The sequence below is a fragment of the Lissotriton helveticus genome, chromosome 2_1 (genome assembly GCF_964261635.1).
Source record: "Lissotriton helveticus chromosome 2_1, aLisHel1.1, whole genome shotgun sequence".
Classification (NCBI taxonomy): Eukaryota; Metazoa; Chordata; class Amphibia; order Caudata; family Salamandridae; genus Lissotriton; species Lissotriton helveticus.
In genome coordinates, this window is record NC_136059.1 from 408,556,932 (window position 1) to 408,701,110 (window position 144,179).

Here is a 144,179-nt window from a genome sequence, read left to right on the forward strand (position 1 = left end):
ATTTCAGCCATTCTTTTAAAGCTCAGCAGCAGCTGAGGATCATTCAATGTGAATATAGGATGCCAGTCATCCAGGAGGTGGCAACACGTTGGAACTCAACGTATTACATGCTTGATCATCTGTTTAAGCAGTCAAAGAATATGTCATGACCCTAAAGATGGAGCAATGGGGCCTAGTTAATTGCTTGACTGAGATGCTTCATCCTTTTGAGGTCTTCACACGTGAAGTCAGCAAGGACGACTGTACAATGGGCCAAGCTATCCCATTATTGCACATGCTAGAGCATCAGCTGAAGAAGGTGTCTGTATCATACAAAAGTGTAGAGGACAAAAAGGAAGCCTTTGACTTGGTGGAGAGCTTAGCCCGTAGCTTAGCTGAAAATACAAGGATAGAAAATAAAATGTTGGCACATGAACATTACATTTCTGCCACAATTCTAGATCCACAGACAAAATTGGGACTGAAGACATTCTTTCCTTTTTCAGAGATTCATGTTGTCCGCTATAAAACTTGGATAGCTGAGGCAGCGAGTAAGTTGGAAAAAGAATGGCTGTTAATTAAAAGTCTGCAAGTACTGCAAAAGGGCATGCAGCATCAAGTGCAACTTTGGAGGCTGAGGGCAGTGTGTTTGGATCACAATTCTCACCATCAGTATCGACAACAGCAACAATAACTGGATCATCATTAGGCCCAGTAGAATCGTTAGACAATTGGCATTTACAGTTAGGCATTAATAAGCGCAGTGCTGATGCACAGAGAAAAGAGCCCGAAAGATTAGCAGCAGCGCCCCTGAACATTGAGCGGATGGTCCAGGCCTATCTGGAAGACCCAAGAGAGGTGTACATTGATCAAAACCCATTGCAGCATTGGTATAGGAAAAGGTCTGAATGGCCACTGCTCACCAGGCTGGTGATGAGCTATCTGGCTTGCCCAGTCGCAAGTGTCTCTTCCGAACGGGTTTTCAGTGCAGCTGGTTCCATTGTAACAGTGAGAAGGACCAGTCTCTTGCCAAAAAACATGGAGAGGTTAACAATGATCAAAATGTATCAGCACTTCATACCACCGAATTACAAACTACATGAAGCAAGGGAGGAAGATGAGGAGGACAGCGGAAGTAGAGTGTCACATGATGATTACTTACTACTGGCTGAACCCCCAGAGTCTGAGGACGAGCTATAATTCCCTGACAACTAGGCTTGCACTTACTGTCTTCCTCCCTTATTTCCCTTTGTTGTGTGTGTCTGTCGTTCCGGTTACAAACTTGTGAATCACAACAAATCCATTCCATTACCACCGTCTTCTACTCTTCTTATTTCAATATACAACTTTCAGGTGTCTGCATTTGACAGTAGAGTCCACAGATCCAGCTCCTCCACTCCATCATACTGAATCTGCCACCTAAATCCATTGCCCTCATGATGGTTGGATGATGGAAAATAGAAGAAAAAATAAAAACTTTCCTAGTCCCACCAAAAGAAGTCGAACATGATGACTATCATAGCTTTCCTCCTTTCAGAGCCGAGAGAGACTGCCCATGAAAATAAGATGGAACAGGTAATGATGATTGATGCCATGCATTGGAAGCAGAGTCGCAGACTGAGTGGTTTTGTTGTTGTTTGTTGTGCATGAAGTTATGTCATTGTGTACTAATCATCTTTCTACAGTACACACTAAACGTAACTCAAGGTGAATTTCCCACTTCTTGCAAATAAGAAATTTGTACTTCTACTGCAGCTTGATACATTGCTTTTGATTGAATACAGGAAGAGGATTCAATCTGCGCACTGAGTATGACAGCACCATCCATGATGATGATGATGGTGAAAAAGACGGCCCGTTAACTAGATGAGAAGGAACAGGTAATGAAAATGAATGGCATGCATTGGACACCTGACTCTGAGCGATTGGTGTTTTTGTTGTTTGTTTGTTGTGCACAAAGTGAAGTCAAAGTGTACTAGTAGTCTTACTGTACACACTAAAGAGTGACTCAAGTCAATAATAGTTCTACTCTTGTTGTGTAATAACAAAATGTTACTTCTACTTAACCCTGGGCGAAGAACTACGCTCCGTTCGCGGAGCTTGCGGAGTTTCGGCAACTCCGCGTTCTACGGAGAACGCGAAGTTGTCGATTACTCCGCGATCCGGTGCGTAGCGTAGTTCTCGCGCGCTGAATAACATTATCGCGTGCGCGGCAATGGCTTACCTTGGTTCTGCGTTCGCTTTTTCCCGGTCGCGTGTGCCACCATGTTTGTAAACACTCTCGCACAATCCCGTGCGACTGTGCGAACGCGATAACGTCATTTGTAGTGCGAACGAGAAGATGAGTTCCCGAACATGTCTTACACAACGCGAACACGTTACTTGTGACCCGGAACAGGAAATAAGGGAACGCAAGCGGGCGGGACAAACCTCTTGGGTAACTTAGCGCGCTAGCTATCTCGAGCATGCAGGCAGCGCCCCGAACACGCGCACCGCGCTCCCGAAGACGAAAAACGGCGCGCGAACGGGTCTAGCAAGCAACTACGCATGTCCGCGGAGCTACGCGTAGCTCGCGGAGTGCAAGTGCGTCTTCGCGTAGCTCCGCGGAGTGCGGCTCCGCGAACTACGCCCAGGGTTACTTCTACTGCAGGCCGACCTTCACAGTCAGTGAGTACAAGTATAAGAGATGATTGATGTAATAATAACAAGCAAGGAGGACGTTTCATGCGTGGCATAAAAGCCTAATTGTAAACACGTCAACAACAACCACAGCAGACCCAAACGTCTTTGTAGAAGTGGAGTCGAGTGTAGCGGTGGGATGACTGCAGTGCATTTAATTAACTAACTTAAATTGTAAAATGCTATGTTTGGAATGGATATGTGCTTTGCCTTTGTCCAACTCTTTAAAAAAAAATGCTCTAAACGGAGGATGTGCTAAGCAACGTGCCGTCATGCCTGTCACTGTGGGCCTGCTCTGTCCTGTTGTTGTTGAAGGTCAATGCTGGAAACAGACTGGAGTAGAATGATGCATACATGCCGCCTCGGAAAGTGTTCTTGTGTTGCACTATGACTACACCATAACTTTTGCATTTGTTTCAACTTTGTTTCTCAATATCCCCTTTGTGTTTCCATCTACAATTACAGGCCGGGCCTTGCCCTATACTTGGAAAAACATTACAATGCACTCTTACCTTACCAATAAATCTACATTTTTTCCAGGTGGGCAGTGGCGACTGGCGAGTGATGAGTGGTGACACCCAAGATTGATGGACGAGAGGACCAAGAGGAATGCCGAGATGCAAATCCAGTCCACATTTCTGACCAGGATAACACAGTAACAGTATCAACTTTCACCTTTTTTTAAATAATTTGATTTATTTTTCTGTCTACAATCTTTACAACAGTGTGTTCTTGTTGTTGTTGTTATTATCATTAGGTTTGCTGTCTGTTTATGATTCATCCCTACCAATATTTAAAAATTCTATTTGCTATCTGTAAAAGTATTAAGCCCGGAACAACAGAACAAGAAGTGTATGTGATCCGGGTCTCCTTATCAATCATCATCATGCATGCATTTCCTTTTTCTCTCTTAACATATTGATATGGATATGGTAGTCTTCAAAGATTGTTGTCCATGCGTACTGTTTTTCACTGTCAAACCTTCCCCCAAACCCCCTTCCCATCCATTCAACAAACCCTAACCCTCTTCCCCCGGGCTGTGTGACTTATTGAGGTATGACTAAATTAAATGTAATCAATAATTAATCACACGCTTGCTGGGGCGGATGTGGCGAAAGCAACAGTACTTCAATTTCAAGGCAGAGCGATGATCTTCTGCTTGCCCACCCATGAGCAGTATATTTTAGAGGTGATTTTTATTTAACAAAGGAACATATAACTCAGCATTGATTGGATTTGTTGGCAGCACTAACTGTTATGCTGTAGGCCTAGTCAAGTGACTCGACACAACTATAGTTTTTGTAACTGTCTAGTAGGCTATCCCCACCACCATTAGGTTTTGTTGTAAAATAGTTAGCATATTATTTGTTGCTCGGTAAGTTCTGTACTTCATTCTACTACTCTTCGAACAGTCTCTCTAAGGCAAATGAATGTCTCATTTTGTTTTTTTGCAAATGCTGCTGCCCTGCCAGTGTCTACTACTACTACTACTACCACCACCACCCCCATCATGGCATGTTAGAATAGAAAAAGGAAACCATCTACAACATGCAGCCATCGCTGTGCCTAAGTTAAACATCAAGCAAAGATAAGAGAAGTTTTGGGGAGGCATAATTAATAATGGACATGTTTTCAATGAATTCACACACCCCTTTGAGTCCAGATAAAGAATGTATAGACTAGAAGAGAGAGACAAAGTACTAGTAGGACAACTCAATCAGTGAGGGGTGTTGCATCTATCTGTTTATGTCTTACACAGTCAGCCAATTATTGAAATCAAACACTGGCTATGGGCGGACCTGTACCAGCAAGGGAACAGTGTGATGTAAAACAGTAACCCCACCTACAAAACATTAACAACATTGCATGTATAGTATAAATATAGATTTAATTTACCCTAACAAAAATAAACTATGTAAAACGGAAACCCACAAAAGCTGACCCACCCCCCTCCCTAACCCCAGCCAATGTCCGTAAGAAAGAAACTAAAGTCCAAATGTCCAAAACGCCCAATTCCCACCCACCCAAACAAGAATAAAAAAAAGGGGCAGAACTAAGACAGGGACTGGCGACGGGATTGGAGGACGACACGCATTTGCTCCTCTAAACGGCAGACACGGAGCTTGAGAGTGCAGCAGCAGGAGCAACAGTGGTGGGGGGCATCAGAGATGGTGTTGCGGCTAGGGCGGCAGGCGGCCACCAGACAGAGGCGCCGTACCGCTGGAGGGCAGTGGCTGGGGCCCGGGGCACTGGAGGAGGCTTCATGTATTCTCGCTGTATTGCCTCCAGTTTCTGGCACCGTGCCTTGGTGGCTAACTCCTTCCTATCAACCTTGGAAGGAGTAGCTGTATATCAAAAAGAAACAAGACAATTGTAAAATATACTCTTAGAAAAACAGTAAGACAAGTTATAATTATACACATAGTGGCATGGTAGCACTATAAAGCACAGTAAGTACATAACATTTATTAAATCTTGCCCGTTCTTCCTTCCACCACCAGTCTTTCACTTTTTAGTTGAACACCAGGTTATCAGATCTGACTTTTAGTCTTCTGCATAGCGGAGTTGAAATCACAGATAGATGAGGGCATTAGTTACTCAATACTCCTGCCCCTATGCCAATTAAAGGGTGTCTTCTTCACTCTTCAAACGTTCACAATGACTCTTACTTACATAGGACATCAGATGGCGGGTGGACTTTGTCCGCCATCCTCACGCTAAAAAGGGACCACCCGCCATGGGGACAATTAGGATGCGCCTGCCACAGTGGCGGGCGCATCCTGTATTTTTAACATTGTGGTGGGCGGTGCTGAAACGCGGAGCCTGCAATGTTGTGTTTTGAAAGGCAGGGGGTACCATAGCATAGGTAGGTACCCTCAATGGGGGCCTGCAACGGCCACCCCAAGCATACTCCACATGCCTTTTCATGGCGGCAATGCCGCCATGGAAAGGTATTCCAAAATGCAGATTATATGGCTGGGGGTGTGTTCAGACACCGCCACCATATTGAAACCTTTTCCGCCCGGTCGACATGTCAACTGTGTGGAAAATTGGTGGAAGGTTTCTATCCTCCGCGGACCCCCCAGCCATTGTAATATGGCGGGGGTCTTTTCTACAGGGATGGCAGGAGGTTTGCCCCTGCGGGGTCGGCGGTGACTACCGCCGGCCTGGCGGGGCAACCCTTGCAGTGAGTGTAATGTCAACAATAGTTAAGGATTATGAATCTAACTTACCACCACCGGCCACAGGTGCTTGCACTCCCCCTACCACTCCATTGGTATCCTCGGCAACTGCCGCATTCTCTCCCTCCGTGTCGCCTTGGTTGGACCCGGCAATGGTGGTCGTGGGTAGTGCGCCTAGAAAACATTACACATTTTTTAGGCGTCATATACACCTCCCCCTATTGGTCAGTAGCAAGATTGAAAATCGAGTTAATAGTATATAACGTACATCACTAGTACAAATCAGGTAGTAGTCAAGTAAACACTAGTAGGTATATATGGTCCCTAGGGTCATTCTAGACTTTGCTTAGTTAGCCCGAGCCATGCAACCATTTTATCTTTCTGTCTTTTATTTTTGCACATGTGACGGTACCTTGCAGCTTGTTGTATAAGACACCTTTGAGCCCACATGACCTCACACTGCTACTGTCTAAGCGCTGTGTACAAGCGGTCAACCAAAACATTAACAAGCCACTTTTTTATGAAGTTCTGGTGTACTGTTAGTCCATATTGCTTATCCATAAATGCTACACTTTTTGGCACGGCTGAGAAATGCTTGCAATATACTAACACGCACCATTTCATTTTTCGCATTACAGACGGAAGATTCCCTTCTACGAACCAGAGCTTTGCAGAGGTTATGATGCAACAACTACCAGTACTAGGTTCCTCTAAGGTGAGGGGTCCCTTCACTCAGAGATCTTCAGTTATAAATTTATATAAACTAAATTCTTACCTAGGGGATGGTGGTGCTTCCACCACTGTTCAGTTATCATGATTTAATTAACAACTGTAAGTAAGTGTAACAATGTTTATGTTAATGTACAGAGCTTGTCAATAAACATTTTAACTTACATAGACTTGGTGGTATTTGGTGTGGACTTACACGAGTGAGCAAATTAAAAGAAGTATGTGCATTGCTTCCACGACTGAGAGGTTGGGTGTGTAATGTTCTGGGTTGTCTACTTGTTGAGTATCTTGGGGAGAGGGTTCGGAGAGCTAATAGTTATGACAAGACACTACCATAACTAGTCGGGCAGGGGATTGTGGTGGGTTCGGAATTTCTGATTGAGGTGTGTGAGGAAGGTCCAACCTACCATGATCAACATCCTATTTTCTTGTGCAAAGGTCTGCATGTGCCAAATCCCTACAACAGTAGTAGTATGTCCTATCATATCAAAATAGTAATAAATCTGCTTGGGCATTTGTTGGTGTGATTTGTCAAGGCCTCAAGATTAACAAAGACTCAAGGTCAATAAGACTAAAAGTAGTACAAGAGGACGACCCAAAGGACTTGACTCAATTCACTAAAGGTGAATCTGAGTTTTATTGACAACCTTTTAAATAAACAGTGGCCAACTGGGCAAGCTTAGCTACTACAGTACAGACAGACTAATAGTAGTAGTAGTACAGAGAGTCATCATAGCAGAGGCAGGGATAACAAGATTTTTGAAACAGTACAGATCGAAGGATAATTGTTGGTAAAAAATAGCATTAGGAAACTGAAACAATAGTTCGGGAAAAATATGGTGCAATAAAAGTTATGGAATAAGAATTATTATTAAAAACAAGAAGACTTACTAGGGCCAGCAGAGGAGCCCTCGTTGGTGTCGTCCTGGTGTTGTGGTTCTCCGGCCAACTGAGTCTCACTCCCTGTCTGTGTCTGCCTTCCCCCTGGGTGCTGAACAGGAAAGATATAAGAAAGAGACAAACATTGATGGATGGTGTCAAACAAGTAAAATATTTTTTAAAAACGGTAAAAAAACACTTATGTAAACAACAATTGCAATAACTAAATTGACCGATCTCATCTGGTCAACAAATAGTGTCGGGGGATTCATGGATCAACTACTTCCTATTTATCAACACTAATCCAGTCTTCCATTCTGATTCCAGAATACTAACTAAGCATAAGTATGATGTACCACCCGACCTAGCCCACCTATTCCAGGCATGCCAATTGTACATTAAGTATGTATTTCCACTTCTTTTAGTCCTCAACAATGCATATGGTCAAATGGAGGACACATGACTAAATTTTTTGTATACACCAAATTTTGGGTTGATTGATTGATGCTGATGTTCTGCTAGTGCTAAGCCTATTACCACCACTCATTGAACAAACTAGAAAAGGTTCTAATAAAGGCGTGGGTACCAGCAGCATGTGACGTAACTGAGGGGGCATTACGCAAACTACTAAAAAAATACAAACTCATACAAAGTAACTAAACCTAAGTATCACTCCGCCCCTATCTCTTAGTGACAGGACAAAGTAAGGACTAGAGTCACTATAGCATTACGTAACTTAATTTCTCTAAAATAAACTCTTACATATTCACGCCCTGCGAGCGCAAATGCAAAGTTGCAAACAAGTAAGATTAGTTGTAGCGCAGAGGAGCATCTGTGTCATAACAATCACAGAAGACGTGTAAAGCTAATTAACCTGGAATGTAAGCAACAACATTCTAGCTGGTTTGAAGAAAAAAAGATATTTGCAATGTATAACACAGAGCAGAAGAACAAACACAAAGTAGTAATAATTAAATAGTTACTCACCAAGACCCGGGACCTCCACTCCTAGCAGGTCCAGCAGGTCTTGCTCACGGTCCAGGATGTTGGACCACCGGTGAGTCAACTGCGCCTGGGTGCGCCGGACCCCAGAGCAGCGGAACACTGCCCGGCGCGCCTTCCCCCAGCGCTGTCGACGCTCCCGGAGTCCGTACCAGGACCCAGGCCTGCCACCTGCTGCGAGGAGAGGGGAGGTGGCGCTGCACAACGAAAATAAGTGCAGCCAAATCCACCTCCCCAAATAAGGCCCGTGCCTGCACCCCTTGTGGGTGCCGCCTTCCGCAAGGAAGGCGGTCGCGTCTCTGGCTGCGGCGAGCCCTACCCTTTGGCATGGTTCTGGGGAGAGAGACGAGGCGGAAAAGAAAAGGTAATAAAATTTAAAAAGTAAGTAAAGGAAATAGCAGGGAATAGAAAAAGAGTGAAAATGTAGCTAAAAAACTCAAAAAAAGTAGACAAAAACCAAAAATATAGAAGCAGGAAAATAATAAATAAAAAAAGATCCCAAAAAAGTGGCTGGAAACAAAGGCTTGCAAAGATACAGGGAGGATTCAAAATCAGGCCCCAGAACCATGCAATAGAGTGAAAAACAAGATTGCCGCGCCCATTGCGACCACGTGCGCAAGTTTGCGTGATATTTTCTCCCCGAGCACGCAAAAAGCGTCGCAAACAAATAAAAGCTTTCCCGAACAGGGAATACATACTGCGAATGGGAGCGAGCATGCATTGCGCAACCCAGAACAGAAAGTAAGCATAGCGGGCGGGCAGGGCAAGTGAAAACAAGATGGCCGCGCCCGTGAGCGACCGCATGGATAAGTTGGTGAGCCGCGATCACGCAGAAAATATCGCGAACGGGCGGGGAAAAAAGTTCAGCGTCTTCGCGATATTTCCGCGTGATCGCGGAGATTTTAGAAATTTTCGCGATTGTTTGCGAAATTTTTTTTGCAAATTCTGCCCACCCCTAATTTGGAAGCATTGTTTCAGACCGACTCGGACACATTTCCCGACGAGCGAGCATGATGTCCTGAAAGCGTCCGAACTGTCTGGCTCTTTTCCGAAAGGCTTTGGGATAACGGAGTTGTTTGCAGCCGAATCGTATCGGTCTACATACCGCATTTCCAGCTGAGAGATTAAGATGTCAGATTCCTTCAGCCTTTCCGATTCGGTAATGTAGACACAGATCGGCTGTGGGAATCTGGTTTTGGGAGCCCGTTGTTGGTCCCCCTTCACCCAGGGCCCTCCAAATCGGGTCCGAGGGGGTACCCATGGGTCCCCCCTTTCCCTTCAGGCACTATGTGGCAGGCACCATGGGGTGCCTGCCACAGGGTGCAAGGTTTTCCACAACCACCCCTCTACTCAACGCAAGTCTGTGTTCTCGTTTAGAACATAGGCTCCCATTGAAGTCAATGGGAGTCCGACCGAAAGATGTTCGGACACACCGTAATCAGTCAGTTGGACTCCCCAAACCAGAGTCGTTCAGAAATCATTCTCGAACTGATTCGGTTCTACTGCTTTCCAGATGACGTCATGATTGGACCCTAAGTCTTTCTGGAAGTGATCTGTAGGGAACCTAGGAGAGTCCATTCCAGCATGCTTATCCCACTTTTCAAAAGTAAATATGCTCATACTCTATAACGAGTGGGCCTCAAGGCATTTTTAGACACTATGCCACTTAGAAGCACACACGGGAAGAAATTGGATTAAGATCAGTGAGTGCACTAAATGTTCATAAAAGAGAAGTCAGAGAGGCATTAGTAAAGACTCACCTAGCACCTGTGTGGTATTAGTTAGAAATCTAAGCCGAACAGAGTCAGTAAGTGGTAGAAGGTAGATGGTCAAGATCGGAGTGACACACTCTGTAGTTTGATGGAGGTGTGATTGTATATAAGGTGGCTAGCTGATTGGCAGTGCCATTGATGTTTCAGTCCGGTGCAAAAATGTGATGGGCCCTTGAATGAGAGTGGTTTGTTGATATGAATGTTGTTTTGGGCCTACGACTAGTGATGTGAATGGCTTTGCGTATAGTGCATGAAAGATATGTGAACAGAAAGTAAAGTGGTTGGTGCTCACTAGCAATACATTTTTGGTTGTGAATTCTAATATTTTAGTTATCTTATTATGAGTTCTGATTAACGTTAGATAATTTGTGAACAGAAAGTAAAGTGGTTGGTGCTCACTAGTAATACATTTTTGGTTGTGAATTCTAATATTTTAGTTATCTTAATATGAGTTCTGATTAACATTAGATAATTTGCTCAAAACAATTGCTCTTTGAACTCTGCTGCACTGGTTTTGCTACAATCAATCAATATGAATCTGTAGATGAGTAGTGGATGGGTGTGCAATATTAATTAGATTAGAATTGGTACATAGAAATACAAATGTCTTTCTAATAAATCTATTGCATGAGTTCACCTATACTTGTAAATTCCAAATGTTATACATGTGAAATTCTAACCCTTGTTCAGCTCTCTCAAGCATTGCTGAGATGCAGGAAGCAGCACCTGTGGCAGTCCGTCCTGCTGTGGAAAGCAGGTCTGGAAATGTCCTTGATGACTACTTTGTGTATAGAGATTTCAGAAATGCATGGGTTTAGTAGGGTCTCGCTCATTAGGAGGGTAGCAAAGGCCAGCAGTCATCAAGGGCAGAAGGTGATTGTAGAGGTCACAGCAGAAAACTGAAGCAAACCAGAAACTGTAAGACTACGCAATCGTGAGTGGAGTGGTTCCAATAACGTAATAATGCTGGAGTGCCAACAGAAGGGCACCAGAGACTCGTGGTTACACCACAAAGCTTCCTGAATTCAGCAGAGCCCCCTGCCTCAGATGATGTCAGCCAATCAATATGGTGCCATCCCAGCCATTACACTCCTAGGAGACAGAGAGGGGGCATTTAAATTCTACAGATCACTAGAAAAAGCATCATTGCTCAGCAGCTAACGATTAACCAGCAGTGCTAAAAGCTATGCTACCCCTAGCCATAGACAAAATGGCTTAGCAGGAAAGAGGGTAAAAGAAAAGAAGGCTCGCTCAGGGAGGGGGAAAACAAGAATCCCAAGAGTTACAGTTGCCAACCTCACCTACCAGCATAGAGAAAGGGTGCATAGGTTGTGAGAGGAGGTGGTGTGACACAGTGAACTGCATGGCTAGAACAGGTCTGGGTCAGGGTACACCATCTTTAAACAACAAGAGACCATTACATCCCCAAGCAGCAAAGGCATTTAGATAAGGAGAAGACAGGGAAAGAAAGCAGCTCTGCCTCAAGCCACGACCGACGTCGATGAGCATGGCCTGCAATTGACCCATTCTGCGTCCCAGAGACCTATGGGCGGTTGGGGTAATTTCTAGGGCATAAGGGAGAGCATGGTAGATATAGGGATTGGGGAAGGGAAGATTTTAGGGCTGGGGGGGTAGTTGGTTTTCAGGAGGGAGGGGATAGTCTTAGGTCCCAGGGAAGGAGTTTGGGGCTGTTTTAGAGTTCAGGGTGGGGTGCAGGGATCAGGATACTTTTTATGTCTTGGGGGCAGAGTAGTTTGTAGGGCTGGGGGATCATGGTAGTTTTTAGGGCTTGGGGGAGGCGAAGTTATTAGGACTTGAAGGGGAGGCAGTTGTTTTTATAAGGGAGGGTGTAGTTTTAGGTCTCAGGGAAGGGGCAGGTATCGGGATAGCACTTACCTCAAAAGTCTTACCCATGCATATGTCTTTGCCATACATGCTTTAACGATGACACATATTTCATTGTAAAGGCATGCGTGGTAAAGGCATATGCGTGGTTAAGACTTGCGTGTTTAAGACTGTGTGGAACCGGCATGCATGGTAAGAGCATGCATGGTTCTGTCACACAACCCCTTAAAGTGACTACCACCTAAAAGCTATTTTCATTGTGGCAGGCCTTGCTGTCCAAAGTGGAAAATCAGAATACCGATTAAAATCCTAATACTGATAAATGTAAACAGCTATTTTTAATAGTTCTTAAACATCCAATTCAATAGTAAAGTTGGACCTTTAAATACATATTAAGTAAATGCAATTTTTAGAAATTTGATTTAGTCCTGCCTTATATTCTGCTTGTTGGATAAACCTTAACTATTCAAGATTCTCAGTAACAAAGATGACCTATTTATTTTCTGACCTGCTACTGAGATTGAATTCATATACAAGATGCTTCCTATCAAATAATGAAATTCTGTATTTTCCCATGCTTTTGTGCTTAGATGATATAATTTAGCAAAAGAAGTGGGGAGATGGCAGTAAATCAAATCTCTTTCATTTTTGCTAAAAAAAGCTTGGCCTGATATTCTATTTGCCAGCCATTATCATTGCTCAAGACCTCAAACCAAGAAAACAGATGTCATCATTCACTTCAGTTTTAAGACTTGGACTTAATACATCCGCAAACTCATCAATTTTAGATCAGCAAAGTGTCCCTTGTGGATTTAAAAACAACGTTTGGCTTAACTAACCCAGCATCCCCAAGAGCACCATATGGGTGTGAAGCAGCGGTAATGTCTTCAAACAGACAAAGGTCTTTGGTCTAAAAAGGTTTGACTCAGTGTTTAAATCAGTCAAAGCGAATACTTAGAAAATTCAGGTTGAAACTACTACATGAATTCCTACTCACTCAGATAGTTTCGACCGAAGTTTAAGCTGGCACCCAGCTAACCAAAAGAGTTCAAGAAGTATAGAGAAGTCCATTATGAAAACCAAGTTTAGCATGTGATCAGTCCTTAGTTTGTGTTCTATTTGTTGGATAAACTGTAACCATTTTAGATTCTCAATCAAACTGATGGCCTTTTTGTTTAACGTTCTGCTTCTCAGAGATTGAGATCATATGCAATCACTCAGGAATTTGTGAAGCACGTTACTCACCTGCGAGGGTCTGAAAGCGCTGGGGGGGGGTGCAGCTAAGTCTTACCCAAGGAACCAGGTGTTGAGGCTCCTCCTGAAGGCATGCAAAGTGGGGGTACGTCTGATGCTGAGCGGGTCTTTGTTCGAGGTCTGAGCCACGAGGTAGGAGTAGGCTATAGTAGGCTCTGCCACCCGTTCTGGCTCTGCGGATATGAGGGGTTTTGGCAAGGGTGAGGTCGGCGGAGCAGAGGCTTCTCTTGGGTGTGTAGAAGGAGACCCTTTCGTTGAGGTACCTGGGTCTGTTGTTGTGGAGGGATTTTTAGGCATGAAGGTTATTCTCTTTTCGACGGGGAGCCAATGGAGGTCTAGTAGGTGCTGGGTGATGTGGACTTGTCGTGGGATGTCGAGGATGAATCTGGCGACGGTGTTCTCGATGGCCTGGAGTTTTCAGAGCAGAATTTTGTTGATTCAATGCAAGATGCCTCCTATCAAATACTTATATTTTATATTTGACCATGCTTTTGTGCTTAGTTGAAAATAATTTAGCAAAAGAAGTGGTGAGTTGGCACTCAATCAAGCTTCATCTTGTTTTTTGCTAGCCATTATCATTGTCCAAGATGCAAGACAACAGACCTCGTCTTTCACACCACTTCTAAGACTAAATGCATCCTTAAAACCGTCCAATGTGTGTAAATAAAGTGTGAGTCATGGATTTAAAATAAACATTTGGTGTAACTGACACAGCATCCCCAATTGCACGGTATCAGAGTACAGCAGCAGGAATGTATCAATACGGACAGAGGACTTTGATCTGATAAAGTTTGACTCAGTGTTTAAAACACTCAAAACTAGTACTTAGAAAATTCAGGTTGAAACTACTACACTGGTTCCTACACACTCAGATAGTTTGGACCAAAGCTTAACCTGGTACCCAGCTCACCAAAATATCACTGAAATTACAGCTTTTCAAATACCCATGTTCACATTGAAAATGGATAGGCTGTTGGATTTACCATGCTCCGAGATGATCTTACAGTCAACATATAAGGAGACTCAGGCTCTATCTCCATTTGTTTTCATTCAACTAGGGCACAGCTTTTTGTCTTAGAGATTGTATCAAGAAAAACAAAAAATTGACATTAGATTAACTAAAATGATGACTAAATCTTTTTCTATTTAGTGTAGAGATTTAAATATCCTCCCTCCAAGGCTTCTATGTAACTCAAACATTCACTACAAACTTTATGACATCTCTAATTTAAAACACTCTCAAACCTCCGCTACCTCTCTGACCCAATGCAAACTGATTACTATCGATAACAAAGACTCAACTCTAGATCTGAATCTAAATATATTTTTACTTCTTCTGAGGCCTCCCTTTTCTACAGCTCTTACTCCAACCCATATGAGTGTTTGTTCAAGGAATGCTGGGGAAAGACATTGCACTACTTTCTCTACTTTCCTTTGGTCAAAGGACACCTGTCAGTCAGCCAATGTCCAGACCACCCACATGTAAAATATCATTCACCCCAGACACAGTGTCATCATTTGGCCATTTCCTATGCTGTTCTATCCTGTAAATTAATTAGAGCATTCCTTTGCAAAATGACCATGATTTTGTGTGATGTGCCCCCATATGTTTGCCTTAACTGTTTTTTCGGACTGTAGAACCCTGTGCACTTTACTGCTGCTAACCAGATGTAAGGTGCCTATGCTCATCCTTTCAACTTGAGGGAATAGGTATACACCTAATTGCCAAAATGTGTTTACCCATAACTCACTGTTATATAGTAGAACATGTACCCAGATCCACTAAATTAAATTGTTCACGTGGACCGCAGCACATATTGGGTTACATTAAGATGTCGGGTGGACAACACCGTTGCGGTCTCAGTACCAACCGACCCCCATATCCCGCTACCACAGTTCAGTACCAATCAAGTGGCTGCATTTCCCGGAACCGGTAGACTCCACAAATTCACACTCACACAAATTGGTGCACATCTGCTCATCCTTGATCTTACATTGCCAGAGTACAACTGGTACAAGAGGCTCCTTTCACCATCATCTCTTCATGTATGTTGCCTGGTTTCTCCTCCCAGGCCTCACTATCAACCTAGTACATAACAATAAGCCTTTCTCTATCAAACGTGGGACTTGATAATGGATTTGCAAAGAAAGAAATTCTAAGCAAACTAACAATCTCAAAATGTGTAGCAAGTGGATAAGGCCTAAAGTCAGGCTGCGTTAGCTTGAGAATTAAAATGGAAGTACATTATTAAGTTGTTAACCATAAGAAAACAAGCTGTCGTCATCGCAACATAACGGTTTAATAAATGTAAACATATCTGTTACTTATTCACTACACTACATTATGATTTCCAAATGTGCACAGCATCATTATATGTGATACTGCATAAATGTGAAATATACCAGTCAATTAGTTAAGGCGCACATTGAATATATGAATTATATGCTGTAACGAGAACAGAGTATATACAGTGGGTGGAGTCTAAACTAAGGTGCTCCATTATCATTTACTGTCACAGAGAACATGAATTCTACATTGATGCCAATATATTGCATTAGCAAATTTGTCTTTGATAGTTATGGCATTTGCATGTGAAAGAGCAGGTTAAAAAGAGCCATCTCTAAGCACAACAAACATAAGAGGTCACTATAACGTCATCGGTTATATGCATTAACCCCATGCCAGATCTCCTATTTTAAATTTTATAATTTCTGAAGTGCTCAGTAAACACTTGCTTCGAATATTTAAATATTACATACTGGATAATTAAAATTTGATTTATATGTATTATATAACTGATTTTTTGGCTGCATCTTTAATGCTTAACATGCTATGATGCCCATACTGCACAAGCTGTTAAAAGGGTGGATTTGTATTTCTCAACCATTGCTCCATTTTCCCTAACAACATTAAACTGTGATCAACCAGGCAATTGTATTAAGGTCCTCAGATTCTAGACCTGTCAAATAATATTGACTCCTTCAGAAGTATAGAAATACACAATATGCAACACATCTTTTTATGATCGTGATACATGCATTTGAAATGACAGACCTAAAAACCTGTTAGCAGGGAAAATACAATCCTTATGCTTGTCTTCTCCCCTTGTACAGTTTTTACAGTTTTACCTATCCTGTGATAAGACTGCTAACAGAAAGCATGTGAAATTTCAGGACATTGTTGAAGTCAGAGAAATACTTGTGCTATTTTTGAACATCTGCCAATGTAAAATAATAACCCTAAATTGACTCATATGGTCTGTGATGTGGCCAAGGCCAATTCCAGGATGTTGCTCATGCAAATCGATGCCACTCATCAAACTTCTTCGAAAAAATTATCCCATACTGAAAACAGAGTAACATATTTATATCTGTCATTCTGCCACAGTACTTTTGGAATTCAGATTAAAACAGGTTAAGGACTTCAATATTATTAACAAACACTGGCAAAACATATACGTCTGGCTCTAATGTGCAAGCACATGTAAACACAGGTATGCTCCTATGCACCCATGCTGTTTCCCATGTTAATTTCTATTTTTCTATTCTATTGTCTTAACCAATGCTGGAAGAAAATGAGCAAACAGGGTTACTTTCTATACAGCATGTAGATAAGAGACGAATAAACAAATGTGACTAACAGCTTGATGATTTCATGTACTTTTCAGATACAAAATAGTGCCTGTAGGATTCCAATGGAAGCACCTCTATGCAAGGCAGTATAAAATACAAATGTTCAAAAGCCTGAATTGACATGGTAATATTCATCTACGTGAAACCTCGCCCAATCTATGTATATTTCAAAGCACCGGTAACAATATGCCTTGTACACAGCTGTGTTGTCAAGCCAGATCTAAAATGCATACTTTGCAGCATAGGAAAGGGCTAAAATAATGACAGTTTGCCTGGGGTGAAAAATATTTTAGATGTGGGTAGTCTGTACATTGGCTGACTGGCACACATTAAGTCTCTGGGCCTTTCTTCTAATTCCCCACATATTGCCCAGGAACTTTGTCATTGAGCACACAAATAATGGTCTTGTCTTGTGTCAGATTTTACTATGCTCATCTTCCTTAACAGGCCCATAGCACGGAACACCCCCATTAAGGTTTTGCTGGTGGGGGAATTTAGTCTAACTATGATGGAATGCAGCCAAAAGAGAGACCATTCATGCCTTGATTTTTATGAGTTCTCGTGCCAGTGGAAGCATTGTTATATATATCTTATCTACATTTTTATTGTTATAGTTTTAACACATGTGTATTTATGCACTAGGCAATATGAATTGATCAGCTAGTAGCTTTTTAAGGCAGTCATTGTACAAGAGAAGGATTGTGTTTTTAAGGTTATTTCTATTGTGTTTTTATCTGTAATGAAGGTTTTTAATATATTTAAATCTAATGCCAAGATAAACTTAAATGTCCAATTCAAGTGGTAAGTGTAGCGAAGGAGGAACAACAGCATTGCTACCCACAACCGTTGGTATCTAATGCAAGTGTGTACAAGTCGTTGATCAAAGTCAGCTTCCAGTTCATCCCCACCACTTCATGGAATCCAGCCACACCAGTCAGAGAAGTTCCATCAGATATACTAGCTCCTGACCCATCAGTTAGTAAGCTTAAAATCCCCGCCTACTACCCCTGATTTCTTTCGGCGCTACCAAGTCCCAGTACATTGCTTTGATTTGTTTCTTAGTAGGTAGTTCTGTCCATACGCTAGAAGTACATCTACTGCAGCTAGCCCTTCCACATTTTTTAGGAGGGCTGCAGATTTTTGAGGAGTTGTATGTTGTATCATATGATCTCCAGCGCTTCATCCTATTCCTTCATCCTACAGAAAAACACCAGGAAGTTACAGGCTCAGATTATAATCCTGGGTAAATAAAAGAGGCCTCAACTACCTAAGCATTTGTGTTCGAATTCAGCATCAGAAAACAATGGGAGAATTATTCCTCTGCAAATTTACATTTTGCGGACCTTTTCAATGTATGATGGCATTGTGGATGGACGAATACTGATATGATTGTTTAAACAATTTACACTTGGTGCTAAATACTTCTCAGATTACATTAAATGTGTGCCTCATGTCTTCTAGGTTTTTGCACCAAATGTATACATATGTTTATAAAATTGGGAACAGCATGGGTTTTCTGTATGGCCTACAACTAAAGATTCATGTAAGGCTATCTCTGGACCTGTGTATGAATGGAGTGTTTCTCAAGTGAAATCAAACTTTTAGGGTAGGCATAGACGTGGTCCCTCAAGATTTCTTTTAATTAAGCAACTGATTATTCCCATTTGCAACGCTTTCTGACGTGCTTTTGTTGTCTTTAACCTCTGGGTGATTATTCTAAATAAATGGTGAGAGGTTGAAAACTTAGCCTACGATCAAGTTAGCTGCCAGTCAAGCCACTCTTCAGTAATAATAGCTCAATTAATTGGAAGTAACTTCTAGTGAGAATGTTTTGCATTTCAAAGGTCAACGGTATGCAAATGCCCACGAACATTCGAGTTTGTGAATATTTCTTGTACTTGAAAAGCAATGGCGAATATTTTCTAAACCCGTTTTCTGCTCTCAACTCTCAAACTTCCAGTAAACCGCAAAAGATAAACACTGGTATCATCACACATATCATTTTATAATATTTATAGCACTTGATGACAGTGGGGATGAATGTGGGTTTAATAATCCATGAATAACAGCAGCATGTGTTGTTTCCTGGAAAAAGGTTGTACATATAATCCACCAAGCAGTTGACAATTACTCTGTTTATTTAATTGGGTCACGCTGCCTAGCTTTCTAACATGTGATAACCCAAATTCAATCGTGCAAGGCAGGATAATAAGTTATGAAACCTGCTATATCTTTAAAGCTTGATACCCCTATTGTAAAACTCTTAGTAAGATATAAACAGACTTTCCATTATTATGACTTGCATTAATCACGGTTAATAATACATGTGATAAACCTATTTGAGACATAGAGGCTTATTTGTTTATAACAATTTTAATGCTGGAGTGATTGAATTTGTGCCAAGATGTGCTTTTTGATTTTGTAAGTCTAAATCCAGGCTTCTATACACAGTATTTATTTAGTAGAAATTGTGATGTTTATGTAATCACTTCATCCCTTGCCAAGTCAGTAGATACATGAAGCAGACTCTAGTTGGAAAGCATGGTCAGAAAAATATGTATGCATAGTTTAGTTTGGTGCGTTTTTATTGGTTTTTATTGGTACCTCAAGAATGATAGAGACTGTAAAAGTTAACACTGCCATATTGCACATTTATGTGACATGGATGCACCGCATTTATAGAGCGGCGCACCATGTCGTAAAGTCCCAACTTGAGGCAAAAATATTGACACATCCGTGAGATGGAAGGCGCAAAGGAATGTAAGGCATATGCTGGCAAAGTGTAAAGCAATCTTTGAGTGCTGCAAATCAGTTTTGAGTCACATTGGAGTTTGTCATTCATTGGAAAGCTTTAAAAAGCAATGCGTTAGAGGGAGCTGCTAGCAATAGCACTGAGAGCAGCAACACCAGCACCAGCCAAGATGTCCAAATAGAACCACAGGGCATGAGGAAGAAAAAGAGTAATTTCAGTGAGAAGGAGAACCAATTATTAATAACTGAGGTGACAAGGAATGTACACCTTCTTGTCACATCCAAATTGCCCTTAGGGAAGAAAGAAGCCATTTGGGAGTCCATAGCTGATAAGATTAACGGTTTAGGGCAAACAAAAAGGGCAGGGCCAGAATGCAAGAAGCACTGGCATGATTATAAGTGCAGGACTAAGGAGCAACTGACCTAGAACCTGAGGCCTGCCATGCAGACCGGAGGTGGAGGACCTGAGGACCAGGAGGAGATGGACTACTTGGAGGAGCAGGAAGTGTCAGTCATCCCAGCAGAGTTGGTGGCAGGAGCAGAAGGACTAACAGTGCTGGGGTTGAGGACCAGGGAGATACAGGATAATTGTCAACAAGAGACAATATGGTTGAAACTGTCATTCAGTGCAACACAACAAGACACTTTGCTGTGTTGCACTGCGTGCAAGGGAAGGGGCAGGGATCTCTCACATAATAATTAATACATCACATATATGGAAGTTATTTTGACCAGTGACTTTTTGTTTAGCTAAGTCCAGACCTGCAAAGTTTGTCAGGTCCATGAATGATGTTCTGACCTAGTCCCGGTTGTCCTTTGAATACTGCACCTTGTAGTGGCAGGTATAATACATGAGTGACCAGGACTACAAGTTCCATACTACAAAGCAAAAAACGTGGACTGGAGCAGTACATCAGGCATTGACTTTGGTAACCTGTCTAACCTTACTGTGACAATGCAGGCCCCCTTGCTTGACTTGGAGCTATGCAGCCAAATGTAAAGTGTAAATGAATGGAATGGAATGGGGTTGCCAGAGAATTAACTTCTCACCTGAGAAGGGATCTAAACATCACCACTGCAATGCCCAATGGCCTAAAGATGGTAGGGGAAACAAGTGATCCTAGACCATAGTTTTAGTTATCAATCAAATGAAACACATTCATTATTTAGTCAACATATGCGTTTACTGGATGTATGACGTTACAACGCATACTTTTACCACGCATACCTTTACAACGCGGTTTTTACATCGCAAACCTTTACAACGCATAGGGCTTAGAGGTGCTGGATAGTGGTAAGTATAATTTTCTATTCCAACTCCAGTCCCTGTGGACACTAGGGAAGGTGTTGGATAGAAAATTAAACTTATTCCCTATCCTAGAGCGCCCCCCAGCGCAATGCGTTGTAATGGTATGCGTGGTAATGCCTGCGTTGTAATGGTAGTGCGTTGTAAAAATTTCGTTGTAAACGTTGTTCACCGCGTTTACTACCTGCAAGAAAAAGAGAGATGCATGCATATATATCAAACAGTACCCATGGACAAGTTATTTTTTGGCCAATACATTTTTGGCAGTTTCATTTATTATCAAAATTAATTGTTATATGAATACAATTTCCAGTTTAATCATCTGGTTACAGCCAAGTGGTGAATGAAGAAAGTGCAAAGAAAGTGCTCGTGGAAAGTGTAGGGGGAAAGAGAAATTCAAAAATAGATCAATATAAATCATTAGATAAGCCATGTCCGGATTAGACTTGTCGATGGCGGAGGCCTGCCCCTGACGTTAATTAGAACCAAATTGTTATTCCTTTCTGACATAACACAGTGAATTCATCATCTGTGAGGTTTCCAAAGTTTCAGGGAGTGGGGGGCGAACAACAGCGGGTTGCAGGCCCACGGTGGGTAGTAAGCGTCGACGTTTCGACCCTGGCGCTCGAGGGGTGAGTATTCTCCTCAGCTGTGGGTCTTCCTCAGGACGAGGGAAGGGGGGGACCTAGGGAGTAACCATAGGAGTTTAAATAACTTAACAAAACAGATCAAACTGATAAGGATAAGGCGTGCATGGGTACTGACCTATGAAGATTCAAGGAAGTGGAGAGCCCCCAACAGGACGGTGGGCCACCTGTAATGTAAGAGGAAATGCATCAAGCTCAGTCCTACTCAGATGGACTGGGAAGGGTAACTAGTAAATAATTAAATAGTTAAACAGGCACTCACCGTTTGGTGGTGTGCCCAGAGCAATCAAGGTCTCCAAGGTTAATTCAGCAAAACAATTATTAGATGGTGGTAGTCAATCCCAGATGACTAAGAAACAAACAAAGACACGCAATTTGCACACTAAGTATGACTGCCAGGAACTAAAAAGGGGATAATGGCCATTGTTCTGTGAAGACACTCACCCGCTGTAAATTCTAGCGGTCAAAGCAAATGGGGACGTGTGTGCGCCTGAGTCACAGTATCGTCTGTAAATGAAAAAGATACTAAGGTCAAAATAGGACATGGATAGTTGTGAGCGTGCCCTGTATGAAAAAACGTTGCCCACAAGAACCGAGCGTACCTGATAATTCCGTCATTCCACAGTCACTGGCGGGGCTCAGTCAAAAAGACAGCCTCCGCGGTGACTCACCAGTTTATAAGGAAACGGAGCGCGGCGTGCACGTTGCAGAGCTTACGGTAGCTACGTGGTGAGGCACCGTATGTAAGGAAACTAAAAAAAGACTGAGTCCGCTTGGTGCACAGACATAATATCGACTCCACAATATCGAATGGACAAAATATCGAGTTTTAAATATCGTTTGGAGAAAATATCGACAGGACAGAATATCGACAGCCAAAATATCGTTTTTAAGGTAAGTGAAGTAATATCGACTGTAAATAATATCGAAAGTAAAAAATATCTTTTTTTATATAATATGTAATTATTTATAGTGTTTTTATGTTATAATATGGGTGAAAAGTGTCATTTTATGTTATAATTATTTTTAATTAATGATTTTTTTTTAAATTATTGTGTAATTGTATTCTGTAGCGGGTTGTGGGTTTATAGGGGAATAGGGTGGGAAGTAATTTAATTATAATTAATTAAATATGTAAATTTATTAATTGGTAGTAATAATTAATTAATTGGTAATTAAATATTATATGTTAATTATTTAAAATGTAATTGGTAATTAATTTAATTTAATTGATTAATTTCTAATTATGTAAATTAAAATAATGTATTTCCTGTAGCGGGTTGTGGGTTTATAGGGGAATAGGGTGGGAAGTAATTTAATTTTTATTTATTAAATATGTAAATGTATTAATTGGTAGTAATATTTAATTAATTGGTAATTAAATAATATTTGTTAATTAATTAAAATGTAATTGGTAATTAATTTATTTAATTGATTAATTGCTAATTATGTTAAATTAAAGGGGTATTTTTAGGGTTCAGGGTCAGTTTTTAGTTTTTGGGTAAAGGGGTATTTTTAGGGTTCAGGGTCAGTTTTTAGTTTTTGGGTAAAGGGGTACTTTTAGGGTTCAGGGTCAGTTTTTAGTTTTTGGGTAAAGGGGTATTTTTAGGGTTCAGGGTCAGTTTTTAGTTTTTGGGTAAAGGGGTATTTTTAGGGTTCTGGGTCAGTTTTTAGGTTTTTGGGTAAAGGGGTATTTTAAGGGTTCAGGGTCAGTTTTTAGTTTTTGGGTAAAGGGGTATTTTTAGGGTTCAGGGTCAGTTTTTAGTTTTTGGGTAAAGGGGTATTTTTAGGGTTTAGGGTCAGTTTTGGGTTTTTGGGTAAAGGGATATTTTTAGGGTTCAGGGTCAGTTTTTAGTTTTTGGGTAAAGGGGTATTTTTAAGGTTCAGGGTCAGTTTTTAGTTTTTGGGTAAAGGGGTATTTTTAGGGTTCAGGGTCAGTTTTGGGTTTTTGGGTAAAGGGTTTTTTTTTACGGTTCAGGGCCAGTTTTGGGGTACAGGGGTACAGTGTAAAAATAAAGTAAAATTAAATTTACATTAATTTAATGTAATGAAATGAAATTAAATTAAAATATATTTAAATAATTTTAAATAATTTAAATTAAAAAAAATTATTATATACTTACCAATACTTACGTTGTAATGGTAGTGCGTTGTAAAAGTTGCGTTGTAACGTCATATATCCACTGTTGCACTCTTTGCAGTGGGAATAGTAATTTTTACTCTTTTGAATTTGTACGTTAATAATATTGGCTATTATTTAATTAAATTTTGTTACTATATATATATATGTTTTAAGAAATATGATTAAAAAAATATTATTTTTTTACTTTCATTAATTATTTAATTATGAAAAGTTATTTTAAGTATTGTTAATTATATTTTAGTAATTAATGTTTTATATTAATGTAATTAAACATTGTTTTTATTAAAGTCGATATTTTTTACAACTATATTTTTGTTAATGATATTTTGTACTCGATATTTTTGTACTTACCTGTTTGTACATACAAACTCGATATTTTGGTTGTAGATATTTTCTCGTCGATATTTTGGGTAGTCGATATTTTGGTAGTCGATATTATTTCAGTGATCCAGTCCGCTTGGATAGTTGCGCCGTAGGTAAGATGAAGAATAAGAAAAGAAAGTACAAAGTGCTCAAATATATACAGTACTGTGGTGCCGATTATATACATTACAATGACTTACAGACATTTTATGAATAAACATCGGGTGCAAAGAGTGGCCTAGGAGTACTGCACTCTATTGTAGCCATATGACAAAAAATGTAAGTGTGACACACGCATCACAGCAGTTCACTCAAAGGAGGTTACACCGAAAAGCAATATGTCTAAGCGTTAACACAGGTTAAAAAATGCCGGGCCCAGTTTTCAGGACAAACAGAATACAATAAGACATTCACAACAGTGCAAAACGGCGGGACATGTGACATACTAAGAAAAACGTCATCTTAAAATACATAGAGTATACTGTATCCCAAAGCGCAGATACCAAGCATTTAAAAGGCAGTGGACAGAAATTATTTGTGAACAAGCAAATACAATAAAGACAATCTTACCATTGCTCAAACAGGCCATTTGTCTTGAAATGTCTTCATATTCATTAAGTCCCTTATTTACAGTATCAAAGATATCCCAGCGAAGTTTCCCCCACGTGCATTGGCAGTGACCTTTTCGATCACCCACCATTTCAGACTTTCTGGGGGATGTCCAAATCTCTCAAAATGTTCAATTAAAGGTGCACCCTGGGTTTACAGCGTATCCTACTACAATGCTGTAGAATGCGTGTTTTTACTTTTTGGACAGTTTGTCTTACATACATGAAACCACATGGGCACAGGATAGCATAAATGACACCCGTTGAGTTAAAATTGGTATGTTGGTGCAAGGTATGGGTATGGTCATTATAGGTACATTGTTTAAGATCCAACGACATTGGGCATGCCTTACAAGCACCACATTTGTAGTGGCCTACCACTGGAGGTAGATTCCAGAGTGTAGTCTGTCTGTCCGTAGTGGTTGTTGGAAGTAGGGATCGGACGACGAAATCCCTTACACTCTTGCCCTTTTTGAAAGCATGCATAGGTGGTTCAGCAATACCAATCTCATCAGCCACCAAATGCCAGTGGTTATTGACAATTTTCTTAATTTCAGTGCTGCGTGTATTAAAGTGGTAACACAGGTCATTCTTTCTTTAGTCTCAGAGTCTTCTGACTTAGGTTCTAGGAGATACTTTCTGTGACAAAACCATGCTCTCTTGCGTGCCTTTTTGAGTAGTCTCCTAGGGTACCCCCTCTCGACGAGTCGTTCCATCAATGTAGCTGTTTCTTCAAAGAAATCTGTCTTGCGACTACAGTTCCTCCGTAGCCTCAGGAACTGCCCATAGGAAGGTTGTCCCTGAGGTTACGGGGATGGTGGCCCGAGTAGCGTAATAGAGTGTTCCTTTCACTTCGCTTCCTATAGAGGGTGGTGTATAGTTTGCCTTCCTCAGCCTTTATGGTTATGTCAAGGAAGTTAATGCTGTGGTTGCTGGAGTCTAGGGAGAACTGGATGTCTGTCCTCTGTTCTGTTGTTTAACCATGTATGAAAGGACTTGAGATTTTGTTCTGTCCCATTCCATATTACCAGAACGTCGTCTATGTAGCGACGCCAACGTTTAATACACTCCCTATGTGGATTGCAGTGGTTCAGGACAAAGTCCTGCTCTTATGAGTCTATAAAAATTATGGCCAAATCTGGGGCAAAACTCGCCCCCATAGTCACCCCTTTCGTTTGGACATAGTAATCACCTTCAAAGTAGAAAAAGTTCCTCGTCATGGCTATCTCGAGAAGATGTATTAGAAAGCTGGTGGGGACTTGGTGCGGTCTAGGTCTCTCGTCCAATACCCTCTCGATGACCTTAAGTGCGGCCCCCTTGGGTATATTGGTGTAGAGGGATATTATGTCCAAGATTACTAGGAGCTCATCCTGTTGGTTAAAAAGAGCGCCATCGACCAGTTTTATAGCTTGCATCGTGTCCCTGAGCTAAGTTATAGTTCCTTCAGAAACGGGTTTGATGAACAAATCAATGTACTTACAGAGGGGTTCAAGGACTGACCCACAGCCTGATATTATAGGTCTTCCCGGGGGGTAATTAGGGCATTTGTGCACCTTGGATGAAGTGTAAATAGTGGGCAATCTAGGGTGACTGTTGTTCAAATATTCATACTCATGTTTGGAGATAAAGCCCTCCTGTTGGGCAATATCAGTAATAGATCTGATGCTGGTTGCAATTTCATTAGTGGGGTCTGTCTGTAACTTCATGTAATTACCCTCAACCCCAAGCTGTGATAGGATTTCAGACTTATAGTCCTCCCTGTTCACGATTGCGCCACCCTTATCTGCAGGTTTTATCACAATGTCCAAGTTGTGTTTAAGGGATTCAAGGGCCTGCTTTTCTTGCCACGATATATTGTATTTGGCATATTTTTTCTCCAATAAGAGTTTGTTAACATCTCTCATCACCACTTGTTCATATGCCAACACCCTATGTGACACCATATGTGAGGGGGGAGTAAAAGTAGATGGTGGTCGGAGTCCTGTGTTATTAAAAGTGGGTTTGTATGGGACTTTGTTAAAGTATTGTTTCAACCGGACTTTGCGGAAAAACTGGTGCAATTCAATTTTTAAATTGAATGTGTTGGGAAGGTTGGTGGGTACAAAAGAAAGTCCTTTTTTCAATATGCTTCTTCCTCAGGTGTTAGGGCATTGGGTGAAAGATTAATCAAGGGGCTGACATGTGAGTTAGGATCTACCAGGTTCACCATCTGTAGTGTTTTTGTCGGGTCCTGATTTCCCCGTGAGTTTCCTGCCCGAAGTGTACCTGTTTCCCTGCTCTGCCCCTGCCTCGGTTCCAATTTGGTTGGCCGTGACCCCTGGGACGTGGCCAGGGGCACCCCCTGCCTCTGTAATCCACCCATTGCTCGTCTTCTAAAAAATCAGTCTGATATTCTGGGTGTGTTGCGATGCTGGTTCCTGGTCTCTCTGGTTCAGTATTTGAACTACTAGTTACTGACGAGTCAGAGAATGTAGCGTACCTTCTATATCCCCCTCACCCTCTGGTTCAGTATCTCCCTCGGGTCTCCTGATTATAGTATCCTGCAGTCAAATATGGATAGACCGTGTTTTTATCATAAAATTTCAGATCTTTGGCAAGTTTATCTAGCTTGGTTGACTGAGTGTAAGAGTCAAACTCTTTCAGTGTCTTTTCAAGGCGCTTCAATGCCTCTTTTGCATTGTTGAGCGCTTTGTCGTCAGTAATTTCTTTACGTAAGTCGGCTATCTCTTTTATTAGTCGTTCAACCTCTTCCAGGGCTGTCTCAACTCCAAGCACCATCCAGTGCCTGAAGCAGTTGTTTGAAATGAAACTAAAATTGCCTTTAAATTTGGCGTTGTCCACGAAAATGGCAGGTTCATTCCGAACTTGCAGTCCCACTGGGATCACATTAGCCTGGAGATATTGAGTTAGAGTGTGGCCATGAAACCTAGTTCTAATCAATTTCTATTCAGGCCTCTCCAGTCTATTGATTTTGCATTTACTGTTAGGTCAATAGTGGTGGTGGTAATGGCTAAAAGATGGCACACCAAAACTGCACCAGCAAACATGAAGGAGGGGTCTGTGTCAACCACAAAGAAACAAACCGATGTACCACCACACTGACCATGGAACACCTCAATTCCCAAATCAACACCAATGACAGAATGAACTTCAGTGGCACCCTTGCCTACAGACCCCCAGGACCATGCACCAGTTTCTGCCACATCATCACCAAATTCATGGTCCCAATTGCCATTAAGTCAAAGCACTACATCTTCCTTTGAGACCTCAACTTCCACCTGCACTACCTCATGGACACTAATAGGCTCGATGGGTCCAGATGATTTACCAACAGCTATAATCATACAAGATAGCTCAGCATGGGCACAATTTCTTTGTCCGATATTCTCTTATTGCTATGCACATGGGACAATTCCGTCCTCTTGGAAAGTAAGAATTGTGGTTCCATTATATAAAAAGGGTCCTTTAACATAATGGCACTCTAGATAATATTACTGCCCTACAAACTCTGATCGAAAAATATCCAATGAGTAAGGGAATGGCCTTATATAATGCTTTATAGTTTTCTCCATGGCTTTCGACCGGGTTGAACGGGGACACTGTGGAGGAAACTGGCCACAATGGGGATCCCAATGCACCTGCTCAGACTGATCATCGCACTGCATTCCTCCATCTGGACTCAGGTCCTGATGGGCGTTAACCAGGGCCTGTCGAGTAAAGTAGAGACTCATAATGGGCTGAAGCAGGGGTGCTTATTACCTCCTCTTCATTTGTCTGTTTATATTAATTATTTGCCAAGTAGGGTGGGGCTCTGTAAAGGGGACTGTCCGAAACTAGGAACAATGAACTTGAGCTGCCCGCTCTATGCGGATGATACCTGTTAGATCTAACTCCAATTGGACTATAAAGTCGACCTAATGAGTTAGCATGCCACTCAGATGATCACTTTTTCAAAATAAATACCTCAAAAAGTAAAAATTATGGGTTTTAGATATCGGGGATGTAGAGTTAGAAAAAACATGCACTGGTTTTTGGGGAAGGACAAACTTGCTGTAGTGAAGTTGTACCAGTATCAAGGAAGAATGTTTACAAGCAAGTGTTCTAGTAATGACCACATTGACCAGTGCAGAAGTAAGGCAATGTCTCAGGCCTCCACAGTAGGCAGACTTTATAAACATTGCGGGTAAATACACTTTGCACATGCCTTATCAGTTTACAAAATAAAAATTCCACCCGTACTGAGTTACGCCTGTGAATCAGTAGATGAACAGCAGTGGGATTATTTTGAGAAAGTAGAGGGGCACATTTGGCGCCAAGTGTGTAATTTAAAGCACGCAGCCTCGAGAGCTGCAATCCTGCTAAAATTCCAGCTACTCGCTGCTTTCCTGTTTGCTATGACTGCGTGCTTAAGATGGAGCAATGCACTACTGAATATATATTGAGAACCCCTTACGGGTAGGCCTTGGCAGTGAACTCTGCACCGTTCATGGAGTTTGTAGAGTTTTGTGCACTCCACCCTCCGTGAAGCTTGCGGAGTGCAAAAAACTCTGCTTCACGTAATGTAGCAGAATTTTTTTCCTGCTCGCGGTCGCAAACTGAAATGTTTCGAGCGCAAGCTGCCGCTTGGGTAGAATTTCTACCCAAGCGGCAGGATGACCAGCTCGAACGGCAGTTCGCACTGTACTCCGCCACTTGCGGAACTCCGCAAAGTTTTTTTTTAACTTCGCGGATTGATGCGGAGCAAAACTTTGCGAACTACACCCAGACGGGTGGCATTGCATGAGGAAATATTTGCCTCCCTGAAGGGGAAAAGTGTTCTCTTCAGGAATTATGAGAAACTTGTTTGAAATAGAGCATAGCAGCACAGGCTCTCTTCCTAAACAAGTTTTGAGAACTCAAATTAAAATATTATTTACGAAGTCTCTCGTTAACGAGATATTACATTGTGCTCAGTATGTTCCAGTAGCAATTTAATAGCAGGGAGTAGCATTCATAAACAGCCCCTACCTTACGTCGGATGGAATCTTCACCATGGAGTGCGCGGAACCATCTTGTTGCTAAGGTTGAGGTTGCTTCCCTTAGGAATTTTACCAGGGGCATGGGAGGGTCTACCTAGGCAGGATAGACTTTGTCACCTATGTGAAAACTGGGTCAACATCTAAATCATGTTTTACTTGTCTGCCCCCTACTACAACCCTCACAACATCGCTTTTTGAGACCACTGTTTCTAACATACAACATTTCTACAGCTGAGGAGGCCTGAAATTATCTTGTGCCCCCTCCATCCCCTCTGAACCAGTATGGTTACAAATATTTTGCTTTTTAAAGCAATTTTTAAATATATTTTAGAGAAGGACTATGGTGCTGTGCTTAGCTGTGGTAGGCTGCACTGGGCGGCTTCTGGGCAAAATCCAATGCATATTACTACTTAGAGCAAAATGTACTCTTTACCTCAATTAGAGTTGTTTAAAGGATTTGTGATATTGTTATCATACTAGAACACTTGCGCTCTTGATATCTCTTATGCTGCTATGTATTGTGTACTGTACATGAAAACGTGTATGCTGCTTTTAATGCAGCACAATGAAATATGTATTTGTTAGACCTTTGTAGGTAATCTGAATAAGGTCCATTTAGAGCAAAATGCATCCTTCACTATAATAAGAATGTTTTAAGGATTTGTACATTTGTTATCATGCACTTGCACTTTCGTCATCTTTTATGCTGCTATGTACTTTGTATTGTACAACAAAATCTAGAATTGCTAAATCTTTTTGTAACATAATCATCTTTGGGCAAAATATATTTTATATTATAAATATATTATATCTTTGCATCATACAGTTGAAGTCGTCAAAGGTTCTAATAGTACAACTTGATTTGCACTGACCTAGTTAGTTTTGTATTTTAAAGGACCTATGAAATTGGTTTCGCGTTCGCAATCCTGTTTTTTTATCTCATGTATGCAACTATGAATTCTGTACGGTTTTATGAAATCTGTAATTTGTGAGGTCTTTTTTCTTGTTATTAAGTTCCAGATGATTTGGTATGTTAGAGTTGTCTGAGTACATTTTTCTGTGGGACTCTTTGCGGCTCCAAATCATAATAAAATTGAAATATAATTGAAATTGTGAAAATCTGACCAGCAGCTTTTGCTCTACCTACAAACTTACCATAATTGCCTTTCGACCTGCGTGAAAAATGACTTGAGTGCTACATGTCGCACCAAAGTTATTAACACAGAAAAACATGGCTGTTCAATGGAACCATACCTACTTAGCTCCTGTATTTTTCAGAAAGTGCCTCGTGCATTCACCATTTATTGTGATTTTGAATGAAGACACAAAGTCATGTTCTGTTAATTTTACCTGCCACATATTTATTTTATGAATTACAGCTCTGCACATTTCTTAAAGGTTACACAGTGTGTTTGAATATAACAAGTAGAATTTAGTTGGCAAGTGCCAATATGAAAATGCCGGCATCCTGTCCCTTCTGTACCCTGGCAAACTTCACTGATTTCATCACTGCACTACCTCCATCATCTAGTAACTGAGTCATAATTGTGACAGTGGATTCCTTTTCGAAGATAGAATATTTCACAGCCTTGAAACAACTACCTTCCACTAAGCCATTAAGCCATATATTTTTGCAGGAGATTTTTTGTCTTCAAGGGCAGCTTCAAGCTATCATTTCAGGCAGAGGCCCGTGTTTTCCTTTACAGGTTGGTGAAGGCCTATCCTCTAGCTTTCATTCTCAAACTAATGAACAAACATAACATCTGAACCAGGGCCTTGAACAATACCTCTATTGTTTTTGTAATTCTGCCCAGAGTGATTGATCCACATTTCTGCTCATGGCTGAGTTTTTCCACAGTATCTCTGCATAGTGCTACCAAGTCCACACCTTTCTTTTGTTTGTATGGTCTTCATCCTAGATCCCTTCCTTCTAATCCATCTTCCTCTCTTTCTATGTTTATTCACTGCCTTCAGATGGTTCATGGGCGAATTATTGGAAATCTACATTAGGTTAAATACAATATGAATGATGCATCGGCACCCTTATCCTGATTACAATCCTGGGGACAAGGTGTGGCTCTCCTCAACATTCCTATCCAATCATATTTCAATCATTACGTCATTTGAGACGTCATCAGTGATGCCACTGAGCATGTCATTAGTGATGTAATACATGAGTTCATAAACTGTGCATTGGGGGGGCATAAATTATAGTTAGCTCAGCTGACTATACCTGCTGAGTTTCAATGGTTTTCTACGAGTGAAATGTCGGCCTAACTATAATGTCTTTGTAACCTCTGTTTCTTTTTTGTGAATATCCAAGGTTTTTTATGTCTATTTCCGAAGTATAATGAAACCTCTAAACTTGTGAATTTCTAAGGTTTTTTCAAATTTAATTATTTGAGTTTGCTAGAAAAGGAGGTATTGACATGGAACTAGGTTTGCCTAATGTGGATATTAATTGGTTTGGCCAGAGAGGGTGAAAGTGGCATCCTACCAGACATTAAATACACATCCAGGTATGGCACAAAGACGCATAAGAAAAGAGAAATGCCTACTTCTAAGAGTAGTATTTCTAAAATAGCAATAACAAATTCGCTTTCGCAAATAAGCAGGATTTAATACTACTATTCCAAACATACCAGACATGGTCACACAACTCCTTTCATATCAGAAATTACCACTGAAACATATACCAGGGAATCCCCAATGCAAACCTATCGGAGGGCAGCCTGACAGCAGTGAGAAACTAAATAGGCTGTTTGTAACTACCAGGACATGCCACACACTTAGAGCACATGTCCTAACTTTTGCCTACACTGTACCCTGCCCATAGGACTAACTAGGGACTACCTTAGGGGTGACTTATATGTAGTAAAAGGGGTGTTTCAGATGTGGCAACCACTTTACATTCCACGTCACTGCGGCAGTAAACTGCACTTGTGGGCCCTGCAGCAGAAGAGGCGTGAGACAGGTATGAACGGCTACTTTTGTGGGTGGTGCAAGCAGCGCTGCAAGCTCACTAGTGTTAGAGACAAACAATAGTCCAATCGGAAAAAGTAACAAGAGGCATAGAACTGAATATATCAAAAGATCTCCTACCACTATATGGAAAAGAAGAAAAACAGTCTCGTAGATTCAGTCCACAGTTATGAGGTGTTGCGAATCTATCTAGGACCCTAATCAAGATATCCCTGATTCATGCCCTTATGTGGTTTTAACAAAAGATATCCTAATAAAGGCATAGGAATCATGTCCATATCTAGTCATAGCCCATGCAGTCTAAATACAGCAAGGCTACTCCCATAGACTCCTAGAAAGCACAACGTGTTCTTTAAACAAACCAAGCCTCCAGCAGCCCGGGAATTCCCCCTGCTTTTGTTTTGATTTGCAGAAAAACTCCTGGAGTCCAGAAAGAACTGTTAGTCCTTAGTGACGTCTTATGTCCAACCTTACGTCAAACACGGCACCTTTCAGGTATAAATATACCAACGTTGCCTTAAGCAAACACACGGTGGTTTGGAGCAGAGCGGCTATCTACTTGCCCGAAGCCCAGCTGATGTGAGAGCCGAAGGAAGCCGACCCTCCCAGTGACGCACTGAGAGAGACGCTGTCTTTTCTCTTGCCGAGAAATCCAGCTCCGGTGTTTCCAGTCACCCTTGCGGGTTGCTGGGAGATCGAGTCCTGAGACACGAGATACAAGACCTCCTTCATTCTAGAACCAAGGTACGGAGCTGACTAAATCATTAAGAGAATTCTTGATTCAGATTCTTGGCAAAAAAACAACTTAACTTAAACTGCAACTTACTTACACCTTCCCACGTATTAGGCTTAGGTCAGGTACACCGGGGTAGGCATATATTAGAAGCACCAGTTGAGTACGTTAGTCAATGTTTTTATGTATGTATATATTTTATCCGTTTTAAAGTATCATATGGCTAAGACACCATATCAATGCTTTTACAGTATTATTTCATAATACTACTTTTACTGCACGCACTTTACTTAATGATAAGTATTGCAACTGTGGCAATTCATTTCTCTTGCATGAGAAAGAAGACTGCTCAATAAATAACAACTTTTATTGAAAACGCTATTTCTCTGCACTCTGGTGAAATTAAGCATGCACGATTGACTGAGTGAAATAGTTGTCTATTGTTTTCACACGACTCTAGAGATATACTCTTTATTCTGAGGGAGCAAAGTTGTCATGTTTATGCGGTTGTCAGAAGCTAATCCCTTGTTGTCTATTTAGGGAAACTAACACCTCCTTGTTTACTCGAGAAAGTTTCTAGTGACCTCTGAGCTAGCTGGCAAACCTAATTAAGTCTAATATAGTCAGTAGAGACCTAGATGACCTCAGTCCTAAATCTACACTGCTGTTTATATTATTCCAATGCGTAGAGCCTATTGGGAATATAGGAACTACACTACAGAGGTTAGGGCAGCAGACAAGATTTCAAAACCAGAAGATTAATGCATATACACATAATTGCATTCATTCATCAATGATGTCACTTGAGATGTCTTCAGAGATATCATCGGTGATGTCACTGACCATGTCATGAGTGATGTAATATGTGACGTCTTCAGCATTGCATTGCGGGGGCGCATGTTTTAGTTAGCTCAGCTAGCTATAATGGCTGAATTTCTCTGGTTTTGTATGAGTAAAATGTCAGCCTAACTATAACTTCCCTGAAACCAGTGATTTTTTCAGTGAATACCTAAGGTTTTTTTTTATTCTAATACTAACCATAATCCCTGAAACCTGTGTGTTTTCAGTGACTTTCTGAGGTTTTTTAACTGCTAATTTCTAACTATGACTACAAAGGTAGGACATGTACAGAAAGAGGAAGAAAGGCACAGAAAGAAGCAAGAGAAGTGTAGAACGATACAAGAGAGGTACAGAAAGAGGAAGAAATTTGTGGAAAGAAGCAAGTAAAATGCAGAAAGAGGCAACAGAAGTCCAGACATAGGAAGAAAGGGGTAGAAAGAAGCAACAGAGGTGAGGAAAAAGGCCTACTTTGACTGTACCTTTCCAGAGTATCATATAAAATAACCCAATCAGTAATCCTTCTCCCAAGATGTCTTAAACCTCACTTTTCTCTTGAAGGTTCACTATTCACCGACTGCTCAGAATGTTAGGGCTACCAAATGTAAAACAGCAATCCTAACCATATCACCTGTGTTTCAAACAGCATACTCTGTAAATTTGTGTACAGAAAGGTGCATGTATTTCTTTCTGCTCATAATACAGGGCACATGGGTATTCAATAGTATATTTGAGGGGCTCTATAACACCTATATACATAAGACATATCTTCCAGTGAAACTGAATGACAAAGCATAACTGAAATGATTTGACAAGCTATAAGAGAATCTACCCGCTTTTTAAGCTACCATCTTCAGATGGATAACACATGTGAGAATATATATACAGTAGACACATACCTCAGTCATGAGAGCACACAGTCCTTTAAACCTGACAGCTTGCACTTCCCATTTGTATACCGAAAGAGGTGAGCGAAGTACAGAAAGAAGCAGGAGAAGTGCAGAAAAAAACAAGAGAGGGGCAGTAAGAGTCAGAAATGTGCAGAAAGAGGCAAGAGAGGAGCAGTAAGAGGTAGGAGAGGTACAGAAAGAGGAAAGAGGGATGAAGAAAGAGGCAAGAGTGGTACAGAAAAAAGCAAGAGAAGTGTGGAAAGAAGCAAGAGAAGTGCAGAACGAAGCAAAAGAGGTACAGAAAGAGGCAAGGGGTTTGCAGACGAAGCAAGAGAGGTACAGAAAAAAGCAAGTGAGGTGCAGAAAGAAGCAACAGATGTGCAGAGGGATGCAAGAGAACTGCAGAAAGAGGCAAGAGATGTGCTGAAAGAGGGAAGAGGGCTGCAGAAAGAGGCAGGAGGGATACAGAAAGAAGCAAGATAGGTACAGAAAGAAGCAAGAGAAGTGCAAAGAGAACCAACAGAGATATGGAAAGAGACAAGAGGAGTGAAGAAAAAAGTAACAAAGGTACAGAAAGAGGTTAGAGAAGTGCGGAAAGAGACAAGAGAGGGGCAGAAACAGGCAGGAGAGGCAGAAATAGGCAAAGAGAAGTAAAGAAAGGCAAGTGAGGTGCAGAAACAGGCAAGAGAAGTACAGAAAGAAGCAACAAAGGTGCAGAAGGAAGAAAGAGAACTTCCAAATGAGGCAAGAGATTTGCAGAAAGAGGCAACAGAGGTGCAGAAAAAGGGAACAGGGGTCAGAAATAGGCAAGAGATGTACAGATAGAGGTAAGGGGGTATAGAAAGAAGCAAGAGGGCTGCAGAAAGAAGCAGGAGATGTACAAAAAGAAGCAAGAGAAGTGCTGAAAGTAGCAACAGAGGTGCAGAAAGAGGCACAAGAAGTACAGAAAGAAGGAACATAAATGCAGAAAGGGCAGAGGAGTGGAGAAAAAAGCAGCAGAACTGCAGAAAGAGGCGAGAGAAATGTAGAAAGAAGCAACAGAGTTGCAGAAATAGGCAAGAGAGGTAAACAAAGAGACAAGAGAGGTGCAGAAAGAGACAAGAGAGATGCAGAAAGAGGGAAGACAAGTGCATAAAGAGGCAACAGGGGTACAGAAAGAAGCAAGAGAGGTACAGAAAGAAGCAGGAGAATTGCAAATAAAGCAACAAATGTGCAGAAAGAGGTAAGCGAAGTACAGAAAGAGGCAAGAGAGGTGCAGAAAGAGGCAAGATAGGTACAGAAAGGGGAAAGAGGGGTGCAGAAGGAGACAAGAGGTGCAAAAAGAGGGAAGACAAGTACAGAAAGAGACAACAGGGGTGCAGAAAGGAGCACCATAGATGCAGAAAGAGGCAAGAGAAGTACAGAAAGAGGCCATAGATGTGCAGAAAGAGTCGAGAGGTGTATAAAGAAGCAAGTGAAGTGCAGAAAGAAACAAGAGAGGTAGAGAAAGAGGCAAGAGGGATGAAGAAAAATGCAACAGAGGTGTAGAAAGAGGCAAGAGGAGTACAGAAAGAGGCAAGAGAAGCGTTGAAAGAAGCAAGAGAGGTGCAGAAAGATGCAAGAGAGCTGCACAAAGAGACAAGAGAGGTGCACAGAGACAAGAGAGGTGCACAAAGAGGGAAGAGGGGTGTTGAAAGATGTAGGAGAGATGCAGAAAGAGGAAGAAAGGTACAGAAAGAGAAAGAAAGTTACAGAAAGAAGAAAGAAATATGCAGAAAGAGGCAACAGAATTCCAGAAAGAGAAGGAAAGGTACAGAGAAAAGCAAGAGATGTACAGAAGGAAGCCACAAAGGTGCAGAAAGGGGCCTAGTTCGACAGTACCTTTCCACAGTATCATACAAAGTATCCTAATCACTAATCCTTCTCCCAAGATGTCTTAAACTTCACTTTTCTCTTGAAGGTTCACTATTCATTGACTGCTCAGAATGTTAGGCCTACCAAATGTAAAACAGCAATCCTAACCATATCACTGTTGTGAGTTTGACCAAGTTTGTGGAGGTATGCATGTGTGTGTCTCTGCTTTTACCTAGTGACATGTTACTTAAAAATTAACATACAAATACTTCAATACCTGTCTTTCAAACAGCATTGTAAATGTGTGTACAAAAAGGTGTATTTATTTCTTTCTGCTCATAATACAGGGCACATTGGTATTCAATAGTATATTTGAGTGGCTCTATAACACCTATATACATAAGACATGTCTTCCTGTAAAACTTAATGACAAAGCAGAACAGAGATGATTTGACCACCTATAGGAAAAGCTGTCCGCTTTTTAAGCTACCATCTTCCGATGCATAACACATGTGAGAATATATATACAAGTAGACACATACCTAAGTCACAAGAGCACGCATTCCTTTAAACTTGACAGCTTGCACTTCCCATTTGTATACCGAAAGAGGCAACAGAAGTACAGAAAGAAGCAGGAGAAGTGCAGAAATAAACAATAGAGGTGCAGCAAGATTAAGAAATATGCAGAAAGAGGCAAGAGAAGTGCAGAAAGGGGCAAGAGAGGAGCAGAAAGAGGGAAGAGGGGTAAAGAAAGAGCCAAGAGTGGTACAGAATGAAGCAATAGAAGTCCAGAAAGAAGCATAAGAGGTGTAGAAAGAGGCAAGAGGTTTGCAGAAAGAAGTAAAGGAAGTGCAGAAAAAAGCAACTTATGTGCAGAGAGATGTAAGAGAACTGCAGAAAGAGGCAAGATTGGTACATATAGAGGGAAAAGGGGCGCAGAAAGAGGCAAGAGAGGTACAGAAAGAGGCAAGAGAGGTGCCGAAACTAGGAAGAGGGCTGCAGAAAGAGGCAAAAATGGTGTAGAAAGTAGCTAGAAAAGTTCAGAAAGAAGCAGGAGAAGTAAAGAATGAAAGAATAATGGTACAGAAGGAGGCAAGAGAGGTTGAGGAACAGGGAAAAAGGGTACAGTAAGAGGCAAGAGGGTTACAGAAAGAAGGTATAGAGGTGTAGAAAGAAGCAAGAGAAGTGCAGAAAAAACCAACAAAGGAGTAGAAAAAGGCAAGAGGGGTGCAGAAAGAGGCAAGAGGAATGAAGAAGGAAGCAATAGAAATGCAGAAAGAGGGGGAGAAATGTAGAAAGGAGCAACAGAGGTACAGACAGAGGCTAGAGAGGTGTAGAAATAGGCAAGAGATGTGAAAAAAGAGGCAAGTGAGGTACAGAAACAGGCAAGAGAAATACAAAAAGAAGCAAGAGAGGTACAGAAGGAAGCAAGAGAAGTACTGAAAAAAGCAACAAGGGTGCAGTAGGAGGCAAGAGAACTGTGGCAAGAGAGTTGCAGAAACAGGCAGAAGAGGTGCAGACAAAAAGAACAGGGGTGCAGACAGAGGCAAGAGAGGTACAGAAAGAGGCAAGAATGGTGCAGAAATTCACAAGAGAGATGCAGAGAGAAGCAAGATCAGTGCAGAAAGAACAAACAAAGGTGCAGATAGAGGAACACCGGGTGCAGAAAGAGGCAAGAGAAGTGCAGAAAGAAGTAACAAAGGTGCAGAAGGAGGCAAGAGCACTGCAGAAAGAAGCAAGAGAGTTGTAGAAACAGGCAAGAGAGGTACAGAAAGAACCAACAGAGGTGCAGAAAGGGGTGAGAGGGGTAAAGAAAGAGGCAAGAAAAGTCCAGAAGAAAGCAACAAAGGTGCAGAATGAGGCAAGAGAATGACAGAAAGAGGCACAAGAGTTGCAGAAACAGGTAGCAGAGGTGCAGAAAGAAGTAAGAGAGGTGCAGAAAGAGGCAAGAGAGGTGTTGAAAAGAGACAGGAGAGGTACAGAATGATAGAACATGTGGAGAAGGAGGTAAGAAGGGTACAGAAAGAAGCAATGGAAGTACAGAAAGAAGCAACAGATGTGTAGAAAGAGGCAAGAGAACTGCAGAAAGAGGGAAGAGAGGCGCAGAAGTAGCAGAGAGAGGTACAAAAAGAGGGAAAACAGGTGCAGAAATAAGCAAGAGAGGTGCCGAAAGAAGCAATAGCAGTGCAGAAAGAAACAACAGAGGTGCAGAAAGAGGTAAGAGGTGTGCAGAAAGAGGCAAGAGAAATGCAGGAAAAAGCAACAGAAATGTAGAAAGAGGCAAGAGATGTGCAGAAAGAAGCAACGGAAATGCAGAAAGAGGCAAGAGAAGTGCAGAAAAAAGCAATAGTGGTACAGAAAGAGGCAAGAGACGTGCAGAAAGAGGCTAGAGATATGCAGAAAGAGGCAAGTGAGGTGCAGAAACAGGCAGGAGAAGTGCAGAAAAAAGCAAGTGAAGTGCAGACAGAAGCAACAGATGTACAGAAAGATGCAAGAGAACTGCAGAAAGAGGCAAGAGAGCTGCAGACATAGAGAAGAGGGGTGTAGAAAGAGGCAACCAAACTGTAAAAAGAGACAAGAAGGGTGCAGAAAGAAGCAATAAAGGTGCAGAAACAAGCAAGAGAGGTGCAGAAAGAGGGAAGAGGGGTGCAGAAAGAGGCAAGAGGGGTGCAGAAAGAAGCAAGAGAGGTGCACAAAGAAGCAAGAAAAATGCAGAAAGAGGCAAGAGAGGCGCAGAAAGAGGCAGGAGAGGTGCAGAAAGAAGCAAGAGAAGTACAGAAAGAAGCAACGGGGTGCAAAAAGAGGCAAGAGAAGTGCAGAAAGTGGCAAGAGAGGTGAAGAAAGTTTTGTTTGGCTGCATCTGGAGGGTTTTGAGGGCACCGGCTAATGTGCTCGCTCGGGAGCTCCGAGCTCTTCAGAAGACAATGAGGTCGGAAATAAGGTAAAACTAAGCCTGGCAAAGGGGAGGCAAACTTCTGGCACAGCATTCACTCTCATTAACAGTAATACCCAAGGAAGAAAAAAAGGGGGTATCGAGGTGCCCAATATCTGATTCAGTGCCGTGGAGTCCACCAGAGAAAGCGGTCTCCGAGTTTTAAGACCAGATATCGGGACAGTGGAACCTGTGGGAGCGGCGATGTAGCACAGTGAGGTCTGGACACTCATCGTGTGGGTAGAAGCAATCACAGCGTGCTGCAATAGTGGGAGGGCTGTAGTGAGAGTGTTATTCTGGGAAAAGCTCCAGTGCTGGCTGCAAAGGAAAACTATCCCAGGTACTTGCCAAACACTGAGGAAGGTGCGCTGAAAATACACCAGGCTTGGGGGCAAAGAGAAGGCCCAATAGGACTGAAAAGACTGCAAAGCTGTTTCAAGCAAGGGGTACGTGATAGAGGGACAGAGGCTCTTCTAAAGATTGGGGTGAAGGGGGAACCAAAGATTTAATACCCCCACTATGCATCAAAACATTGGCAGGAATAAAGGGCTCTGAAGGGGGAGGGAAAAGAAAATCTGCCCCCCCCCCACAACAAGCTCAGGCTCCGACCATGGGCAGAGGATTGAAATTAGTTATTGCCCCAGAATCAGGCATTTCATACTTAAAGCACATCAAGAATCCTAAAAGGAGCAACTCAATGCAGCCCCAAAAAGCACAAGAAAAAAAAGAAAAGCTCATGCGTCTGGGCAACCACAAGTCCCCCTGTCTTGGGCAACCAGGGCAAAAATAGGAGGGCCTGGCTCAAATATCAAACAGAGAATTACCCCCTCCCTAAGATCTTACTTCAAAGTACAGGAAAAACAAAGGGTTAATGATATAGAGTAGAGGAGAAGCCAGGAAGAAAACAGAAGGGAGTAAGGGACCCCAGAAGTAATGGAGGGTAACGGTACCAAGCTTTAACAATAACATAATACCAGGAATCAGGCCCAGCAACCTAGGCACATGTCAAAACCTGTCCATAACATGTAGAACAACAAGAACAACCACAGCCAAGCAACACTGATGTTAAAGATGAGGTCTAATTTTACACCATCAGAAAAAAACCAAATAAAAATACAGGAAGCTTGCGAGGCCCTAGACCAGAAGATTAACATGCTAATGGAGAGAGTTTCATTAGTAGAGGATGCAGTGGAAACACTGAACAAAAAAGTGGAAATAAATCAAAAAGAAATAAAATTGCTAAAGGCAAAGGAAAATGATATTAGAGACACAATGAAGTTGTTGGAAAACCAAACCAGGAAGAATACCCTCGGAATCCAGGAGGCCTAGAAGGGGAGGACATAAAAAGCTTCACGATCAAACAGCTTGAAGAGAAAATCCCCTGGGCCAAATCGACTAACCTCCCAGATTGCATCCAAAGAATACATTGCAACCCATTTGGGAAAAGGGAAACAAGGAAAAACCAGAGAAAAATACTAATAAACTTTAAAACGTACACCCTTAAAGAGAGAATATAATGTAAAGCTCTAAAGGCAGGTTCTTTTACAAAAGATGGCTGGTCATTCATAATTAGATCCAACATCTCCAAAACAACTCAAGACAGGCAATGGGAGCTAAGTCAGCTCACGCAGCAGTTGAAATCTTTGGGAGCAACAGTACAGATACGTTTCCCAGCCTCACTGAGGATTATGTGGGAAAACAAAATTCACAATATAAGAGACCCAAAAGAGGTTGAGTGCTTCATAGATTGCAGAAAGGCTCAACAAAGAGACCACTCCTAATCTGAGAAAAACTAATAAATGTATTCACCTGAAGAGTAAGGAGGTCTAATGGGCAACAAAAAGAAAAAGTAGCCTTCTTCTGGGAGGAGGGGGACAAGAAAGTCACCAAGAACAAGTTCAGAAAATAGAAAATAGATGCACAGGGTCGGGAGCATATTAGGGAAAAAAGTCCAATAAAAGCAATCGTAAGGAGGAATGGACCCCGAGGACACATCGAAATCTAGGAATCACACTGAGGGGTGCAGTAAGGGCAAGAGGGATACAGAAAGAAGCAAGATAGGTACCGAAAGAAACAAGAGAAGTACAAAGAAAACCAACAGAGGTGTAGAAAGAGGCAAGAGGAGTGAAGAAAATAGTAACAAAGGTACAGAAAGAGGCAAGAGAAGTGCAGAAAGAGGCAGGAGAGGAGCAGAAAGAGGCATAAATAGGCAAGAGATGTGAAGAAAGAGGCAAGTGAGGTACAGAAACAGGCAAGAGAAGTACAGAAAGAAGCAACAAAGGTGCAGAAGGAGGCAAGAGATCTTCAGAAAGAGGCAAGCGAGTTGCAGAAACAGGCAACAGTGGTGCAGGAAAAGGGAACAGGGGTCAGAAATAGGCAAGAGATTTACAGATAGAGGTAAGAGGGGTACAAAAAGAAGCAAGAGGGTTGAAGAAAGAAGCAGGAGAGGTAAGAAAGAAGCAAGAGAAGTACTGAAAGAAGCAACAGAGGTGCAGAAAGAGGCACAAGAAGTGCAGAAAGAAGCAACAGAATGCAGAATGGGGCAAGAGAAGTGCAGAAAGAAGCAACAGAAATGCAGAAAGAGGCAAGAGAAATGTACAAAGGAGCAACAGAGGTACACAAAGAGGCAAGTGAGGTAAACAAAGAGACAAGAGAGGGAAGACAAGTGCAGAAAGAGGCAACAGGGGTACAGAAAGAAGCAAGAGAGGTACAGAAAGAAACAAGAGAAGGGCAAAAAGAAGCAACATAGGTGCAGAAAGAAGCAAGAGAAGTTTACAAGAGAGGTGCCGAAAGAGGCAGGAGAGGTGCAGAAAGGAGGATGAGGTGTGCAAAAGAGGCAAGATGGGTATAGAAAGAAGCAAAAGAGGTGCATAAAGAGGCAAGAGAAGAGCAGAAAGAGGAGATAGACAGCGGCCATGCGCCTATTTTTCGTCAATTTTGGACCCGGTAGCACAAGCATTACCAAGTTGTTTAAGGGCCACAGCAGCAGCAGCTGTTTCTATTCGACAGTCTGCTGGTCTAGTAATGAATAATACACTAATCGTGATGGTCCCGCATGCAGTAGACACATTGTTAAATAGGACCAAGACACAGCACTTAACTAGTGCTCGACTGACCAGTTACGAATTGACGCTGCTAGCGAGCCATGTGCACATAAAAAGGTGCAGTACCCTGAATCTAGCCACGTTGTTACCAATTGCAGAAGAGTCAGATGCTTTAGAACAGCACGATTGTTTCCTCACAACAGAGGAAGAGACAAAAGGGAGAGTGGACTTATTTGACACTCCTCTTGCTGAATGTGATGGTACATTATGGGTAGATGGTTCATGCTTTAAGCTCCCAAATGGGAATGTGACTGCAGCATATGCTGTCACAACTTTACACACAGTCGTTGAAACTGCGCGAATACCACATGGTTCAGCTCAAGCCGCAGAACTAGTCGCACTTACGAGAGCATGTGTGTTGTCTAAAGGAATGAGAGTGACTGTCTACACTGATAGTCAGTATGCGTTTGGAGTGGCTCACAGTTTTGGACGATTGTGGAGAGAACGTGGGTTCCTGACTTCGCATGGAACTAAGATTCAGCATGGTCAGTTGGTGAATGAGCTTCTTGAATCACTGACCTTGCCCCTGCAAATGGCGATTGTGAAATGTAGTGCTCACAAGAAGGTGACTGATGATGTTGGTCGTGGAAATGCATTCGCTGATGAGACCGCTAAAGAAACGGCAAAGAATGTGATGAGCCGAATGTATGTTGCAGGCCCTGAAAGATGGACTGGTGAGGTTGGAATATGTGAGGACACGATAGAACGTGTGAAGTCCATCCAAGCTGAGGCCACAGAGAAGGAGTTAAGCACGTGGAGAGAGAGTACAGGAAGAATGGATGCAAATGGTTGTTGGGTTGAATTGACAGAGCATCAGAGATGGTTGTTACCCGATGCATATGTGCTTGCAGTGGTTACAATGGCTCATGGAATGGCTCATATCGGCGTGAAAGGGATTTGCGAGTTATTGGCCCCAGTGTGGAAGAATTCAGGGATTCCCAAGTGTGCAGAGAATGTTGTCAAGAATTGCATGGTATGTCTGAAGCACAATCCTGGTAGGGGAACCCCAACTCCAGCTGGTCATTTTGCACCTCCTACGTATCCGTTCGAGGTTTTGCAGCTAGATTTTATACACATGGAGTGGTGCAACACCTTAAAATACGTGCTCGTTGTTGTTTGTGCCTTCTCAAGATGGGTAGAAGCCTATCCCCTAAAAGACAATACTGCCTTGTCCACAGCCAAAGCCCTTGTAAAAGAGTACTTCCCCAGGTTCGGAATGCCTAGAATGGTCTGGTCTGACAACGGAAGTGAATTTGTGGGTCGTGTGATGAAAAGAGTGTGTGAAGGGCTAGGCATTAGGCAGAAGTTCCACGCTGCAAATCACCCCCAATCAGCTGGATTAGTGGAATGTTACAATGGCACGCTTAAACTTAAATTGGCCAAAATCCAAGCGAGCACAGTTCTTAAATGGCCTGACGCTCTACCCTTAGCACTCCTATCCACCAGAATGACTGTGCATTCGCGAGTGAAACTCAGCCCCTACGAAATCGTCTTTGGCCGGCCAGCCAACATATGGGGAGTGCCTAGGCCCACGAAGTTCAGCGAGCTGCAACACCCTATTTTGCTTGATTACTTGTATGAATTGACGGCTAAATTGCGTGTTTTACATCAACAGGTCCACAACACCTTGCCTCCGGTCTCTGAGACTCCGGGTCACTCCATTGACCCCGGTTCCTGGGTTCTCGTCCGCAACTTTCAAAGAACAAGAAATGACCAGCCCAGGTGGACCGGGCCTCATCTCGTCCTTCTGTCTACAAGGTCAGCCGTTCGGGTGGAGGGGAAGGCCAACTGGGTCCACGGGATCCATTGTAAAAAAGTACCCTTCCCTCTGCCCTATGACCAATGGGTCCAGAAAGGTGGCACTGACTCAGAGCTCTCAACTGATGACCGTGTAAAAGAAACTAACCCTGAAAGTGAAAGCGAAAACATTTTTCAAGAAACTGTGCCACCACCAGAACAATTGAACTCTTTGGAACCTGAACTCCTGTTTCAGGACCAGACAGTACCAGGAAAAAGACGCTACAATTTGCGACCGAGAAAAACAGACTAATAAAAGTGATTCCTTTTAATGGTCTGAGACCAAGACCCATGGACTAATAAACGTATCTTTTTCCCCAAATCCTATTTTTGAAAATGCAGATCTCCCATTTAGGAAACTTGCTTATTTTTTGTTTTTCGAACCGCCATCCGGGTTCCGCTGCTAGGGCCGCGATTGGTTAAAGTCTTCGGAAGTGCAGCCAACGACGTTAGGTCGGTGGTTCTGGTCGGTCCAAGGGAGTTGCCCTAGACTGACAGAAGCACTCCTTAGCAGAAACAACCTCCTCGTCGCGGGCAGCACCTTAGAGAGGATAGTGTTTCCTGATGTGGAGAGACCTGCCAAACAAATTAACTTTAAGCAGAGACTATGTAACACGATGACAAAGAAAAGTTTTATAATATTGTGTATTTTCATGCTATCAAGCGTAATGATCTTTTTGATAAGTTATGTTTTATTCTCTTTCCATGTAACATTTGCGCCCACTGCATCACCCATACCTCCTCCTACTGTTTCCTCTCATTCTTTCCACCCTCTGCCTGACCACGAATCCAATAGAAGGTTAGAATTCATTAATAATTCCTTCGTTCAGTTATTACACCAACACCAACTTGTAATGAACACAACTAACTGTTGGGTGTGTGGTCTCATGCCTCACACAACGGATAAAGGTATCCCCTATTTTGTCCTGCCATTTAGTCACAATGGTTCAGTATGGGCATATAGGACAATGTTCATATATGCACTAGAAATCCAACCCCTACGTTCTGTAAAAGACAACCTCAAGACTAGCGCCCTAGTCAAAGGTATAGTTGACATGATCAAGGAAGTAACTTCTTATGAAGATACTCCGGATGATGAGATACTTGCATATGTAGGTTGGAACGTGACCGGATATGGCACTACATTAAGTGAGAAACAGCAAACCAAAAGATCGTCCCCTATCTGGATCGTACCCCATCAAGGTCACCTGTGTCTGCAAGGTATTGGCAAGAATCCCAGAGCTCAGCTAGGGAAGAGTATCTGTACAGAAACGTATGTTTTTGGATCTCAGACTTCCCCTGCGTTTTTAGCCGCTAAGGGTACTTATGGGGCAAGAGGGGTGCAGAATAAAAGAACGGAGGTAGAGAAAGAGGCAAGAGGGGTACAGAAAGAGGCAAGAAAAGTGCATAAAGAAGCAACAGAGGTGTAAAAATAGCCAAGAGGGGTCCAGAAAGAGACAAGAGAAGTGCAAAAAGAAGCATCAAAAATGCACAAAGAGGCAAGAGGACAGCGATGTAATTGATTTTCACCATTTAACAAAATGGTCGCTTTTTGAACTAAGAGCTACCTTATTGCAAAATTTGGTGTAATTCGGTTCAGCAGTTCAGTCTGTAGCCTTGTCTAAAGATTCCTAAAGAAATTAACATGGAGAAAATGCATTTTGGGACTCCCCTTTTTTCTCAGTCCCCACTTGACAAATCACCCCGAAACTTTCAAGACAGGAGCTTACAGGAGCACCCCATCAGTCAAAAGAAAAAGAAACACTTTTTGAATAGAAACAAGGGCCTAACAATAACTACCTACTGGCAATGTGGACTTCAAGGTAAAGATGCTGGGCTCACGCGAACTATGCATGAATTACGTAATTACACATCCAATCCAAGCAGTACTCAGGAGGCAGCTGATATGGAGGGGATTAATCTTGGGCAACCCTCCAGGAGTCCTTTCAAACCTGCATCCACATTTATTCCGAGTATGCCACGAGATGCCATCGATATCTACTCGGATCGCATCGAGGAGGAATTGAAGAAGCTGCATCTTAACACAATAAAATCCCACAAGCCGCCCAATAAACAAATGAGACAACTAAAGGATAATGATACTATTGTTATCCACCAATCTGACAAGGGAGGGAATGTCGTTCTCTGGGCCAAAAAAGCATATGTGGATGAAGCATATCGACACCTAAATGACGATCAATGTTACATCAAAATCGATATGACTGCAGTAAAAATTATTCAAAAAAGATATATCAAGAGGATCTCAACCAATGGAAAAGAGAAGGCCTCATTTCAAAAGACGAATACAAGTTTCTCAACAATGATTTTCCTATCCTTCCCAATATCTATTTTATTCCGAAGGTACACAAACAGGAGACACCAGTACCAGGAAAACCTATTGTCTCATCCATCAATAGTACCTTTGAGAACACTTCCAACTATATTGATTTTCATCATCAAGAATTTGTAACATCTTTACCAGCGTACATAAAGGACACCACTGAGTTCCTTTACCTTTTAAATGATTGTGAATGGCCTGAAGACTTTCTATTTTTGACTATGGACATATCGACATTATACACCAGTATTGCCCATACCGATGGCATGAAGGCAGCGAAAGTCTTTCTAGACAAACGACCCATGGAAATGTACCACCACAACCAGATGTTAATCAAGATGATCAACAGATGTTTACATAATAATGTATTTATGTTTAACAACTGTGTACATAAACAACTAAGAGGTGTGGCTATGGGGGCATGTTTTTCCCCCAGCTACGCGGGGCTCCACGTTGGACGGTTGGAGGAACAGGTCCTCAGGGCGGAATTCGCCACAACATGGGCCAATCATATTGTCAAATACTGGCGTTATATAGATGATGTGTTCATTATCTGGCGAGGGAACAGCACAGAAGCCATTGATTTTGTAAATAACATCAACAGAAATTAACTAAACCTACATTTCACTGCCAATATAGATACTAGCAAGGCTAATTTCCTAGATGTGCATGTCCAAATACAGGACGGTAGGATTGTAACCAGTCTGTATAGGAAAAGCACCTCAATATATGTGTTCCAGTGGATTTTGAGAAATTAACGTTCAAAAAAAAATCTATATCTGTAAGCGCGCTCCGGGCAGCGCCCCGGTTCGCGTACCTGACGCGTAACGGAACTTCGCGAAGCGAAGCTGATTGGCTCTTCGGTGTCTGTCAACATTCTAAACAGTCCGAAGCGGCCGCCATCTTGTCTCTCGGTAGGATCGAGAGACAAGAGGAGGCCAAAACAAAGGGGGAAATGACCATAAGGGGGCATAGTAGATCCTCCCTGACCCCCTACGTTTGATGTGGAGGCTTTAAAAGGGCCCCGCGGGGCAAAAAAAAAAAAAATGTGTTTTTTTTTCTTGGGGAGCGCCCGGTACACGCACCGGGAAGCGGTCTGGGGAGCGTACTATAAGGAAAAAAGAATGATAGACTATGATATTTTGAAATATTGTATGTTTATTGATTGTTCTTTTTGTTGTTTTTTTTTTGTTTTTTTTTATTTAAGTAGCAGTATTTATGATTATTAAATATAAATTTATTTTTGTGATTGTGCACAGTATACTATAAGTCTGACTTTACATTATAATCAATTTGGTAATAGTTTATGAATTACATATAAAAATGATTAAAGACTCAAACAATTTTTTATTATTAAATATAATTTTATTTTTCTGATTCTTTTTCAAAATTTAATAGAACGTCTAACATTTGACTGTCCGATATGTCTTCTTTTTGACTGAACATAACTTCCCACATTTGACCGTCCTCATATTGAAGTAAGAAATCCACAGATTCTACACATTGTAGAAGTTCATGGTCTCGTGATTCATCCATGAATTCCAAGTCAATGGGTTCAATGATTTCCTCATTGTTCATGTCTAGGACAATTTCAAAGGAAACGTTCTGTTCTCCTTCCATTTTTGTGCTGAAATTTGCATAAAAAATAAATATATCAGTAGAGATAGGGCACTGTTGGGTTTAAGTTCAGACAGGTACTTTTGAGGCGTGAAGTAGTACTATTAAAAAGTGCCTGTGAAAAAGCCTTAGTAAATTCATAATTATACCACAGAAACCTAAATCAATCCATAATTATAATAAACAAGCCTTTCTCAATGTCTGACTCTTACAGAGGGATAGTATATAACTATCTGAAAATGTTTTCAAATTTATAAAATAACATCTTACCTTTTAAAAACAAGTTTAAGTTGTGAGTGAAAATGATCTTGCAATGTAGTTCAGGAAGTAGTAGTCAAAATGGCTGTGTTTCTCTCTCTTTCTTTATATATATTCAGGTACATAACCAATCAAATGTCAGGTAAAAAAAGTAGAAAATTAAAGTAACATTTTAATTGGTTGTCAATTCCAACACTTCAGATGTGTTTTGTGAAGTAATTTACCTCAGGGTATTTAGAGAGGTCTACAGGCTAAATGGCTAAATGGAATTTCAATCAAATTTGTGAAAATGGTAGGGATTGGTATGTAGTATGAGCTAATCTATATTTGGTGAAAGTGTCTCCAGTGGTTTTTCTGTGATTTTTCTGTGGTTTTTCTTTCCCACCTTTTTTGAGCGAGCGCTTTCGGTACGCGAACCGGCAGCGTTACGGGAGTCCTCCATTTTGTGTTTCGGTAGAATTGAGATACAAGATGGAGGGCAAATAATGTTGAGAATGGGTAGAAGGGGGCACGGTAGACGTATCCTGACCCCCTAGGTTTTCTGAGGGTGGCTGAGGAGGCCCATATGTGCGAGGAAAAAAACATTTTTTTCAAATTTTCGCGCGGTTATCGTCCGGTGCCCGTACCGGGTAGCGCTCCGGGGAGCGTACTTTGGTGAAAATTAGTGAAAAAAGTTAGAGTAAAATAATAATTGTGAGTGATGAGATGTAGGGTAGCTCTGAAAAGAGCGTTTGGGTCCTGTGGCTGATGTAGGTACCTACAAGTAGGTACCAATGCACAGTCTTAAATTGAGGATGAAAATTCTGTTCCCCTCATCTGAGAAGTGAACTCCATCTGCTCTGTAGATATCTTGCATGTAGTAACGCAAGTTATTGTTGTAGATGGAGCCCATTCCATGGTCTCTCATGTAAGCTGAAACAGACTTATTTACATGCTTCCTCGATTTCTCAATTTGTGGACAAAATTCGTTTGACCACCTCCATTTCTGTCTTTGGCATATATTTGAATATACCAAGGCAGTTTGAGGAAATAGTGCCATCAATTGCTCAAAGGTGTCCTTTAAAAGCATTTCCAGACCTACCCCAGTCAAAGTGCCGAAGTCATTTCCTCCACAGTGCACAATTAACAGGTCAGGTTTTGGCAAATGCAAAAAGGTTTTCACCAATGGTATCAATTGGTGACATCTTAATCCTCTGTGGCCAATCCAGTTGATTTCCACATTTTGTAAATTGAGGTTGTGTAAATTTCTGTTATCAGCAAACCTTTGAGCCCAGTGGATATAACTATGTCCAACAATCCAGACAGAAAACATGGCGAGAGGAGGTTCTGCTGCAGTCAGATGAAGTGTGGTAATGAAATGGCAGTTGAAACAGTAGGAGTATGTAATGAAAAAAACTGTGGAGTTTCTGTAGTAATTAATCAGTAGCAGTGATTGGTGGATTTTGATTGCTGAAAACAGAAAGTTAGGGTGCATGGATGAGTTCTTTCAAAGATGTAATTTGAATGGTCAAGAAAAAATCATTTTATGAAAGATTGCACTGGATACGCAGGTGTACTGAGAGTTCAGAGTTCAATTGAAACATTGTTGTGTGAACTTCCAAACATGAGAGGTCTTTCAGGAGGTGGTTGCTATGGAAAAAAGGCAGAAAGGGCAGAGGGGGGAAGGGTGTTGATTTGAAAAAAGTGAGGGAAGAGTTTTGATTGGGTGACATGAGAGATATGTGTGATGAATTACAGCATTTCTGTGCCATTGTTGGTTGCAGCTTCTGGAGTGCATACCTTTTGCTCTGCTAAAGAAAAATTGGTGTGTGTCTGAGATTGTTTTGAAACTCAAAAAGTATTTGCTAAGGTGAGAAAAGATTCATTTAATTTAAATAGAGAATAGTATGCTTTAAGGGGAAAATTATGAAGAAAGTTGTGTATTTAAAATGTTGCTTTGTGTCAAGTGTTTTACAAATAGATTTTATTTCTTTGAGTTACATAGCCATGTTACATAGGCATGTTAAAAGTGACGCAAAAATGGTGCAAGGGCCTTAAAAAATGCTTTCATGTGTCTTAGGGCATTTTAAGTCACTTCCCCATGAATGTAGGTATATAATTACTTTACATGATGTGTTTAAAAACGTTTTTTGAAATCAATTAGGTTTCTTGATATGTACTGCTAGAGTTTCATAGGTTGCTTGGGGCATATTTACAAGGCTTTTGAGTTCCTTTGATGTTATTTTTCCCATTTTAATTTAAGACATTTCCTTGGGGTGCAAGGTCCTTGTAAATACGCCCCCATGTGTGCTTGGCAAATTTAGATTTTGATTCTTTGAGTTACATAGCCATGTTAAAAGTGTCGCAAAAATGGTGCAAGGGCCTTAAAAAAACGCTTTCATGTGTCTTAGGGCATTTTAAGTCACTTCCCCATGAATGTAGGTATATAATTGCTTTACATGATGTGTTTAAAAACGTTTTTTGAAATCAATTAGGTTTCTTGATATGTACTGCTAGAGTTTCAAAGGTTGCTTGGGGCATATTTATAAGGCCTTTGAGTCTCTCTGATGTTATTTTTCCCATTTTAATTTAAGACATTTCCCCGTGGTGCAAGGTCCTTGTAAATATGCCCCCATCTGTGCTTGGCAAATTTAGATTTTGATTCTTTGAGTTACATAGCCATGTTAAAAGTGACGCAAAAATGGTACAAGGGCCTTAAAAAAACGCTTTCATGTGTCTTAGGGCATTTTAAGTCACTTCCCCTTGAATATAGGTATATAATTGATTTACATGATGTGTTTAAAAACGTTTTTTGAAATCAATTAGGTTTCTTGATATGTACTGCTAGAGTTTCATAGGTTGCTTGGGGTATATTTAAAAGGCATTTGAGTGCCTTTGATGTTATTTTTCCCATTTTAATTTAAGACATTTCCCCGTGGTGGAAGGTCCTTGTAAATACGCCCCCATGTGTGCTTGGCAAATTTAGATTTTGATTCTTTGAGTTACATAGCCATGTTAAAAGTGACGCAAAAATGGTGCAAGGGCCTTAAAAAAACGCTTTCATGTGTCTTAGAGCATTTTAAGTCACTTCCCCATGAATGTAGGTATATAATTGCTTTACATGATGTGTTTAAAAACGTTTTTTGAAATCAATTAGGTTTCTTGATATGTACTGCTAGAGTTTCATAGGTTGCTTGGGGCATATTTACAAGGCCTTTGAGTCCCTTTGATGTTATTTTTCCCATTTTAATTTAAGACATTTTCCCGTGGTGCAAGGTCCTTGTAAATACGCCCCCATCTGTGCTTGGAAATTTAGATTTTGATTCTATTAGTTACATAGCCATGTTCCATACAGTGCTCACCTTCTGCGTAGTCTTTGATATGCTAGACTCCATCTGCACAATGAGATATCTAAGCAAAGGAAACACAGGTGATGTGATTGTGAAATGAGCAAAAGAAATTCCACATTTTTCAATTACATCACCTGTGTTTTCCAACATTAAGAATCACATTTTGCAGATGAGGTTTAGGCCTGTCCAGGGACACAGAAGAGGTCTGGCCTTTGTTCAAGAGTGCAGTGGACATGACTCACTTCATTGGTAGGCCTGCACATGTATTATCTCCTCTGTACTCTTCAATAAGCCTAAATTTCATCTGCAACCCTGAGTAGGCCTCACCTCAAACAAACCTCTGGATAGGCCACACCTTATCGTCATCCTGAATCAATCATTTAAAATGTTAGGGACAGATTTATGATAGCCGTGTGCCTCTTTTGCGCCGCTGTGCGTCACTTTTGTGACGCAGTGGTGGTGCAAAAGATTTGCTATGTTGCGACATATTTACAACTTGATGCATCTAGGCAGATGTGTCATGCTGTAAAGTCCTGTGCCATATGAAACCAATGCAGCAGTGATGCAAAAGATGCACCATTTGCTAGACAGGCCTCACTTCATCTCCAACAAGATACCGTCAGTTTAAAATGTAAACATTTAGGACTGTGTAGGGGGCATGGAGAAGCTGAATCTTCTGTAAATGTCAAAATTGTTGTATACAGTGCTCAACTTCTGTGTACTCTTTGATATGCTAGACTCCATCTGCACTATGAGATACCTAAGCAAAGGAAACACAGGTGATGTGATTGTGAAATGAGGAAAAGAAATTCCACATTTTTCAATTACATCACCTGTGTTTCCTAACTTTACGAATGACATTGTGCAGATGAGGTTTAGGCCTTTCCACAGACACAGAAGAGGTCTGGCCTTTGTTCAAGAGTGAAGTGGACATGACTCACTTCATTGGTAGGCCTGCACATGTATTATCTCCTCTGTACTCTTCAACAAGCCTAAATTTCATCTGCAACCCTGAGTAGGCCTCACCTCAAACAAACCTCTGGATAGGCCACACCTTATCGTCATCCTGAATCAATCATTTAAAATGTTAGGGACAGATTTATGATAGCCGTGTGCCTCTTTTGCGCCGCTGTGCGTCACTTTTGTGACGCAGCGGCGGTGCAAAAGATTTGCTATGTTGCGACATATTTACAACTTGATGCATCTAGGCAGATGTGTCATGCTGTAAAGTCCTGTGCCACATGAAACCAATGCAGCAGTGATGCAAAAGATGCACCATGTTGCAAGACGGGCCTCACTTCATCTCCAACAAGATACCGTACGTTTAAAATGTAAACATTTAGGACTGTGTAGGGGGCATGGAGAAGCTGAATTTTCTGTAAATGTCAAAATTGTTGTATACAGTGCTCAACTTCTGTGTACTCTTTGATATGCTAGACTCCATCTGCACAATGAGATACCTAAGCAAAGGAAACACAGGTGATGTGATTGTGAAATGAGGAAAAGAAATTCCACATTTTTCAATTACATCACCTGTGTTTCCTAACTTTACGAATCACATTGTGCAGATGATGTTTAGGCCTGTTCACGGACACAGAAGAGGTCTGACCTTTGTTCAAGAGTGCAGTGGACATGACTCACTTCATTGGTAGGCCTGCACATGTATTATCTCCTCTGTACTCTTCAACAAGCCTAAATTTCATCTGCAACCCTGAGTAGGCCTCACCTCAAACAAACCTCTGGATAGGCCACACCTTATCGTCATCCTGAATCAATCATTTAAAATGTTAGGGACAGATTTATGATAGCCGTGTGCCTCTTTTGCGCCGCTGTGCGTCCCTTTTGTGACGCAGCGGCGGCGCAAAAGATGCGCTATGTTGCGACATATTTACAACTTGATGCATCTAGGCAGATGTGTCACGGTGTAAAGTCCTGTGCCACATGAAACCTGCGTCAGGTTTCATGTGGGCGTTTTGTTGCAGGGTGGGCATTCATTTGCATGAAAGCCCTGTAAAACTAACACTGTGAAATTTAGAAGATTTCACTGAGTCAGCTTTATGGCATTGCTGAATCAAATCCTTACGCCTGTTTGAAACAGGCATAAGGAGTGATGCACCATGCAATGTGTGGCTTGCCCCTGTGCATTGCAGTAGACATGTCGCGCTTACGACGTGATTCCTGCAATGTGCCGCTTTTGCGGCACAGATGCGTGACGCATCTGTGCTGTTTTTGCTCAATGGTGCTCCACATTGTAAATGCGGCACATCATGGGTGGCAGAGCAGCAGCGCACGTTAACTGGTGCATCCCTGGGGATGCACCAGTTAACATAAATCTGCCCCTTTACATTTAAGTATGAGCAGGGGACACAGAGTTGGTGAGGCTTATCCAAGGTTAAGAAGAAATGAGTCCTATTCACTGAAAAATTGGACATAGGCCTCACCTCCTCAGCATCGCTGGACATGGTTAAATAATATCTGCAAAATGTTACTCTTGTTAAACATTTTTACAATTATAGTCTCTGAGATTTGTCTCTTACTCTGCAACATCTCATTGTTGTTCTCTTTCTTTAAAGATAACGACAACATCAAGCATGAGTGATAATGAGCAATCTGTTGATCTCGATATTATCATTGAAATTGTGATTGAAACATCAGTGGAAGTAGATCCCTTGGATGATTTAAATCCTGAGGATGATGAAGAACATGATGAGGATGCCGATTTGTCAGAATTGTATGACATAGGGTGGGAAGCTGACCTGCTTGAGCCTATGGAACTATAAAGATTTATTTTTAAAAGTTACTGGAAATTAAAAGTAAACATGTAAACCGTTTCATTTAAAATTAAACACAACTTCAAAAACAGGTTGTGTGTAGTGTCTTTAATAAAATAGTCAAATATGCTCATAAAATTAGTTCAGATTCACATATAAAACAGCACAGGTCAAATGTAGAAGCATTCCATTTCTTTGCTACTATTTGTGACTACTAAATTTGCCAATGCACTAAAAATTATTGTAAGTAAAAATTGACAAGTAGTGTGTTAAATTTTTGATGACTGTTATTGATTTACTGTTTGCTAATAGTGGTTAATAACATTTTTAATTATATTTTACCACAGATTCAACTGCAGATCATTTCAAAAGTACATAATGCCATCTAAACAACGAAACCGAAAGGCTACAAAACATCAAAGACAGCAGCTTACTAAATGCTTGCAGCAGTCCTCTACAATAAAAACTCGTCAAGTCACCAAGAAAGCTCCGGGTAAGACAACGAAATCATTCCTAAGAAACATTTGTAGAAAAAAAAGTAGTACTACAGAAAATTTTTTAGTCCAGAAAAAGAGAACCAATTTAAACGGAAAGGAAGGGCCAATCAAAAATGTTACTGCTAGAGCAGGAGATAACTCTGTGCATGGTAGTAGAAGGAAAAATCAGTTTAGGGACATTCGTAGACGAATGTTCCGCAACAGGATAATTGGCAATTTGTTAAAAAATATTAAGAAAGGTCAACAGAAAGTGGTTTTTTATAAGAGAAAAAAAAAAGTTGAGAAAATTATTGATCAGGCATTTGAAATTAAGCGAAAGTTATTTATTTTGATAATCAATAGAATTAGGAAGTTAAACAAGGCAATTTATGATTTCAAAAGAAATAGTAGATGGAAGAGAACAGTTAATCGTAGTAATTTTAGTGAAGTTTTTTTAGGAGAATGGATGCATAGTTCAAGTTGTGAGGCATTTTTTAATGAGGAGAGTTATTTCCAGGATAATGATTTGGTGCATGCAGTTGGTGCATGCAGTTGACACCAGTGGTCGAGCTTATGAGGTGAAAGATGGTTGTCCAGTTGAAAAAGAAAAACTTGTGACAACAGAGGCAGAAGAGGTGTTAGGTAATGAGATTTTAGGAAGACGTCCTAAGGGACCAGTGTATATCTGGAAGTGTAGTAGTATTTGCAGTGTGCGACAGGATTCCATCAATTTGCTTTGTGATTTTGTACGGACAATTAATAAGAAAACTTTAAAACAGAAAATGAAGTTGTTGCAAGAATTAGATCCTTGCAGAGTGAGAGAAGTGACAGGTTTGCATGGTCATTCACTGGCTTGTCTTTCCAGGAGAGTATGCCAGAGTGTTTTTCATCATTTCAGGATGCTAGCAGTGCATCATAATAAAGTGAGGAAATTAGTTAGAATGTTGTATTATGCTAAGAGTCCAGCAATTATGCTTAAACAATTATGCACTGCTCTTTTGCATGGTTCTGAAGAAGATGTGAAGAATATTTGTGAAGAAATTTAGTTTTGTTACTCTGCAAGTAAAGAGGAGAATGTTGAAATTGACCCAGAAGAAGAAGGTAATGTGGAAGATAGTGTACAGGTTTCCAGTACAGATAATTTTCAGAAAGAAATTGCCACGTTTCAGGTGAAATCAAGTGAGAGGCCTAATTTTACTTGTGTGTGTTGTCGACGCACTTATTATAAGAATCAGACTAAGTTAGTGGATTTATATGCGAAAAGTGAAAGTGAAAATAATAGTGAATGGAAGGATTTTGCAACATACTTGATGGTAGAAAATTGTTTTGATTTGGGATTGGATCAACGTGTGTGTACTTATTGTTGTAACAAACTAAATCAAAACCGGATGCCTGCTAGAGCGGTTCATAATAATCTGGAATTGGTTGAGATTCCTTCTGAATTGAAGAATTTAAATACTTATGAATCTATTTTGATTCAAAGTATCCATCCCTTTCAGGCTATTGTACGAATGGAGCCAAAGACAGGGAAATTGCCTCCATCAGATTTACAGAGAGGATTAAAGGGAAGAGTTGTTTATTTGCCTCTAGATTTGAAGAAAAACATTAATACAATTGGAGTGAAGAAAGTGGAAGAGGAACCTCTGGTTATCTTAGTTAATGGGGTTCCGACAAAGAGTAAGAAAATCTGGCAAGATTTAGTGGATGTTAGGAAAGTCAAAAAGGCAACATTGTATTTGAAGAAAAACAATAAGTACTACACGAATGTATATGTTGCAGAAAAGGAAGTAAGTGAAGAAGAGGATAGCGATTTGTGTGCTGGTCAAATTGAGAAAGTAGAAGCCTCTAAAAATGAAGAAATATATGAACATTATAGTGTTCATCCTTTGCATTCCAAGGAAGTCATGGGGAATGCTATTGAGTTGTTTCAAATTAAACAAGCCAAAGGAAGTCCCATTAGTGTTTGGGAGGAAAGTTTGGAAGCTCGGTGTTTCCCACAGCTATTTCCAACAGGTCAAGGAGGAAGATATGATGAGAGACCTGATCAAATTCCTGCTTCTGAATACCGGACTTTACGATTGTATGCAGAAGATCCTAGGTTTCGTCAATGCATTCCCTATTTGTTTCATCTACTGTTTGAAAGCGATCTGTCTGGACTGTCATATGCAGTGAACCACATCTTGAAAAGTGGTGTACAGATGCAAAATATCTCGGCAAGTGACTTTATGGATAAAGTCAATGTGCAAGACAGTATTTTGGATTCTCACCTGATTAATCTCATGGCGTGTCAGCGTGGTACTAATGAGTTCTGGTACCGTCGTCATGGTGATTTTAAATGTATGCTGAGGAACTTAGGAACTCCCACATGGTTCCTCACTCTCAGTTGTGCCGAGTATGGCTGGGAAGATTTACTTGAATTTCTACGAGAGGCAAATGGAAACATTGACAATATCGAATTCAAGACACCCGGTGAACTGTGCTCCTTGGATCCAGTGAATGTATGCAGGTTTTGGAACAGATCCGGATGACTTAGTGATGAGTTTCATAGAACAGTATTCTACATGTGCTGTTCCAAAGGCAAAGGAAGACAAAAGCCTAAGAGAACAAGTTTTATGCTTTCAAAGCCATCGTTGTGGAAAGTACTGTCGTCGTAAATTCAGAAACAAGGACAAGTTCTACACAAAATGTCGTTTCGCCTTTCCACGACCGGTGATTTCTAAAGGAAGAGTGAACAGTTTGATGTCTTCACTGCGACATAATGTGATGAAGAAATCACCCAAAAATACGTACAATTTGAAAAGGAACGAAGAGTCCAAGTACATCAACGACTACAACCCAGTGATTTTGTCCATGTGGAATGCTAACATGGATATACAGTTTGTGGCTGATAACTGTATGGCTGTGGCTCGGTATGTGACATCTTACATTACCAAAAAAGAAAAGACAGAATTGAAGGATATGTGGGAGGACATTTCCCATGAAAAGAGTCTCAGTAAGAAGTTGTACAGTTTCAGTCTGAAGATGTTGTCGCATCGAGAAATCGGAGCTTACGAATGTTCTGATCGGTTGTCTTCAGCAAGTCTCTATGCCAAATCCAGGAGTATCATTTGGGCGAGTCTTGGTCTTGCTGCAACGCGTAATCGAGTTCTGAAACCTGTACGGGAAATTGAGTATTTGGCGGAAAAGGAGCCAAACAGTACAGATATTTTGAAGACCAACATGTTGGATACATATTATCCAAATAGAAGCAGTCACCTCGAGAATGTTTGTCTGTATGAGGTTCTACAAAATTACATATTCAAGAGTAACATCAAAGAAGATATTGATAAAGGAGTGTATGCTGTAATTGGAAGTGAGGGATGTCTGGTCAAGCAAAGAAAATGCCACTTGGTAAACCATCGAAAATTGAGTGCCGAATCTCCTGAAAGAAAAGAGTTTTTCTATTTAGCACTTTTGCAACTTTTCAAGGAGTAGGAGTAGGAGTAGGAGCAGAAGAGGAACTGCTTGGAGATTTCCTCTGTTACGAAGACTCTTTCAATGCCGCCAAGGAGACCATAGAATGTCCTGTTTTTCCCAAATATCTAGAAATGTTGAATGCGGAAATCGAGCAGGAAGCAACAATTGCAGCCGAAATTGCTAGAGACAGTTCTCAGGACAGTCAGAGTTCTGTTTCATTGAGTCAGGATCCACTAGGAGGACCAGTTATCGAAAATGAAGCTGCCACTGCCATGATTGAAGTGGAAAGAGCCATGGCACATGCTCAGGAGGATGCGGTTAACTTAGAAGACTTGGAAAGACAACTCAACGTTGAGCAGAGGAAAATATATGACGAAGTTACCAACCAAATAGATCATGGATTAAGTCATGAGAAGAAAGAGTGCTCATGTACGTCGTTTAAGCCTGTCCGACTGTACGTGAGTGGAGAAGCGGGAACTGGAAAAAGTTTCCACATTAAAGCAATTTCATGTTATTTGCAGAAAAGGACTGAGTCATCGCTGTCTTGTGTTGTCACCGCTCCAACTGGACTGGCAGCACATAACATTAAAGGTATTACTTTGCATCGTCTACTGATGCTGCCAGTGGAGCATGATAACAAATTACAATACCACAAGTTATCTGGAGATGCTTGTTGTGAAGTTTCAAGAGTCTTGAGGAAAATGAAACTTCTTATCATTGACGAAGTAAGTATGGTTTCCAATGTCATGCTTGCCTTTGTGCATTTGAGAATGCAAGAAGTTCTCAAAACAGAATTATGATGTGTTATTTGGTGGCAAACACATCATTGTTTTCGGTGATCTTCTGCAGCTGACACCAGTGAAAGGACAACCTGTGTTCAAAATGCTCACGCATGAAGATACCAGGAAGTGCCTAGGGAGTATTGGCAACGTCAATATATGGTTAAACTTCAATTATGCTGAACTGCGTGAAAATATGAGTCAAGCTAAGGATGAAGATTATAAGAATATTCTACAAGATGTTAGAATCGGAAAAGTGACCGAGCATGGGAAAGAAGCTTTACATGCACGATTACTGTCAAATTTGTATCCAGAAGAAGACGTTGTGCCTGAGAATATTTTTCAGAAAATTACTGAGAAGAAATCTGGAATATGTTTGATGCCAACTCTTGCAGAATGTGCCATCTTCAACAACAAAATGTTGCATTTAGAAAACCAAGAGATTGTGAAACTGGAAGCTATTGACAGAGTAGAGCATATGGGAGCAACAATTATTTTGTCTGAGAATTTGAAATCAAAATTGGATTCATTAGAGAAGACTATATCTAAAACTGCTGGTTTTGAAAAGACTCTGAATGTGTGCTTAAATTGCCGTATAATTTTAAGAAGGAATTTACATGTTGAAAGAGGTCTGGTAAATGGATCAATGGGTAATGTTGTTGATTTTGAGAAATACAGAAATAGAGATGGAATTGAATTTTTAAAAATTAAATTTGATAGCATTGAGGAAGTACAGCTAATTGGTCGTTGCTCTGCTAGGTTTTTGCTTGTAAAAGACTTATATGTTCGCCGTAAGCAGTTTCCTGTTTGCTTGGCATATGCGGTGACAATCCATAAATCGCAAGGTTTAAGTGTAGACAGTGCATTGGTGAATATTGGCAGTTCTGTGTTCAAGGAGGGTATGGCATATGTGGCATTGTCACGAGTCAGAACTTTATCGGGATTGTACTTGATTGAGTGTGATGTCACAAACATTTGTGCGGATCTAGATTGTGTTAAGGAATACAATAGGTTAAGAAGAGAGTATGCGCCACATTTGCCTCAATATCCTTTGTTTGAGAAACGTGTGGTAGGCCGGAAACGAAGAAATGTGACCAATAGTAGAGAGGTTGTAGCAAAAAGACGAAAAGTCGATGAACCAGAAAATATAAGCAGAAAGAAAAAGGATTTTGTTGAAGATGTTGTTGGTTTTCAATTTGAAAACAGTTCTGGTGTCAACTGCTATGCTAATGTAGTGGTTAATGTTTTGTTTTCTCTAGAAAATTTAAAAGAAGAGATTTTGGTCAATTCGGATCAAATATTTTGCAGTTTGTTGAATTCTGTGTTAGAGAAATGTAGCACTGATAGAACAAATATAGAAAGTGTGTCTGAAATTCGAAATCTGTTAGACAAATGTTCAGGTCAAACACAATTCTCTCAAAATATTCAGCAAGATTGTCAGGAGTTTTTAATGTATATGCTTGATGTATTGCAAGATGAAGGTGTAGATGTAGATGTAGATCACCTGTTTGGGCTTTCTTATCAATGGCAACATGACTGCGAGAACTGTATATATAAACCTGATGAAAATAAGTTTTCAACTTTAATTACAAATGTTATGGCTACACAGTCGTTGATTTTAGGAAGAACATTTCTAACTGCAGCTATTATATGACATGATGGTCCTTTGACAACATCCACTTATTACACATCTTATTAAAAATATTCTTACTTTCTGTTTTCAGAAGAAAGAATTTAGGGTAGGTAACTGGCCTATAATGATTCTAGGGGTTGATATAATTTTATGTACTGTTTTAAATTGCTTTGTGATTAAGAAGTGATGTAGAGAAATAAATAATTGTAGTAGTCATAGAGGTAGTGTAAGTCTGCTTCATAGTAAGCAGTATCAGTGTCATAGGAAATGTGGAACATGAGTGAGCAAGAAGGGTAAGATATTACTAGTACAGGATTGTGAAAGTGATCTTGAACGTTTTCTTTCTGAAAGTAGCGGAAAAAGAAAATGACGGGATTTGCTTAGAAGAATTCCAAGAGTTATAAATGGCTCTTACACGATTTGGCCTTGTGGAATAGTGTGGTAGAGAGCGAGAAGTCATTTATCGTATGTAACATATTTGTCAAAACGATGGAGCTTTTCTTTCAGAAAGTGGCGGGCTGAAAATAATAACAGCACAACAGAGTGTAAGCTGTTCATAGGATATCCTTCGACGTCATGGAAAGTAAGTTAATTTTAAGGAGTTCTGATTTTTGATTGGTTATGTTATATGGGTTTTTTAAACACAATCATTTTGATTGTATTTTTTTTTCCCCGCTGTTATATGATGAATACCTTCAAGTCACTGTTTTTAGTGAAATTTGATAAATTCTGAGAACAGCAAAAATAAACCATTTAACATGTATAATTAATTCTGTACTTTTTGTATTTATGATATACATTTAGAACTGTGTAGGAGGCATGGAGAAGCTGAGGCTTCTGTAAGTGTCAAAGTTGTTGCATACAGTGCTCACATTCTGCGTAGTCTTTCATATGATAGACTACATCTGCACAATGAGATACCTAAGCAAAGGAAACACAGGTGATGTGATTGTGGAATGAGGAAAAGAAATTCCACGTTTTTCAATTACATCACCTGTGTTTCCTAACATTACGAATCACATTGTGTAGATGAGGTTTAGGCCTGTTCCAGGAGACAGAGGAGGTCTGACATTTGTTCAAGAGTGCAGTGGACATGACTCTCTTCGTTGATAGGCCTGCACATGTATTATCTCCTCTGTACTCTTCAACAAGCCTAAATTTCATCTGCAACCCTGAGTAGGACTCACCTGAAACAAATCTGTGGATAGGCCACACCTTATCAGCATCTAGAAACAATCATTTAAAATGTTAAGGGCAGATTTATGATGGTCGTGCGCCTCTTTTGCGCCGCTGTTCCGTCACTTTTGTGACGCAGCAGCAGTGTAAAAGATGCACCATGTTGCAAGATAGGCCTCACTTCATCTCCAACAAGATACCGTCAGTTTAAAATGTATATAATTAGGACTGTGTAGGGGGCATGCAGAAGCTGAGGCTTCAGTAAGTGTCAAAGTTGTTGCATGCAGTGCTGCACTTCTGCGTACTCTTTCATATGCTGGACTACATCTGCACAATGAGATACCTAAGCAAAGGAAACACAAGTAATGTGATTGTGAAATGAGCAAAAGAAATTACACGTTTTTCAATTACATCACCTGTGTTTCCTAACATTACGAATCACATTGTGCAGATCAAGTTTAGGCCTGTCCAGGGAGACAGAGGAGGTCTGGCCTTTGTTCAAGAGTGAAGTGGACATGACTCACTTCATTGGTAGGCAAGGACATGTATTATCTCCTCTGTACTCTTCAACAAGTCTAAATTTCATCTGCAACCCTGAGTAGGCCTCACCTCAAACAAACCTCTGGATAGGACACACCTTATTGGCATCCTGAAACAATCATTTAAAATGTTAGGGACAGTTTTATGATGGCTCTGCACCTCTTTTGCGCTGCCGTTGCGTCACTTTTGTGAGACAGCAGCAGTGCAAAAGATGCACCATGTTGCAAGATAGGCCTCACTTCATCTGCATCAAGATACTGTTAGTTTAAAATGTATATTTTTAGAACTGTGTAGGGGGCATGGAGAAGCAGAGGCTTCTGTAAGTGTCAAAATTGTTGAAAAACTGTTTGTCCTTCAATCTTTTCCCTTGTCTTTTCTAATTTTTAAATACATGTTTTAATATTTTTCAAATGTTTGTTCTCTCTTTCACAGATTGAAAGTATAAAAATAACAAGTGACTAAATTAACGACAATTATAAGGTAAATGTTTTGTACTCTTTTCGTTACATTTCTATCACATTTAACTTCTATTAGTTCCACTGCTTCATTTCATTAACCCTCACTTTCCTGCCTTTGCTACTTCCCTCATTCCTTTCTCTATTACTTACTTACTCTACTCCTTCCACTCTTTTTCTCAGTCCCTCTCTTCTCATAGTTCCTCACTCTTGTTCACTCACTCCGTCTCTATTACTCTCACTGTCTCTGACTGATCACTCTTACACTACTTGTTCATTATGCTTTCTCTCTGTAGTTCAAGCACACTAAGGGGCATATTATCAACACAGGCAATAAAATTATCGCTGCTTTTATCGGCAGAAAACTGCCGCAAAAGCGGCTTTAGCGGCAGATTTCTGCCGATAAAAGCAGCGAAACTTTTATCGCCTATGTTGATAATATGCCCCTATGTTATTTACATTTCTTTGCTGTTTCAATCATTCCTTTTCTGTTACTTCTTCTTTTCTGCATTCTGTTTTTGCTCTCTGTTATTCCAATGTTTTAATCTTAATTTGAACATTCACTCACATTCTCTAAGAAACTCTTGTTTGTTATTCTTCTACTCTCCTTTTTTTCTTTCACTTCCTTATCTATTTTGTTTTTCACAATTATACCCTCTTCCATCTTTTCTTCGGTAAATAGATCTATTAAACAGTATCTCTGGTTTAGTCCCTATAGCTGTCTTTCTTTTAACATTACTCTCTGTTTCCTTCCCTTATACTTACTCTTCTTTTTTTAAAAAAAAATTGTTGGTTCGCTCCCGGTTCGCGTACCGGCGAGCGAACCGGGAAGCGAACCAAAAGAAATAGAGGTTGCCAGAGTGCAAACATTCTGGCAATTTTTTTTATAAAGGGGAGGTAGTTCTGAAAAGAACTTTTTTTTAATTATTTTTGTTGTTTTATATTTTTTTTATTTTTTTTATGCCCTTTTTTTACTTTTTTTGTATTTTTTGAACGGTTTTATATTTTTTTGTTTTTTTGGGGGGGGAAACGAAAACGATTCATTGTAAAGGGCTCAACAGGAGCAACAAAAAAAAAAAGAATTTATTTTCTGAATCGTTTTGTACAAACATGATTGTCAATTGCTAAGTTGATTAAAGTGATGCTACTTTCTCTGTAGCAAATCAACTGACCGCAACGCACGCACACTTGTTTGACTGCCCCGAACCTCATCTGTATATTTGGGACCATCTCCCTCGCCTCTGGTCCCGCCCCTTCCTCTACAACTGATCTTCTGGCCACAGAAGGGGGATTATCTTGCAGGTCACGTACCTGCGCAGCACTGTAGTTGTTAGGATGCCACCTCTCCATATGGGGATGCATTGTATAATTGCCATAACTATATTTTTTATCTGTCCCTCTGGACAAATCTTTCTTACAGATAAGGCAAGTTACATACCGGGCATTCACTTTTTTTTGGCCCCGGGGATATTTAAAAAATTGCCAAATATAATTTTCTTTGACATGAGACCTCCTGGGCTCCTCAGGCAAAAACTGCCTCTCTTGCTGCTCTTCCTCTTCTTCCTCTTCTTCCTCCTCTTGCTGAATGATAACTTCAGCAGGTGGTCCTCTCTTCGTAGGAGGTGGTGGTGGTGGTGGGGATGCACCAGCTGAAGCTACAACACTTGCCATTGCTAAGTGATGAAAAAAGGTCTTCCTCTCACAAAGATGAAAGTCAGAGTGAGGAAACAAGGAGGGGTTTTCATCATTTGGGAAAAACAATAGTTCTAAACCAATGAAAAGTGTTACTTTTAGGTCACATGACCTAGCCTTACATCATTAGGAAACCAAAAGTGAAATGAACCAATGAAAAGTGTTATTAACAAGTCACATGACCTGTTGTGTTTACGTTACGCGCTTCGCGCCGCGTCCCGGATCGCTTCCGGAAAGCTGCGCTTCGCGCCTCGCTTCGTGTACCGGAGCACTTCCGGGTATGCTAACGCGGCGCGTCATATGACGTATCACGCGACAACGCGATACATCACGCTGACGCGACGCGTCACGATGTTGTTTTCTAATGCGACAGTTGCGCAAACGGAACGTTTACTGGTTCGCGGACCGGATCGCGGCATTAAATTGAGCTAACGGAAAGCTAACCGGTTCGCGGACCGGGAGCGAAACAAAAAAAATAATAAAAAAAAAATAAATAAAATTTATTAATAAACATATAAAATATATTTTTTGATTTAAAGAAGAATACATTTTAAAGCTTTTGATATTTGCTATTAAAAAACCATTGAAATTCACTGAAAAAACCATAGGTTATAGACCATATATAGTTAGGAATTAGCATTTACAAAACCTTGAAAATTCACAGAAAAAACCATAGGTTATAGACCATATATAGTTAGGAATTAGCATTTAAGAAACCTTTTTTTACTCACACAAAACCATTGAAATTCCATATATAGTTAGTTGTACTAACTATATATCGCGCACCCGCAATCCACTGCTGATCATGTCACATATTACATCATTCATGACATGGTCAGTGACATCACTGATGACATCACTGATGACATCTCAAATGACATCACTGATGACATCACTGATGACATCTCAAATGACATCACTGATGACATCACTGATGACATCTCAAATGACATCACTGATGACTACATCCAGTGACTGTATAATTCTGTAAAGTTAAAATATGTCTTACAAATTGAATATTGAGTGGATTTATAAGTGTCTGGATGAAGGATTTAGTAGGTGCATGACTGACTGTATGAGTGAGTGATTAAATGTGTCTTACTGAGTGCATGGGTTAGTGACTAAACTGTCTTAATTTGTGCATCATTGTGTCTGTTGTTCTGTAATCTGCTGCATGTGTTGATCATTAGCTATATGAGTAACTATATGGATTATTGATTGGTTGCCCAAGTATTTGTATGGGAGACTGAGTGTGTGTGTGGGTGGCTGGGAGGTGTATGACTCTGTGCATAGATGTGTGAGCAGTTGATTCACTAGATGTATGGGTTCAAAAGTGCATATGGAAACAACTGTATGGGCGGTTGACTGTGTGCATGAGTGTATTGGTGAGTGAATGGATATCTCAGGGCTACATGTCAAAGTAAGTACATATGTAAAACACAGTACATGTGAGAGTTGACATATATAAATAACTCTGCATAAGAGCCAGTGAATGTGTGAGTGGCTGTATGGATCATTGCGAACTTGTATCAGGGATTGTATAAGAGAGTAAATATGTGTTAGTATATGTTTGAATAAGTAAGGTGTGTATAACTGTATAGTTGAGGAAATGGAGGTGTGATTGATTCTTTGCATGACTGACTAGGTGTGTGAGTAACTCCATGGATGAGTGACAGTCTGTGAGTGTCTGTTTACACTGAGTGTATCTAAGGTTATATTAGAGTCTGAAGAGGTTCACCGTATTATCATATGAATGATGTCATCAGTGATGTGATCAGTAATGTCAAATGAGATGTCATCAGTGATGTCATCAGTGATGTCATTTGAGATGCCATCAGTGATGTCATCAGTGATGTCATCAGTGATGTCATTTGAGATGTCATCAGTGATGTCATCAGTGATGTCATTTGAGATGTCATCAGTGATGTCATCAGTGATGTCATTTGAGATGTCATCAGTGATGTCATCAGTGATGTCACTGACCATGTCATGAATGATGTAATATGTGACATGTTCAGCAGTGGATTGCGGGTGCGCGATATATAGTTAGTACAACTAACTATATATGGAATTTCAATGGTTTTGTGTGAGTAAAAAAAGGTTTCTTAAATGCTAATTCCTAACTATATATGGTCTATAACCTATGTTTTTTTCTGTGAATTTTCAAGGTTTTGTAAATGCTAATTCCTAACTATATATGGTCTATAACCTATGGTTTTTTCAGTGAATATATATATATATATCACAACAACGATTCCTCCAGGTGGAGGAAAGCTTGGAGTCGCTTAATTAATCGCAATCCACACAGGAAAGTGTTCTTGTTAATTTATTCTTCAATCCATTGGGGTACAAAACAAAGCAATAACCTCTTAAGCAACGGTGCAATCCAGGGTCGGAGAAGCCCTGCAACATATCCAGTTTCACCAAACATCAACAAATGGCGCGAATGCACTCCTCCCAACGGAAAATCAAACACGGCAGTCCGTAGCAGTTGCAAAGTAAAGATTTATTCTTTGTGCATCGGATTTCAGAAAATACCCAACGCATTTCAGCGGATAACCGCCTTGGTCATGCGTAACTTTAGTGAAAAAACATTAGTGAATATATACATATAGAGTGACGTGTATAATGACAATGAACAGAAAAAGAGGACTGCCCCGTGGAATTGCGTCGGCCATTTTTGCATGGTGAATTCACAATCCAAAATTACATGTTCTCGCATTTAGCCAAATTCCCTTTACGGAACAAAATTCTCAGTCCACGTAAATATAAATACGGGAAAAAATAATTGGATTTTCAATGTTAGCATTAAACTGGCCAAAGTAGCAACATAAACGGCGTTCTCGCTCATAATATTCAATTAATATCCTTCTTACGGAGAGATTTTAAGTGCTCAATAATTGCACCCTCATACTGCATTAGTGAATCCGCCTATGTAAACTGAACTCATAAGACCACAGTGGGTTATAAGCAGCCATGTTGATCATAATCAGGAAAGACAAATAAGAACAATGTAAATTAATTACAACAAACTTATTAAAGCTTGAACATTTATATTCCACATACTGCCACAGTCATATAATGGTACATTCTGCCCAAGTGGGCTATACTTCACATTCCTTTATCGCCAATTACGCACATGCTGATTCACCTAAGCGGGAAGAAGGAGATAAAGAGCAAGGTTAGCCCACCACATTTTGTATAGGCCACTACTGGTTGAATAAAGACTACATTGTACTGACAGGCAGCTCCATACTGTTCATTAATGTGACTTTAAAAACAAGAAACACAGATATTCACATAGGAGAATTAGATAATTGCATAATTGGCAACATTTTCAATTAGTAGGCGGAGAAAGCATATAGATGAGGGAAATAAAATTAAACGTAAGCAATACAATTTAGGAAAAAGCATCAATGCCTTTTCCTACTCAAAGACAAAAATAGTTCCAACATCAGATACTCTTAACCCTACTCTAGAAATCTCCCAAATGCCAAGAACGTTCTACTTCAGAGTTCAGCCCCATTGGAATATTGGTATTCAAATCTAAAATATATTTAGATTCAAGTTGACGTAATTTCCGAATTCTGTCCCCACCTCTACTCAAACTCGTAATCCTGTCGATCACAAAAAATTTAACCAGATTGCGATTGCTTTTGTGAACTTCCTCAAAGTGTCTTGCGACTGGTGATAGCTTGTCCTTACTCTGAATTACTCTCATGTGCTCCAAGATCCGTTTCTTGGCTTGGAACATCGTGCTGCCCACATATTTTTTAGCACAGGGGCAAATCAATATATAGACACAATGGTCGGATAGGCAAGTGAGATGTTTGCCTATTTCCCTAACAGTATCACTGATCGGGTAGTGGACAGATTTCACATTGGAACTGAATTTGCAGGCTTTACAAGCCATACAGGTATAAAAGCCTTTGACATTGCTAGCATTACTTCTAGTCATGGAAATTTCATTCTGACACAGTTTGTCTTACAGAGAATCAGACTTCTTATACGTTATCTTAGGTACCGGACCTAAAACATCAACCAATGTAGGTTCAGTACTAAGTATCTTCTGATGTTTGTTAAGGGTTTCCTTACCTGCCATGAGTTGGAATGATATGTAGTGACAGACCTAATTGAATCCCCATCTTCATTAGGTTTAGATTTGGGAGTTAATAATTCACTATGAGGGAATTGGCTGGCTTTCAGTAAAGCATCCTTAATACCCTGCTGACTGTAGCCCCTCTCCAGGAAGCGTTTGGTAAGGCAAATCCCTTCTTGGTTAAAATCACTATCTGTGCTGCAGTTCCTCCGAGCCCGGAGGAACACACCAAAGGGAATGCTGCATATTAATGTCTTAGGATGTTCACTTTCTGCATGAAGCAGAGTATTGCTGGCAGTGGATTTGCGATAAAGTTTAGAAATCAGTTTATCTGTGCTAACTTTCACATATAAATCCAAAAATTCTATGTTCTTAGTACTCATCTTACCTTCCAATGTCAAGTTAAGCTCATTTTCATTCAAAATGGAAATAAATTCATTGGCTGATGATTCTGTGCCGTCCCAAATGATAAATAAATCGTCAATGTATCGTAGCCACAATTTAACATGGCCACAATGCAATTCCTGTGTGATGGACACCTGATGCTACCAGCCCCCCATGAATAGATTAGCGAAACTGGGAGCAAAACAGGTGCCCATTGAAGTCCTCTGCTTCTGCCTGTATAAGATTTCGTTAAATAAGAAAAAATTATTCTCCAGACAAAATTGTATCATTTGTAGCAACATTTCTGTATGTTTGAGATGAGATACTGAGCGGGAACTTAGATATTTACGGCACGCCTGGGTGCCATTCCGGTGTTTGATAGAAGTATAAAGGCTACATACATCTAGAGTTATTAAGATATAGCCTTCCTTCCACACAAAGCCTTCAATCTTACTCAATAAATCCCTTATGTCTTTCAGATAGGAGGACAGACATTCCACAAACAGTCTTAAGATTAAATCAATATACTTGGATGTCCTTTCCAACAATGACCCCATGGAAGAGACAATCAGTCTCCCTGGTGGATTCATGGGATCTTTGTGCAATGTCGGCAATAGATATAAAATTGCAATTTTTGGGTTACGGTTTAACAGAAAAGAATATTCGTCCCATTCTAAAATGCCCGCAGAGTGCCAATCTTTCAACCTTGTGTGATACACTGCATTGGAATCTTCCACCATTTTCCTAGAAACTTGTTCATAGCAGTTCTGACAGTTAAGCTGGCGTAAGCCTTCAGAAATGTAGTCACAAGTGTTTAATATAACAACATTGCCACCTTTATCCGATTGCCGGATGACAATGTTGTTATCGGACTGCAAAGATGTAACTGCCAGGCGTTGCTGTTTAGTCAGGTTGTCATGTTGCCAAGATCTATTTTTGACCAAACTTTTTAAGTCTTTAATGACCAGTGTTTCAAATGTGTCAATACCACACGGTGGCAAAGTCGGATTGAATACTGATTTAGTTTTGAAGTTGTTCGGACAACTTAAGTCTACCTTAAAGCCCAATGACATGGCATCAATAGATTCTTGAGTATTTAAATCCCACTCCAACCCCGCATGGCTATTAAGGTCTCCATCTCATTGATAGTCTCAGCTACTGGAGTAAGGATATTGGCTTCTCTATGCAATACCGTATTTTTTACTTTAAGTTTATACCACTTATGCAGATGTAGTTTTCTGCTAAAATAAAATAGATTGATTCTCTCTTGTGGATAAGGGAGGGTAATTGTAGGGCAAAATGAGAGACCAAATTGTAAACACTATGTTCAACATCAGTTAAAGTACGTAAAGAGAGGTTTACCACATTGTTGATGTTCATTTTCCTCTCTTCTTTTGGCCCCTTGTTTCCACTCCCACTGGGGCTGCTGTTGTTATTCCACCATCCGCCCCTCTGGGTTTGTTTGCGGATGAGGTTCCTTCTCCGATAACTTTGCCTCTGCTTTTGCTGTGTCCTCTATGTTCTCTTCATCTCCCCCTTCCTCAATCTATTTGCCAGTTCTGTTGGTTTGCTGACTGGTTCATTAACCTGAACTCCTCCCAAAAATTTGATGGCTTGTTGGAAGTTGTTTGAATCCTTCCATCTTCAGAAACGTCACTCTCACTTATTAAGCTTAAGCATTTTGTTCATAAAAGCCTCCGTTGTATCTTCCTTTTGAATTTCTTCTTTCAATTCTGCAATCATTTTTAATAGAGAAGCTCTTGCTTTCCACGCATATTTCACCAAAATGGACAAGATACGATTGGAACAATCCATTCGATTTTCCGCCCATTCTTCAGCTAACTCTAAATCCAGATCTTCATATGATGGTGCAATCAGGATGCGTAGTCCCCTTGGGATTCTTTTTTCTTCCTGGTATTTCTCCAAAGTGACCGCTTCCCACCATATGGAAATTTCTTTCCTTACCAGTTTCTCCAATTTTGGTATTTTGGATGTAGAGAGGTAGGGCCCACATGTTGTTCTTTGGTTTGCATTGCTTCACTTGTACCAAAAAAAATGCTCTTAGCTCGTAGCCTCCTGCGTGAGTCTGTGTCTGGTTCCATATTCTTACTTTCCAGATGCTATTTATTTTCTTATATCTTGTGTAGGAGATATTAACAGTTGTCAATGCTAAACATGCCTCCGGACATCCAGCCGTGATCAAACAAATCCTTTTTGATTCCGTTTGTGGGAGTCCTGCCCTTACTGAGTCAACGCTCTGACTCGTAATGCACTAGAATTGCTGCAATAAAATGACATTCAAGAGTCTCAATTTTAAGCTTGTTGGCGCTTACGTGTTAGCTGGCAAGAGCGTCTCTATGTACATGGAAGGCAGTGATTACATCTGTCCGTCACTCAGGATAGAGACAGCACTGTTTCTATTATCGCTCTCCGGGCAGCCAAACACTCTCAAGGTAGCAATGTTACCTCTTACCACACTTTCCGAGTTGTTGACATTAGTCCGTAAGACGCCGCACAGTACGTCAATGTCAGTAACGCGGTCAACCGGCTTGAAACCTAAAGACTTTCACAATCCCCAAAGTTCCGGGACTCTTATGCAACGGTGCAATCCAGGGTCGGAGAAGCCCTGCAACATATCCAGTTTCACCAAACACCAACAAATGGCGCGAATGCACTCCTCCCAACGGAAAATCAAACACGGCAGTCCGTAGCAGTTGCAAAGTAGAGATTTATTCTTTGTGCATTGGATTTCAGAAAATACCCAACGCGTTTCAGCGGATAACATATATATATGTGTGTGTATATGTGATCGAGGACACTTTGATGTCCGAAACACGTCATATGGCTTTGTAAGAGAAGAATAAAGACCTGATTTTGACACGCAACACTGGAGTCCGTGACTCTCTCTTTGCCGGCTGGAAGTGGGGAGAGACAGTATCTTGTTCGATATAGGTATATATATATATATATATATATATTACCTACTGGCGATAGCCAATAGGTATATATAGTTAGGATTTTTTCTCTATGGGATTTCTGAAACTTTTATGTCTAATAACTTTGGCGTTTGTGCACGGAATTGGCTGAAATTTTCAGGAAAATGGCACGTTTTGTTTCTGAGCAGCCCCTGAAAGTTTGGGGGGGTTACGTCAAGGGGGGGCCGAGAAAAAAGGGGGTCCCAAAACGTGTTTTTAACATTGAGTTTACCATAGGGCGGTTGGACTCACTTTTAGCTCGAACGGCTGAATGGATTTCTATGAAACTTGGCAAAATTGTAGAGACTGTTTGCCCGATGTGCCTTTGCTAGGTCTCAAGATATGTGCTCCAATGGATTTTGAGAAATTAACGTTCCAAAAAATATATATATCTGTGACAGCGTCCCGGTTAGCGCCCCGGTTCGCATACCAGACGCGTAACGGAACTTCGCGAGGAGAAGCGGATTGGCTCTCCGGTGACTCTCAACATTCTAAACAGTCCGGAGCGGCCGCCATCTTGTCTCTCGGTAGGATCGAGAGACAAGAGGTGGAAATAAACGAAGGGGGAAATGAATGAAAGGGGCAAGGTAGACCCCTCCTGACCCCCTAGGATTGATGTGGGGGCTATTAAAGGGCCCCGCGGGGCAAAAAAATAAAATACATTTTTTTTCGATCTTTCGCGGTGGAAGCGCTACCCGGTACGCGAACCGGGTAGCTCACCGGTAGCGTAACGGGAGTCCGCCATCTTGTGTTTCGGACGAATTTAGTCACAAGATGGAGGATAAACAATGTTGGGAATGGGTATAAGGGGGCACGGGAGACATATCCTGACCCCCAAAGTTTTCTGAGGGTGGCTGAGGAGGCCCATATATGTTAAAAAAAAAAAAACGTAACGTAACAAGGGGAAAACCAAGGGAAATAGTAAAATAATATTTTAGAGTGCTTTGAGGTAGGGTAGAGCTGTTGTGTTGTGTGGGTGATGTAAGTACCAACATGTAGGTACCAATGAAGAGTCTACAATTCAATGTACACCGTCTTCTCTGTAGATATTTTGTATGTTCTAATATGGGTTATTTAAATGTAAATGTGTGGAAAAGCACTTCATGCTTTAAAGCAATTGTATTTTTGAACTGATTGTTCTTCCCTCTTAGTCCTCCTCTTTGGTTTTTTTCCCCCACACTTTTCTTCAGCATGATAGTTGATAAATTCGTTCCCTCAAAAAATGTATATACATAAAAAAATTATATTAAATACATATAAAATATATTTTTCCTTTAAAAGAAGAATACATTTTACAGCTTTTGATATTTGCTATTAAAAAACCATTGAAATTCACTGAAAAAACCATAGGTTATAGACCATATATAGTTAGGAATTAGCATTTACAAAACCTTGAAAATTCACTGAAAAAACCATAGGTTATAGACCATATATAGTTAGGAATTAGCATTTACAAAACCTTATTTTACTCACACAAAACCATTGAAATTCGCATATATAGTTAGTTGCACTAACTATATATCGCGCACCCGCAATCCACTGCTGATCATGTCACATATTACATCATTCATGACATGGTCAGTGACATCACTGATGACATCACTGATGACATCTCAAATGACATCACTGATGACATCACTGATGACAACATCCAGTGACTGTATGTTTCTGTAAAGTTAAAATATGTCTTACATATTGAAGAATGAGTGGATGTATAAGTGTCTGGATGAAGGATTTAGTAGGTGCATGACTGACTGTATGAGTGAGTGATTAAATGTGTCTCACTGAGTGCATGGGTTAGTGACTAAACTGTCTTAATTTGTGCATCATTATGTCTGTTGTTCTGTAAACTGCTGCATGTGTTGATCAGTAGCTATATGAGTAACTATATGGGTTATTGATTGGTTGCCCAAGTATTTGTATGGGAGACTGAGTGTGTGTGTGGGTGGCTGGGAGGTGTATGACTCTGTGCATAGATGTGTGAGCAGTTGATTCACTAGATGTATGGGTTCAAAAGTGCATGTGGAAACAGCTGTATGGGCGGTTGACTGTGTGCATGAGTGTATTGGTGAGTGAATGGATATCTCAGTGCTACATGTCAAAGTAAGTACATATGTAAAACACAGTACATGTGAGAGTTGACATATATAAATAACTGTGCATAAGAGCCAGTGAATGTGTGAGTGGCTGTATGGATCATTGTGAACTTGTGTCAGGGATTGTATAAGAGAGTAAATATGTGTTAGTATATGTTTGAATAAGTAAGGTGTGTATAACTGTATAGTTGAGGAAATGGAGGTTTGATTGATTCTTTGCATGACTGACTAGGTGTGTGAGTAACTCCATGGATGAGTGACAGTCTGTGAGTGTCTGTTTACACTGAGTGTATCTAAGGTTATATTAGAGTCTGAAGAGGTTCATCGTAATATCACATGAATGATGTCATCAGTCATGTGATCAGTAATGTCAAATGAGATGTCATCCTCCCAGCATGGTTTCAGGAGGGAACACAGCACCGAGTCAGCCCTCACCATCGTGCTTGATAAGATCCGCACGACAGTAGATGAGGGCCAGACTACCCTCCTGATCCTGTTAGATCTAACAGCAGCCTTCGATACCCTCTCCCCCTCAGTGCTTACATCTCGCCTGAGGGAGGTGGGGGTGAGAAGTGCAGCCTTGGATCTGCTGACCTCCTTCCTGATTGGTAGAGAACAAAGAGTCAAGCTGGGAGAGTTCTTTTCTCCATCCCGACCAGTGCTATGTGGGGTCCCTCAAGGGTCGGCGCTTAGTCCGACCCTTTTCAACATCTATGTGACCCCACTGGCCAGGCTAATAAGATCTTTCGGGATGGAGGTAGTCTCTTATGCAGACGACACCCAGATACTCGTCTCTCTCCCCCATTCGGATGTGATCACCGCCTCCAAGTTTAGATCCTGCATGGAGGCGGTTGGTCACTGGATGATTCAGAACTCTCTTAAACTTAATGGGGAGACGACTGAGGTGCTGGTGTTTGGGGGGAAAGAAAACATCTGGTCAGCCAATTGGTGGCCTGACTCACTAGGAAAATGTCCCTCCCCCACAAGATCTGCTAAGAACCTTGGGGTGATGTTAGATCCAGCCCTTGATCTGGGTGGTCAGGTGAACAGAACTGTTTCCACCTGTTGGGGTCTGATTCATACCCTGCGAAGGATCAGGAAATATCTTTCCTTGCAGGCAAGAAAACAAATAGCTGTTGCATTAATTGGCTCTCGTTTGGACTACTGTAATGCCCTGTATGCTGGGCTAAACAGGAGCCACCTACAGCGCTTACAGGTGGTCCAAAACGCCATAGCCAGATTTGTTTTGGATATCCCCAAACGCTCCTCAGCCACTGCAGCCAGGAAACTACTGCACTGGCTACCGGTAGAATCCCGAATCCGGTTTAAAGTCCTCTGTATGACCTATAGAGCCATCACTAAAAACAGCGACACTGGTATTGGGTCTATCATCTCCCATTATACCCCTAGTAGGAGTTTGCGGTCCTCTGGGAAATTGCTTCTTAAAACCCCTCGGGTACGAAGAGCCAAATGGGGTGGTAGGGCCTTCTCCACTCTGGCCCCCAAATGGTGGAACGATCTCCCTCTTGACCTGCGTTCTCTTCCATCCCTACAGAAATTCCGGATGGCCCTAAAAACTTGCCTTTTTCAACAAGCCTATATGTAAGGACGTTTGTTTCAAATTCTGATTGTATTATTAGGCGCCTTGATACAAGCGGGTTATTGTTTTTGCGCATTATAAATTCTTTTCAATTCAATTCAATCAGTGATGTCATCAGTGATGTCATTTGAGATGTCATCAGTGATGTCATCAGTGATGTCATTTGAGATGTCATCAGTGATGTCATCAGTGATGTCATTTGAGATGTCATCAGTGATGTCATCAGTGATGTCACTGACCATGTCATGAATGATGTAATATGTGACATGATCAGCAGTGGATTGCGGGTGCGCGATATATAGTTAGTGCAACTAACTATATATGCGAATTTCAATGGTTTTGTGTGAGTAAAATAAGGTTTTGTAAATGCTAATTCCTAACTATATATGGTCTATAACCTATGGTTTTTTCAGTGAATATATATATATATACAACAAATCACAAAAGTGCAATGGTCACAATAACGTTCACATGACACAACAGTGTATTTCATAATAGAAATGCTGCTCACATTGCATATTTCTTTTACAATTTTTTCAAGTTCCTCTTACCAATCATTTTTAAAGACAGGATTTTTTTCAATAAAAGCGATATACTTATGTTTTTGTTTTTTATATAATTTTTCCCAACGTGCCAAATGTAAATCCATGTAAAACATTCCTATCTAGATTTAACCTATTCATCTCAGAAAACAGTTCATCTCATTAAATTTGCATCAACATTCGTCCTCTTTATTCACAAGTGCAAGTGTCAACAAAACAGTAATGTCTTGAGCATACTTTAGCCCCACCAATGCCATAAAACCTCTAAGGGAGAGATTATGTCACAGTCACTTTGGACTCTTATTTCTCCACAATCATCCGCTGTCATATTAACTATTCCACTATTAAACTGTGCCAATGTTTCTAAGTATTACCCATGTGTGCTTAGCATCTTTTTTTGTAGTCTTGCCTTAAGTCTCCTATGAAAATTAACATGGAGTAAATGCGTTTTTTTCTTTCTCAGTCCCTACTTGAAGAATCTCCCTGAAAGTTTCAAGACAGGTGCTGACAGGAGAGCCCCTTTAGTATTGAAAATTTGTGAACATTCATAAAATGGCGCTAAAGATATTGGCAAAAGAAAAAACCCTTTTTGAGTAAAACAAGGTCCTAACTATGACTACCTACTGGCAACCGCCAGAAGGTAATATATATTACCTACTGGCGGTTGCCAGTAGGTAATTATTGTTACAACCTAGTTTCCACAGGAAAAGCATTTTTTGATTTGCTAATAACTTTGGCATCGTTTGACGGATCTTTGCCAAATTCTCCCCTAGTAAAGTCTATCCAGGACAGCTCCTATCCTGAAAGCGGGGGCTGAGAAAAAGAGGGGGTCCCAAAGCGCATTTTCCCCAGATTAATTTCCATAGGAAATTTTGCGACGAGCCACAGCCTGAACTGCTGAACGAAATTACCCCAAATTTGGCAGAAAGGTAGAGCTTAGTTCAGAAAGCGACTTTTTTTAAATGGTGTAAATCTATTCAGGAGTTTTTGAGAAATTTAAAAAATAAGAGTAAAAAAATCTATTTCCCATAGGAAACTTTGTGCATGGCTACAGCCGAAAGTCCTGGACAGTAGTTGCTGAGAAATTAGAAAAATAAAAGTTTTGATATCTGGGCGGAGCCTAAGTCCTGTGCACAAGCTTCATTCTGATTCTCTGCCAACACTCCAAACCAGGAAGTGTTGGCAGTCATTTTGTGACTCGGTAGAAGCGAGTCATCAGAAAACAGAGAAACAAAGGTATTAAACAAGAGAAGGGGGTAGGGTAGAAAGACCCTGACCCACTAGGCATGCTGAGTGGTTCTCAGAATGACCCCCAGGGCAAAGAAAGCATTTGTATTTTTTTTTTAAATCATCGCACTTCGCGCTGGGGTCGCGGGTTTCCGCGTTTTATTTGAATGAGAACCCGGGGTGGGCTAGGTCACAGGGCATTTCTTAAAAAATAATAGCGGGGGCTCGCTGGGGCTGCGGGGGCCCACTATGGTCCCCACAGTCCAGGGGTTTTTCTCTTTGGCGTAGTTTGACGAATGTTTACGAAATGTTCCAAAAAGTTTCTCTTTTTTGATCAGCTCCTATCTTGAAAATTTAGGGGTGATTGATCAAGGGGGGTCTGAGAAAAAAGAGGGGTTCCAAAACATGTTTTCTCAATGCATTTTCCATAGGAATCTTTAGACAAGGCTACAGGTAAAAGAACTGAATGGAATTATGCCAAATTTGGCCAGAAAGTGCACTGAGATATTAAAGGAAAAAAATATATATGTATATATATATCTGGTCGGTGCCTAACTCCCAAGCATGAGCTTGCCTCAGATTGGCTACTAACACTTCAAAGCAGGACGTGTCCTCTGACTGGCTGCTAACACTTCAAACCAGGAAGTGTTAGCAGCCATCTTGTGCCTTGCATCGAGTCAAAATATAAAAGAAAGGTCCTGGGGGCAATATAACATACCGGAGCTCTGTGTAATGATGATATAGACGCACTGAAGGTTTAAGATTTATTAACAATAAAGGAGAAATAGGTAAGCACCAGGCAGCACGACTTCCACTCCAGGACACCAGTAAGAAGATAACCCTTTCACGCTCCCTCTGCACAACATCACCACTTCGCAGCTATGCCTTTAGAAGCCAGTCCATCTGCACGCAGCTCTCTACCTTTGCTAGCTAGTACGCTGCTGTGCCTCCACGTCTGTGAGCTACTACGCTGCTGGTCCTTTGGGAGCAGACGGCCCGTAGTTATGCCTCTGAGACTCGAGCCCAGGGGCCTCGGTTGTCCCTCAGTGAGCCTGGGTGCGAACAGTTCATAAGTCACACTATATGAACTTTGAAAAGCCATTTGTGATTCAGTCCGTCAGCTGGCATCTGTTCAAGGCATTTCTGAAAACATACTAGAGCTCCGTCTGTGAGAGATACCCTTTTTATGCGGCGTCTACCCACATTAGCAGGTAACACACCCTCTTCCCACATCACCAGCATACCCCAACAACCTTCTTAGGCCCGCAAGCGTAGCTCTGCGAACCATTAATAAGAAGATGCTTGTGAGGTTGGACAAATAAGAATCTTAGTCATGTATGGATTTATATATAAAACATTTTATTAAAACAAAACAACAACAAATAAAACTATGTACAGCCATGGCGTGTCATCGCTGAACCATTTGTGAATCACAGCCTGCAAGATAAAAAGAAAGATAAGATGGTGCGTCATGCGCCCAGCAAAGAAGAAAGAGTGAGAGAGAGAGAGGAAGACAGAGAAAGAGAGAAAAAAAGAGAAAGAGTGAAATACAAGGAAGAGAGAAAGAGAGAAACAGTGTGAGAGAGAGGAAGAGAGAGAGACAAAGAGTGAGAGAGGAAGAGAGAGAGAGGAAGAGAGAGAGGGAAAGAGTGAGAGAGGAAGAGAGAAAGAGTGATAGAGAGGAAGACAGACAAAGGGAGAAAGAGTGAGAGAGAGATAGGAAGACAAAGAGAGAGTGAGAGAGAGAGAAAGAGTAAGATACAAGGAAGAGAGAAAGAGAGAAAGAGTAAGAGAGAGGAAGAGAGAGATAAAGAGTGAGAGAGAGAGGAAGAGAGAGAGAGAGAAAGAGTGAGAGAGAGGAAGAGAGAAAGAAAGATTGAGAGAGAGAGGAAGAAACACAGAAAGAGAGAAAGTGTGAGAGAGAGAGAAAGAGATGGAGAGGGAGTATTGACACAAGTGAAAATCTTTGCAGCTCACCTCTGTGCCACTGGTGTGTTCTCCAACCACGGGCCGGGACATAGTGCACCCTCAAGTTTAGTGATCTGAAAGATAGTATATAATTAGTAATTGCAGAGAACATACAACTGCACCCACGTAATTCTCTGTTTTGCCAATGCGCAATCAGGCTGCTACACTCCATCCACTCCCACTGCTCGGAGGTGTCTGTGCGCTCTTGTGCACTCAGGCTGCTGCACACTATCCATTCCCACTGCCCGGAGGTGACTGCCCGCTGCTGCGGAAATAAGTCTCTCTGTTCACCTTCTGCCACCGGCGTGTGTTTAAGAGGGTCTACCGCATGCTGAAGCAACTTTCTCACACAGTGAGGATGGCCAGGCATCATCGCAGATTCTACGAGCCTTCAGCTGTGGTGTTGTTGGGGGGGAACGTCGATTCGTGAATCACAGCCTGTTAGATAAAAAGCAAGATAAGATTGTGCATCATGCGTCCATCAAAGGAGAGACGAACAGAGAGAGAGAGAAAGAAAGAGTGAGCAGAAGAGATAGCGAAACAGTGAGAGGAAGAGAGAGAAAAAGAAAGAAAGTGGGAGGAAGACAGAGAGAAAGAGTGAGGAAGACGAAGAGAGAGAGAGAAACAGTAAGAGAGAGGAAGAGAGAGAGAAAGAGAGAAAGAGAGAGAAAGAGACAAACAGTGTAAGAGGAAGAGGGAGAGAGAAAGAGAAAGAGTGTCAGGGAGAGAAAGGAAGAGATGAAGAGGGACACTGAGTGCCCACACTGTGGACAAAACCATCATAGCTCACCTTTACGCCACCGCTCTGTCTCCAACCACCTTCCGGGACCTAGTGGAACTCTCAAGCTCCCACATCTGAAGTATATACGACTGCATATGCCTACATCATTGTGCCTTCTTTCAGCATCCAGGCTGCTGTACCCCATCCACTCCCACCACCCAGAGGTATCTGCCCAATGCTGCGCACCCAGGCCTCACTGCTCACCTTTTCATGGACAGGGCACCCTCCACATCATGTAGCTCCCCTCTGCAAGCTAACAGGTCTCACATTTGTTACTGAGTCTTGATATCGCCATGGCAGAGGACATACTAGTGCACCTATCATCATTGCAGGTTGTACACCCAATCAGTGCTTGCGGTGCTACTAACTCAGTGATAAGTGTGACCGGGACGGGCCATCACCGTGGCGGTGTAACTGTGCCGGCCGCAGTGCATGCAGTGCAAGCAACTCTACAATGGCGTAGAGCATGAGCGCACTGTCTTTTTTATTAGTAGGGTCACGTGTCATGTGACGCCTGTGCTGGATGGGTGTGATGTGTGTCTATACCAGCTGTGAGGGAGTGGATGTGGCAATGGCATACTAACACCTTGACCTGTGAACAGCAGATCACTACAATGAAAATCTTGGCCATGTAGGGTTGTTGTCCTTCTCTGTAAGCGTAAGCGAAGAGGTCTGGTCTGGCTTATGCAAGTTCAGTGTGAGGCTGTGGAGAATGACTACGGAGCTATGGGCGTGGCTCCGTCATGAGCTCTATGAGGAATCAACTGGTGTGGGCAGTATTGCCAGATGGGGCTCGATCACGCACAATTAGGCTGTATTTTTCCCTGTTGTGCTGTCAAATTTTGGTTTGTGCTACTTGCCAGATTATAAACATATATACAGTTCTCCAGGAAAGTAGTATATTAAAGCGCTTTATTAGACAAATATTTACTTGGCAGCCTACTGCAACATCAATTCCAATGCATTCACCGACTACTTGATGCTGTCCCTGCCCCTCCTTCCTTATAGTAGCAATAATGGGATACTTTGGGCTACTTGTTGGTTGGCGTTGGGCTATAGAAAGCTTAAAAAATCTGACAACAGTGTATGTGGGTGTTTGTGTTGGAGTGCTGCCGTCACCCGGATTGCAAAAGCCAAAATGTGAGCCAAGTCCAACAACATGGACAACATGGAAGGTATGAGGAATCACTGACCCTACATTCATCCATAGTTCCACACAAGAAAGATGGTGGACATGAGACATCTGTGTGAATATGAATGTTTATTGCACATTCAGTGGAGTGATGCAGCTGTAGCAATACAGAGATATAGAAAGTTGAAGGTTCAGTTTTTGGCACATGGACGGCAGCCAATTAGAAACAAGCTGGTTGTCGGAGTTAGGCTGTGCCAACATATGTACTTATACAATAACTCCACCAATCTCACGCATTATAAGTTCATTATAAACTCTCCTTGCAGTACTCTAATGATCCAGTCTCTACGTACATACTGGTACAATGACGAGACAAAGTTACATAACTAAAGTTTTCCCCCAATGTAAAAGGTAAAATGGTTGCATATGCTGTCCAGAGCACTATGTAATGTGGTAGGGCCCAGTGGCAGCTTGTTGCATACATAATGAGCACACGGACACAGATAGATAGTGGAACTGGGTACAGACATGTGCACTCGACTCCTTTTTATTACCAGGGTCACATGTCCAGTGACGTCTGTGCTGGATAAGTGTGGGGTGATTGTAAGCTGACCCCCCAGGAATGGTTGGTGCTGGCAACAAGTACAACAGTAATCATTGGATCAGACACAGAGATTCAATCATAAAGGGTCATTGACTTGTGCTGTACTAAGGTACAGGCACCAGATGTGAAATAATACAGAACAGATTCTATCGTAAAGGGTTCATGACTTGTGGTACACTGAGGTAGGACAGCAGATGTGAAACTATACACAGAATATTCTATCAGAAAGGCTCCATGAGTTCTGCTGCACTGAGATAGGGGCATCAGAAGCATTAAGCATCTGTGCAGCCAGCTATGATGCGTGGTTCGAGCGTGCCACACTGGAAGCATTGCCTGTTGCCTACTGGACTGCGTTATCTGCAATCGCAACTCAATGTGAATTATGAGCCTTGCTATTGATGACACGCGCACTCTGAACTACTGCAGCACGACCTGGAATGTATTGTGCAAAAATTGTGTTTTGATTTTAAAATTCACTGTTGCACTTCGTTTTTAAAATAACCTAAAACTTACTGATCACGTTCACCTCTGCAGCCCCGTTCCACCACAAGCACTAGGCTTGTTTGTCGTGGAGGGTGCAGGGCGTTTACCTTCTTCCGGGTTCCCTCCCGGTGTTGGGCAGTGATTGGGCGAGTGTGTAGAGGCGGAGCTGACTGAGAGCCCGTCCCCTACAAAACCCGCCGGTAGGCACCATTTGCAGATGACGCGCGCACTCTGAACTACTGCAGCGCGACATAGAATGTATTGAGCAAAAATTGTGTTTTGATTTTAAAATTCACTGTTGCACTTCGTTTTTAAAATACCCTAAAACGTACTGATCACGTTCGCCTCTGCAGCCCCGTTCCACCGCAAGCACTAGGCTTGTTTGTCGTGGAGGATGCAGGGCGTTTACCTTCTTCCGGGTTCCCTCCCGGTGTTGGGCAGTAATTGGGCGAGTGTGTGGAGGCGGAGCTGACTGAGAGCCCGTCCCCTACAAAACCCGCCGGAAGGCATCATTTGCAGATGACGCGCGCACTCTGAACTACTGCAGCGCGACCTGGAATGTATTGAGCAAAAATTGTGTTTTGATTTTAAAATTCACTGTTGCACTTCATTTTTAAAATAACCTAAAACGTACTGATCACGTTCCCCTCTGCTGCCCCGTTCCACCGCAAGTGGTAGGCTTGTTTGTCGTGGAGGGTGCAGGGCGTTTACCTTCTTCCGGGTACCCTCCCGGTGTTGGGCAGTGATTGGGCGAGTGTGTGGAGGCGGAGCTGACTGAGAGCACGTCCCCTACAAAACCCGTCGGTAGGCAGCATTTGCAGATGACGCGCGCACTCTGAACTACTGCAGCGCGACCTGGAATGTATTGAGCAAAAATTGTGTTTTGATTTTAAAATTCACTGTTGCACTTCGTTTTTAAAATAACCTAACACTTACTGATCACGTTCGCCTCTGCAGCCCCGTTCCACCGCTGGGCTTGTTTATCGTGGAGGGTGCAGGGCGCTTACCTTCTTCCGGGTTCTCTCCCGGTGTTGGGCAGTGATTGGGTGAGTGTGTGGAGGCGGAGCTGACTGAGAGCCCGTCCCCTACAAAACCTGATGTCGCCAAGTACGCGCAGGGGATGCTCGCAGCGTCCGTGCCGTCCCCACGCCGAAGACAAGCCAAAGACCAGCCCGTCTGTGCCCGTCCAGGCCAGGACGGGGCACGGAGCACGAAACCATGCTCAACCACCTCCAACTAGAAAGGTAATGTCCTCAAGCCAGCTAAAGGCTTTACGTCCCCTTAAGCACAGTGGATGCACTACACTAAAGGCAGACCATGCACAAAATATTTCCTGCCCAAACTGTAATCTCTCACTTCTGAATATCCAACCATATCCTGAAAACAAGAGGGGTCCTAGAAAGCAGGAAGAGCAGACTGTTTCTACTGCTCAAGTCTTGTCTTTTTTAAGTCTAAACTACCGCTCTTTGCCAAAACACAAACTGGATATTTTTAACTTCTTATTAGAAGAGCAACCCGATGCACTCTTTCTGACTGAAACGTGGCTACATGATAGTGCTGGCCCTGATGTTGCTACAGCTCTCCCCACAAATTATGCTATTGTACGGAGAGACAGAACATTAAAAGCAGGAGGTGGCATTGCAATTATTTTCAAGAGGCAGCTGAAATGCAGCCTGGACCCCGTGAACATCCCAGACTGCGAAGCAGATTTCTTTAAAATAACACTGACTCCCAACTTTACAATAGCTGGTATGCTGATCTACCGGCTCCCTGGAAATTCCACTCAGTGGGCATCTACTCTGGTTAATTACATTACCCCTTTTCACTTAGGCTCAAACATTTTTTCCTTGATTGGGGACCTAAACCTGCATCTGGATGACTTATCCAATATCTCATGTGCAAATTTGATAGATGACCTATCAGCCCTAAATATCAAGTTACTTAACTCTGGCCCCACTCACAAAGCAGGGCACCTATTAGATCCTATTTTCTCAAGTCTCACTGAGTTGGTATGTCACCCTCCTACCCCTATTTGCTGGTCAGACCACTATGTAAGTAAATTCAGCCTCGAGTTGCTAGCTGCGGCACTTCCGTTGTCCTCTTTTCAAACAACAGCAAGAAAAAACTGGAAAAATTTAAAGCTATCAAACTTCAATAAAGCTCTTGGTGAAAATCCTCCCCCAAAGGGCCTAAGCATGGAAAGTGCAGCAAAGGCAACTCAAGAGTGGCTCAGCAATGCCGCCGACCTATGACTACCTGCACCTCATATAAAAGGAAATAACCACCGCCCCCCAGCCCCATGGTACAATGATTCATTAAAAATAAAAAATAAAAAAATGTAAAGCACTGGAGAGACAATAGCAGAAAGACTATGCACCCGAAAAGAAGGGGACATATAATAATGCAAGAAACAAATATCATGCTTCTTGTATGAAAGCAAAAGCCCTATACGTGTCCAATACCATCATGGAAGCTACAAATCGAACCAATATGGTCAAAGAACTGGCGGGTGCTCAAACTACAGCGACTGCTCGACCTTTAAATGAGCAACAATGTCAGGATCTTGCACACTTTTTCATTGGAAAAATTGACAACTTAATCATCGAAATAAATAACAATAAGATCGACACTATTATGCAGGAGGACATGGAAAGCTCCTCTGTCGCCAAGGCCACGCTAGAGTGCTGGCCTCCTATTAAAATGGATGGACTAAAGACCATTCTTAATACTATTAAATCAGGATCCCCAATTGATCCAATCCCCATAAACGTATTAAAACAGCTGGACTCTCCACTACTGGAGGTGATATTAGACACCTTGAATACCTCCTTTTCACAATCTACGGTTCCTACATTGTGGAAACACGCACGGGTAAATCCTTTATTAAAAAAGCCAACGGCGGACCCTGAAACATTGTCAAACTACAGACCCATTTCGCTCGTCCCAGTGTTCTCAAAAATCCTCGAGAGACATGTTCACTCAGTCCCAACTCATTTTACTGAAAACAACAATCTCCTTCACCCCTCACAATCAGGTTTTCGAGCCGGCTATTCCACGGAAACAGCACTTTTGGGAGTCACCGAAAAGATTTGTAAACTCCTTGATGAGGGTCAAACGGTAGCCCTCATTTTATTAGACCTCAGTGCGGCCTTTGACACCATATCACACCAAAGGCTGGTAAACACACTGGAAAGTATTGGGATCTGTGGTGATGCACTAATGCGGATCAGCTCTTTCTGGGAAAATCGTACTTTCCAAATTATGTCATCTTCAGCATGCTCAGAAAACTTCGTCTCATCGCATGGAGTGCCCCAAGGCTCAATTCTGAGCCCTCTGTATTTCAACTTATATGTTAAACCATTAGCAGACCTAGCGGACAAAGTAGGTCTCATTCTTATGACCTACGAGGATGATTCACAAATCATCTTCTCTCTTTCGGAATACAGTCCACTATCTCCCTCACATCTCAAACAAGGTCTTAGCGACATAATCAACTGGATGACTAGCAACCAATTGAAACTGAATGGAGACAAGACGGAGGTTCTCATTTTGGTAAAACAAAAAGACCTGTGGAACTCTTTCCACTGGTCTACTCAAATGGGGAATCTCCCTGTCCCAACCAGCCATGTCTGTAACCTTGGGGTTATCATTGATAACACCCTGTCCATGAACAACAGTCCGGCAAAGTAGTAGCTCTATGCTTTACCATTCTCAAATGGCTCAGAAAAATCCTCTGGATGTTACCTACCTCCACCTAAAAGACTGTAGTCAATGCTCTCATTACTTCTCGGCTTGACTACGGCAACATCCTTTACCTGGGTTCAAACAAAGCTGTAGTGCGGAGACTAGTCCAAAACTCAGCTGCCAGACTGCTTTGCAGAGTCCCAAAAACTGCCAGCATCTCGGGTCATCTACGAGATCTACACTGGCTCAGGGTGGAGAACCGTATTAAGTTCAAAGCCCTGAGCTATATGTTCAGGATAAAAGCAGGTACAGCGCCTAAATACCTGCAAGCACTAGTCCATCCTTATACACCTAAACGCAACCTACGATCACAATCTGCAGCCAACTTCTGTGTGCCTAGATTTAAACTGTCTAGAATGGGAGGTAGATCGTTCTCACACCTAGGTCCATCTCTCTGTGGTGTTGTTGGGGGGGAACATCGATTCGTGAATCACAGCCTGTTAGATAAAAAGCAAGATAAGATTGTGCGTCATGCGTCCATCAAAGGAGAGACGAACAGAGAGAGAGAGAAAGAAAGAGTGAGCAGAAGAGATAGAGAAACAGTGAGAGGAAGAGAGAGAAAAAGAAAGGAAGTGGGAGGAAGACAGAGAGAAAGAGTGAGGAAGACGAAGAGAGAGAGAGAAACAGTAAGAGAGAGGAAGAGAGAGAGAAAGAGAGAAAGAGAGAGAAAGAGACAAACAGTGTAAGAGGAAGAGGGAGAGAGAAAGAGAAAGAGTGTCAGGGAGAGAAAGGAAGAGATGAAGAGGGACACTGAGTGCCCACACTGTGGACAAAACCATCATAGCTCACCTTTACGCCACCGCTCTGTCTCCAACCACCTTCCGGGACCTAGTGGAACTCTCAAGCTCCCACATCTGAAGTATATACGACTGCATATGCCTACATCATTGTGCCTTCTTTCAGCATCCAGGCTGCTGTACCCCATCCACTCCCACCACCCAGAGGTATCTGCCCAATGCTGCGCACCCAGGCCTCACTGCTCATCTTTTCATGGACAGGGCACCCTCCACATCATGTAGCTCCCCTCTGCAAGCTAACAGGTCTCACATTTGTTACTGAGTCTTGATATCGCCATGGCAGAGGACATACTAGTGCACCTATCATCATTGCAGGTTGTACACCCAATCTGTGCTTGCGGTGCTACTAACTCAGTGATAAGTGTGACCGGGACGGGCCATCACCGTGGGGGTGTAACTGTGCCGGCCGCAGTGCATGCAGTGCAAGCAACTCTACAATGGCGTAGAGCATGAGCGCACTGTCTTTTTTATTAGTAGGGTCACGTGTCATGTGACGCCTGTGCTGGATGGGTGTGATGTGTGTCTATACCAGCTGTGAGGGAGTGGATGTGGCAATGGCATACTAACACCTTGACCTGTGAACAGCAGATCACTACAATGAAAATCTTGGCCATGTAGGGTTGTTGTCCTTCTCTGTAAGCGTAAGCGAAGAGGTCTGGTCTGGCTTATGCAAGTTCAGTGTGAGGCTGTGGAGAATGACTACGGAGCTATGGGCGTGGCTCCGTCATGAGCTCTATGAGGAATCAACTGGTGTGGGCAGTATTGCCAGATGGGGCTCGATCACGCACAATTAGGCTGTATTTTTCCCTGTTGTGCTGTCAAATTTTGGTTTGTGCTACTTGCCAGATTATAAACATATATACAGTGCTCCAGGAAAGTAGTATATTAAAGCGCTTTATTAGACAAATATTTACTTGGCAGCCTACTGCAACATCAATTCCAATGCATTCACCGACTACTTGATGCTGTCCCTGCCCCTCCTTCCTTATAGTAGCAATAATGGGATACTTTGGGCTACTTGTTGGTTGGCGTTGGGCTATAGAAAGCTTAAAAAATCTGACAACAGTGTATGTGGGTGTTTGTGTTGGAGTGCTGCCGTCACCCGGATTGCAAAAGCCAAAATGTGAGCCAAGTCCAACAACATGGACAACATGGAAGGTATGAGGAATCACTGACCCTACATTCATCCATAGTTCCACACAAGAAAGATGGTGGACATGAGACATCTGTGTGAATATGAATGTTTATTGCACATTCAGTGGAGTGATGCAGCTGTAGCAATACAGAGATATAGAAAGTTGAAGGTTCAGTTTTTGGCACATGGACGGCAGCCAATTAGAAACAAGCTGGTTGTCGGAGTTAGGCTGCGCCAACATATGTACTTATACAATAACTCCACCAATCTCACGCATTATAAGTTCATTATAAACTTTCCTTGCAGTACTCTAATGATCCAGTCTCTACGTACATACTGGTACAATGACGAGACAAAGTTACATAACTAAAGTTTTCCCCCAATGTAAAAGGTAAAATGGTTGCATATGCTGTCCAGAGCACTATGTAATGTGGTAGGGCCCAGTGGCAGCTTGTTGCATACATAATGAGCACACGGACACAGATAGATAGTGGAACTGGGTACAGACATGTGCACTCGACTCCTTTTTATTACCAGGGTCACATGTCCAGTGACGTCTGTGCTGGATAAGTGTGGGGTGATTGTAAGCTGACCCCCCAGGAATGGTTGGTGCTGGCAACAAGTACAACAGTAATCATTGGATCAGACACAGAGATTCAATCATAAAGGGTCAATGACTTGTGCTGTACTAAGGTACAGGCACCAGATGTGAAATAATACAGAACAGATTCTATCGTAAAGGGTTCATGACTTGTGGTACACTGAGGTAGGACAGCAGATGTGAAACTATACACAGAATATTCTATCAGAAAGGCTCCATGAGTTCTGCTGCACTGAGATAGGGGCATCAGAAGCATTTAGCATCTGTGCAGCCAGCTATGATGCGTGGTTCAAGCGTGCCACACTGGAAGCATTGCCTGTTGCCTACTGGACTGCGTTATCTGCAATCGCAACTCAATGTGAATTATGAGCCTTGCTATTGATGACACGCGCACTCTGAACTACTGCAGCACGACCTGGAATGTATTGTGCAAAAATTGTGTTTTGATTTTAAAATTCACTGTTGCACTTCGTTTTTAAAATAACCTAAAACTTACTGATCACGTTCACCTCTGCAGCCCCGTTCCACCACAAGCACTAGGCTTGTTTGTCGTGGAGGGTGCAGGGCGTTTACCTTCTTCCGGGTTCCCACCCGGTGTTGGGCAGTGATTGGGCGAGTGTGTAGAGGCGGAGCTGACTGAGAGCCCGTCCCCTACAAAACCCGCCGGTAGGCACCATTTGCAGATGACGCGCGCACTCTGAACTACTGCAGCGCGACATAGAATGTATTGAGCAAAAATTGTGTTTTAATTTTAAAATTCACTGTTGCACTTCGTTTTTAAAATACCCTAAAACGTACTGATCACGTTCGCCTCTGCAGCCCCGTTCCACCGCAAGCACTAGGCTTGTTTGTCGTGGAGGATGCAGGGCGTTTACCTTCTTCCGGGTTCCCTCCCGGTGTTGGGCAGTAATTGGGCGAGTGTGTGGAGGCGGAGCTGACTGAGAGCCCGTCCCCTACAAAACCCGCCGGAAGGCATCATTTGCAGATGACGCGCGCACTCTGAACTACTGCAGCGCGACCTGGAATGTATTGAGCAAAAATTGTGTTTTGATTTAAAAATTCACTGTTGCACTTCATTTTTAAAATAACCTAAAACGTACTGATCACGTTCCCCTCTGCTGCCCCGTTCCACCGCAAGTGGTAGGCTTGTTTGTCGTGGAGGGTGCAGGGCGTTTACCTTCTTCCGGGTACCCTCCCGGTGTTGGGCAGTGATTGGGCGAGTGTGTGGAGGCGGAGCTGAGTGAGAGCACGTCCCCTACAAAACCCGTCGGTAGGCAGCATTTGCAGATGACGCGCGCACTCTGAACTACTGCAGCGCGACCTGGAATGTATTGAGCAAAAATTGTGTTTTGATTTTAAAATTCACTGTTGCACTTCGTTTTTAAAATAACCTAACACTTACTGATCACGTTCGCCTCTGCAGCCCCGTTCCACCGCAAGCGCTGGGCTTGTTTATCGTGGAGGGTGCAGGGCGCTTACCTTCTTCCGGGTTCTCTCCCGGTGTTGGGCGGTGATTGGGTGAGTGTGTGGAGGCGGAGCTGACTGAGAGCCCGTCCCCTACAAAACCTGATGTCGCCAAGTACGCGCAGGGGATGCTCGCAGCGTCCGTGCCGTCCCCACGCCGAAGACAAGCCAAAGACCAGCCCGTCTGTGCCCGTCCAGGCCAGGACGGGGCACGGAGCACGAAACCATGCTCAACCACCTCCAACTAGAAAGGTAATGTCCTCAAGCCAGCTAAAGGCTTTACGTCCCCTTAAGCACAGTGGATGCACTACACTAAAGGCAGACCATGCACAAAATATTTCCTGCCCAAACTGTAATCTCTCACTTCTGAATATCCAACCATATCCTGAAAACAAGAGGGGTCCTAGAAAGCAGGAAGAGCAGACTGTTTCTACTGCTCAAGTCTTGTCTTTTTTAAGTCTAAACTACCGCTCTTTGCCAAAACACAAACTGGATATTTTTAACTTCTTATTAGAAGAGAAACCCGATGCACTCTTTCTGACTGAAACGTGGCTACATGATAGTGCTGGCCCTGATGTTGCTACAGCTCTCCCCACAAATTATGCTATTGTACGGAGAGACAGAACATTAAAAGCAGGAGGTGGCATTGCAATTATTTTCAAGAGGCAGCTGAAATGCAGCCTGGACCCCGTGAACATCCCAGACTGCGAAGCAGATTTCTTTAAAATAACACTGACTCCCAACTTTACAATAGCTGGTATGCTGATCTACCGGCTCCCTGGAAATTCCACTCAGTGGGCATCTACTCTGGTTAATTACATTACCCCTTTTCACTTAGGCTCAAACATTTTTTCCTTGATTGGGGACCTAAACCTGCATCTGGATGACTTATCCAATATCTCATGTGCAAATTTGATAGATGACCTATCAGCCCTAAATATCAAGTTACTTAACTCTGGCCCCACTCACAAAGCAGGGCACCTATTAGATCCTATTTTCTCAAGTCTCACTGAGTTGGTATGTCACCCTCCTACCCCTATTTGCTGGTCAGACCACTATGTAAGTAAATTCAGCCTCGAGTTGCTAGCTGCGGCACTTCCGTTGTCCTCTTTTCAAACAACAGCAAGAAAAAACTGGAAAAATTTAAAGCTATCAAACTTCAATAAAGCTCTTGGTGAAAATCCTCCCCCAAAGGGCCTAAGCATGGAAAGTGCAGCAAAGGCAACTCAAGAGTGGCTCAGCAATGCCGCCGACCTATGACTACCTGCACCTCATATAAAAGGAAATAACCACCGTCCCCCAGCCCCATGGTACAATGATTCATTAAAAATAAAAAATAAAAAAATGTAAAGCACTGGAGAGACAATGGCAGAAAGACTATGCACCCGAAAAGAAGGGGACATATAATAATGCAAGAAACAAATATCATGCTTCTTGTATGAAAGCAAAAGCCCTATACGTGTCCAATACCATCATGGAAGCTACAAATCGAACCAATACGGTCAAAGAACTGGCAGGTGCTCAAACTACAGCGACTGCTCGACCTTTAAATGAGCAACAATGTCAGGATCTTGCACACTTTTTCATTGGAAAAATTGACAACTTAATCATCGAAATAAATAACAATAGGATCGACACTATTATGCAGGAGGACATGGAAAGCTCCTCTGTCGCCAAGGCCACGCTAGAGTGCTGGCCTCCTATTAAAATGGATGGACTAAAGACCATTCTTAATACTATTAAATCAGGATCCCCAATTGATCCAATCCCCATAAACGTATTAAAACAGCTGGACTCTCCACTACTGGAGGTGATATTAGACACCTTGAATACCTCCTTTTCACAATCTACGGTTCCTACATTGTGGAAACACGCAAGGGTAAATCCTTTATTAAAAAAGCCAACGGCGGACCCTGAAACATTGTCAAACTACAGACCCATTTCGCTCATCCCAGTGTTCTCAAAAATCCTTGAGAGACATGTTCACTCAGTCCCAACTCATTTTACTGAAAACAACAATCTCCTTCACCCCTCACAATCAGGTTTTCGAGCCGGCTATTCCACGGAAACAGCACTTTTGGGAGTCACCGAAAAGATTTGTAAACTCCTTGATGAGGGTCAAACGGTAGCCCTCATTTTATTAGACCTCAGTGCGGCCTTTGACACCATATCACACCAAAGGCTGGTAAACACACTGGAAAGTATTGGGATCTGTGGTGATGCACTAATGCGGATCAGCTCTTTCTTGGAAAATCGTACTTTCCAAATTATGTCATCTTCAGCATGCTCAGAAAACTTCGTCTCATCGCATGGAGTGCCCCAAGGCTCAATTCTGAGCCCTCTGTATTTCAACTTATATGTTAAACCATTAGCAGACCTAGCGGACAAAGTAGGTCTCATTCTTATGACCTATGAGGATGATTCACAAATCATCTTCTCTCTTTCGGAATACAGTCCACTATCTCCCTCACATCTCAAACAAGGTCTTAGCGACATAATCAACTAGATGACTAGCAACCAATTGAAACTGAATGGAGACAAGACGGAGGTTCTCATTTTGGGAAAACAAAAAGACCTGTGGAACTCTTTCCACTGGTCTACTCAAATGGGGAATCTCCCTGTCCCAACCAGCCATGTCCGTAACCTTGGGGTTATCATTGATAACACCCTGTCCATGAAGCAACAGTCCGGCAAAGTAGTAGCTCTATGCTTTACCATTCTCAAATGGCTCAGAAAAATCCTCTGGATGTTACCTACCTCCACCTAAAAGACCGTAGTCAATGCTCTCATTACTTCTCGGCTTGACTACGGCAACATCCTTTACCTGGGTTCAAACAAAGCTGTAGTGCGGAGACTAGTCCAAAACTCAGCTGCCAGACTGCTTTGCAGAGTCCCAAAAACTGCCAGCATCTCGGGTCATCTACGAGATCTACACTGGCTCAGGGTGGAGAACCGTATTAAGTTCAAAGCCCTGAGCTATATGTTCAGGATAAAAGCAGGTACAGCGCCTAAATACCTGCAAGCACTAGTCCATCCTTATACACCTAAACGCAACCTACGATCACAATCTGCAGCCAACTTCTATGTGCGTAGATTTAAACTGTCTAGAATGGGAGGTAGATCGTTCTCACACCTAGGTCCATCTCTCTGGAATACGCTACCTCCACATATCCGCGAAGAAGAAAACTACTCGAGGTTCCGAAAAAATATCAAAACCTGGTTGTTTGACCAATAAACCTTTTGCTAGGTTCCTGCCAAAATGATGTGCTCCGTCATGGCGCCGGGAAACCCTTCTTGGGTAGCTGCGCACATTATAAGCTTAAGAAAATAAATAAAATAAATATAATTGGTAATGCACTTTGAAGGCAGTAGTCAGCACAGACATCGAGGAATGTTTTTAGTCACTTCCTCTTGACAAAGTTTGAGGACATAGAGTACAATTCTCTCTGTAATAAATAAATCATGTTTCAATATAAATTGTGAGCTCTGCTGAACGCAGTGTAGGTGTATGGAACAAAAGATGAAATATTTATGCAATACACTGAGAAAATCTTGGTTGTTTTGAGTACCGGTGTAAAGTACGGTATTCTGAAGCTAAAATCTGAACTGGTTGTTCATCATATCGTCCACCTTTTCCAGTAGGGAACAGCTGTGGAAAACAACGAGCTTCCAAACTTTTTTCCCACACACTCATGGGAGTTCCTTTTGGTTTTTTCATCTGGAACAATTCAATAGTATCTTCTATCAGTTCTTTTGAATGTAGAGGGTGTATAGTATAATGTTCATGAATTTCTTCTTTTCTTGAATTGTCCACTTTTTCTATTTGTCCACTTGAAATATATGTTTCATCTTCTAAAGTCATTTCTTTTGGTTCTACATTTACAATTTTATGGTAAATATTGTTTTGCACCAGATATAATATTTAACAAGAATGACTACAGGCTTTTTGTTCACGATCCCCCAGCTCGCTGTGCGCTATTGCTAAAATCTGTGTTGTGCTCATTTTTAAATTGTATCTTGGAAATGAAATTTTTTAAATAAAAAAAAAATGACAACTTTGTGCAAAAACCCTGTAACTTGCTGACTTAGGAGCGAGGCAGGACCGGCTTCTCTCAGCTGATTCCCTCAGACAATCACAGTGCAGGCGGGGCGGAGCTTAGGCAGCCAGCGACTATTTAATGCCGATCGTAGAGCAGGAGTGCAGCGGACGCGCCGAAGGCGCGCCACAGGCGCGCCATTGGCAAGACCGTCTGTGCCCGTCCGCGCCTGTGAGGAGCCTGGGGCCTGTCACTATACCCAAAATACTATCCACTACAGTACCACTGAACTAGTGGTGCTGCACAAACTGCCTTCCACTTTAAACACCCTGACTTATTGTACCTTAAAATCTTTGGGGATCTTGCAGTTTAGAACTATATTTCCTGAATTAGCTACCTCCCAAAGAGCAACTTCTTCCCAGACTTTGGAGCCCAATGGCACTCAAAAGCTTTCTGTCATATACCTAAAAACTCATTCTCTGGCCAAGCACCAATTAGACATCTTCTTGTTGCTCAAATCTAAACAACCAGACTTCCTTTTGCTCACAGAAACCTGGTTATCTCAGGAATTCTCCCCTGACATCTTAGCTGCTCTCCCTTCCGATAATTTAAAATCACTGAAAAAACTATAGGTTTAAAGAAAATTATAATTAGAAATTAGCATTTAAAAAACCGTTGAAATTCACTGAAAAAATCATAGGTTTCAGGGATGTTATAGTTACAAATTAGCATAAAGACCAACACATGTCATAGAGTTACTGATAACGCAGCTCCGACACCCAAGAAGGCCACAGCACCCACTGCCACCACCCTCAGGACCTCCCCACCGGAACACCCCCCTCCCTACTACCATTGAGGCAGAGCAAAACAGGACAACTGACCTTCCAAAAACGGCATGTTCCATCAGCCATACAATAGCTCAATGTTTGGAGATGTGGCAACCAAGTATGTGTGAAGGACGCAAGTCACCCATCAATAAAAATGCACACAATACCAAGTGTAGCGGTGATGTGCTAGACAGACCTGACTATGCAGAGCACAAACCTCTCCATGTGGACAAATACTGCTGGTGTTTGCAGTGTTTTGGACAATAGACACTACCATGTTACCTCAGGCAGTGTGGAAGATTTCAGTCATATAGCTCTGTTGTCCCCCATGGAAGTGAAAGCGGAGTGGGCTGGTCCAACATACTCCACTCCAGAGTAGGAGTATAAATAAATAGGCTGGGGCTCTGGGTGTGGTTCACTTGTGGGAATGCCAAAGCATCTGCCAGGATGACAGCCCTCACCCTGCCATGAGGCCTCCACCGTGACTACCGGCCTCCTCGACATAGGCACCCTGCGAACCCAGCAGCACATCACTAAAGACTCATGTCTGTACAGACTACTGGCTTCGATCCACACTGTGTACAGCAGGGCTCACAATTCAGATCGAGTCGCGATTGCAGATGACGCAGTCCAGTAGGCAAGAGACATTGCTCCGAGTGCCGCGCTCCTGGACCACGCATCATCGCAGACTGTGCACACACTGAGTGCGCCAGGTGCCACTAACTCAGTGCACCACAAGTCAACGCCACGTGGACTTATTAAGTCAGAATTCATTAGGCAAAAGTCATTGCTACCAGTGCGGCCCACCTGGACCACGCATCATCGCAGGCTCCACACATGCTGGTTGCTTCAGGAGACACTAACTGTGCAGCTCAACTTAACACCACATGGCTGTGGGACCTTGCTGACCGCTGCCTCTGGCCTACACTGTGGTCATCAGGGCTCACATTTAAAATTGAGTCTTGATTCATTAGTTGCAGAGTCCAGTAGGCAACTAAGTATAACGTCCCTAAAACCTACATAATATCTTTTTAGAATCCTTGCTTCAAGAACTTGTTTTGTATTAGTTATAGCTTTACTACAATGACCAAATTCATTTTGCAAGTCCAAAGGAACACTGAACGACACTGCGGACATCAGAGCTCACAATTTGAATTCTGTCCTGATTTATTTCTTGCAGACAGAATTGTACTCTATTTTGTCAAGAGGAAGTGACTTAAAGCATTCCTCGATGTCTGTGCTGACTACTGCCTTCGATCAACACTGCGGATAGCAGGGCTCACAATTCACAATGAGTTGCGATTGCAGATGACGCAGTCCAGTAGGCAACAGACATTGCTCCCAGTGCGGCTCGCCCACACCGCGCATCATCGCTGGCTGTGCACACGCTAAATGCTTCTGATGCCCCTATCTCAGTGCAGCACAACTCATGGGCCCTTTATGATGCAATGTTTTGTGTATAATTTCACAACTGCTGCCCCTACCTTAGTGTACCACATGTCATGGACCCTTTACAATAGAATCTTTTATGTATTATTTCACATCTGCTGCCCCTCCCATAGTGCAGCACAAATCATTGACCCTTTATGATTGAATCTCTATGTCTGATCCAATGATTACTGTTGTACTTGTTGCCAGCATCAACCATTCCCAGAGGGCTGGCTTACATTCACCCCACACACATCCAGCACATAGATTACTGGACATGAGACCCTGGTAATAAAAATAAGTCGCACGCATGTGCCTGTACCAAGTTCCACTATCTATCTGTGTCTGTGTGTTCATTATGTATGGAAGATGCTGCCCCTGGGCCCTACCACATTACATCTTGCCGTGGACAGTGTATGCAACCATGTTACCTCTGTGGGGAAAACTTCGGTTATGTAACTTTGTTTTCATCATTGTACAACTATGTATGTAGAGACTGGATCATTTGAGTACTGGAAGGAGAGGGTATAGTGTATTTATAAGGGCTTGGGGATTAGCGGAGTTATTGTATGGGAACATATGTTGGCGCAGCCTAACCCCGAACATGAGCTTGGCTCTAATTGGCTGCCCTCCATTTGCCAAAAACTGAAACTTGTACTTTGCATGGCCCTGTATTGCTACAGCTGCAAGACTCCACTGAATGTGCAATAAACATTCATATCCACACAGATGTGTCATATCCACCATCTTTAATGTGTGGAACTATGGACGAATGTAGGGTCAGTGATTCCCCGTACCTTCCATGTTGGCCATGTTGTGGGACTTGGCTCACAGAGAGACACATTGGCACTGGCAACCCGGGTGATGGCAGCACTACAACAGGGACACCCGCATCAGTTGATTCCTCATACAGCCTAGGACGGAGCCACGCCCATAGCTCTGGAGTCATTCTTCGAAGCCTCACGCAGGACTGGCATACACCAGGCCAGCCCACTATGCTTACGCTTACAGGGAAGGACAACAACGCTACATGGCCCAGGTTTTCATTGCAGTGATCTGCTGGTCACAGCCTAGTTGTCAGTATGCCACAGCCACTCCCTCATGGGTGGTATACACCCACGCCACACCCATCCAGCACAGGCATCACATGACACGTGATTCTGCCAATAAAAAGACCGGGCGCACGTGCTCTACGCTATTTCAGAGTTGATCGCACCGGATGCACTGTGGCCGGCACGGAACAGTGACTTTCTGTCCACTGAGGTACTGTTACTGTGACTGCTAAACGGGTGTACAACCTGCGGTGATGGCCCATCCCGACGGTCTGGACAGCTCAGTTTTTGTGTGCCCTGCTTGACCACAGTGTTGGTCTTAGCCATCAGACAGCGCAGGCCTACCGCCACGTGGCATCGCCTCACTGGTCACAGAGTTAGTGGCACCGCAAGGGCTGAGCGGGTGTGCAGCTTGCAATCAAAAGCCGGGTGCACTGGTATGTCTTCTGCCATTGCAAAAACAAGACCCAGCACCAAATGTGAGACCTGCTGGCCTGCAGAGTGGGGGCTGCATTATATGCAGGGTACCCTATCCGCGGGCCCCAGGCATGGGGCTTGCAGCGGCACGTGGTAGGCCCTCTTTTCTACATGCAGGTTGAGAAAGGTGAGCAGAGAGGTTTGTTTGCACAGCAGCGGGCAGTCACCTCTGGGCAATGGGAGTGGATGGGGTGCAGCAGCCTGGGTGCGCAGCAACAGGCAGAAACCTCTGGGCAGTGGAAGTGGATGGGGTGCATCAGCCTGGGTGCGTAGCGGCAGGCAGACACCTCTGGGCAGTGGAAGTGGATGGGGTGCAGCAGTCTGGATGCACAAAGGTGGGACAGCGATTTAGGCGTGCACAGTTGTTTGTACTCTGCCATTACTGATGTCATACTACAGTTCAGATGAGTAAGCTTTAGGGCTCCACAATGTCTCGGCACATGGTTAGAGACACACCGGTGGCAGAAAGGTGAGCTGTGAGGGTTTTGTCCACAGTGTGGGTACTCACTGTCCCTCTCCATCTCTTTCTTTCTCTCCCTCACACTCTTTCTCTCTCTGTTCCTCTCTCTCTCTCACTCCATATCGTCCTCTCTCTCACACTGTTTCTCCCTCTCTCTCTCTCTTCCTCTCTCTCTCTTCCTCTCTCTCTCTCACTCTCCCACTGTTTCTCTCTTCCTCTTTCTCACACTGTTTCTCTCTTTCTCTCTCTCTTCCTCTCTCACTGTTTATCCCTCTCTTCCTCTCTCTCTCACTCTTTCTCTCTATCTTCCTCTCACTCTTTCTTTCTCTCTCACTCTTTCTCTCTCTCTCTCCTTTGATGAACGCATGACGCACCATCTCCAGCCACGAGGAGATGACTTCAATCCACTGAGTTAGTGCCACCAGAGCTGAGCGCTTGTGTGGCCTGCAATGATGCGTGGCCATCCTGGCAATCAACACCTACTTTGAATTGTGAGCTTGGCTTGACCGCGTGTACGCATTGGCTGAGGAGGTTGCTTCGGCACATGGTAGACCCTCTTAGACACACGCCGGTGGTGGAAGGTGAGCAGAGAGGCTTATTTCCGCACCAGCGGGATGTCACCTCTGGGCAGTGGGAGTGGATAGTGTGCAGCAACCTGGGTGCAAAAGATCGAGCAGTCACCTCCGGGCAGTGAGAGTGGATGGGGTACAGCAGCCTGGGTGCACAGCAGCGGGCAGACACCTCTGGGCAGTGGGAGTGGCTGGGGTACAGCAGCCTGGGCGCGCTGAGGTGGGCAGACACCTCTGGGCGGCGTGAATCGATGGGGTGCAGCAGCCCGGGTGCACAAGGACGAAACAGAGAATTAGGCATGTGCAGTTGCATGTACTCTGCCATTATTGATTCTATACTATTTTTCAGATGACTAAACTTGAGGGCTGCACTATGTCCCGGCACGTGGTTGGAGACACACAGGTGGCAGGAAGGTGAGTTGTGAGGATTTTCTACACAGTGTCAACACTCATTCTCCCTCTCCATCTATTCCTTTCTGTCACTCACACTCTTTCTCTATCTCTTCCCTTCTCTCTCTCACACTCTTTCTCCCTTTGTCTGTCTCTTCCTCTCTCTCTCATTCCTTCTCTGTCTCTCTCTCTCTCACTCTTTCTCTCTCTCTCTGTATCCTTTGATGGACGCATGACTCACAATCTTATATTTCTTTTTGTCTTGCAGGCTGTGATTCACAAATTGTTGAGGGATGACACGCCATACCTGTCCCTACTTTTATTTTGTTGTTTTGTATAAATAAAATGTTTTACATGTAATTCCATAGATTACTGAGATTCTTATTTGTCCAACCTCACATGCATCTTCTTAATTATAAATGTGTGACATCAGCCAATTTTTTACGTTCCAGATTTCCTAAGGTTGCTGTCACATTTATTTGTAGGGGGGCTGAGGAGGGATGGCAGACAAGGGGCTGGTGGCGTGGGGTGTTGGAGCAGTGTTGGGTGTCCGAGCTGTATGATCGTTGGCTCCATTGCATCTGTTGTCATTCAGGTGTGGCTCTGGGTTGGGTTTCCTTTCACGTTGCAGGGTGTAGTCCGACTTTACACCAGCTCAGAGCAGGTGTAAACTTCCTGCTACTAACGCACCTTATCGCCTGTTTAGTACTCTCTTAAACGAGCTTGCTGATGGTTGAGAAACTTGCAAAGTGCTGCTTTTTGCACTGGAACGCCTACTCTAAAATTCATTATCAATATTTGCCGGGGTTATCCGTGACTATGCTTTTTGAGGCTGTCAACTGGTGATATGGCCTGTTTGCTCCAGCTTGTGAATGGTGCGTTAAATTTATCACCATTTTTGTTGTGATGAATTGCTGTTAACTAGGCGATGTGTCCTTAAGGATATACCCCTCGCTGTTTGAAAGACTTAAGAAGTACTCGAGTGCTGCGCAGAGAACTGCGCACCCATTGCTTTCACATGGGGGCCGCGCTAGATTCGCGACTCCATTTTTTTTTAAACACCCACTTTCACTAAATTACATTCGCCACGGGGACCCCATCCCCCAAAGCATGCCGACATGTTCATTATTTAAAAAATAAAAAAACAAGTAGAGGGCCGCTTCGGCCCCACCTGCCGTGGCCACTTCAGGGCCCAAGGCCCCTATCCCCCAGGACCTGGCCTCACCATTGGGGACCATGGGGGGGAGCCCCAATGCCCCTACTGTCCCGCCGGCTCCCCGCGTCCTGTGGGATCTGGCATAGCTTTTCCACACGGGTAACTGTTGACATGCAGCTCCCCGTGTGGAAAAGCAATCAGCTTTGGATTTTGGAAGCGAGAGCAGGGTTCCCAGCTCTCGCTTCCAAAATCCAAAGCATGTTTGCTATGACAGGGCGGGAGCAGTGTGTCTCCCGCCCTGTCATAGCAAACAGCAGTGTCCTAGGGGTGGGCACCCCGGGACACTGTAGGAGCCAGCCCTTGGGGAGTGGCAGTCCCCAGGGCCATCATGGGCTCCAGGACCTGGGCCGCATGCCCCCTCCCAACATGAGTGAAGCCCCGGGGAGGTGGTGGTACACGGGGCTGCGGAGGCCCCCGCGGGCCCCAGCTATTATTTTTTAAGAAATGCATCCGGGACCTAGCCCACCCAGGGGTCTCATTAAAATAAAACCTGGGAACCCGTTTTTAAAAATTTTCGGCTGAATTTGCGACCCCAGCACGATTTCAGTCCATTTTTTAAAAAAAATGCTTTTTTGGGCCCTAGTTGTCTTTCTGGGATCACCACCAGCCACATTACCTGTGGCCTGACACATACTACTTAAGCTCAATCCACGTACATTGGCTAAAGAAGGTCCATCATCCACACAGGAACTCTACCTAGCCTAGTACGCATGCTCCCTGGCCCTCTGAACAATACCACACAATGTTCAGCATGAGTAATAAGCACTGGCCACCACTATCCATTATCACCACAAAAGTACTATTACCTGCATGCCACTACATCAACAAGTCGGGCATGGTACTACACCACGCATCTAGGCGCTAGGTCTTAGAGTTAACAGAGACACCCCCCTTTCTAATGGTTAATTTTTTCTTTCCATTCCCTGCACAACTCGTGCATGTTCAACAACACCACTCAGCCTTGTGCGAGGTCTCAGTCTCAACACAGACACACCCTGTTCATTCAGGTTTTAATGGGCAATGTGTTTTTCTGTCCTCTCCCCCTCCTTTTTTTGTCAGCCGTATAGGTCTTTCTCTGCCGCCCAGTATAGGTTTACTAGGGCGTCACTCTATGTAGTCTGGTCACCACCCAATAATTTTGGACCAGACTTCTAGTAGTGCACCACGTTATTCACTTAGGTCCTAATGAAGTGCCACACAACTCGTTAGGAGCGATATAGGCAGGAAACATATCGACCCATCTCACAGCAATAGCACCTTAGGAACATTACATCCACATAGGGCATCCTCATATTTTTAATCAAGCTGGAACTATCTTAACATTAAGCCTTTGGCTAGGACTGCTTCAGACATATTTTTAAATACACACCACCCATGCACTACCCTTGCCTTCTTACCCACACGCACCCACTGCTTCTTCAAAAAGATCTCTGCCAAAGAGCCCCTTTGGGCATTGCAGTGCCGGCCCCATGAGGAGCAGAGCCCAATGATGAAGCATGACATCCTTCGGGGTGTCTGAGGGCATCTCAAAGAAAGACTTGCCTTCCCCGTCCCCCTAGGAACTGCTACCTCTTGTAGCACAGTTAACTAGGAGTCCTGAATGCAGGACCTATTAAAATAACAGCTCCTGGTCCCAAACCCCTCCTTTTTGACGGTCCTTCTGGGACCCCAGAGCTGGCCTAGGGGGTCAGGGTGTTTCTACCCTGCCCCCTTCTTTTGTTTTAGATCTTTGTTTCTCTGTTTTCTGGTGACTCGCTTCCACCGAGTCATAAGCTGGATGCCAAAACTTCCTGGTTTGGAGTGTTGGCAGCCAATTAGAATGAAGTTCGTGGTCCGGAGGGGTCGTGACTCCACCGCGTCCCTAGATATCGAAACTTTTATTTTTTTAATTTCTCAGTAACTACTGAACAAATTTACACCATTAAAAAAAAAGTTTGCCTTCTGATCCAAGCATGACCTTTTTGCCAAATTTGGGGTAATTCCGTTCAGTAGTTTCGGCTGTAGCCTTGCCCAAAGTTTCCTATGGGAAATTGATTTTTTGGCTCTTACTTTTTTAATTTCTCATAAACTAGTGAATGGATTTACACCATTCAAATAAAAGGTGGCTTTCTGAACCAAGCTCTACCTTTTTGCCAAATTTGGGGTAATTCTGTTCATCAGTTTGGGCTGTAGCCCATCTCCAAATTTCCTATTGAAATTAACATGGGGAAAACGCATTTTGGAACTTCCCTTTTTTCTCAGCCCCTGCTTGACAAATCACCCTGAAACTTTAAGGATAGAAGCTGACCTGGATAGACTTTTGTTTGGGATAATTTCCCGAATATTCATCAAACGACGCAAAAGTTATTAGCAAATCAAAAAACGCTAATCCTATGGAAACTAGGGGGCATATTATCAAGGGGGTTTATCTCCGCTTTTTTGGCTTTAAAAGCCAAGAAAGCGGAGATAAAATTATCTCTCTATTACCTAGCTGTCGCTAACACCAGTTAGCGACCGCTAGTAGGAGATAGCGACCATCTTGGGCCCCACTTTGCATGTCAGTGATATTTATCACTAATGACATGCAAAGTGGGCGTGCCAAGATGTTAGCGACTGGAAACAGTCGCTAACATCGCTATCTCCTATTACCAACTTTTGGAGATATTCGCGCTAAGCGCGAATATCTCCAAAAACTAACACCTGCCCTGAGCAGTTCTTAGGAAAAACAGAAGAAGTTGACTGGACAGGAAAACTTCTCAAAGAAATTCTACAGTCACGCAGTCACACTGTACCACGTGACCAATGGATTATTATTCCAAACACATTTATTTTGTCGTATTTTAAGAGTTTTTTACAATTCAAAACATAAGCACAAACAAAATGGCCATCAGAATAGTGGGTTCATGTATACAGTATCTACAAAAATTCAAATATACAATATTTACAACAGTCGAATCAAACGACACAGGTAGTGACACACCAAAACAAATAAACATGTACTAATTCAAATAAATTGCAATTATATACAGTGCAGTAATATAACATAAAGCAAAAGGAAAAACCAGTGTGGTAATCTCAAAGGGTGCCGCTAGGATATAACTATTTTGAGTGTTCCGGACCCTAGCAGTGCAACCCCTAAGAAAGACTTGACCACAGGCTTTGGTAGACAGGCAGGCATCTATCTCCATCTGAATCCCGCCTGTCCCTTGGTCTCATTACTCTAAGGACTGGTTTTTCCTTTTGCTTTATGTTATATTACTTCACTGTATATAATTGCAATTTATTTGAATTAGTACATGTTTATTTGTTTTGGTGTGTCACTACCTGTGTCGTTTGATTCGACTGTTGTAAATATTGTATATTTGAATTTTTGTAGATACTGTGTACATGAACCCACTATTCTGATGGCCATTTTGTTTGTGCTTATGTTTTGAATTGTAAAAAACTCTTAAAATACGACAAAATAAATGTGTTTGGAATAATAATCCATTGGTCACGTGGTACAGTGTGACTGCGTGACTGTAGAATTTCTTTGAGAAGTTTTCCTGTCCAGTCAACTTCTTCTGTTTTTCCTATGGTTGAGATCCGGGCTGGGTAGACGTAGGATCCAAAACCTTCATTGTTTCGTTGCTGAGCAGTTCTTAGCCATGTTATCCAATGGGAGGTGGATAACATGGCTAAGAGCATTAGCTCGGTAATGCATGAATATCGCTGACTTTTCAGCGATATTCATGCATTGCGGCCGTTTTTTATCGCATTTGCGATAAACCTTGATAATAGCAAGGTTTATCTGCGATAATTTCTGACGATGCATAGCGGTAAAAAATTCATTGCTAAGCATCGTTAGCGATAAATATCACTTAACGTTGGTAATATGCCCCTAGGTTATTACTATAACTACCTACTGGTGACCGCCGGTAGGTAATATATATATATATATATATATATATATATATTGAAGATCTGTGGTCCCCTCAATTGTCCAAAAGGAAGACTCAAGCACTCCGGGTAAGGCGACAAGATTTTATTAGCGCCTACAGCAAACGTAAAATGACAGACGCGTTTCAAACAAAGTCCTTCCTCAGTGTCAGCGATGTGCTGTTCACGGCTCATATTTGTAAACGCCCTCACTGAAAGTGAGAGCGGACTTGATTTTCATACATGGATGTTTGTTAAGGAACACTCGGTGGAACGTGGCAGCCATAGTGCATGTAATCAAACATAAATGACATGTTTTATATACCGTATATTTTTGATGTTTATACAATCCGTATGGACTGACAGCCACTGCCAGATGCAAATTAAATGCAAGAGAAATAATACTATTTCGCCGTGGATCGGCATAGTTCTGGCTAAATCCCCAACTCAAAATTACAAACACCATAAATTCATAGCCTTTCGCCGCATGTCTCAAAACAGAGGTAAATTACAATCTAGCCGTGTATCGGCAGAGCTCCGGCAGCACAGTTCATACTGTATCACGGAGAAGATTACATATCCGACTAATTCATACCGATTAGTTAGCAATGAGGTAGGAAAGAGATTTGATATATTTACATATAGCAGTTTGTCAACAGACATAATACTGTCATCAAAATATACCATGAGTGAAGGCCAAATGACAATAGAAAATGGAAATTGTACTGAGATACTGAAGTCGCTTTGTCTATCGAAACTATGACCAGCAATATAAATATGTGAGGACAAGTCAAATGTATCACTAGTTCTATACAAATAGCATTGTAATTTCAACATCATGAAAATTACATTGTAAAAAATTCATTCGATCATTCTGCAAAGGAAGAATAATCAATAAAAATAATAAAAATAATATCCCAGAGATCTTTTGGAGAAATGACTCATGTTAGTGTCTAATTTCATGAGTTACTGCTATGCAGTTTCATATACTCATATCTATCTGTTCCTCCGTATTCATGCCTGGGATTTATTACACAAGTTTTGTCATGAATATTTACAATGTATATATATATATATATGACGGCATGGGATGCAGGGCAGAAATATTGAATAAATAAGCACAGAAGAAAATTGGGTCCGCGTGTGTATCCTAATCCGTTGTGTGTCATTGGATTACTGGTGGATGGAGTACTGCAATATATATATATATCACGTGCACTAAATATAAGCATTGGCCATGTAGTGGGGCTTTACCCGTGAGCAAGGCGGTTATCCACCGAAACGCGTAGGGTTTTCTTTTTTGGCTTATGGTTATGAATAAAATCTAATATGACCCTACGGACGGAGTACTAATCATAATTTCCTGTGTGGAGTGCGTGGTACTAGTATAGTACGTGAAGTTGCATATATATATATATATATATATATACATATATATATATATATATATATATCCAAGCACACCCCTCCGCATTGGAAGAATCAGAGGCTGCCACGGGGAAATCGGAGGGAACACTTCTTTATTGTTGAATTATGGCATAATGCATTTCGGCCTGGCATAGGCCTTCCTCAGATGCCGTCATGAATGTTCTGGCGACTGTGCTGCTCGCTTAAATGTTACCTGCCACTGTCCCATTGGTTACGGGGCGCCACACCTTCAAGTGGAGTGAAGTCACACAGCCTGCTGTTCGTAGGAACTGCAAGCCCCACAATGCACTAATCAGATAAGTGCTGCTGTCGGTGTCTCCCAGTGGAAATGCGCATTATGTGGCAGAGTGTTACGAGGAACAGACAGTCAATAGCCAGAGAATAGTTCTTCAGAATGCTCCCTCCGGACCCCGAACGTTCCAGCCTCCTAATAGCCGATGACAAGCAGGCAGGGACAGAGAAGCCAGTGCTATTGTCTGCCCTCCGTGAAGTCACGGTGTGCAAGTGCAGCCGCCCAAAGTTTCATCCGTGTTCAGAGGCGGACTCCAGGCTGTAGCAATCCCTTGCTCAAAGAAAACTGTCAAAACAGGAACCAGATGAACCCAGAGCCTCTTGGTGGAACGGAGTCTCTGAAGCGCGTTATCTGGAAACGCGCAAAAATGTCCAAGCACACCCCTCCACATTGGAAGAATCAGAGGCTGCCACGGGGAAATCGGAGGGAACACTTCTTTATTGTTGAATTATGGCATAATGCATTTCGGCCTGGCATAGGCCTTCCTCAGATGCCGTCATGAATGTTCTGGCGACTGTGCTGCTCGCTTAAATGTTACCTGCCACTGTCCCATTGGTTACGGGGCGCCACACCTTCAAGTGGAGTGAAGTCACACAGCCTGCTGTTCGTAGGAACTGCAAGCCCCACAATGCACTAATCAGATAAGTGCTGCTGTCGGTGTCTCCCAGTGGAAATGTGCATTATGTGGCAGAGTGTTACGAGGCACAGACAGTCAATAGCCAGAGAATAGTTCTTCAGAATGCTCCCTCCGGACCCCGAACGTTCCAGCCTCCTAATAGCCGATGACAAGCAGGCAGGGACAGAGAAGCCAGTGCTATTGTCTGCCCTCCGTGAAGTCACGGTGTGCAAGTGCAGCCGCCCAAAGTTTCATCCGTGTTCAGAGGCCGACTCCAGGCTGTAGCAATCCCTTGCTCAAAGAAAACTGTCAAAACAGGAACCAGATGAACCCAGAGCCTCTTGGTGGAACGGAGTCTCTGCAGCGCGTTATCTGGAAACGCGCAAAAATCTCCAAGCACACCCCTCCGCATTGGAAGAATCAGAGGCTGCCACGGGGAAATCGGAGGGAACACTTCTTTATTGTTGAATTATGGCATAATGCAAATCGATGAATGATGTAATATGTGACATCATCAGCAGTGAATTGCGGGCGCGCAAGTTATAGTGAGTCCAACTAACTATAACGTGGGAATTTCAATGGTTTTGTATGAGTAAAATGTTCAGCTAAGTATAACTGGTGTGAAACCTATGGTTTTTTCAGTGAATTTCAAAGGTTTTTTAAATGCTAATTCCTAACTATAACGAGTGTCAAACCTATGTTTTTTTCAGTGAATTTCAAAGGTTTTTTAAATGCTAATTCCTAACTATAACGAGTGTCAAACCTATGGTTTTTTAAGTGAATTATTACGTTTTTTTTAATAGGTAATTTTTATAGCTATAAATTATTATATTTTTTTCTAATTATTCCAATATTCTATATTTTTATAATATTACTTTTTGAATGTATTTTTCCTGGTTTTTTTTTATATTTAAACCCTGGAGCGCTCAGGGAGCGCATACCGGTAAGCGCAGCCGTACACGGAGCGTGAGCGCTATTCCCGCGATCGAAAAAAATATATGTATGTATTTAAAGTAAATAATAATGCAAGACATTCAGTGGCATACTCACAAAAGTTGTATTTTTGATTTTTAATCACCGTATTTTGACTTTTAAACACATTTCCGAAAATTGAGCACCACGTCATTCATTCGCGCCGCGTAAGCGCCCCTGGAAGCGCCTCCGTAAGCGCCTACGTACGTGCGGCGGAAGCGCCCCCGGAAGCGCCCCGGAGCGCATAGCGTAAGCGTGCATCAAGCCATGTGACCTTATATCAACACTTTTGATTGGTTAATAACAGTTTTTTACAGAACTATGGAAAGTCTCCACCCATTTCCCTCACTACCGCTTTGCAATTGCTCAGAGAACACCTCTTCTCCATTCTTCTTGAAAAAACTTGTTTTTTGGGAAAGATGTCTGGCTCCAGAGAGCCCTCTTCAGAGAGCCCTCTTCAGACTCTGATCTAAAATTCCTACACCCCCAGAGAAAAGTGAAAGAGCACTTTATTTGGAAGTTTTTTAGTGTCCCAGAGGGGCAAAAAAAAGTTAAAGCAGCAAAAGTCACCCGCAAGATATGTGACACAAGTTTGTCACGTGGAGATCCCACACGCAAATATAGTTTTGGGAATGCCAACTTGATCCGGCATGTACAGAGGAGGCACCCAAATAATTTCGCAAGGGAGAGAACCAGGGACCTGGCACGCAATCCCCCAAGAGATGGCCCCTCGACTTCCACCGGAGCATCGACATCATCGGTGAGAGGAAGACCAGTAGACATGATACCTAATATTCAGCCTGTTTTTTCTGGCATAACAATTCGTTGTAAGCAGTGTGAAGAACTGCTTTGTTATGGGGAACAGAGTAGTCTACTAATTGTTCGAAAAAGGGAAGAACACCGCTGCGCCCCCCAGCCCTAATTTCCCCCTTTTTTTTGCTCCTGTTGAGCAGTTTGGCATTCTCTAGTTTTGTTTTTGTTCTGAAAAAAATACCCCAAAAAATTAAAAACTAAAAAAGAAGAAAAAAAACAGTTCTTTTTAGAACTACCTCCAATTCTCCAAAAAGAGCTATATTCTTTACATATTCTAAAGGAGTGAGTGAAGTGGAGTACAGTGAGAGAGGAAAGTAAAATGAGTGAGGGAGCAAAGGAAGGGACAAGAGGGGAAGGGAAGTGAAGTAGGGGGACTGAAAGAAGGTGAGTGTGGGAGGTGAGTGAGGGGAAGGGGAGTGAACATGGAGAATGAGGATAAGTAAGGAAAGCGGAGTAAGGGAACGGGGGTGAGGAAGGGTAGGAGAAGAGCAGTGAGGTTAAGGAAAGAGTGGTGATAGAGGGTGGATAAAGGCAAGTGAGCGTGAGACAAGGGGAGTGAGGGAGTGAGGAGACAGACGGAGTGAAGGAAAGAGTGAGAGAAGGGGACTGAGTGAGGGAGCATAGAAAGGTAAGTGAGGGAGTATGGGAGAGTTAGAGGGAGTAAGCATGAGGGAAGGGGACTGAGAGAGTGAGGGGACAGAGGTAGTGCGGCTAAAGAGAGGAAGTGAAGGAAGGAGAATGAGGATGTGACAGGACAGAGGGAGTGAGAGAAGGACTGAGTGAAGTGGAGTAAGGTAAGTGAGCGAAGGAAGGGAAATAGAGGGGAAGAGGACTGAAGCATAGGTACTGAGAGAAGGTGAGTGGGGGATGAAAGTAAAGGGAAGGGGAGAGAAGGATGGTAAATGAGGGGTAGTGAGGGAACCGGAGTAAGGGAACGGGGGTGAGGGAAGGTGAGAGAAGGGCAGTGAGGTTGAGGAAAGACGGGTGATCGAGCGTGGATAAAAGTGAGTGAGTGTAAGACAATGGGACTGAGGGAGTGAGGACATAGAGGTAGTGAAGGAAAGAGTGACAGAAAGGGACTGAGGGGCATATTACCAACGATTAGCGATATTTATCGCTAACGAGGCTTAGCAACGAATTTTTTAACGCTAAGCATCACCGGAAATTATCGCAGAAATAACTTGCTATTAGCAAGGTTTATCTCAGAAGTGATAAAAATCCTCACGCTAACTGCCAAATGAGAGATTATCGCTGGAAAACCAACGATAATCCCTCGAAGTTTGGAGTTAGCTTGATGATAGGGGCTCACAAACTTAGCCATGATATCCACCTTCCATAGGATATCATGGCTAAGTCAGGAAAATACCAGGTGTAAAAAAAGCAGTGCTAACCGCGGTTAGCGCTGCTTTTTTATCACTAACAGGGTTAGCGAAATCCTTGATAATAGGAGAAATGTCGCTTAACAACATTTCTCCTATTATTTTTCTCTGGAACGCCCCCTTTGCATCTCATTGCAAGGGGAAGCGTAGAGAAAAAGGGTGCTAACATGCGAATTTGCGTGTTAGCACCCTGTTGCTGATAGGGAGATAATTTTATCTCCGCTTTCTTGGCTTTTAAAGCCAAAAAATGGAGATAAATCCCTTGATAATATGCCCCCGAGTGAGGGAGCATAGAAAGATAAGTGAGGGAATGTAGGTGAGTTATAGGGAGTACGCGTGACGGAAGAGGAGTGAGAGAGTGAGGGGCCGGAGGCAGTGAAGCTAAGAGAGAGGGAGTGAGGGAAGGAGAATAAGGATGTGACAGGACAGAGGTAGTGAGAGAAGGAGTGAGTGAAGTGGAGTAAGGTGAGTGAGGAAAGTGGAATGAGTGAGTGAGCGAAGGAAGGGAATAGGGGGAAGAGGACTGAGGCATAGGCACTGAGAGAAGGTGAGTGGGGGATGAAAGTAAAGGGAAAGGGAGAGAAGGATGGTAAATGAGGGGTAGTGAGGGAACCAGACTAAGAGAACGGGGGTGAAAGAACGGCAGAGAGCATGAGTAAAGAGGGATGAAAGAGGGTCGATAAAAGTGAGTAAGGGTAAGACAAAGTGAGTGAGGAAGTGAGGGAATAGAGGTACTGAAGGAAAGAGTGACAGAAAGGGACTGAGTGAGGGAGCAAAGAAAGATAAGCGAGGGAGTGTGGCTGAGTTATAGGGAGTGAGCGTGACAGAAGAGGAGTGAGAGACTAAGAGGACGTAGAGAATGAGGCTAACAGAGAGAGAATGAGGGAAAGGGAGTGTAGAAGTAAGAGGACAGAGGGAGTAAGAGAAGGAGTTAGTGAAGTGGAGTAAGGAGAGTAAGGGAAGGGAAAAGAGTGAAGGAGCGAAGGAAGGGAAGAGAGAGGAAGGAAAGTAAAGCAGAAGGTCTGAAAGAAGGTAAGTGTGGGAGGGGAGTGAGGAAAAGGGGAGTAAACATGGGGATTGAGAAAAAGTGAGGGAAATGCAGTAAGGGAACGGGGGTGTGGGTGGGTGAGAAAAGAGTAGTGAGGTTAAGGAAAAGAGTGTTGAGAAAGTAAATTTTGTATGTCAAACTTACCTTATAAGTAATGTAAACTTATTTACATGTTTTCAGTAAATGTAATATCTGTGAAAGAGAAAAAAAAGTAAGTTATAATATTTACAATATGTATATCACAATACAAGAGACAAAGCAGGAGATTAAAAGTCATAAAAGGGTATTAAGAGATAAAGTAGGAGTGAAGGACACAGAAAGGAAAACAAAGGAATAGTGAAGGTCAGAGAGAGAGTGAAAAAGAAATAGAGGGAGAGCAAATTACTAAGAGGATAATGAGATGGATACATTCAGTGACAGAGAAGAAGAGAAGGAGAGAGAAATGAAGTGAAGGTGAGTAAGATACTAAAGGAATGTGCATTAGGAAAACTAAAGGAAGAAAGGGGAGTAAAGAAGGGGGAGCAAGTGACAGGGAAGCAGGAGTGAGTGAGGGTAGATTCATGACAATGAGGGATGGAAGGTGAGTGAGGGTGAATGTAGGGATGTAAGACAGTGAGGGGACAATGAGAGTGAGGGTAACAGAGAGGGAGTGAGGGAAGACAAGTGAGAATATGATGGAACAGATGGAGTGAGAGAAAGAGTGAGTAAAGGGGAGTAAGGTGAGTGAGGGAAGAGGAATGTCTGAGGGAGCAAAGGAAGGAAAGAAGGGGCAGAGGAGTGTAGCAAAGGGACTGGGAAAAGGTGAGTGCATGAGGAGAGAAAGAGGAAAGGGAGTTAAGGATGATGAATGAGGATAACTGAGGGAACTGGAGTAAGGGAACAAGGGTGAGGGAGGGTGAGTGAAGGGCAGTGAGGTTGAGGAAAGAGGGAAGATAGAGGGAGGATAAAGGCAAGTGAGCATGAGACAAGGGGAGTGAAGGAGTGAGGACATAGAGGTAGTGAAGGAAAGAGTAACAGAAAGGGACTGAGTAAGCGAGCAAAGAAAGGTAAGTGAGGGAGTGTGGGTGAGTTATAGGGAGTGAGCGAGACAGAAGAGGAGTGAGAGACTGAAAGGACGGAGAAAGTAAGGCTAAGAGAGAGGGACTGAGGGAAGGGGAGTGAGGAAGTGAGAGGACAGAGGGAGAGACTTAAGGAGTGAGAGAATTTGAGTAAGGTGAGTAAAGGAAGAAGAATGAGTGAGGGAGCGAAGGAAGGAAAGAGAGGGGAAGGGAAGTGAACAAGGGAGACTGAAAGAAGTTGAGTGTGGGAGGGGAGTTAGGGAAAGGGCAGTAAACATGGGGAATGAAAATAACTGAGGGAAGTGGAGTAATGGAACGGGGGTGAAGTAGACTGAGAGAAGGGCAGTGAGGTTGAGGAAAGAGGAGTGATACAGGGTGGATAAAGGCGAGTGATTGTAAGACAAGGGGGCTGAGGGAGTGAGGACATAGAGGTAGTGAAGAAAAAAGTAAGAAAAAAGGACTGAGTAAGAGAGCAAAGAAAGGTAAGTGAGGGAGTGTGGGTGAGTTATAGGGAGTGAGCGTGATAGAAGAGGAGTGGGAGAGTGAGAGGACCGAAAGAGTGAGGGTAAGAGTGAGCGAGTGAGGGAAGAGGAGTGAGGATGTGGGAGGACAGAAGGAGTGAAAGTAGGAGTGAGTGAAGTGGAGTAAGGTCAGTAAGGGATGGGGAATTAGTGAGGGAGCAAAGAAAGGAAAGAAGGGAAGGGGAGTGAAGTAGTGTGACTGACAGCTGGAAAGTGGTGGATGGGAGAGAGGGAAAGGGCAGTGAAGGAATTGGGAATAAGGATAAGTGAGAGAAGTGTAATAAGGGAAGGGAGGTGAAGGAGAGTGAGAGTGAGAGAAGGCCAGTGAGGGTGAGTTAAGAGGAGTGATAGAGGGTGGAAAAAGGTGAGTGAGCGTAAGACAAGGGGAGAATAATATATATTTGATAATACAAAATATAAAACAATTTGTACAACATGTTATATGGTATATTTTTGCTGTTATCAGAATATATTGAATTACACTTAAAACGGTGACTTCAATACTACTCATCATATGACAGTGGGCAAAAAAAAACACAATCAAAATGATTGTGTTTTAAAAACCCATACATCGATTCAATAAATAATGTAAAATTTAGAAAAAACATATCTTAACTCACTTTTGATCCACGTACTTTTCCACAAGGCCAAATAGTATATGGAAAGTCCTTTTCTTTGGAAATTACTCAATAGTATTCTTATTCTTCCATTTACCCGAGTTTCTGAAAGAAAAGCTCCAACATCTTTTACATTATGAAACAATAGTTATATTTCCACCTCTGGCTTACTTATGATTAATATTTCCTATAATACTCACATCACACACTACGTGATACACTTACACTACCTCTATGACAACTACAAGTATTTTATTATCTTGATCACTCTCACTCGCAAAGTAATTTTGAACAGCAAACTAAGTTTTATTTACTGCTCCAATCTTCATAGGCCAATTACCTTCCCTAAAATTTCGGTTGTAAGAACACTAGGTAACAATTTTGTAAGTCAGAAGGCAAACGTTGTTTGAAAGTCAATTGAGTATCATTACAATTACTCCAGCCTTTTTGAGATTTAAAAAAGCTGTGTAATGTCCTGATGGTGTTGAAGGACCATCATGGTAAATAATTGCTGCAGTTGCAAAGGTTCTTCCTAAAATTGATAATTGAGAAGCCACAACATTTTTAATTAAAGTTGTTAATTTAGTTCCATCAGGTCTACATCGTTGGAACATTAAAATTACATACTGTCCATATCTTTGTATAAATAATGTTGATAGCATTGCAGATTTACATTGAGTACAGACCATGTTTTGATTTGCTTCTCTAACTAGATTATTAAAAGACACTGATTTGCAGTCTGGTAAAGTCAAATATATAAATCTTTCAGTGTCTATTGTAGTACTACTTGAAAAGGAGCAATTGTCGCAGTCATGCTGCCATTTATAAGAAAGGCCAAAAAGATTTTCTACATGTACACATTCATCTTGCAATACAACAAGCATATACATTAGAAATTCCTGACAATCTTGCTGAATATTCTGTGAAAATTGATCTAGGGCCAGATGTAGGAAGGCGAATACCGGTCGGTAACGGCCGATTTCGGCCGTTACCGACCGGTAATTGGGAATTGACATGTAGGGGGCATATTATTTACAGAATCGGTATATTTACCGATTCGCAAAATTTACAGAATCGGTAAAATACCGAATCGGTAAATATACCGATTCTGTAAATCAATATGTAGGTGGCACTGTAATCAGTGCCACAGGCCCTTACCGAATCTTTATTTACCATGGAATACTATTCCATGGTAAATAACGAATTACAGTGTACATACACATCTGTGCATGAACACCTGTGCCATGTGGCACACAGACATGCCCTTAGGGCATGTCTGTGTGTCACATGGGACACAAGCCCTAAACTGGGGTGCAACAGGGTGTCAAAGTGACACCCTGTCCCCCTTGTAAATTCGGTATTTTTACCGATTCGGTAATTACCGAATCGGTATTTGCTATTGAATCCTATGGGCTTCAAGGCCCATAGGAATCAATGGCAAATACCTATTCGGTAATTACCAAGTCGGTAATTACCGAATCTTACAGATTCGGTATTTTTACCGAATTATTTACCTACATAGCAATTACCGAATTGTAAATACCGAATCGATAAAATTCGGTATTTACCATTCGGTAAATTGCTATTACCTACATCTCGGCCTTAGACCAGAACATATGTCTAAAACATTCCGAATTTCAGAAACACTTTGTATTTTTGTTCTATCACGGCTACATTTCTCAAACACAGAATTCAACAAAGAACAAAATCTTTGATCCCGATTTTCAACAGTCTGTTCTTGTACAGTTTGGAGAAAAAAAACAATATTAACCACTACATCAGCATAGCAGTTGACACCAGAACTGTTTTAAATATGAAATCCAACAACATCTTTAACTGAATCCCTTTCCTTTCTGCTTACAATTACTGGTTGATCTACTTTTTTCCTTTTTAGTACAACTTCACTACAATTTTTCTCATTTCTTCTTTTTCGGCCTACTTCACACTTTTAAAATAGAGGATATTGAGGTAAATTTGGAGCATACTCTCTTCTTAACCTATTACATTCTTTTACACAATTTACATCTGCACTAATCTTTGTCTCATCAAAATCAATCAAGTACAATACAGATAAAGTTCAGACTCGTTGTAAAGCAACATATGCCATACCCTCCTTAAACACAGAACTTCCAATATTCACCAAAGCACTATCTACACTTAAACCTTGAGATTTATGAATAGTCACTGCATATGCCAAAGAAACAGGAAACTGTTTTCTGTGGACATATAAATCTTTCACAAGCAAAAATCGGGCAAAACAACGACTGATTTGTTGTACTTCTTCAATACCATCAAATTGAATTTTGAAAAATTCAATTCCATCTCTATTTCGGTAATTCACAAAATCAGCAACATGAACCATTGCTCCATTTACTAAATCTCTTTCCATAAGTAAATTACGTTGTAAAATTATACGACAATTTAAAGATGCATACAGTCTTTTCCAAACCAGCAGTTTTTGATATTGTCTTCTCTAAAGAATCCAATTTTGATTTCAACTTTTCGGACACAATAATAGTTGCTCCTTCATGCTCTATTTTATCAATAGCTTCCAGTTTCACAATCTCTTGATTTTCTAACTTTAAAATTTTGTTGTTGAAGATTGAACATTCTTGCAGAGTTGGCATCAAGCATATGACAGATTTGTTTTCTGGAATTTTCTTAAAAATATTCTCTGGGAGAATGTTTTCGGTTGGAAACAAATTTGAAATTAATCGTGCATGTAAAGCTGCTTTCCCATGCTCACTTACTTTTCCAATTCTTACATCTTGTAGAATATTTTTATAATCTTCATCCTTTGCCTGTCGCCTATTTTGTGGCAGTTCTGCATATTTGAAATATAACCATATGTTAACATTTCCAATGCTTCCTAGGCACTTCCTTGTATCTTCATTTGTAAGCATTTTAAACACTGGTTGTCCTTTCACTGGAGTTAGCTGCAGTAGATCTCCAAAAACAATGATGTGTTTGCCTCCAAATAACACATCATACTTTGTTTTAAGAATTTCTTGCATTCTTAAATGCACAAACGCAAGCATTCCATTTGATACCATGCTTACCTCATCAATGATAAGAAGTTTCATTTTCTTTAGGACTCTTGAACCTTCACAACAAGCTTCTCCAGATAGCTTGTGGTATTGTAATTTATTATCATGCTCTACTGGCAGCATCAATTAACGATGTAAAGTAATCCCTTTAATGTTATGTGCTGCCAACCCAGTTGGAGTGGTAACAACACAAGACAGCGATGACTCCGTTCTTTTCTGCAGATAAGTTGCAATTGCTTTAATCAGAAAACTTTTTCCAGTTCCTGCTTCTCCACGTACAGTCGGACAGGTATAAATGATGTACATGAGCACTCTTTTTTCTCATGAGATAAACCATGCTCAATCTGTTCTGTGACTTCGTCATATATTTGTCTCTGCTCAAGATTAGTTCTTTTTCCAAATCTTGTAAGTTAACTACATCCTCCTGAGCTTGTTCCATGGCTCTTTCCACTTCATCCATGGCAGTGGCAGCTTCATTTTGGATAATTGGTCCTCCTAGTGGATCCTGACTCAATGAAGCAGCACTCTGACTGTCTTGAGAACTGTCTCTAGCAATCTCTGCTGCAATTGTAGCTTCTTACTGTATTTCCTTGTTCAACATTTGCAGATAATTTGAAAAAACAGTACATTCTATGGTATCCTTGGTTGCATTGAACAAATCTTCATAACTGAGAAAATCTCCAAGTAGTTCCTCTTCTGTACGCCATGGCTTAAAGAGTTGCAAAATAGCTAAATAGTAAAATTCCCTTTTGTCAGGAGATTCACAACTCAATTTTCGATGATTAATCAAATGGCCTTTTCTTTGTTTCACCAGACAGCCTTCACATCCAATTACAGCATATACACCTTTATTGATATCTTCTGTGACGTTCCTCTTAAAAGTATAGGTTTGCAGAACTTCATAGAGACAAATGTTCTCAAGATGACTGCTTCTATTTGGATAGTATGTATCCAACATGTTTGTCTTCAAAATATCTGTTCTATTTGGTTCTTTCTCCGCCAAATACTCTATTTCTTGTACAGATTTCAAAACTCAGTTTCGTGTTGCAGCAAGACCTAGACTCACCCAAATGATTGTTCTTGATTTGGCATATAGACTTGCTGATGATAACCGATCAGAACATTCATATGCTCCAATTTCTCGATGCGACAAACTCTTCAGACTGTAACTGTATAATTTCTTGCTTAGACTCTTTTCATGTGAAATTTCCTCCCACGTTTCCTTCAGTTCTGTCTTTTCTGATTTTGTGATGTAAGACATCAAATATCGAGCCACAGCAATAGAGTTGTCAGCAACATATTGAATATCCATGTTAGCATTCCACATGGACAAAATGACTGGGTTGTAGTCATTTATCTATTTGGACTCCTCATTTCTTCTTAGGTTGTATGTATTTTTAGGTGATTTTCTTGTCACAGTATGTCGCAGAGAAGACATAAAATTGTTCACTCTTCCTTTCGATGTTACTGGACGTGGAAATGCAAAACGACATTTTGTGTAGAACTTGTCCTTGGATTTGTATTTTCGACAACAGTATTTTCCACAACGATGGGTTTGAAAGCGTAAAACTTGATGTCTTAAATTGTTTTCTTCTGTACTTTTCGGAACAGCACATGTAGAATACTGTTCAATGAAACTCATCACTTTCTCATCTGAATCTGTTCCAAATTTTGGTGCATCTTTAATCCATAGCAGCATATGTATGTGAGGAACACCTCTTGCTTGATACTCCTTTTTCCAAAAGAAATCCAAAACCTCTCCAAGCGGAGGATTTCTTTTGTTTGTAATAAAAAGACATCAAAGCTTCAAACCTATGATTGAAATACCTGCATACAATAACTGGATCCAAAGAGCACAGTTCTCCAGGTGTCTTGTATTCAATATTTTCAATGTTTTTATTTGCCTCTCGTAGAAATTGAAGCAAGTCTTCCCAAGCATACTCAGCACAGCTAAGAGTGAGGAACCATGTAGGAGTTCCTAAGTTTCTTAGCATACATTTCAATTCCTCATGACGACGGTACCAATACTCGTTAGTACCACGCTGACATGCCATGAGATTAATTAGCTGAGATTCCAAAACACTGTCTTGCAGTTTCACTTTATCCATAAAGTCCCTTGCCAAAACATTTTGTATATGTACTCCACTTTTCAGTATATGGTTCACTGCATAAGAAAGTCCAGACAAGTCACTCTCAAACAGTAGATGGAACAAATATGGAATGCATTGACGAAACCTTGGATCTTCTGCATATAATCTTAAAGTCCGGTATTCAGATGCAGGAATTTGAACAGGTCGGTCGTCATATCGTCCACCTTGACCTGTTGGAAATAACTGTGGAAAACAACGAGCTTCTAAACTTTCTTCCCATACACTAATGGGACTTCCTTTTGCTTCTTTCATTTGAAACAAGTCAATAGCATTCCCCATTACTTCTTTGGAAAGCAATGGATGAACACTATAATGTTCATAAATTTCTTCACTTCTAGAGACATCAACTTTTTCAATTTGCCCAGCTGAGAAATCACTGTCCTCTTCTACAGTTGTTTCCTCTTCTCCTACATGTACATTTTTGTAGTAGTGATTATTTTTTACCAAATACAACGTTGCTTTTTGACTTTCCTAACATCCACTTATTCTTGCCAGATTTTCTTACTCTTTGTCAGAACACCATTAACTAGAATAACCAGAAGTTCCTCTTCTACTTTTTCTACACCAATTGTATCAATATTTTTCTTAAAATCTAGAGGCAAATAAACAACTCTTCCCATTAATCCTCTCTGTAAATCTGAAGGAGGCAACTTCCCTGTCTTAGGCTCCATACGAACAATAGCCTGAAAAGGATGCACACATTGAATCAGAAGAGACTCATAGGTATTTAAATCCATCAATTCAGAAGGAATGTCTACCAACTCCAGAATTTTATGAACAGCTCTAGCAGGCATTTTGTTTTCATTTAATTTGTTATAACAATATTTACAAATATGTTGATCAGAACCCAAATCAAAACAATTTTCTACCAACAAATACGTTGCAAAATCCTTCCACTCATTATTATTTTCCATTTCACTTTTTACATATAAATCAACTAATCTACTCTGATTCTTATATTGAGTTTGTCGACACACACACAAGTAAAATTAGACCTTTCACTTGAATTGACCTTAAACTTTGTAATTTCATGGTCAAATTTTTCTGTACTTTAAATCTCTACATTCCCTTCCACATTACCTTCTATTACTGTATCAGTTTCTGCACTGTCCTCTTTTTCACGAAAGTAACAAAACTCAATTTCTTCACAAATGTTCTGTACATTTAATTCAGTTCCATGCAAAAGAGCACTGTTTAACTGTTTTAGCTTAAGTGCTGGACTTTTTGCATAATACATCCTTCTCACTAATTTCCTCACTTTATTATGATGCACTGCTAACATCCTAAAATGGTGAAAACCACTCTGACATACTTTTCTTGAAAGACAAGCCACTGAATGCCCATGCAAACCTGTTTTTTCTCTCACTCTACAAGGATCTAACTCTTTGCAAAATTAAAATTTTTTGTTTTAGACTTTTCTTAGCATATGTCCGTAAAAACTGAGAAACAAATCAATTGAATCCTTTCGCACACTACAAATACTACTACAATTCCAAGTATACACTGGAGCCTTAGGACATCTCCCTAAAACTTCATCAGCTAACACCTCTTCTGTATTTCTAGGCACAATTGTTTCTTTTTCAACCGGACCATCGCCCTCACCTCATACTGTGTCAACTGCATGCACCAAATCATTATCCTGAAAGTAACTTTCTTCATTAAAAAAAGTGCTCACAACTTGAACTATGTTTCCATTCTCCAGAAAAAACATCACAAAAACTAGTCCGATTAATTTCTCTTTTCCACTTACATTTTGATTTGAACAAATTGATTACCTTATCTAGTGTACGAATTCTATTGATTACTATACAATATAATTCATTTTTCACTTTAAATGCTTCATCCACAATCTTCACTATGCTTTTTTTTTTCTTGTAAAAAGCTGTCTTTTTTTGATACATCTTTACATTTTTTAATAAATTTGAAACTAATCTGTTATAAAACATTTGTCTACGAATTTCAATAAATTGATTTCTTCTTCTATTTCTATAGACAATATCATCTCCTTCTACAGGTCTAACATTTTTTGAGGGGCACAGTTTTTTCTTTCTATTTACAGATGGGTTATTCTTCTTTGAAACAACATCTTTTTTTTTTTGACATTTCATTAACTTCCTTAAAAAGTTCGTAGTTTGCTTACCAGGAGCATTATTTTTTTTCACTGAAGATTGTGTTTTGGATGAGTCTTGTAATTCAGTTTTTTTGGACCATAAATCCTGTTTATATTTCTTTTGACGTCTTTCCTTTGACGGCATATTCTTTTATCTTTCTATATATGATTACAATCTGTGCACACGCACGTGTGATTGAAAGTCCGAGTGTGAGGACTAAGTTTTCTACTCATGCAGAGTAAATGCTTGAAAAAAGAAACGTGAAATGTCAAGATTCGTGTGAATAAAGTTTTATAATTCAAACAGTGGACAGTACAGAAAGGAAGTAGCCAGCCGACATGAGTTTAATCACACCATGAAGGAGATGTGACTCATCAGGGCTGGATCCACTACCTGGATGCCATCTCCACACGGATAGACGCACTGATCGCGTGCGTTTTTCTTACACGCTCAGCTGCCTTCCCAGGACGGCACCGGCCCTGATACCTTTTGCCTAAACCCGGAAACCACTCCTTGGCGTTTTATCGACTTTTGCACAGGCGGATGGGGTTGTTTCTCCTCCGTTCCTTATCGACTTGATTCCTCCTCCTCCTTGTAGACCTACAGCCCTGATGAGTCGCATCTCCTTCACGGTGTGATGAAACACGTGTCGGCTGGCTACTTCCTTTCTGTACTGTCCACTGTTTGAATTATAAAACTTCATTCACACGAATCTTGACATTTCACGTTTCTTTTTTCAAGCATTTACTCTGCATGAGTAGGAAACTTAATCCTCACACTCGGACTTTCAATCACACGTGCGTGTGTACAGGATTTGTTCTCGTTCCAGTTGGTCTAGACCTGTCTATATCATTTCAGGGGCTTTTTTCCTGAAGGGTTTGTGTTCCCCTGTCCTGTTTTGCACCGCGTGCCTACTGCACACCGATCTTAGCTACAACATCATACTGCTCAGAGCGCCACTACTTCCTATTCCCCAACACAAACCCAGTCTACAACCGAAATTACAATCTGTGGTAAAGAAAAAATAACATATTATAGACCACTACAAACATACTGCATAGCAATTACAATAAGTAAACGATATAAACACTAGTTTACAACATAAGTTACTTTATACCACAGCAACTGTGTCACAGTAACAGTGCAGTACAGTTTCATTATTAATCTTACTCTCTGCCTGCAACATCTCACTCTGTGCCTGTGTCTTACGTCACTCTGTGCCTGTGTCTCATCTCACTCTGTGCCTGTGTCTCATCTCACTCTGTGCCTGTGTTTCATCTCAGTCTGTGCCTGTCCCATCTCTCTCTTTGTGTGTGTCATTTCTCTCTTTGCGTGTCTCATCTCACTCTATGCCTGTGCCTCATCTCACTCTGTGCCTGTGTCTCATCTCACTCTGAGCCTGTGTCTCACCTACCTCTGTGCCTGTGTATCATCTCACTCTGTGCCTGCCCCATCTCTCTCTCTTTGGGTGTGTCATGTGTCTGTTTGCGTCTGTCTTATCTCATTCTGGTATATGTTTTAGGGTAAAAAGCATACCTTTAACATTTTTGACAAGGATCACACTGAGTGTCTGTATGAAATGAGGAATTATATTTTCACATTTGTCAATAATGTCACCTGTGTCTGCTCATAGTTTGCATTTCTAAGGTTAAAGGGTACTTTGTGCCTGTGTCTGACCTCACTCTGTGCCTGTGTGTCAACTCACTCTATCCCTGCCCCATCTCTCTCTCTTTGTGTGTGTCATTTGTCTGTTTGTGTCTGTCTCATATCATTCTGGTAAATGTTTTATGGTAAAAAGTATGGCTTTAACATTGTTCACAAGGATCACACTGAGTGTCTGTATAAAATAGGGAATTATATTTTCACATTTGTCAATAATGTCACCTGTGTCTGCTCACAGTTTGTATCTCTAAGCTTAAAGGGTACTCTGTGCCTGTGTCTCACCTCACTCTGTGCCTGTGTGTAATCTTACTCTGTGCCTGTCCCATCTCTCTCTTTTCTGTGTGTCATTTGTCTGTTTGCATGTGTCTCATCTCACTCTGGTAAATGTTTCATGGTAAAAAGTATGGCTTTAACATTTGTGACAAGGATCACACTGAGTGTCTGTATGAAATAAGAAATTATATTTTCACATTTGTCAACAATGTCACCTGTGTCTGCTCACAGTTTACATCTCTAAGCTTAAAGGCTACTCTGTGCCTGTATCTCACCTCACTCTGTGCCTGTGTGTAATCTCACTCTGTGCCTGCCCCATCTCTCTCTCTTTCTGTGTGTCATTTGTCTGTTTGCGTGTGTCTCATCTCACTCTGGTAAATGTTTCATGGTAAAAAATGGGTTTAACATTTTTGACAAGGATCACACTGAGTGTCTGTATGAAATAAGGAATTATATTTTCACATTTTTCAACAATGTCACCTGTGTCTGCTCACAGTTTCCATCTCTCTAACTCTCATCAAATTATTCACCCAGATCCATTTAAAATCAAGCTTGACTCACAATGTGATCTTAGGCACATGACCAGGATGTTACATGTAATCTTCCATGTCTGTATCTGCATGCAATATGTGTGTCTCTGCTCATACTATTTCACTGTCTCTACTGGCAAAAAACAGACCACATTCATATAAGCAAGACATAACATTCCTTTTTCATTTCAACAGCACACCCTGGATCTTGATTGCACAGCTTAGAGCCTATTAGTGAAGTAAGAGGCCTAACAGACATGCTGCCCAAGATTCCCTACTAGTACATATGCTAAAGCCTAACTGACTTCAAGAATACATGTATTTCCATATTTTTAAACACATCAACTAAGCAAATTATTCACCCAGATCCATTTAAAATCAAGCTTGACACACAGAGTGATCTTAGGCACATGACCAGGATGTTACATGTAATCTACCATGTCTGTCTCTGCATGCAATATGTGTGTCTCTACTCACACTATTTCACTGTGTCTACTGGCAAAAGACAGGCCACATATATATAAGCACGATATAACATTCCTTTTTCATTTTAACGGCACACCCTAGATCTTTATTGCAGAGCTTAGAGCCTATTTGTGAAGTAAGAGGCCTAACAAACATGCTGCCTAAGATTTCCTACTGGTACATATGCTAAAGCCTAACTGACTTTAAGAATACATGTATTCCCATATTTTTAAACACATCAACTAAGCAAATTATTCAACCAGATTCATTTAAAATCAAGCTTGACTCACAGTTTGATCTTAGGCACATGACCAGGATGTTACATGTAATCTATCTATTTATACAACATGTGTTACCTGTGGACACAGGGGCCACTCCTTCCTTGCACTCCTTTCTCCTTTCATTCAATTATACCACAATTATTTCATTGTTTGTAAAATTATTTTCATTTCCAAATATTTTATTTATATGTGTCTGTCTCTGCATGCAATATGTGTGTCTCTACTCATACTATTTCACTGTGTCTACTGGCAAAAAACAAACCACATATATATAAGCAAGACATAGCATTCCTTTTTCATTTCAACGGCACACCCTGGATCTTGATTGCACAGCTTGGAGCCAATTTGTGAAGTAAGAGGCCTAACAGACATGCTGCCTAAGATTCCCTACTAGTACATATGTTAAAGCCTAAAGCCTAACTGACTTTAAAAATACATATATTTCCATGTTTTTAAACACATCAACTAAGCAAATTATTCACCCAGAACAATTTAAAATCAAGCTTGACTCACAGTGTGATCTTAGGCACATGACCAGGATGTTACATGTAATCTATCTACCATGTTTGTCTCTGCATGCAATATGTGTGTCTCTGCTCATACTATTTCACTGTCTCTACTGGCAAAAAACAGACCACATATATATAAGCAAGACATAACATTCCTTTTTCATTTCAACGGCACACCCTGGATCTTGATTGCACAGCTTAGAGCCTATTTGTGAAGTAAGAGGCCTAACAGACATGATGCCTAAGATTCCCTACTAGTACGTATGCTAAAGCCTAACTGACTTTAAGAATACATGTATTTCCATATTTTTAAACACATCAACTAAGCAAATTATTCACCCAGATCCATTTAAAATCAAGCTTGACTCACAGTGTGATCTTAGGCACATGACCAGGATGTTACATGTAATCTACCATGTCTGTCTCTGCATGCAATATGTGTGTCTCTACTCATACTATTTCACTGTGTCTACTGGCAAAAAACAAACCACATATATATAAACAAGACATAACATTCCTTTTTCATTTCAACGGCACACCCTGTATCTTGATTGCACAGCTTGGAGCCAATTTGTGAAGTAAGAGGCCTAACAGACATGCTGCCTAAGATTCCCTACTAGTACATATGCTAAAGCTTAACTGACTTTAAGAATACATGTATTTCCATATTTTTAAACACATCAACTAAGCAAATTATTCACCCAGATCCATTTAAAATCAAGCTTGACTCACAGTGTGATCTTAGGCACATGACCAGGATGTTACATGTAATCTTCCATGTCTGTCTCTGCATGCAATATGTATGTCTCTGCTCATACTATTTCACTGTCTCTACTGGCAAAAAACAGACCACATTCATATAAGCAAGACATAACATTCCTTTTTCATTTCAACAGCACACCCTGGATCTTGATTGTACAGCTTAGAGCCTATTAGTGAAGTAAGAGGCCTAACAGACATGCTGCCCAAGATTCCCTACTAGTACATATGCTAAAGCCTAACTGACTTAAAGAATACATGTATTTCCATATTTTTAAACACATCAACTAAGCACATTATTCACCCAGATCCATTTAAAATCAAGCTTGACACACAGAGTGATCTTAGGGACATGACCAGGATGTTACATGTAATCTACCATGTCTGTCTCTGCATGCAATATGTGTGTCTCTACTCACACTATTTCACTGTGTCTACTGGCAAAAGACAGGCCACATATATATAAGCACGATATAACATTCCTTTTTCATTTTAACGGCACACCCTAGATCTTTATTGCAGAGCTTAGAGCCTATTTGTGAAGTAAGAGGCCTAACAAACATGCTGCCTAAGATTTCCTACTGGTACATATGCTAAAGCCTAACTGACTTTAAGAATACATGTATTCCCATATTTTTAAACACATCAACTAAGCAAATTATTCAACCAGATTCATTTAAAATCAAGCTTGCCTCACAGTGTGATCTTAGGCACATGACCAGGATGTTACATGTAATCTATCTATTTATACAACATGTGTTACCTGTGGACACAGGGACCACTCCTTCCTTGCACTCCTTTCTCCTTTCATTCAATTATACCACAATTATTTCATTGTTTGTAAATTTATTTTCATTTCCAAATATTTTATTTATATGTGTCTGTCTCTGCATGCAATATGTGTGTCTCTACTCATACTATTTCACTGTGTCTACTGGCAAAAAACAAACCACATATATATAAGCAAGACATAGCATTCCTTTTTCATTTCAACGGCACACCCTGGATCTTGATTGCACAGCTTGGAGCCAATTTGTGAAGTAAGAGGCCTAACAGACATGCTGCCTAAGATTCCCTACTAGTACATATGTTAAAGCCTAAAGCCTAACTGACTTTAAAAATACATATATTTCCATATTTTTAAACACATCAACTAAGCAAATTATTCACCCAGAACAATTTAAAATCAAGCTTGACTCACAGTGTGATCTTAGGCACATGACCAGGATGTTAAATGTAATCTACCATGTCTGTCTCTGCATGCAATATGTGTGTCTCTGCTCATACTATTTCACTGTGTCTACTGGCAAAAAGCAGACCACATATATATAAGCAAGACATAACATTCCTTTTTCATTTTAACGGCACACCCTGGATCTTTATTGCAGAGCGTGGAGCCTAGTTGTGAAGTAAGAGGCCTAAAAAACATGCTGCCTAAGATTCCCTCCTGGTACATATGCTAAAGCCTAACTGACTTTAAGAATACATGTATTCACATATTTTTAAACACATCAACTAAGCAAATTATTCAACCAGATCCATTTAAAATCAAGCTTGACTCACAGTGTGATCTTAGGCACATGACCAGGATGTTACATGTAATCTATCTACCATGTCTGTCTCTGCATGAAATATGTGTGTCTCTGCTCATACTATTTCACTGTCTCTACTGGCAAAAAACAGACCACATATATATAAGCAAGACATAACATTCCTTTTTCATTTCAACGGCACACCCTGGATCTTGATTGCACAGCTTAGAGCCTATTTGTGAAGTAAGAGGCCTAACAGACATGATGCCTAAGATTCCCTACTAGTACATATGCTAAAGCCTAACTGACTTTAACAATACATGTATTTCCATATTTTTAAACACATCAACTAAGCAAATTATTCACCCAGATCCATTTAAAATCAAGCTTGACTCACAGTGTGATCTTAGGCACATGACCAGGATGTTACATGTAATCTACCATGTCTGTCTCTGCATGCAATATGTGTGTCTCTACTCATACTATTTCACTGTGTCTACTGGCAAAAAACAAACCACATATATATAAACAAGACATAACATTCCTTTTTCATTTCAACGGCACACCCTGGATCTTGATTGCACAGCTTGGAGCCAATTTGTGAAGTAAGAGGCCTAACAGACATGCTGCCTAAGATTCCCTACTAGTACATATGCTAAAGCTTAACTGACTTTAAGAATACATGTATTTCCATATTTTTAAACACATCAACTAAGCAAATTATTCACCCAGATCCATTTAAAATCAAGCTTGACTCACAGTGTGATCTTAGGCACATGACCAGGATGTTACATGTAATCTACCATGTCTGTCTCTGCATGCAATATGTGTGTCTCTGCTCATACTATTTCACTGTCTCTACCTCCAAAAAACAGACCACATATATATAAGCAAGACATAACATTCCTTTTTCATTTCAACGGCACACTCTGGATCTTGATTGCACAGCTTAGAGCCTATTTGTGAAGTAGGAGGCCTAACAGACATGCTGCCTAAGAGTCACTACTAGTACATATGCTAAAGCCTGACCGACTTAAAAAATATATGTATTTCCATATTTTTAAACACATCAACAAAGCAAATTATTCACCCAGATCCATTTAACCCCTTCCATGCTCATGACAAGGTCAGCTCGTCATGCAGTACACTGGAGCTGTGCTAATGACGAGCTGACCTTGTCATGAACAATGGGAAAATAAAATATCCAGCACAGGAGAAAAATCTCTATAGCATTGAAGGTGTTAAAATCAAGCTTGACTCACAGTGTGATCTTAGGCACATGCAAAAGAAGCGGCGAAGTGCACACCTTGTTAATCCTGTTTTATTCATTCCTTATTGTAGATATTTTTACATCAGTTCGCGTGCTTCCCGGGTTCGCGTGGTCGGCCCTTTGCCACGCTGGAATATACTGCACAAGAGTGGGAGCAAAACTTCGCACCCATCCGGGCGCACAGCCTTAATTATTTATGCATGAAAATGCCACAAGCTTCACAATTTTTTCAGTTGTTTATTCTCATTTATATGCTCGTAATCCAAAATTCATCCTTTTTTTCAAAAATTTTCTCCATGTCACAAAAGAGACTCTTATGCCATCACTACATCCTTAATGGGACAGGAATGCCAATCCAGGCCTTCTCCTGCACCATGGCCGTGTGCATAAATCAATTCAAAACGTCTTTCTTAATTACCCAATGCATTTCGAGCCTTGACTCTGGCTCTTCGTCAGGGGTTTACGTTCTAAAAATGAAAACACATATCTAGACCCAATGACATTGATTGCTTATTGTACGCACAAGAAGTGCTCTTTACACAAATTGACATTTTCCCGCTAAATAATGCAACCTGCTGTTGCCATATTTAAAAAGTACAGCTGCTTTTATCCTTCCTCCCCTACTTCTGACAGGTACACGTTATTTTCATTTTACTGCCCCACCTCACTGTTAAACCCGTATTCTAATAAAAAGAACAGTTTATCAATCCGCTCGGAAACTAGAAGAAACATACCTTTTAAACAACAAGTGCAAACATTCTCCATATTTCTTCATGACCCGAAAGGATTCAGCATTTGGTTCAACCTCACTCGTTTTTGACCTTTTCAATTAGTTGTCCCCTCCCCTCCCCTTCGCCTGTTCTAAATTAAGCTTCTCCCCCTCCATGACCCAATCGGTACTTTCCTTCCTGTCCAAGTTGATCACTACAAATCCCACAGTGCACTTAACATGACACTCTGTCCCTCGCGGTGTAATTGAAAACAGTGACTCGCCTATATCTGTCTCCCGCCCGCCAGAACCTCCCACTAGCAACTGGAATACTCAATAGTGCTCCGCCCACCCTTTGCTGTCATATCAAACGTCAATTGCATAATATGGTATAACAATCTTTCAAAATATCAGTGCATTCAATTGTAACATAAATTCTTGTGTAACCCTAAAAAACATCAGTCTGTTGTTTAAAGTGAGCCCTAACAAACACGTAGCGTCCAACTTCAGTGTTTCTCCATAAATAATTCATAAGATTCCGCTTTAAACGAGTTCTTCCAATGGTCTCCTTTGTTCCAGTAGCTCCCCACTACCTTGATCACGGTTGCTAACCCTCTGTTTGCTGAGTGTATTTTAAAAACGGGAGATCCCACCCACATATGACACATGATCGATCTGGTTTCCCTGTTCCTGTTGGTAATTCTGGGATATGTAGTTCCATTTGATTTCATGCAACTTCCCTACAAGACTGCTTCGTTTTTAGTCACTCATGATTAATTTAAATAAAGTTAAATAAACATTTCATTCACAAAATAAATACATGGAGTGATTGCAGTTATTTACTGTTATGATCCCTCACTTCTGTTAATTATTGTTATCATTTCCCACGGGAATTCTCGGGTGTGTGATTTCATTTAATTCAAACAACATCCCTGCAAAATGTATTAACTTATCGCGATCGTGAATAAATTGAGTTAAATTAAATACATTTAAATAAACATTTCATTCATGACGCATTCATTTGAGTGATCAACAGTTATTTACTGTGGTAGTCCTTTATCCCAACAATTTTATATTAAATGTTATTTTAGGGATGGTTCATGACCATGTTGTTTGATTTGAAAGTTCTTTTCCTGCTCTCCAGTGGGCTTTCGATATCATTTATCCTTTTCATTGTGTGTGTCTTTTTCAGGATGGACCTGGTTGTATGTGGGTATCGGGAAACAATGTGTGGAGTGTTCTTGAGAAGTTCACGTTTGGTCCCTTTATATGTGTACGTATAGTTCTTCCGACTGATTCAGTCCAAAAGGAGTCATTGTTCGAAAGTTCAGTATGTGGCGCGACTCTTTTTGGCGCAACAATTTTTCCCGATGGCCACCTCTTTCTGATAGTGACATGGTTTCTAATCCGAGAAATTTCAATAATTTCCAATTACCATTATGGTGGGTTTCCATATGTCTTGCCACTGCGTTACCTCTGTCCTTATTCACGGTAGCCTGCACATGTTCCAGTATGCGTTTTTTTAATTCGCAAATTGTACTTCCTATATAGCGAAGTTGGCAAGGACATTCTATCATATAGATGGTATATTGGCTCTTGCAAGTTATTAGTTGCCTTATTTTCCAGATTTTTTTGTTAGCCATCGTTATTTCCTTTGTCGGTTTTGCAATTTCGCACACTTTACAGTTGTAACATTTTGTAAATCCAGTGGTTTTTAACCAATTAGTTTTTTTCTTTTTACTGATGAAATGGCTGTGTATCAATTGATCCTTTAAATTTTTAGCTCTCCTGTATGTCACCACAGGATGGTTCCCCATTTTCTGCCCAGGTCATTGCCACCACAGTGCACAATTATGAGGTCAGGGTGTGGTAGATGCATAAAGGATTTTACCAATGGTATCAATTGGTGACATCTCAATCCTCTCTGGCCAATCCACATAATATCCACATTTGGTAAATCAAGCTTGTGAATACCTCTGTTTGCTGCATATCTTTCACTCCAGTGAACAAAGTTATGACCCACAATTCAGACTTTTGGCATCTTGAAGGTAGATGTGCTTGTATTCAGATGAGTTGTGGAAATGAAATGGCAGTTTGAAAGTAGGAGTTATGAAAAAAAGTGGTTGAGATTCAGTGCACTTGAAAAAGAAGAAATGATTGGTTGTTTCTTAAAATTCTCCACTGAAAATTAGGGTGCATGCTTTTGTTTTTTGAAAGAAGTAATTCTAATGGTTGAGAAAAAGTCATTGAAAGAAACATTGCACATGATTAGCTAGTATATCGAGAGGTCAAACACCTTTGCTGAGATCATTTGCAACATAGTATGATGAACTTTTCACCTGTGTGCTGAGTTAGGTGGGAGTTACCATGGTAACAGGCTGAATGAGTACTGGGGGGATGGGTGAATATTATGTGAGTTTGAAAGTGTTGAAATGTAGAACCAATTAAAATGTTAGTTTGGTTTTGAAATAGTGTGGGAAGAATTTTGATTGGTTAAGTCCAGGCATATGTGTGAAAAATTACTGGTAATCAGGGCCATTTGTGGTTGCAGTGTTTCAGGTGCATCTCAGAGATTCTGCTTAAGAAAATCTAGTGTGTGTGACTGACACTGTTCTAAATCTTCAAAAGCATTTTTAAAGGTGAGTAATGATTCATTTAATATAGATAGAGTGATGTATGCACTATGGGGAAGATTAAGAAGCATATTGGGTTTCTTTATTCTTGCATTGTGTGTCATGTTGTTTTGTAAGTACAAAGAAAGTTGTCCGAGTTTGAATCATTATTGAAAAATTGTTCCTTTGAAGCTGTATTCAACCATACACGCGTTCACCACATATATATATATCATCATTCATTATTCATTGCCTAAATAGATATAGTAGACTGCAAAATATTTTGATAGTCAAAGTCCAATTACATTTGTCTGAATCACAATTACTTAATCACATGAAAGGATAACTTTATGTAATCAAACTGTGAGCAGACACAGGTGACATTATTGAAAAATGTGAAAATATAATTCCTTATTTCATACAGACACTCAGTGTGATCCTTGTCAAAAATGTTAAAGCCATACTTTTTACCATAAAACATTTACCAGAGTGAGATGAGACACACGCAAACAGACAAATGACACACACAAAGAGAGAGATTGGACAGGCACAGAGTGAGATGACACACTGGCACAGAGTAAGGTGAGACACAGGCACAGAGTACCCTTTAAGCTAAAAGATGCAAACTGTGAGCAGACACAGGTGACATTATTGATAAATGTGAAAATATAATTCCTTATTTCACACAGACACTCAGTATGATCCTTGTCAAAAATGTTAAAGCCATACATTTTGACAAAAAACGTTTAGCATACTACTTTGTTTAAGACACAAAGCACAGCCCATTTAAATGACCACTACATTACAAGGCAGAAACCTGAGTCATTTCCAAAATACATTTCCAATATGCTCAATTCATTTTTTGCCAGCATTACAAAAAACATATTGAGTTTTAACGCGGTGTGCCTTAAAAACTCCTGGACCTGGGTCATTAAGTAAGTACAAAGAAAGTGGTCCGAGTTTGAATCATTATTGAACAATTGTTCTTTTGAAGCTGTATTCAACCATACACGCGTTCACCACATATATATATCATCATTCATTATTCATTGCCTAAATAGATATAGTAGACTGCAAAATCTTTTGATATTCAAAGTCCAATTACATGTATTTGTCTGAATCACAATTACCTAATCACATGAAAGGATAACTTTATGTAATCAAAGTTATACACATAGTTTTCAAAACATTACTTGAGTAGTGCTCTCAGTGAAAACAGTGAAAAGAAAGGGGTGGGCGTGGTAGGGTATGTGAGGGACTGGGTAAAGGTGGTGTGACATCAATAACATCACAGTAAAATCGGTAGACCTTTACATTCTAGCTTGTACACATGTTCCCTAGTCACATCACACATAGGCTAGACTAATCCAAATCGTTAGATCCTATGGTGTGTCAGGTTGGTGTAGTCTACGTTTCGACCCCGTAGATAGTTAAGGGTTAGTAGTGCCTCGTGTTGGGGTCTTCTTGAGGACAAAGTGATGTGGGAGCACCTAAAATAATAAAACTGGCATTAGATGCTTGTGGTGAACAGTGGTCACAGTATGGGCAATGAGTAGGGAATACCTACAGTTGTAGGAACGGTCTGCATCTCAACCATCTATTCGTGGGTCATCGTGGGCTCCTCAAGATTCTAATGGAAAAACGAGGGAATAGTCTTAATTCGAATCAGTACCACGCGAAGCACGTGTCGGGCATAGTGGAAGGTAAAAATCGGGAAACTTACTGGGGTGGAGCTCGAAAGTTCGAGCATCCGGTTAACCTCCTCAAACTGGTGGTGGAACAAGTTGCTGTCCGTAGATTACCTTCTGTCTTAAATCCGCACTTTACACCATTCTGGGGATTCAAAAGAAGACACAGTCAGGACCGAGGTATTGACTGTCAGCAAGGATGAGTGCTAGCAGGGCAAAACTTAAATAAATGCAAGATCAGCCAGTAATCACAGTGCACACACAATGCAGCAAGGGCCGCTGTATTCTGGGCGCGGTGTAACTCATATCAATTATCGCCCTAAGGTTCGGATGGCTGTTAAATTAAAAATGGGTCGATTGACTCGTGACAGGCTCAGAGTCTACAGTGCTGGAAATTCAAAAAGTAAATTGTAACGGTGTTACGAGCTCTCATAGGGTCTCCTACCTGGTTCGTGCCGTCATTACTTCTGAGGTCAGGGCGAGGCAATTCCACTGTGATCTCTTATGTACTAGCATCTCACGGAGCCGCCGCTGGATGCTAGTATGAGGGGCTCGTCCGGCTTAAGCCAATCACCTGCCTCACTCCCAAAAGGCGGGGTCTAGGGAGCGTCTCAAAAAAGCCCAAATTCAAGCTATAGCTGGGGATGTAAGTCACGATGTTGTGTTGTCTCAATCTGCTGTGTGTCATCATCCTAGTCTCTAGACGTTGGTATTCACACGTAATGTTTACCGTCGAAAAGCTACTGCAATAATATTACGTAATTATCATTTGGCTATCATATTTTCACATAGTATTTAGCAGTGGTGCCATATGCACGAGTCTAACATTCCATCATAGATGTACAATAATACCACGTTACAGTCATAACATAACTTTACGGTGGCGACAGCCACTCGTATATTATTAACTGTTGGAATCAGTGATACCAAGTTATTGTCAAACATCACAGTGCCACCTGGTGATGAAAACTTGAAATTATGTCCATAATACATATGAGAACACATTTTATTGTCTCTACAATGCTGACTATGCCTTCAACAGTCACATCCTAATATCTTTGGAATGTGAGTATGATGTGCATACATATATAAACAGGCAGTGAGGTTAAGACATTACACATTCCCAGTGTTGTAGTTCGGATCTAGTGTATGGCTAATTCAGCGTGAGATATTTTAAATGGGCCTGTGATATCTGGGCATCTATAAGATTAATATTCCAATCGCTCACGTGGTGTGTTTATTCGGGATCGAGTCTTGCCATTCGTGCAAAATTGGCATCTAGTTCGTTGAGTCCTTTTGTTATCGTATTGAAGGTATTCATCCATTTGCACTCTCTAATGTTCAAGATGGAGTTCAAGTCACCTCCTCTTGGTCGCCATGTGATTGTTTCGAGAATCACCTTTCTTTTCACTGTTTTCACTGAGAGCACTACTCAAGTAATGTTTTGAAAACTATGTGTATAACTTTGATTACATAAACTTATCCTTTCATGTGATTAAGTAATTGTGATTCAGACAAATAAATGTAATTGGACTTTGAATATCAAAAGATTTTGCAGTCTACTATATCTATTTAGGCAATGAATAATGAATGATGATATATATATATATGTGGTGAAGGCGTGTATGGTTGAATACAGCTTCAAAAGAACAATTGTTCAATAATGATTCAAACTTGGACCACTTTTTTTGTACTTACTTAATGAGCCAGGTCCAAGAGTTTTTAGGGCACACCCAGTTAAAACTCAATATGTTTTTTTGTAATGCTGGCAAAAAATGAATTGAGCATATTGGAAATGTATTTTGGAAATGACTCAGGTTTCTGCCTTGTAATGTAGTGGTCATTTAAATGGGCTGTGCTTTGTGTCTTAAACAAAGTAGTATGTGTAATAATGTGGAATATACACTGTATTGTGTCCAATAGGTTATATTTATTCAGCCCCAGCCAACAGTCAGCTCACAACTGACAATCCTGGAATGACCAGTTATGGGAACCTTGGTGTCATGTGGTTCCAAGCACTAGGTTCCAACATGGAACCAGAATACAGAGGAAGACAGGTCATCACACTTCTCCCTCTTAAACATTAAACAGGTTTACATGTCCAGCAATGAAGTAGACAACAAAAAGATAAGAAAAACAAAGCAGAAACTACCTAGACATAATCACGTAAGTGAACAGGAGGCTTGCATACTCTCACACTCTTGCGAGAATGATTAGAACGCAGATCAGGAACAGCAACAATATCATCACATTTCCCTTTTCCCCCAAAATGAGAAACACGACTATTGTTCCAGATACGACCATCCTCCGTCTTTACAGCATTTTTGAAATTTTTTACAATGGTTCTAGGAACAGAAAACTAAGACCAATTTTGACAGCCCACAGGAGCCCTGATCTTAACAACCTCCCCCACCACGAATTTGGAATCCTTTGCAGAATTTCTCCTATCCACATATATTTTCCTTTTCCTCTGTAGTTCCAATTCCCTTTCTCTCCATGCACCCACCTCATTGTTTTTTACACCCTTGTCTGCAGCCATCCAGGCAGGACATAAACAAGTGTTAGGTGCCCTACCCTTGAAAAGTTCAAACGGAGTTTTTCCTGTAGTTGAGTGAGGAGAGAATCGATATGCTGAAATTCTATTCTGTAACTCCTTTCTCCAGTCCAAATTGTTGACCCTAGCCAACTGAATGCTTTCCTTCAAAGTTTTGTTGAGTCTCTCCAAAGCACCATTTGCCTCAGGATGATACAAAGAAGTCTTCTTGTGAATAATGCCGCACTTACTGAGATACTCCTCAACTTTCCCTGAACAAAATTGTGGCCCATTGTCAGAAAGTATGGAGTTCGGAAAACTCTCACGTTTAAATACAGACTCCAAAAAGGAAATAACAGATTCACTTGTAATCTCCCTTACCAAACTAACCTCAACCCATCTAGAATACAAATCCAATAAAACCAACATAAAAGGAGTTTGATGCTCACCATGTAAAGGCCCCACAATATAAATTGCGATTTCATCCGAAGGGGACCTAGGCAACCTCCTGCAAACCATTGGAGAAGACCTAGTCCTCAAAACTTTATCACTCGCCTGACAAGAAGAGCAATCTCTAACAGTGCGTTCCACCAACAAATCGATACCAGGCCACCAGAAATCCATTCGTATGCGTTCTTTCGTCTTTGAAATACCCAAGTGTCCATCATGATACATGTCCACCAGCACACTTCTGAGATTAACTGGAGGGACTAACCTAGTACCTCTCATGAGTAAACCATCTACCACTGCCAACTCATCAGCAATCAAAGACCAAGGTTTCTTTAAAGAACGAGACCTACCACCTTCCAATAATTTAATGACTTCCTTCAAATCCTCATCCTTACTCAGCTCATCTCTCCAAGCATCTTCCTTCACCGCCCCCAAGGTAACATCACACACCTTTAATTCACTCTCAAAATCGTCTGTTAAAGCTTCCTCAACATTGTCTACAACATCCACCAGCCTACACAGGCAATCTGCTGAGACATTAGTTTTTCCTGGGATATACTCGAACCTGAACACAAACTCCTGCAAAGAAATTACACATCTCCTTGTCAAAAATGTTAAAGCCATACATTTTACCAAATGACACACACAAAGAGAGAGATGGAGCAGGCACAGAGTGAGATGACACACAAGCACAGATTGAGGTGAGACACAGGCACAGAGTACCCTTTAAGCTAAGAGATGCAAACTGTGAGCAGACACAGGTGACATTATTGAAAAATGTGAAAATATAATTCCTTATTTCATACAGACACTCAGTGTGATCGTTGTCAAACATATTAAAGCCATACTTTTTACCATAACAATTTACCAGAGTGAGATGAGACACACGCAAACAGACAAATGACACACACAAAAAGAGAGATCGGGCAGGCACAGAGTGAGATGACACACAGGCACAGAGTGAGGTTAGACACAGGCACAGAGTACCCTTTAAGCTAAGAGATGCAAACTGTGAGCAGACACAGGTGACATTATTGAAAAATATGAAAATATAATTCCTTATTTCTCACAGAGACTCAGTGTGATCCTTGTCAAAAATGTTAAAGCCATACATTTTACCAAATGACACACACACACGGGTATCGCAAGTGTTTACTCCCGCGATTTGTGATCACGGGCCTTTATGACGTACTCGCGTTGCCAAACTCTCGCTGTGCAAGGTGGCAAGCCGCGATGACGTAATAGCGGTCGACAAACTCCCGTGGGATCCCGCAGCAAGATCCAAAATGGAGCAGCACAGCAAACATGGAGAAAAACAACTCTTCAAGCGCTAAATGACGGTAAGTGAACGCTGCGCGCCGCAAAATTGTATAGTATTCTATTTGGCAAGTGCGACCAAGCAAAAAATCCGCCTCACGCGGATTTGCGAATTTTAGGCAAATTCGCGAGAGTTCGCGGATTGCGAATTTGCCGAAAATCCGCAAAATCCGCAAGCGGAACGGATTTTACGCCCATGCTTAAAAATAAACCATATAACATGTTGTACAAGTTATTTTGTATTTTGTATTATGAAATATATATTATACTCCCCTTGTCTCACGCTCATTCACCTTTTTCCACCCTCTATCATCCCTCTTAACTCACCCTCACTGCCCCTCTCTCAACCTCCCTCACCCCGTTCCTTTTCTCCACTTCCCTCATTACCCCTCATTCCCCATTCCTTCACTGCCCTTTCCCTCTCTCCCATCCACGACTTTCCAGCTGTCAGTCACTCTACTTCACTCCCCTTCCCCTTCTTTCCCTCCTTTGCTCCCTCAGTAATTCCCATTCCCTTACTCACCTTACTCCACTTCACTCCGTCTCTCACTCCCTCTGTCCTCTCACATCCTCACTCCCCTTCCCTCACTCTCTCACTCTTAGCCTCACTCTCTCCGTCATCTCACTCTCTCACTCCTCTTCCGTCACGCTCACTCCCTATAACTCACCCACACTCCCTCACTTACCTTTCTTTGCTCCCTTACTCAGTCCTTTTCTCTCACTTTTTCCTTCACTACCTCTATGTCCTCACTCCCTCAGTCCCCTTGTCTTACACTCACTCGCCTTTATTCACCCTCTATCACTCCTCTTTCCTCAACCTCACTGCCCTTCTCTCACCCTCTCTCACCCCCATTCCCTTAACCACATGCACGCGGCAGTTTTTCCTGCTGCGCGCTGAAGTTTTTAAAACCCCGCGGTTCATGACGAGCTCAGCTCGTCATGAGCGCACGACAGGTAAACCTCATGACGAGCTGAGCTCGTCATCGGCGCAGAAGGGGTTAATCCACTTCCCTCACTTATCCTCATTCCCCATCCTTAACAGCCCTTCCTCTCACTCTGCTCCCGCAGTCACCTTGTCACAGTCCCTCTGTTTCACTCCCCTTCCCTTCTTTCCTCCCTCAGTCATTCTCCTTCCCTTACTCAACTTACTCCACTTTACTCACTGCTTCTCTCACTCCCTCTGTCCTTCCACTTCCTCACTCCTCTTCCCTCACTCCCTCTCTCTTACTCTCACTCCCTCTGTCTCCTTACTCTCTCACGCCCCTTTACTCACCCTTACTCACCTTCCATCCCTCATTGTTGTGAATGCACCCTTACTCACTCCCCCTTCCCTGTCACTTACTCCCCTTTCCTTACTCCCCTTTCTTTCTTTAGTTTTGATAACTCACATTCCTTTAGTATCTTACTCACCTTCAGTTTCTCCCTCTCTTCCTCTCTGTCACTGAATCTATCTGCTTCATTATCCTCTTAGTAATTTGCTCTCCCTCTATTTCTTTTTCCCTCTCTCTGTCCTTCACCATTGCTTTGTTTCCCTTTCTGTGTCCTTCACTCCTACTTTATCTCTTACTACCCTTTTATGACTTGTAATCTCCTGCCTTGTCTCTTGTATTTTGAAATATATATTATAAATATGATAACTTCCTTTTTTTTCTCTTTCACAGATATTAAATTTAGTAAACATATGTAATTAAGTGTACATTACTTATAAGGTAAGTTTGACAAACAAAATTTACTTTCTCATCACTCTTTTCCTTAACCTCACTACTCTTCTCTCACCCACCCACACCCCGTTCCCTTACTGTGCTTCCCTCACTTATTCTCAATCCCCATGTTTACTCCCCTTTCCCTCTCTCCCCTCCCACACTCACCTTCTTTCAGACCCCCTGCTTTACTTACCTTCCCCTCTCTTCCCTTCCTTAGCTCCTTCACTCTTTCCCCTTGCCTTACACACTTTACTCCATTTCACTTACACCTTTTCTCACTCCCTCTGTCCTCCCACTTCCTCACTCCCCTTCCCTCACTCCCTCTCTCTTAGCCTTACTCTCTCCGTTCCTTCACTCTCTCACTCCTCTTCCGTCACGCTCACTCCCTATAACTCACCCACACTCCCTCACTTACCTTTCTTTGCTCCCTTACTCAGTCCTTTTCTCTTACTCTTTCCTTCACTACCTCTATGTCCTCACTCCCTCAGTCCCCTTGTCTTACACTCACTCGCCTTTATCCATCACCTATCATCCCTCTTTCCTCAACCTCACTGCCCTTCTATCACCCTCCCTCACCCCTGTTCCCTTACTCCGGTTCCCTCACTTATCGTCATTCCCTATCCTTAACTCCCCTTCCCCGCAGTCACCTTTTCGCAGTCACTCTGCTTCACTTCCCTTCCCCTTCTTTCCTTCTTTTGCTCCCTCAGTCATTCCCCTTCCCTCACTCACCTTACTACCCTTTACTCACTCCTTCTCTCACTCCCTCTGTCCTCTCACTTCCTCACTCTTCTTCCCTCACTCCCTCTCTGTTACCCTCACTCCCATTGTCCCCTCACTCTCTTATGTCCTTACTCTCACCCTCACTCACCTTCCATCCCTCATTGTCATGAATCCACCCTCAATCACTCCCCCTTCCCTGTCACTCAATCCCCTTTCTTTACTCCCCTTTCCTCCTTTAGTTTTCCTAACTCACATTCCTTGAGTATCTTACTCACCTTCACTTCATTTCTCTCTCCTTCTCTTCCTCTCTGTCACTGAATGTATCAGTCTCATTATCCTCTTAGTAATTTGCTCCACCTCTATTTCTTTTTCCCTCTCTCTGTCCTTCACATTTCCTTTGTTTCCCTTTCTGTGTCCTTTACTCCTACTTTATTTCTTAGTACCCTTTTATGACTTTTAATCTCCTGCCTTGTCTCTTGTATTTTGAAATATATATTATAAATATTATGACTTACTTTTTTCTCTTCCACAGATATTAAATTTAGTAAAAATATGTAATTAAGTTTACATTACTTATAAGGTAAGTTTGACAAACAAAATTTACTTTCTCATCACTCTTTTCCTTAACCTCACTACTCTTCTCTCACCCACCCACAACCCCGTTCCCTTACTCCGCTTCCCTCACTTATTCTCAATCCCCATATTTACTCCACTTTCCCTCACTCCCCTCCCACACTCATCTTCTTTCAGTCCTCCTGCTTTACTTCCCTTCCCCTATCTTCCCTATCTTCCCTTCCTTTGCTCCCTCACTTATTCCCCTTCCCTTACTCACCTTACTCCACTTCACTCACTCCTTCTCTCACTCCCTCTGTCCTCTCACTTCCTCACTCCCCTTCCCTCACTCTCTCTCTCTTAGCCTCATTCTCTCCGTCCTCTCACTCTCACACTCCTCTTCCGTCACGCTCACTCCCTATAACTCACCCACACTCCCTTACCTTACCTTTCTTTGCTTCCTCACTCAGTCCCTTTCTGTCACTCCTTCCTTCACTCTCTCTATCCCCCCACTCCCTCACTCCCCTTGACTTACCCTCACTTACTTTTATCCACCCTCTTTCACCCCTCTTTACTGATGCTCTCTGCCCTTCTCTCACCCTCCCTCACCCCGGTTCCCTTACTTCAGTTCCCTCACTACCCCTTATTCCCCATCCTTCTCTCCCCTTCCCTTTACTTTCATCCCTCACTCACCTTCTCTCAGTACCTATGCTTCAGTCCTCTTCCCCTCTATTTCCTTCCTTCCTTCGCTCACTCACTCATTACCCTTGCCTCACTCACCTTTCTCCACTTCACTCACTTCTTCTCTCACTCCCTCTGTCCTCTCACTTCCTCAATCCCCTTCCCTCACTCTCTCTTTCTTAGCCTCATTCTCTCCATCCTCTCACTCTCACACTCCTCTTCTGTCACGCTCACTCCCTATAACTCACCCACACTCCCTCACTTATCTTTCTATGCTCCCTCACTCAGTCCCTTTCTGTCACTCCTTCCTTCACTCCATCTGTCCCCTCACTCCCTCAATCCCCTTGTCTTACCCACACTTACTTTTATCAACCCTCTTTCACCCCTCTTTACTCATGCTCTCTGCCCGTCTCTCACCCTCCTGTGGAAAAGTACATTTTGCTATGTTCTGTGTCCCTACGTGTCATCCATCATATGTTATGTGTGCATGATTAAATATGCATATGTACTCCCCATGTCCGATTAATGACGCAATTACAGTTGTGTCCACCTCTAGTATGCCAGTTTCCAGTCCTCGTGAATACTACGAATATCAGGCCTATGTAAAGCTACGTTGCCACGTTTCTCAGTGTGCACGTTATTCTATTATAAAGTCCCCGTTTCTAGGCCTCAAAAGGGCCTGGACACTAGATTCAGCTCCTGTCTCCTGAAGCCTCGCTGAGGAGCGATACAGCCCCCACCTGTATCCTCGACCCTTCACTTACTTCCTGCCTCGCAGTGCCCGGTGCAGCCTGGCTCTGCCTCTGAGTCTGCCAAGACTATGTTATGATTCCAGTTATCAGTTCAGCCCTCCTTCCCTGCATTCCTAAAGCTACTGAATCGCATCAATAGTTTCCGTCATTGTCTAGCCTTCAGGGCTCCATGTTAGAGAATACTGTATTTAATGGTCATTTAATATTCTTCATCACGCACTACATGTAGAATAATGCATGCTCCAGTCTTAGAGTCTGTTAGCCTTTCCCCTCTTGACTTCTAGTTTATATCAACATGTTCCCTAAACATCAGATACTAGATAGGGTTTAGGTACATGTCGCTCCGACCCTCCAGACTTCAGTCTCTGCTCCTAGCACAGAGTTCATAGCCCCCAGCTTCTCCTAGTAATACGTCATTGCCAGTTTGCGCGCACCACTAGGTTAGAGGTCCCGGCTCCTCAGGTAGCCCCCTCCATGGTTTCCGCCCCATTCATGACATATTCTGTTACGTTTGCATCACATGTCTATGTATACGCCCTGTTACACCTTCTTCTCACCCTTATCTTTCGCGACTGCTACGCGTCACACCTACTGCTCCACCCACTGTTACGCCTATTGCAATGTAATGCTATGTGTTTGCGTTATGTATATATGCTCATGTTTTGTTATTAAAAGTTATCCTTCCCTTGTCCAGATCCTGCCCCCGGCAGCGCTGCCATCCTATTCCTGTGCAGGTTGTCCTGATCCTGTCCTTATGCTGTAATAAACCTGCAAAACTCCCACTACCTCGAATCTTGACTCTTATTTTATTGAGCTATCTGTTATTCATTCATGCACTCAAAAATAGGGTATTATTTATTTATTTACCACATAATGGCGCCCGAATAGGGACTTGCCCTTTCCCCACGCGTCGGTGAAGCCACGCCGACCCCCTGACCCTCTGCAGTCGTGACGGAACTCTTCTGCGCAGTGGCAGATATTTCTGCTCAAGTATCCCTCAGGCCCACGGAGGAGACGGAGGAGGCGGTCCAGCATCCAGACGAGACGGTGGAGGAACGCGGCGAGTCCTGACCAGAGCCCAAGCCAAGAGTCCAAGGTCCGAGGTATCCGGAGGTCCACCCGTAACTGAAGTCCGAAGTCCGAAGTTCGTCGTCCGTCGTCGTAGCAGTCCAGTCCAGTCTGAGGCCTTCCGTTCTTGCTGCCCGGTGAGTACCGTTACTGGGGTGGTATCTAGACAGGGTCAATTTAATTGACTCTGGTCTGTGGGTTGGTGGTACACAGTCCCACAAACGAAGTGTCCACTTCGGTGGATGCGGGTCCTGACGTGTCTCTTTATGAGACCGGTAAGTATCGTACTGTTCCAGCAGTGCATCTAGTTTCTGTTCTAGTCAGTTTCTGTTCTCGAGAAAATGTATGTGTTCTGTTCTCAATATTTCCAGGTAGTATTCTGTTCGAACTGTTATTTTAAATGTTTTTCATGTATTTCAATGTCGTGGTATGAATGGGGAATAAGTATCGTGTTCATTGTGTATTGTATTGTGTCTAGATTACAGTTCAGTCATGCCCATATTTTCCAAGTTACGTCAGTTAAAAACTAGAAAGGGTCTGCTGGAAGCAGCAGTTCCCGTCCCGCCCAGGGACAGTCCAGGTCACTTTATGTATCAGAAACATGGCATAAGCGCCATATTGTATCTAGATTTATGGGTAGAGTATACCAAACAGTTAG